Genomic DNA, 143,677 nt, shown 5'->3' on the forward strand with positions numbered 1-143,677 from the left:
TTCATTATAAGATAAGCTTCCCGCAGAGGAACTCAGCTGAACTTGTTTAAACAGATGTCCGAGTCTCTCTCTGCTACCAAGAAGCTCTCCCCACAGGGTTCCCTTCAACATCCTCCTCAATTCCGACCAGGCTGAGATCCACGGTGCTTTGATGGCTGAACCAAAATTCTCTTTGTTCTACCCAACAGAACAGAGTTTGCTGAGCGAATTATTTCTTTTAAATGAGATTTCAGGGTATGTATGTAACCGCCTAAGAGAAGAAACCAAAGGAGGATCGGACTAGGAAATAGCGTCTGGATTTCTAGCCTCAGCCTTGCTGCTGAGGACACACTGTGTGGCCTGAGATACTATATAGTCTCTGGACTTGCTTCAACAAGGGAAAAGTTGTCCCAGGTTCGCACTCTCTGGGCTTCTGCTTCAATATACTAATTCCAGATTTCTGTTCCTCATTTTTTCTCAGTGTTCCACCTGCACACTCTCCTGGGACCCACTGAAATTCCATATCTACTTTCTTTCAGTCAATCAACAAACACTTGCTGAAGTTCCTCTCTGCCAGGCACTGTAGTAGGTGCTAAGGACATGGTGCTGAAAACACAAAAGATGAAGATCCTGCCCTCTTGGAGTTTACATTGTAGTAGAAGGAAGTAGATAATAAATACCCAACACACACTCTGCACACACATGAACATATATGTGTATGTATGGTATAGTGGATCTGAAGGTGATAAGTGTGATAAGCTTTGAGAAAGTAAGTGTTCAAGATGGGAAGTCCTGAAGTAGGGGGCAAGGAAGCGTGCCTTGGACAAGGAAGATCTCTTTTTTTTTTTTTTTTTTTTTTTTTTGCGGTACGCGGGCCTCTCACTGTTGTGGCCTCTCCCGTTGCGGAGCGCAGGCTCCGGATGCGCAGGCTCAGTGGCCATGGCTCACGGGCCCAGCCGCTCCGTGGCATGTGGGATCTTCCCAGACCAGGGCACGAACCCGTGTCCCCTGCATCGGCAGGCAGACTCTCAACCACTGCGCCACCAGGGAAGCCCAAGGAAGATCTCTTTAATTAGCTGACATCTGAGCAGGGAACCTGACGGAAGGAAGGGAGGGAGGGAGATGGAACAGCCACTACAAAGACGCTAAGGTGGGAGCCAGCCTGGTGTGTTCAAAGAACAGCAGGAGGCCAAGGTGGCTGGAGCAGAGTGGGGGCAGGAGGGAACAGTTGGACAGGAGGTGAGAAAGGCAGCCAGACCAGATCCTGGGGACCTCCCAGGCCATTTCAAGGCCTACTTTAGATATTAGACTATATTTGTTAAGCAAGATTCTATAGTTTCGATTTTTTATTCATTTAGATGAGTCTACCTTAACTCCCCAGTTAATTCAAATGAGAGGAACTTGGCCCCAGGTTGTAGAGGGATGCAAGAAAATGCACAGTGAAATCTGAAGAGGCTAAAACTAGGGGGGAAATGGCAATACTTGAACAAACCACAGGAGCAGACAAGGCTGCCTAACATACTGATGTCAACCTCATAGTTCCTGCTCTCAACTCCACTCCCTGGGGAAGGGACAGTGTCCTACAAAGGGGCTGGACCAGACAATGGGGAGATGCAGACGCAATGATAGCGACACGGAGGCCAGTTCAGGGACTTTGGGTGGATAGTCCCCCGAGATGCTGCTCAGTTGGATCCAGCCTCTGAGAGGAAGAGCAGCCTGACCTGAAGCAGAAGACTTGGGGGGAGAAAGCCTCACTTCTGCAGGGCCTGCAAAGGCTGAACAAAAATGCCTGCACCAGGGCTTCCCTGGTGGCTCAGTGGTTGAGAGTCCGCCTGCCGATGCAGGGGACACGGGTTCGTGCCCCAGTCCGGGAAGATCCCACATGCCGCAGAGCGGCTGGGCCCGTGAGCCATGGCTGCTGAGCCTGCGCGTCCGGAGCCTGTGCTCCACAACAGGAGAGGCCACAACAGTGAGAGGCCCATGTAACACACACACACACACACACACACACAAAAATGCCTGCACCAGAAGGTGACAAGGGAGAAAGCCAGCCAGGCAGAAGAAGGCTCAAAAGGAAGAGGATGAAAGACAGATTTCCTGGAAGAGAATGATTCCAAGTGTGCACCAAGCTGAATTCCTAACAGGACACAGCCATGGGGAGTCAGCTAACCTCGGGGCACAGCCAGGGCCATACCCAGAGCCCACACCTGTGGTCTCAGAGCCCACCTGCCAAAGGTGGAGGCTCTGGAGTCACTTCAACAGTAAGGAAAGGTGTCTGAGGCCACAGCCCTGGCCTGACAAAGAGGATGAGCGGCAGGGGGGCGGGGGGGGGGGATGGCAAATTCTCTGGGGGAACAGCCCCCAGGGATAGAAGTCAGATGTCCTGCAGATGATGAACAGAACCTAGGGGGTCTCCGGGAGCACCCATCTCCCACCGGAAATCAGTCACACGATCAGTTACAGTTATTCAGATGGAGGTGGCACCCCCAGTCCTCTCACTGTCCTGAGCGTATCAAATTTTATGCTGAGGATGTGGATTCCTGAGTCTACATGGAGATGCCCAGGACGGGGCCAGGCTGAGCTGTCCCCCTGATGCGTGGGGAAGAAAGCCCCACCCTGCTCTCTGAGTGGGGTCCCTTTCCCCCCGGCAGACTCGGGGCAGGTGATGGGGTGGAGTGGAGGAAGTCCCGCCAGCCGACGCCCACAGAGGAATGCGACCCATAGCGCTAGCTCAGCCCCACCTCCACTCGCGGCAGGGAGGGACCCAGCAACTGTAGCTGCTCCCCAGATTGCCCAGGCTTTTTCTAGGCCTGTCCTTCCACAGCTGCCCTAGGCTGGACAGAGATGCATGGGTTTACGTGAGTTTGAGGGGTTAGCGAGGGGTCATCACCGTCCCCTGGGATGATGGCATCTCTGGACCATTTCCAATCATCAATAAAGTCAAGTCTCCTCCATTTGGGAGAGAAGGTGATTTCAGCAGCCCCCCAGGTAGAAATGCTATAACTCTGCTTCTGGGAGGCAGGCGTTTTCATCCTTCATGTCACTGTGGCCTCACACTCACCCAGCTTTCTAACACAGTGAGAATTAAGAGTGATTTCAGGTGACTGGGGCCCCTGAAAAAAAGGCCTTTCGGGCTTCTCTGGTGGCGCAGTGGTTGAGAGTCCGCTTGCCGATGCAGGGGACACGGGTTCATGCCCCAGTCCGGGAAGATCCCACATGCCGCGGAGCGGCTGGGCCCGTGAGCCATGGCCGCTGAGCCTGCGCGTCCGGAGCCTGTGCTCCGCAACGGGAGAGACCACAACAGTGAGAGGCCTGCGTACCGCAAAAAAAAAAAAAAAAAAAAAAAAAAAGGCCTTTCATCTTCCACTGAGGATAAGAGTGAAGAATGGACTGGGCCAGTGGTTTTATCCCACAAGGATTTGTTTGGCCAACCAGGCCGGGCTCTTGTTTTGAAATGGAGAAGAGTGTGAGCCGCGGGCCTGTATTTTAACCTGTCAAGTTCCCGCACGTGGGTGGGCGGGGGAGGAGAGGAGAGAGGTCAGTCCACCAGGCTCAGGAAAAATCAAGGGGGAGGTTTTCCTGGAAGCCTCTCTTCTGGCTGCAAGAGCTTCAGCACCCTGAATCATGCTCACGGTGGTAACTATGCAAACTCCTCCTACGGGGACGTTAGATGAGAATTAGTCACTTCTGCCTGGCGGGTCCCAGTGGAGGAGGCTCTGTGACCTCTGACTGCCCAGCAGGATCCAGGTCAAAGCGGTGACTAGAGAGCACCCTACCCAGGGAGGGAGGCCAGGGCCGGCTCGGTGGGTGCTCCATGTGGCCGACGGATATGAACTTTCTGGGAAACACTGTTGTCTGAAAAGAGGAAATGGGGCAAAGCACGAGGGGTACTACTGTCAGCCATACCCAGAATGAGACCCAAGGCAGCCGTCTGCAGTTCTGCATAAGACGGTGGGTGAAAAATTGGAGCAACCAAGCAGGGTGGCGGTGTTTATTGAAAGAGAGATGAATTCCGCCTCCTTCCAAGTTATTCTGTGCCGGGCTGGTGAGTCCAGAAATAACTGGAAGTCATAGAATCACAGAATCCTACTGTGGACGGGAACCTTGGAGATCAGCGTCTCTGACCCTTCCCTTTGTAGACGAGGAAAGTGGGGGCCGGCCAGGTTAAGTGACTTGCCGACAGCCACGCAGGGGCTCTCAGAGCCCCACTGCCCTGCTGGACCTTCTCTGCATTCACATGTGAACTTCTCCCCTCACACCCCTGGAGCGACAGCTTCCCTTGCCCTGGACCACAGGTCCGTCTGGCGCCTTCCTGCAAACCAGGGAATGGCACTCCCTCCTTAGGGCTCAGGTGGATACACGGATGGATGAGTTGAGAGCAGCTGTATTGCAACCTCATATGCCCTCCCGGCCCAGTGCCCCTGTACAGAGGACAACTTCAAAATCACCCGGGCAGCCCTCATGCTCCAGACCACACCTATGTTTGTATGGCCCACAGGCTACATGAATTCTCCCTCACAACCCCTGCCCAATGTGGGGCTTCTCCTCCCAGCGTCCTCTTCCACCAGCTCATCTGCCTTTACCTCCCTGTCGCAATGGCGACCTGCCCTCTCTCTTCCTCCGACCTGTGGATGATTTCAGCCCCCGCACCCGTCATCACTTCCTGCCACCAAAGCCCTATGGTCAGAGAACCTGGGATTGAGAGCTTGGTCTCAGAGATCATCTAGAACAGGGGGGTCAACTCCAGCCTGGGCCTGTTTTTGGAAATCCAGTTTTATTGGAACACAGCCAGGTCCCATCACCTACGTATTGCCTCTGTTTTCAAGCTACAGTGGCCGAGTTGGTACTTGCAACCAAGACGCCATGGCCCATGAAGCCTATCATATTTATTACCTGGCCCTTGAAAAAAAATGTTTGCCAATCCCCAATCTAGAGCAACATTTCTGAGGCTCAGGGAAGTTCTGTGACTTAGCTAGGGTCGCTAGCTGATGGGTGGCCAAGCCAGAGTTTGAGCCCAGGTCCCCTGACACCCTCTCCAGGTATACCCCAGACTTCAGGAGGAGAGAATATGGACTTGAATATGTCCTCAGACTCCCGCCTCATTGCCAGCCCTTTTTTCTATAGGGAAGTCACAGGGGAGGCGGTTCTGCTCACAGAGCATCAAGATGACTCAGAACTCATTCCCAAAAGCTTGGGTTGCGGACCTGGGGCTCCCTCCCTGCAGGGAGTTCCTCAAAACCCCTGGGGGTGAAGCTGCTCTGGTCTTGCCTTGGGCCCCACCAGGGATGCCACGCCAGCCTGCCTGCCCCAGCTCCCACGGCCAGTCAACGCATCCTGGTCTCAGTTTTGAGCTGGCGCACCCACGGCAAAGGCACACCTTCTGCCTTCCCGAGTGGAAAGGGGGTGGCGACTCAGACAGCGGACTCCAGGGAGCATGACATTTGGATGTTCCGTAGCCACTGTCTTCGGCGACTTGCAGATCAAATCAACTTTGATTTACATATAGGAGGAAGTTTCCTTTTTTCCCTTGCCTCCCCCCCGCCCTCGTTTTTTTTTTTTTTTTTTTTTTTTTTGCGCTATGCAGGCCTCTCACTGCTGTGGCCTCTCCCGTTGCAGAGCACAGGCTCCGGACGCGCAGGCTCCAGACGCGCAGGCTCAGCGGCCATGGCTCACGGGCCCAGCCGCTCCATGGCATGTGGGATCTTTCTGGACCGGGGCACGAACCCGTGTCCCCGGCATCGGCAGGCGGACTCTCAACCACGGCCCCACCAGGGAAGCCTCCCCCACCTGCCCTCTTAACTCCACTTGGCAATGCTTCCAAGAGCAAAGTCCAGGGGCCTGATGGTGATCATTTCTTGTTTCTGCCACAGGAAATCGTAAAAACATCTCAGGACATAGAGAGGAGGAGGAAGAAGGGAGAAGCTCCAAGGGCAGACCCCAGCACAGCACCTCCCGCGGCCAAGAGGAGGAAACCTGGCCGGCCAGGCAGGAGCTGAGAATCTACAGAGACCCAGTGTCATGTGGCCACTGGGCGAAGGGAGGGGCGTAGCTCAGTGCCAGGCACTTGGCAGGGTATCCCATTTAATCCCAACACCGTTCTCAGGAGGCAGGGCTGCGGCCCCATTTCACAGGTGAGAAACTGAGGCTCAAATTGGACATGGTCACCCAGCTGGTGATCAGCAGATTTGGAATTCAACCCCAGGTCTGCCTCACCCCCAGATGTACCCTCTTTCCCTCCCTGGAGCTGCCACAGCCAGGCCCAGCTGGGGCCTGGGGATGAAATCCTTGGAAGGACTCATGAGAGCAGCGTTGGGCAGTCCTGGGAAACCTGTGTTGCCAAACAGGGCCTGGGGTGCAGGGAACTGAGATAACAACTCTGTGTCTGATCTCAGAACAAGGCAGGGAACCAGCCACGCGGCCCACACACCAGGGCCGCCCAGGGCCAGGGAGCAGCCCGCTGGATGCCAAGTCCTCTGAGCCCCTGAACCAGCCTCCTTGGATCCCCCACTGCCGCTGTGCGTCTCTTCTAGGCCTTTAGCCCAGTCGAGTGGTCCCAGCTGCATTGAGAGGAAGGTGGCAGGGCAAGAGCCAGGCAGGACGCTGATGTCTGGGTTCTGGGCAGAACCACAATTGCCCCAGGCTGGAAGCTTCCCCAGGGAGGGCAGAAGTATCCCTATAGGGTTTCAGTCTTGACAACATACTAGAGCTTAGGAAACAGGATAAGACAGCCTTGCAGACAGATGCATATCCCAGATCAGCAGTCCCCATGGGGCTGGTGGCAAAAAGAAAATCTCATTTTACAGACTGATGACTCTGCAGTAAAGGCACAGTGGGCCTATACTTCATGTGGATGACTCTCCCCGAAAGAACGCGAAAGTAATTTCAGATCTCTGGTGGCCCCTACCAATCTTGTCTCAATTCCTTTCCTGCTTCTCTCCACTTATCTGTCCCGCTTAGCCTAATTTCAAAGTGTAGGCTCAAATGCCTTAATGTTACCAAGATTCATTCAAACCATTAAACTAACTAGCATTAAGATAGTGAAACTTTATTCTTCCCAGTTTTATTTACATATTTTGAGAGGATCGTGGAGAACAGGAATCATCTCAACCAAAGGAATGAATATTTAATGGTAAAATTTCCTCTCTGTGATACCTGGGTGGGGAGATGTTGTAAGGCAGAGTAAAGCTGCCCAGCCTCTGTTCCTCCTTCATAATGCCACCTCCATTTCCTTTGGGGAAATTTTCTCTCCCCCATGATGCAAGCCAAGGGCTTATCTCCCATGAGGGAGGCCAGACGTGACATACAGCCTCCTCTCCCACCCAAGTGGGGCAGGAGGTAGGCACAAGGCCCCAGCTGAGCCAGCTGGATGACAATGGTTGGTTGTCGTTCATCACAGAGACAGTGGCACGCTGACCCTGTAGACTGTGCTTTCTGTCCCTTCAAATGTCCTTTGGTTCCTGCCCGAGCCTCCCTTGGTCCTCCCATCTCCCACTGACTCTATAAGCCAACTTCTCCCAAAGACTTCTAAGTGACTCAGTCATTGCTGTTTGCAAAGAACACGGATTGCCAGCTGAACGCCACAGCTGTTCTATGTTGCCCTACCCACGTAAGGCCAGCTGTGGCTGGGGAAGAGGGCGGGCTGGCTCACTGTCCCTCCGTCAGAGGCTGGAACATAGCACACCAACCTCATCACCACCAGGGACCCATGCTCCTAGTGCGTGTGCAGCCAGGAACAAGAGCCACTGGGGGGACCCAGGATTGGGAGAGAGAAGCATCTCATCTCCCAGGGGTGACAGGATGGGATCATGTGCAGCCCTGAAGGTCATGCTGACACAAGGACCATCCCTTCTCCTGGCAGTCTTCCCTCCTCCCTCCTGCTGTGCGCATACTCACGGATACCCTGAACACACACGAGCCCACACTCGCCAGCACGCGGGCACGCACACACACATGCACGTGCACGCACACACACGGCCAGCACACATTCCCCTAGTATTCTCTGAAGGAGAGTCTCTCCAAGAGAATATGGCAGGCCCAATATCCAGGCAGAGCCTGGGTGGCAAACGGAGAAAAAGAGAAAAAGGATGGACCACAATTGTCTTCCTTCTCTGCTGGGACCCAAGAGGCCAGGTCTCTGCCTTCACAATCACATACCTTAAAAAAACCAGGAGTCCCAGCAGGAAGATACCACCCACCCTACATAAGACAAACTGTGCCACCTCACAGGGCCACCCAGGCAGCCTTCTAACAAAAACATCCGAAAGATGTGATGTCAGGCTGTCTCCACCCTCCCATCCCCGCTACGTTCATCCTCTTCCAGTTTGGGACCAACGGGGGGCATCGGTGCTAATTGGGAAGGGAGGGAGGTGATGACAGGTGAACAGCCCGCAGGCTCAGCACAGCTGGGACCTCAGCCCCACCGTCTCCTAACAGAGCTCTATCACCCACACCGAGGACACATGACAGACACACGTGTGCACACGCGGACACACACGCTCTCCCAAGGCCCACCAGGAGCCCTCGGGGAAGCAGCCAAGAGGTTGGCACTGGGCCAAGAACAAAATAGGGGCAAAGGCACACCCAGAGTGAGGCAGAAGGCAGACTGCTTCCTAGTACGTTTATTGGAGCCTCTGCTAAGCGTGATATAGATCAGGAACCCTCTTCCGCTGCCCAGTCAACCCGACTGTGGCGGGGACCCAGGGAGCCAACCTCCTTTGTTTCCCATTATAGACAACATTATTAAAAAAAATAAACTTTACAATAATACATTTTCGCTCATCTGTGAGGGTATTGTTTCGTTCGTTTTGTTCCTTAAAAAAAGGAATGGAGGGGGAACCACACGATATATGTATACGGACGTGTATATACATATATGTTGAGAAAGGAGCCGTGTTATGTACATACAGTGTGTGTACGTCTCAGAAATGAGGAAAGAGGAGAGCGAGGCAGAGAGAAAAGAGTTGGAGAGAGTTGCAGAGACCAGAGTGTGGTGCAGGTAGACGGGTCACGGTGGTCTTCTCTGCCCCTCTCAGCGCCAGCCCCTCCCTCCCAAGGGAGAACCACCAAATGGACCCAAGAGAAACCAAGGGAGTGGACAAAAAATCATTTCTCTTTGATTTCAAAACTCCTGCCACCAAGCAGGAAGAATCAGCCTCGAGGTGGTATCCAAGTTTTGCTCCCAACCCCCAACGGGATATCCCAGGCAGGCTGGGCTCCCAAGCCCCCTGGAACTGCCCAGCCTCCCATCCTGTGCTACAGTGGAGGTCAAGGGGGCTCAGCACCACAACCCTCCACAGGTCAGATCCAGCCCTCAGAGAAGGGAGGCGAAATTACCTCCATCCTTGAAGCCAACTGGAGGTGCTGAAGGTACCCAGCTGGACCCCAAGGGGGGCAGCCTTGCTGCTCTGCTGCCCGACGCCCCCCCCCACCGCCAGCCCCCGGCAGGTCCCCGGAGTGGGGAGCTTGAGAAGAGCGGCAGCCATCCTGCCCCAGCCCATGTCCCCTAGGCAGTAGGGATGTCATCCTGGTCTCTCATGTCAGCAGGGTCCAGAGAGGAAAACACCAGAAGAAAGTGAAGGGCTTCTCTAGACCCTTGTGCCCTCCTCAGCACTGGGTTTCCCCTGCCAGGGGACCTCTGGGCCAGCTCTTAGGCTGCCCGCCTGCTTGTCTGTTTGGTTTAGAAAAACTTCGCCAGAGAAGAAACCTGGGAGGAGACAGGTTCAGAGACAAGGTGGGAAAAGACATTTTTTTTTTTTGCAAGGTGTGTGTGTGTCTGTGTGTGTTTCCATTTTGTCAGGCGGGTGTTCTCGTCCGTGTAGCTTTCGGAAATCTCCCAATGCGATTCCCAGAGCCTACAAGGCCAGCTTCAGCATCAGGAAGGAGACAGCGGTCAAGGCAGCCGATGGTCTGGCTCTGCGGGGGCCTGAGTTAGGTTTGACCACCCTTTTACTCCCTGGGATGATATTGGTCGTGAGCTGTGGCCAGGCAGAAGCGGGAACAGAAGCAGAGAGAAGGACAAACGAGTCAGTAGGGCTGGGATCAGGCAAAAAAAAAAAAAAAAAAGACTCTGGAAGTGGAGCACTAAGGCCCCTGCCCGCCTGGTCACCCAGGGCACCCTCTTTCGCAGAGCCAGGCTTCCATGGAGCTGGGCTATGCCTCAGCTGACTACTCGGGGAACAAGGCAGCAGCCCCCAGGGCAACGGGCGGCTCTCCCTGCCTGGCTGACGAAGACCAGCGGGGACGGGGATGGTATAAAGATCTAAAGGAAGAAAGTCCCGGGGTCCACAGGACCTGCTTCTGGAGAGGGGAAGGGAGGGGGGGCGAGGGGGGAAGAGAGAAGCTCTGTTCTCCGGGTTCCTAAGTTTGTGGGAATCCCTCCTCCACTGTGGAGCCTCCGCTGCACACCCCTGTCTGAACTCTCTCTCCTTCTGCAGACTCTTACACTAACTTTACTTCTCCTCTAAGTTATCTGTATGCTATACATATACATAGTCACAGATCTACTCCTGTGCTGGGGTTCCTTCGAGGAAGGGCCCACGTCCTGTGCCATGATTCCACCGCCTCAATGTCACAGAACCAGCACAGAACAGGCTGCTGCGGACACCTGTCTTAAAGAGTCAGGAAGCCTTGCCAGGACCCCTGCTCAGAGTAGCTTCTTGCGTCTCACCCAAGAGACAAGTAAGGGCCCTGGCTGCAACATCTACACCCACCCACCCTCACCCCCAACAGAGTGAGCACCTACCCAGGTCCAGGTGGGCCAGAAGCTCAGCCAGCCCAGTCCATGCAATGGAATCTGGGAGCTTCAAGTCCAAGGCTCTCCTGGAAAACAACCCACTCTGGCCCAGCCCCCGGCACCCACCCCCACTCAGGCCCTCACTCACCTCTGTGAAGCACATGCTTAACTCTTTGGAGTTATTGGCCTTCAGTCCCTGCTCCTGTGGGAGAGAAGGCGCTAGTAAGGATGGATCACCAGGGCTGGGTCTCTGGCCGTGCTTTGTCCCATGACTCAGATGAGACGACATATTCCGTGGCCCTGCCATCCACCCCTGACATCACAGTGTACATGCAGAGGGCACTGGCAGCACAGAGACCTTTGCCCTTCTCTGACACTCTCAGTGGTTAGGAGTCTTGAAGAAGCGAGTTCTAACTCTGCTCTCCAACTTACAGCCTAATAGAGTAATAAGCTGCTCCCGGGTCTGTCTACCACACTCAGAGTTCCTCTTGATGAGGCAGGGACCATGTTTTCTTTCCTTGTATAACAGCAGCTCAATAAATGTTAGACTCAGTTACCGTTTGTTAACCATGATTCATTAATATGTCTGTGAATGAATGAATGAATGAATGAATGAATGAATGCCACAGATCAGAACTAGCATCCCAGTGCCAGCTCCAGAAAAATCATGAGTCCTCATTGGGCTCATGGGGAAGAGAGCTGTGATTGATTAGTGATGTCTGCCACTGGGGCAGGTTAGGCGGACATCTGGCCACGGTGCCAGGTGTTGGCTATTCCATCCTAACAGTTGTGTGGCACCTGGGAGCTCTGTGGTCCAGGTGAGGAATGAGGAAGGAAAGCTGGCTTGGTGATGACTCCAGGGTTTTCCACCCCTGGCACAGCCACCTGGATGAGGACCAGAGGGTATGTGTGATAAGCAGCCCTTTGTTGTCATCCTCATAATAGTGATCCATGGGAACCAGCTGGGAGATGTGATGTTTCTAAACTGGCCTCAAATGGCTCTGGCCACCAGAAGCAACTGGGAAGCCCAGGAAATTATGCCTAAACCACTGCTCTTGGCCAGAGGTATTAATGATGCCTTGAACATCACAGGCAATCTACCACCCAGGGCATCTGGTCAGCTAAACAAGGCCCCAGCTGTCACACAAAGGCCCCAGCCAAGAGCAGAGTCACTACCAAAGGTAGAAATGTGATCATGGAGACAATGAGTGCAGCCGAGACAGAATCAAGGCCTCAACCAAGGAGGATCCTGTATAAGACCTTGGCACCAGTGACTCTGGGTGCCAAGATCTAGCCCGGCCAAGCCACCAACCTGCATCCCTGCAGAAGGGTGTGTGCTCGGAGGCCCTTGAGGACCCAAGGACTGGATTCCACTGCCCAGGACCAAGTGCAGCTCCAGATAGGGCTGTGGGAGATCACTGCCTGATGGAGCCTGCCCACCCCACCTCAGAGGCTGCGCTGTCACCATTAGCTTACACCTGACTGCCCCCCCCCCACCATCCTCACTCGGTCACCTGCCTGAGCAACTCCCAGCCCCAGCTGGGTCCCCACCTATGACATCCTGTAGCCTGTCAGGGTCTGTGCCACGCAAGCCAGCACCTATATTTCCTGGCAGCCTTTCCAGCTCTAACTGTTGCAGGTACAGCAGCTGTGTCTCCGCCCCCTCCAGGGTCCCTGTCTTCTCCCTGGCGCCCCCTCCCACAGTGCTCACTAAACAGGAGGCTGTGTGGAATCACAGGCAGACAGCTGGGGATCCCGGTCCTCACCCCACCAACCTCAACCAAGAAGTTCCGTTTTGACTTGTTTTATATGTTGGAGTTATCTACAGAATTATTTTTTAAAATAGTCTGTGGCTTAAAAATAAATAAGGTTTGAGAAAATAGCTAAACTAGATGACCTCTTGGCCTGACCTTCTGTGACAGGATGCCAGCTCTCAGGGAACCCCGGGTCCTGGACACAGACCGGGACACAACTTAGCCTGGTCAACCACACAGAGAGGAGCCGTGGGGGGAAGGAGGTGGGATCTGAACGCTCAGCTGTGGAGCCGCCTGGGACTTTAAAGTCTCCTCTTAAGAGGGAAGACACAGGAGCGGGTGTTGGCAAATATTAGATAGGAAGCAGGAGGAAGAGGAGAAGGAGGAAAGGAATAGAAGTAAGAGGAAATGACAGGAGGGATGAAGTAGAGAAAAAAGGGAAAGACAGCACCCAAGGAGACTGGAGCACCAGGTAGGGAAGAGGGGGAGGGGAGGGAGGGGGGAGGGAGGGAGCATCGGGGGAGGGGAAGGAACAGGAGAGGACCCCTTCATCCCGTCCTCTGACCCATATTATCGTGAGAGAGGGATGCCACCTCCCAGGACCAGGGCCAAAGGAATCCGACCCCCTGTGTGGTCTTTGACAGGCCACAGGGACCTGGTGGGGGAAAAGGACTGGGCTCCATGAAGATCAGGACAGGACCCCTCCCCATGCCCCTTTAGTGACCCACCTTGGATCCGTCATCCACAGCACTTGCCCAAGCCCTTCTGAACCCATGGCATTTCCATCTGGCAGGCTCCAGGGCTGACCTGCCACACACTGAACACGTGCTGAGTGGCCAGGTGACACACTGGGCTTCCTCTCACTGTCCTCAAGTACTTCCTTCAAGTGCTACAACACCCAGCTTACAGATTTTTGTCCTCAGAGACCCATCCCAGCCTTTCCTTTTTAGACTGCAGGGTCCTAAGCCTTGGTGCCCATCCCCGTGGAACAGCCCCCTTGATCCAAGGAAGGACCCCAGAGGCCAGAGCCCAGGGCTCCAGTCTTGGTTCAGCCACTGACCTCCGGCAAATCCCTTCATCTACTGGCACCGCGGTTTCCTCATCTATACAATAGCGATAGTCAAGCGAACCTCACGGAAGCACCGTGAGATACATGAGACCGTGCATGTGGCGCAGTAAAGCTCTGGACAAGTATAAACGCCCCTTAATCCCCAAGCATGATGCAGAGCGAAGCAGAGTTTGCATCCAGTAAACTCCCAGGACTGGGGCTGCAGGGTGAGACCCAGGTCAGCTGGTAGCCTGGGGCTATCCTAGCTCTACCCTGAGAGCTCAGCAAGCAAAGCCAGGGAGAAGTCTGGGCCCCCAGTGGACCCCTCCACCTGACTTCCAGAAAACACAGAACAGACAGCGAAGGGTGAAGTCTGCAGTCATCTCCGCCAACAGCAAGCCCAAGACCTCTCCCCCAGTCCTGGGCACACAGAACAGTGTGGGTGTTTGCCAGTCAGCCAACCTTTTCTGAAAGTGGCAGATGGGGGAAGTGCATAGAGAAAGAGGTTCCACTACCTAAAGCCCAGGCCTTAGGCTCCAATTCACCGTCTCCTTCACCATTAACTCCCCCACCCCCCACCATTCCCCGCAGGGTGTTCCAAAGATGAATGAGTCACAGCCCTGCTCACACCCAGATGAGAGAAATAAACATCCACAAGGTCACCTCTACCCCAGTTCAGCAAATGGGAGGGGAAGAGGCTCTGTCTTCCCCAAGCCCCCCACGGTGCAGCTGTCCTCTGAGGTCACACACCCCCCAAGACCACCCTTGATGCCTATCTCACCCGATTATCTTGGTGGCAGGAAGGGAGGATGGCAGCAAAGACAAGGTTCATCCTTCTAGAAAGTTCTCCCAGAGGGGCCCTTTGCTCAGGAACTTAGGAGGAAATTATCGTCTTCCTCCTCTTCCTTGCCACCTCTGTCCACACTCCCGAAACTGGGTCTGGCATGTCCAGGTGCCAGAGACCAAGTCCAGTGTTGTCTCTATGGGAAAACCTCTGGCCGGGGCTGGCAGGCCCTCTCCTGTGTCCCCGCTTCTGTTCCAGGCCCCATTCCCAAATCTCAGTGCCCTTGGCGACCTCCGTCCTGCACACGCCCACCCCCAGTAACACACCTCGCCGTCCTCCACTCCTCACCATCCCCTAGTACAACCCCTCTTTTCTTACCTCTGAGGACCATCGACTATCACTGACTATTGCAAAAATCTCCTAACAGGTCCCCCAGTCACTCCCCCTCGACAGCCAATCTCCACCTGCTGTCAGATTATCTTCCCAAATCACACTTGTCATCACGACATCCCTGTTCCAAAGCCTTCAGCGGCCTCTCCACACTCACCAGTTCAACCTGAAAATTAGCTTTTACTCCCCACCCGCTCCTTCCCACATCAGAACCCTGCGTTCTCCCAAACGCATGGCCTGTGTTCCTCTAGGTCAGGGGGAGGCAAACATTTCCTGCAAAGGGCCAGAGAGTAACAATTTTAGGCTCTGTCGGCCATAGCGTCAGTCCCAACTTAACTCTGCCTGCAGCACGTGGACAATACATAACAATAGGGTGTGGCCCGTGTTCCAATAAAACTTAATTTCTTCAAACAGGCAGCAGGCCAGATTCAGCCGGCAGGACCCGCCCCCCTCCTCAGCGGCCCTGTGCTGTCCTGACTCCCCGTCTCTGCTCCCTCCTCGCCCACCCCTCCCAGTTCTACATCTCTGCATCTCCCTGTCCTCAATTCTCCCTGTTCCTCCAGGCCCAGCAGCAGGGTACACCTGGTCCCTGAGTCCTGTGCTTCCACTGCCAACCCAAAGCCGCCTCTCCGCTCTGCGTCCATAACGCCTTATCCAGCCCCCTGGCGCACCCATCACCCCCTGCCCCGTAATTCTCTGAGCATGCACCCTGTCCCTCCTGCTGGTATGAGGACCAAGGTACCGGCCTCATATGCTGGTCAGCCTCAGTGCCTGGAACAGAGTGACGTGTGCTAAGAATTTACGTTGAATAAATGAGGGAATGCACGGACGGATGAATAAATGAATGACTACAAGGGAGAGCCAGAGGGAGGGAAGAAAAGAAGGATGCATCAGCCTCTCAAAGCTTTGAAACGAGCCGAATTTGTAAATCAGAAATGTATGCCTAATAGGCATACGGATACACTGACCAGCCTCTGGGTTGCATGCTCTGGCAGCGACCGGCCTGCGTGCTGAGTAAGAGACCCGTCCAGGGAACAGGCAGGGGGCTGAGGAGACGGACGTGGCTGCCGGCTGCTGAGCCTGTGGCCAGCATGTGGTGAGGAGGGTTCACGGCAAGCCCTCCAAACTCATTTTTAACTCCCCCAGATGTGATGGGCACTAGCAAGGGGGAGAGCAGAAATTGGCTGGTGGAGACAAGGAAAGCAAAGGAGATTGCGTTACTAGGGCCCCGCAGCCCTGCAGAAGGTGATAGGACGGGGTCCCGCAAACTGGCCCAGAGCCAGTTTTTTTTCCGATACGCGGGCCTCCCACCGTTGTGAGAGCACAGGTTTTTTGTTGTTGTTGTTGTTGTTTTGTTTTGTTTGGGGGTTGTTTTTTGTGTGTGTAGTACGCGGGCCTCTTACTGTTGTGGCCTCTCCCGTTGTGGAGCACAGGCTCCGGACGCGCAGGCTCAGCGGCCATGGCTCACGGGCCCAGCTGCTCCGCAGCATGTGGGATCTTCCCAGACCGGGGCACGAACCCGTGTCCCCTGCATCGGCAGGCGGACTCCCAACCACTGCGCCACCAGGGAAGCCAAGGACACTGGAAACAAACCAAGTCCAGGGAAAGTGGGAAGCCACTGCCAGTCTGCCCCACCCACGCTGCACTGCCCCGGTCCAGGCCCCATCTTATGACAGAAGAGCCTTCTAGACAATCCTCCTGAATCTTCACCTTCTTCACCTACTTCTTTACCTTCATACCTCACGGCACACAGAGGGCATCCATGAGAGGGAGGAAAGCTGAACAGAGTTGCCTGCGAGCCACAAAACAGACCGTTGTCTAGAACAAAAAGCAGGAAGTTCCCATAAATCCAGGAATCGGGAACTCTGGGCTCTTTCTCTTGACCTGTGTGGAGCACCCCCTCGATGCTAGGCACTAAGCACTCGGTTATAAGGGCTCCCAAGGGGGGTGATGCGGCCCCTGCCCTCCAGGGATGCTTGTCTGGTGCGGGGAGCAGAACACGTCGTGACGGGGGCTGAAGGGAGGCAAAGTGGGAGCCCTAAGCAGGGAGAAGGCAGTTCTGCCAGAGCAGGGTCAGGAGACCACCCAAGAGGTGACATCCGAGGAGGATTCAAAGGCAGAGAGCTGGAAGAGAAGGAAGAGAAGGGAAGGAGACGCCCTTTGCCCAGAGGAACTGGTAAGGACAAGGGCCAGCATCTTGCTCAGCCTGGCCCTCGGGCCTACACCAGGCGTGCCTGATGGGCTTCAGAAACAAAGGACCTTGGATGAGGGCACACGATTGATGGCCTCCTGTAGATGCCTCGCTTTAGGGACCACTGGGAAGGAGGGAGGGAATTCACATAAGGGTGTGTGTGTGTGTGTGTGTGTGTGTGTGTGTGTAGCAGGGACAGAGGGAGACGCTGTTCTGCAGATTCTGCCACACTTTCTCCAAGTTCCAGAGAGCCCCAGGCAGGCAGGCCCACCCAGAGAGGGGACCACAGCCAGGAATGGAAGCATAGGAGAGCCAGACTCTAGGGAGCGTCAAGGACCACAGACACAGGGCCAACTCGGGGTCTGCCCAGCTCCCGGCTGCTCTCTGGTACCTAAGACACCCACATTTCTGCTCAGCAGCCCCTTGGTGGAGACAAGAGTCCCCCAATTCCAGGCCCCACCCCACTGTGGGAAAGGGGGAGCGGATTTGGAGGAAGAGTCAGCACAGTGCAGCCAGAAGAAAACTGTCCAGGAGCCGGGGGCCGGGGGTGCTGTGGACAAGTCACTGTCCTCACTGGCCTTCCATCCTTTGGGATTTGGGAAGGAGCTCTCAGAGGACCCACGGATGCTAACATCCTGTCACTCATGTGAGGTCCCCACCTGGCTACCATCTCTGGGTCAGTGAAGGAGGTTCCTAAGGCTTCCCCCCGGGTCCACCTGTGGATAAGAAGGACAGAGGTAAGTGATCTTGCCTCTCTCTCCAGGGTGTCTGGGGTGTGCGGCCTTCCTCTCCCTCCCTCCCTCCCTCGCTCAGCTCCCTGTCTCTGCCCTCACTCGGAGACTCCCTTCTGTGGCCATGGGTTGCTGTCATTCCCAAGGGCCCCACAAGGGCCCCCACAGAGCCCTTCCAAGCTAGCAGAGCTGAGGGAGGGGGCACGGGCTGGGGAGGGACAGACCACCCACACCAGCCTCCAGCCAAGCTGAGGGAAGGGACGCGGGCTTATTCCCTCTGCACGCCCAGCACCTGGCACAGAGTAGTAGGTGCTCATTTAAAAGACCGCCATTAGGACTTCCCTGGTGCCGCAGTGGTTAAGAATCCGCCTGCCAATGCAGGGGACACGGGTTCAAGCCCTGGTCTGGGAAGATCCCACATGCCGCAGAGCAACTAAGCCTGTGCACCACAACTACTGAGCCCACGAGCCACAACTACTGAGCCCATGAGCCACAACTACTGAAGCCCACGCATGCTCCGCAACAAGAGAAGCCACCACAATGAGAAGCCCGCGCACCGCAAGGAAGAGTAGCCCCCGCTCCCCGCAACTAGAGAAAGCCCACGCACAGCAACGAAGACCCAACACTGCCAAAAATAAAATTAAAATAAAGGAATTTTTAAAAATGAAAGAATAAAAAAAAAAAGACCGTAATTAAAACAGAATCAGAGGCCCTTCCCTTTCAGTTTCTGTGAGAAAGAACGGGGGTATGAGGGGGATGGTGGGTGGGTCCCTCTGAGGGTCTGCTTCTCTTCCATTCCTCCTGGGAGGTCCGCCCATGCTGTCACCCAGAGTGACTTAGTCAACACATCCGAGTGGACGGACCCTGGGGCCAGGCCTGGGGGAGCCCCCTGACAGACAGCCCTCCAGGATTCAAAACACCTATCACGTGTGTAAGGTTCCTCACGTAAGTCATCTCTCATACAGATCGTGTGTTAACCCCACTGGAATCAAACCAAGTGTAAGACAAGCCCCCAGATGGTGAGTCTACAGAAAGCCAGGCTGGGGCTGAAAGAAACCAGGCGATGGTTTAGCAAACCACTGAAGGGAAACAGCGGGGTTGGGGGGGGGAAGGGAGTCTGAGTCATCAGGCACTGAGGGGGCTGCGGTGGGCATGAGACCAGGGCTTTGAACTTCTCCACGCCCACAGTGACTCTGTGGGAGTCTTAGGAAGGGTCCACAGCCCCTGCTGAGTGGGCATCTCCCCGGTGAGCCAGCCCCAAGGGGCTGGGGAGGAAGGTTGGCAGTGCCCAGAGGGACCACGCCAGAGCCTGCTCACCTGACAGGTGGCACAGCCCCGACCTGCCGAGCTGCCCGCCACTCTAGCATGAAATTGAGCTGGCAACCATCTGTGGAGTGGCCCCCGAGCCCCGCCAGCAGCCGCTGAAGCGAGTTGAGTGTAATTAGGAGCCACCCAGGGGTGACACGGGCACCTCAGCCCAAATCAGGAGGGGCGGCCGAATGGAGGGGAGCGGGGCATGGAGGGGCCCACGGTGGGCCTGACCTGAAGGCACTTGGAGGTCAGCTGTTACAGCACAGGGTGCCCACCGGGAAGGGAAGGGGGAGTGGGCTTCCCAACCAGGACAGGCACCAGCAAGGGGTGCCCGGGGCGACCTGGACACCTCTGCCAGGCCCCATCCCTGCTCAGATCTCATGCCAGCACTCTGAAAGCCCACTGCTCTTCATCTCTGGCTGTATTGAGGTTATATCGACCATCAAAAATTGTATCTAGGGCCTCCCTGGTGGCGCAGTGGTTGAGAAGTCCGCCTGCCGATGCAGGGGATACGGGTTCGTGCCCCGGTCTGGGAGGATCCCACATGCCGCGGAGCGGCTGGGCCCGTGAGACATGGCCTCTGGGCCTGCGCGTCTAGAGCCTGTGCTCCGCAACGGGAGAGGCCACAGCAGTGAGAGGCCCACATACCGCAAAAAGAAAAAAAAAAAAAAAAAAAAAAAAAAAAAAATTGTATCTATTTGTGAATTCCCTGGCGGTCCAGTGGTTAGGACTCTGCGCTTCCACTGCAGTTGCCCGGTTCGATCCCTGATTGGGGAATTAAGATCCCTCAAGCCGAGCGGTGCGGCCAAAAAAAAAAAAAAATTGTATATTTTTAAGGTGCACAATCCAATATACATAAATACTGTAAAATACTCACCACGAGCCAATCAACACATCCATCACTTCACACTTCTACCATCTTCATTTTTTTACTTTTTTTTTTTTGCACTGAGAACACTTAAGGTCTATTCACATTTCAAGTACACAGTACAACACTGTCAACTACAGTCACAGCACTGTAACCAGTTCTCCAGGACTTACTCATCTTGCAAGACTGAAACTTCATAGTGAGTGCCCACTGGTGATCCCACGAGCCCGCCCCACTCAGACTGGCGTCTTCATTGCCACACGCAGCCGGGCCTGTTCCCCCGGCCCCCAAACCTATGCTCACGTTGTGCTCCCACCGGCTGGACTCCAGACCCCACCCCTCCTTGGCAATTCCAGCCCCAATTCCTGCCTGAAACATCCCCTCATCCCCACCTGCACACCCTCACTGTTTCGCCCCTCCTCTGCTTTCCCTGATATTCTGCACAAGGTCTTCTTTTAAACTCTTTGTTCTATAGTATGAGTGTGTATATGAGTGTGTGTGAGAGTGTGTGAGAGAGAGTGTGTATGAGTGTGTGGGGGGGGGCACGTTCTGATTAGAACCAACATCCTAAGCAAAGAATCTACTGTAGCAAATGGTGCAACAGCATGAGGATAGCTCAGCAGAGAGAAAGGCTGAGTGGGGAGCCCTGTGATGTGTCTCCACAATGCCACCCACGTGGTCTCCTCTTGTGGCACTGACCGCAGCCCACGTCTGGTGCTTGTTGAACTGTCGGACCCTCGACAAGACCACAAGGACCACAAAACACAGGACTGCATCAGCCTCATTCACCAGCGTCTCCCTAGCATCTCACATAAGACGTCGAACTCAGTGCATGCATGACACACGTTGGATGGATGCATGCATGCATGCGTGGATGCATGGATGGACGGATGGACAAACAAATGAAAATCACAGGTTTTGGAATCAGATGTAGGTCTGAAATCTTATTCCACCACTAACCAGCTGTGTGACATTGGGTGTGTCGCCTAACACCCCTGGGCTAGTTTCCTGCGTGGAAAACAAGAATCCTAACAGCGCATGGTGTGAGAATCAATGAAATAGGTAGAGTCTACTAGCGCAGTACCCAGTAATTAGTAGATGGTTAGTAAATGGTAACCATTCCATTTCTCCGGCACCCCCGTGGTATCTAGCACAATCCTGTGACAGAATAGATGTTTGATGCTTGCAAGGTGATACTTAGTGAATTAATCATGAAAAACTAGCTCCCATCAGCTCTTCCTACCTCTTGGGTCCTGATCCAAAGGAAGGAACTTGAGTGACCCATCCCTGGTCCCCAGGCTGTAATTTCCCACCTCGCCTCTGGCATCAGGTGCTTCTCTAAGCCCTCAGACTGCCCCGGCTCCATTTCCCCAGCGGCAGAGATGCATCCCCTTACCTGGAGAGATGTGCAGGTAGTGATGACGCTGGTCCCCAGGCTGGTGCTATCACTGAGGTCATCTGGCAAAGAAGGCGTTTTCTCTACCCGAGGGGCCTGCGTGGCCTGGAACGAGGGGTTTTTAGGGGACAGGTTCACATCTGTGCCATTGCCAAAGGCCTGGATGGCGTTCCCTGTGGGGAAAGAGAGCAGGGAGACACAGAGAAATCAGGGGCGCCTCCATCACTCTGCCCCTTGCCATCCCAAACTTGACCTTCCCTGTGACAGCCCAGAGCTGGGGGCGGGGTGGAACTCGTCCCAACTAACTTGGCTGAAGCTCCCTTTCAGATAGCTACCAAGGTCTCATATCGAGAGAAGAAAAGAGCAGGTAGTGTATATATGTCCATGCCACTCTCTCACACTACCAGACATAAGGTAGATAGCTAGTGGGAAGCAGCCGCATAGCACAGGGAGATCAGCTGGGTGCTTTGTGACCACCTAGAGGGGTGGGATAGGGAGGGTGGGAGGGAGGGAGACGCAAGAGGGAAGGGATATGGGAATATATGTATATGTATAACTGATTCACTTTGTTATAAAGCAGAAACTAACACACCACTGTAAAGCAATTATACTCCAATAAAAATGTTTTAAAAAAAAGAAAAGAAAAGAGCAGGAAGGAAGTTGAAAAAGAGAAACCGGAATAAAGGAAATGTACTGGATGCGGAATGAAGAGGAAAACAGGAGGAGAAGTGGGGTGTGGGGAGCCGGGAGGCGAGGGGCAGGCAGTGTCCACGCAGTGCCCACCTTCTCTGCAGCATTCAGTATTGCAGACCACCACCCTCACGTGGCCCCCCGACGTAGTCCCCCTCCCCAGTTAGCCTCATCCACCCCCCACTCCGTCAGTTACACTAATCCACTCAGGACCAACTAATGGGACCTCTTGGACAAAACTGCGTCCCCAAGCCAAGAGCCTAAATGAAGCTCCACCTCCAAGTCCCAGGTGCACTTCAAGCTTATCATGTCACCACCTGAACTAGGCACCACTCCTTCCACTGCAACATTGCCTCCCGCTGCGTTTCCAGTCCTGACGGTGACATCTTTCTCCACCCAAGTCCCCCAAGTCAGAAACCTGGGTTACTCAGGGCACTTCCCTAACCACCCGCTTGCCATCAACCAAGCCCACCTCCCCACTCCGCCCCCCGCCGCTGCTCTGGATCAGTGGGTGCTGTCCTCTCCCGAGAGCGCCTACGACAACCTCCGTGTTGGGTCACCTGTGAGAACCACATCCTTACCCCCACCCGCTCCACACCGGAACCAGAGAGTGAGCCTTCTGAAATCAGATCTGACCATGGCACCACCTGCCGACAACCCTTCAGCGAGCTTCACACCACCTCCACTACCTGCAGGACCCTAAGATCCAAACACCTTCAGATCTGCAAGGGCCCTCACCAGGAGGACTCTCTCCACCTGTCCAGGTGACCCTGGGCATCCTTATGCAGTGTGGCAAGGCTAAGTGGTCTGCAGTTCCTGAAACCCACCTCTGCCCAGAGCGGACTAGCAGGCCCTCCCTGCCCCTTCAGCTGACCGATGGCCAGTGATCCCCACGTGGGTCAGCTTCTGAGATGCCTTCAGGGGGCCCCTCCTCCAGGCTGACTCAGGCAGCCCCACCCTGGGCTTCTGCAGACCCCTCTGCAGACCTCCACCCTAGCATGGTTCCTCCCCCACCCTACCGTGATGGCTGTGACCCCCTGACGGTGCACCTCCTTCAGAGGGTGAGCTGCTCAATGACAAGCGCTGTGACTTCCATCTATAACCCCCCAGTGCTGTCAGAAAGGCAGGATGGACAGAAGGACGGAAGGAAGAAAAGAGGGCAGGAAAGGGGGAGGAGATCTCCAGGTGGGTGTGGATAGCGAGGGTGTCAGACTAGAAAGATCAGGCAGGCAGAGCTTGTAGCTGACCTTTCCTTCTCTCTAGCCTTCAGATTAGGAGTTTGATGAAACTCCAATGCCAAGGGGAAATCGATCCTTAAAGGGAAAAGTGACAGATGCTAAGACCTCACCACAGGGCTGTGCCTGAAGGAACCTGGCTGAGACTGTCAGGATAACAGACCAGAAACCTTCAGCCTTGACTTGACATAGGTGGAAGGCCTCCAGTGGCCTCCGGGCAGCTCCGGGTGAGTCTCCCAGAGCACAAAACCCATGGTCTCCGCAGGCAACCCCCCTGCTGGAGAAGCCCCGCAGGCCTCACTGGCCACCGCACGGGGAAGGAGGGAATGGTCAGGCAGAGCTCCAGAGCCCCTGGGGATAGGAGGGCTGGGGGTGGCTGTTGGCTGGGGAGGATGTGGCAGGACTCACGGAGGCACGGGTTCTCGGTGAAGTCCCTCAGGAACTTCTCACACTCCTCCTCCATGTTTCCGCTCCCACGACAACTGCACCAGGGGGACACCACGATGCCAGTGGGGCTGGAGTCCACGTAGTTGGGTGTTATATCGAACCCTAGGCAGGGAGAAAGGGAGGCAAAGGAGAGAGGAACAGTAAGGCTTCCCCTCGGGCCCCCAGACCCCAGGCCCATCAGAGAAGAGGCTTCGGACACCCCCCTCCCTCCCATCCACCTGCCCCTCAACACACATATATCCCAGCTCACATTCCAAACCACGGGGGTCAGCAGGGGGTCATGACATAAAGGACAGACCAGGGTGGCAGAGGGGATACCCAGGAGCCCCCCCACCCCCCCACCCGAGAGCGCGGGCCCTCGCTTTCTCTTTCACCAACAAGCAGAGCTTGTGTCCTCCAGTCAGGGAGGCTAAGGCTCTCTCTTGGGTTTGGATCCCAGTGCCAACGTTGACCAGCAGTGTGAACCTGCACAAGTTACTTAGCTTCCCCAAGCCTCAGTTTTCCCATCTGTAAAATGGAGCCCCACCCCCTGCCTAGTAAGGGCTGCCGTGAGATTTAAATAAGACAGTCCATGTAAACTGCTTAGCACAGCGTCTGGATTGTTGCACAATGAATGTTACCCTTTCTTCTTATTTTGGAAGCTCCTAAGGCCCCTGGGGCCTCCTCCCCCATGATAAAGCTCCGGCTCCCATCACAGCAGAGAGGGGCCAGCTCAGGCTGTCCACCCGCCGGCCCTGAGCTGGGCCACGGTCCCTAACTGAGCTTGGGGCAGCCGGAAGCCACCGAGAGCCCGGGTGGGGGCGGCTTACCGATCATGCCGGCGTAGGAGCCCAGACACGCCTGGTAATTGTCGGTGGGGCAGCTGGTGAGCGTCCGGTAGGAGGCACGACAGTTGGCGTGGAAGTCCGCCAGCCGGGACCTGGGGTCAAGAGAAGACCCATCGGACAGCAAGTTAGTCTGGCGGCCCTCCCGCTTCCCCGGCGGCAGAGCGGCTCCTCCACGGCCTCCCAGGGTGGGAAGAAGCCAGGAAGACAGAGAGGAGGAAGATGGAGGGAAAGAAGCTTGGAGGGCTTTAGGCTAGGAGCTCCTTGAGGACAGGACTTCTTGGAGACCCAGGCACCCAGGTTAGGCAAGGCCTGCTCTGAATGGGTCTCTCCGTCGGAGGAACACAGAGGGAACCCGGGTGGGTTTGCTGAGAATGCCTGGGACCCAGGCAGGAAGGCCAGGCCCTGCTTCCTGCTCAACCCACTGCTGGTGACCTTTCCCAAGTCCTCCAACACAGCACCACTGCCACTCACAGAATGAGTACAATAATCCCCGCCCAGCCACTTCATAGAATCCATCTGGGGGTCAAAGGGGACAGCCCCCAGGGAGGTTAAAGAAAGAGTCCCCTTAGGATGAGACATACCCTGGGCATTCCTGACCAATCTCTTCTGCATCAAATCAGAGCAAAGCCTCCCCTGCCGTCCCTCCACCAGCTTCCCCATCCTGCAAAGCAGAATCAGCCTTTTCTTCCCCTGGTGATGTAACCTGTCATCATCCGTTCCTCTCTGTCAGTGCAGATAAAGCTGCTTTGTAACCACCTGCACACAGCTCTGTGCTCCCCACTCGACCATGAGCTGCCTAAAGGCAGCTGCTGTCTGACCCGGTCTGTCTCCAGCCCCCAGCACCTGGATGCCGAGGTCACAGGGAGCCCAGGACACCCAAGTCCAGCACAGCAATTCCCATTCCTTCTTCTTCCTGCCCTAGCACCCTGGCCCCAGGCTGCAACCATCAATCAGCCCAGGCCACCGCCCACCTCCCCACCCACCGGGGCTTCCTATAGGCGAGTGCCCTTTGCCACAAGGTCCTCGCCATCATATCCCAAGTGTCTCACAGCAGCTGCAGGCTGCAAGTACCAAGGTCTTGTTCACTGGTGTTCTCCCAGTGATGGACACATAGTAGGACCTCGACAATACGGGCTCGGTGAGAACACTACAGTAGCCACAGGAAGGACCAGAACCCAGGCCATCTGCCTCCCTGCCCAAGCCCTGTCCATACCGTGAGATACCTCACAAAGCCATCCCAGAGGTCACCCCGAATTCAGCTCCCCTGCTTCTCCACTGGAACTCTGTCCGTATCAGGAAGGAGCAGATAGACAGAAAGACAAGAAGTTGAGAGAGACCAGGACAGCCTAAGAGGAACGCTCTCAACACAGAGGCAGCTCCTTGGGTCCCATCTGGTTTGCCTGGAGGCCCCACAGTCCCGGGAGAGGGGGTTTAGGAGAACGAGGAAGCTCTCCAGAGTGATTTGACCCCAAAGAGACCTTGAGTGTCCCTGGATCCCTGCAGCCCACAGAGGCAGCAAGGCGCTGGAGATGGAAGGTGAGCTCCCAGCTGAGAGCTGGGGGCGAGGTCTCACTTCAGCTCCGCCCCATCTTGCTGCGAGACCTCAGATGAGTCCTTGCTTCTTGGGGAATCATTTGCCTTATTTATCCAAGGAATAAAAAGTATTTTCAGTCAGGGAAGATGAAAAAGTTCTGGAGATGGATGGTGGTAATGGCTGCATAACAATGGGAGTGCACTGAACACCAGTGAGCTGTACATTTAAATATGGTGGAAACGGTCAATTTTATGTTGTGTGTAATTGACCACGATAAAAACGTGACTTAAGAAGAGGTCCTTTTATCATGTAATCCTCACAGAAACTTTGCCAAGATCTGCCAAGCAGTTGTTATCACCATCCTCCTTCACAGAGGAGGAAGTTGAGCCTAAGAGAAGCTGAATAACTTGCCCAAGACCCCAGAGCTTCTGAGAAGCGGAGCCCAGACTCCAGCCCAGAACCCCAACAATAAGGGCTACCCCTTCCGGCAGGTCCTCCACCCACATCCTGCTCCTCTATAAAAGTATCTTGTCCTCACAGGAAAAGAGAAGGAAAGTGTCTCCGCCCTCCCTCCTGCCCGTAAATCATACCCTCTATCTCCTCACCACCCAGTCCCCAAAACAGGGAAAAGCAGCATTTCCAGCCTAGCCCCCAGCCCCTGCAGAATGACACTTGGTCTTGAATGGCCAGACCGGAGTCTGTCCTGCTCCGTGAACTAGCAAATGAATGAAGGTCAATGAGAGACGGTCTCTGCCCACACCCCGGACCTCCAGAGACCTGTCAGGGGGCCAGGAGGGGACACAGACTTAATAGGTAAAGGAGACTGGGAGGCCAACAAACCAAAATCTCTAAGCAGCTATCGTGGGTTGAACTGTGTCACCCAAAGAGCTAGGACCCCATCCTTGGTACCCGTGAACGTGACCTTACTCAGAAATAAGCTCTTTGCAGATGTAACCAAGATGAGGTCACCGTGGATTAGGGTGGGCCCCCAATCCAGTGTCTGGTGTCCTTATAAGAAGAAGAGAAGAGACACAGACACAGAGTGAGAATGCATGTGAAGACCAAGGAAGCATTTGGAGTGAGGCGCCTACGAGTCCAGGAACGCCAAAGATTGCCAGCAACACCAGAAGCTAAGAGGAAGGCATGGAATACATTCTCCCTTCAAGCCTTCACAGGGAGCACAGTCCTGCCAACACCTTGATTTTGGACTTCTGGCCTCCAGAATTGTGAAAAAATCAGTGCCACCCAGTTGTGGCACTCTGTTCCAGCAGCTAGGGAAATGAATACAGTACCTTCAAAGATTTCACTGTTTGTTTTGGCCAAATGTCTCCCTCCAGAAGGAGCCAAGGGGCTGTGGTCAGGCCCTGCAGTGAGGAGGACCGCAGGGGTCAGCGTGAACCACATCCGAGCTCCTGCAGGGTGTGGGGCTGAGAGATTACAAGCAGAGCTGCTAGGTACCATCTCCTCCCCACCAAAGAGACGTTCTAATAGGATCTCTTAGCCAAACTACAGGAGTCCATTCTAATGTCATTTGATCACACAGAGAGCCCAAGCCCCTCCTACCACCTCCCCAATGCTCACTGTCAGTCCTGCCCGTGAAGCCCTGTCTGCCCCTCCAGCCACATAGACTTCATCTACCTCTGTATTCCAGCTACACATATAGTCTGGACCAGTCAATTGTATAATTAATTGCATACAGATTAACTGATATTGCCCTGTTTGCTCTCTCCAACTGGAGCACACATCCCCAAAGTGGCAGACTCTACTGATTTCTTCATCCATATCCTCCAAACCCCTCTGGGCAAGTGGTAGATATCCATTCATCTTTTCTCCAAATACGTATTGAAGCCCTGCCACGTGACTGACAGACCATGTGACTGACAGACTAAGGATGGGAATGGCACGCATGTCAGTGCCATGTCAGGAAGGTAATTCCAGCTGATGGGGTCAGGGCTCCACAGAGGTCCATGTCAGCTCACCATCCCGGAGGAGCGTGCCACCTGCTGCAGCAGACCTGAGAGCCCAGCTCCAACCTCCCGGAAGCTCCGCCCCCCACCCTGCACGCAGGGCCTCACCTCCCTTCTGCAAGGCTGGTTCTCCAATCGCTGACATTAAGAACCTCAAGGGTCTTGCTGTCCTCACCATCCATGAGGCTCCTTAAAATATCACTGGAGGGCTTCCCTGGTGGCGCAGTGGTTGAGAGTCCGCCTGCCGATGCAGGGGACACGGGTTCGTGCCCCGGTCCGGGAAGATCCCACATGCCGCGGAGCGGCTGGGCCCGTGAGCCATGGCCGCTGAGCCTGCGCGTCCGGAGCCTGTGCTCCGCAACGGGAGAGGCCACAACAGTGAGAGGCCCGCGTACAGCAAAAAAAAAAAAAAAAAAAAATCACTGGGTCCCAGGCTGGAGACGGAGGGGACGTGTGAAAATGGGAGTATGATGCCCGCAGAGAGAGACAAGGTCATCCAGAGAGAAGGGGCGGGTAAAGGCAGTAAGCCAGGACACGGAAAGTGAAAGAGTTCCAACACCAGGTGCAGTCGGCCAGCGAGACCCCTCAGTGAGGAGGGGAGGGCAGATCCAGCTGCTGGGAGAGACGGGAGCAGCTGTCATACAACCGCATTCAGTCTATGGCTCGCCTGCTGTGTGACCTTGGGCAGGCCTGGTGTGTCTCTGTGCTCAGTGTCCCCAGTTATCAAAGGGGGTGGGCTGTGCCTGCCTATCTCCCTCACGGGATACGTGGGAGAGCTGGGGCACAGAGTGGAGACACCGTCCTTATCTTTCTTCTCTACCCAGATGTCTCATCCCCAGCATTGTGCCTGCCACAGGCAAACAGGGAGTAGCTTTTCCTGTGTCTGATGTAGAAGAAAAATACCTGTTCACCCCTCCAAGGCGGGTCTGGACCCCACACAAGGCAATGTGAGCCTATCAGGGAGAGACAGCTCCCTCTCTCTCCCCACCAGGCTCCAGAGTCACCCTGCCGGACCGAGGTGAACAATGGCCTCCCTGCCCCACGTCACTCTCCAGGCCACGCTGAGGACACAGGAGGAGCAGCACAGGCCCCTTTGCCAGACCTTGGGTGACCAATGGGGAAAGGCCACCTCGCTCCTGGGAGGCTACAGCCTACGTCCTTTACAGCAGCCCTGTGGCTCTCTTCAGAGCACAGGGAGGGAGGGAGAGGAGCTAAGGGCAAGGGTGGAGGGAGGGGAGGCGGCCAGGCCTTCTGTTGCTCCATTTCTCTGTCCTCAGCATCCAGGCAGCCTTGGCAAGCCAGAGTGACAAATGGGGCCGCTTAGGAGGACGCCGTGTCCAAGTCTCCAGGAGGCCTTTGATTGCTCAAGTTCCCTCTGTCCCTTAAGTCACACCAAAGTCCATAGCAGCCGGCTCCCTCCACTGGCAGGCGAGACCAGCGGGGCCAATTTCCTTCAAGCCCATGACACTCTCAACTCCAACCATGAGTGAATCAGTCCCGTCCTGGTAGGTACAGTCTCCAAGGCAAATGTTATCCTTTTCATAGTGCACAGTGAGCCAGCTGGGGACCTCGGGCCAGATGCCACTCGTCCCTGCTGACGCCAGGAGGTCCCCAGTCTCTTGGACTCTGTTCTCACTTCCAGGAACAGCCTTTTCCTAGACCAGCCTCATCACTTCTCAGATTTCTGCCTTGAAGAGCCCCCATAGGAGGGATGGCATAAAAGAAAGCATGGGAGAGAGACAGACAGACAGACAAAGAGAAAAACAGAGAGCCAGCAAGAGAACCAACAATGAACACGAGCCAGGTCCATCTCAGCAAGATGGAGTAAAGACTGCCAAATGAGCTCAGGACAGCAGGTGGATCTGTCCAAAACACACAGACCCTCTCTGGGCTTGTTTCATCAGCAGCTGTAGCCTATTCAATCACAGGAAAGTGGCAAGAGAGGCAGAGAGAGACATCTGACCCCCAGTTTTATTAAACAGTCACCAGATTAAATGCAGGACGTCCATTTAATTTGAATTTCAGATAAACAATGAAGATTTTTTTAGTATAAGTACATCCCATGAAATATCTGGGATATACTTATACCAAACAGTTTTTCCATGTTTGTCTGGAATTCAAGTTTAACTGGGTAGCCTGTATTTTTATTAGATCTGGCAACCCTATTTGATGGGCAGATGTGTTCCTGAAAGGAAAAAAGAGGCAAAACTAGAAGTGCCAAGGTCAACCCACATAAGCAGAATCATCCAAAACTGGGGGAGTGGGGATGGGAGAGGGTGGACTTCCTATAGCTCAGTGGTTCTTAAAGTGTGGTCCGCAGACCCACAGCATCAGTGTAAAACTGGGGAATTCTTAGAAATGCAAATTTTCCAGATCCCACCCCAGCTATAACAGATCTTAAATCTAGGGGCAGGGCCCGGCAATCTTCATTTTAACCAGCCCTCCAGGTGATTCTGATGCAGGCAAAAGTTGGGGTAATGAAGCAAATCTGCACAGGCTTCAGAGCTGGGATTGTGGGAACCCTCCAGACTCCACTCCCTGGTCTCAGCTTTAAATATACCTACGATATAGCCCAGCCCATGGAAGAAAGTAATGCTTCAGGCTGTAGCCCAAGAAGGTTCACAGTTACAAGACTGTGCATGTTTGTACACACACGCACACACACACACACACACACACATTCCTATCCCCATACAAACACAGTTACACTTGGGTACACACCTCTCACTTCTTTTCTTTGGCCTTAGCCAAGAAAGTACAGGTACCTGTTATCAACAAATCTCTCCCTGGGTGCAGATTGTAAACACCTTCCCAAGCACAAAGACCCTTCTCAAATCTGTCTGGCCTAGAATAATACTATGGTAAATTGCTCCCCCGAAGCCCAAAGCGTTCCAATGCTGGCCAATACGTGGCTTTAGGGTCTGAAGCTCTTGGCCAAGTTCCCATTTATCAGGTTATACCTGATACCTGTTATGTTGCTGCCACAGAAACCCATGGGTTTCTACTGGTTTCGAATCGGAGGAGGAGTAAAGGAAGCTAATATTTACTGAGGATACACCGTGTGCCAGTCGTGGTTATCGCATTTCACTTTCTGAACAATCCCACAAAGTAGACATATTTCACAGTGAGGACACGGCCGCTCCAAGAGGTAGGTCACACGGTCACACACCCTACAGCCAGCAAAGCAGGGCCAGGCACCTGCCAGTGAGGACAGGGTCTTTCTCTGGCTCTGCTGCCATGACCCGCCCCCACTAACAATGCTTCCAGACGGCTGCCACCAGCACTGCTGCATGCTGATGAACAGGGCACTTGAATATCTTAGGGAGGAGAAAAAGGGTTCCCAAGAAATGCAAATTACTCATGATGGTCTTCAGAGACAATTTAGGGGAACACAGAGGAAATGGCTTTCATAGACCCAAGAGCCTCTGGAATGGCTTTCCGAGGTCCCCTCCAGGGGTGCAGGGCACGGTTAAGTAGGCTCAATGTTACGTGACACTGAGAAAGGGGAAAATGGATTTCCCCCCACGTACCTGTTTTCTGACGCCTCCAGGACTCCCTGTGGACAGGCTGAGCCCCCGTCCTTTCCTGCCTGTTCCCGAGGACTACCGCCACTGGTCTCATGAAATCAAGAATCCACTTGGCTTCCTTCCCTCCTGTTTATTCTTTAAGTGTACATGGATACTTATTCTTTCTGCCTAGAACAGCAGCTCCCCTTAGGGGGTGGGTTGAGGACTTCCTCCTCAGGCCAGGTAGTCCTTACAGGCTGTCAACCGTGGCACTCCACCATCCGGGGCCACAGGTGGACACGTGACCCAGGCTTGGCCCACCACACAGCTCTCTTCCTGGCCACACTGACTAGTCTAGGTATAAGGAAGTGACACAAGCCAGGCCAAGCAGAGCCCTGCCCAGAGACTTCCTAATGGAGCAAAGAAGAACATTCTTTTCTTTCTGGTTATAAGACACTATGGATGTGAGCCCAGATAAATTGGGACCGTAGATCTAGCCTCGTGGTCACAGTAAGGATAAGCATGCAGCTAACCTGCAGAGAGAAACAGAAACTAGAGACAAGGAGAGACAGAGGGAGACCTATTTGTATGAGTCCTGGAATACGCTCCTGCCCTTTCTTTTTTTTTTTTTTTTTTTTTTTTTGCGGTATGTGGGCCTCTCACTGTTGTGGCCTCTCCCGCTGCAGAGCACAGGCTACGGACACGCAGGCTCAGCGGCCATGGCTCACGGGCCCAGCCGCTCCGTGGCATGTGGGATCCTCCCGGACTGGGGCACGAACCCATGTCCCCTGCATCAGCAGGCGGACTCTCAACCACTGTGCCACCTGGGAAGCCCTCCTGCCCTTTCTATATTTTATTGGAAGCCAACAGATTCCTTTTTAATTTTTCTTAAGGTAGTTGGGTCTCTGTCACTTAAAACAGAAAAATTCTTGGGAATTCCCTGGCAGTCCAGTGGTTAGGACTCCGTGCTTCCAGTGCAGGGGGCCCAGGTTCTATCCCTGATCAGGGAACTAAGATCCTGCAAGCCACGTGGCACGGCCAAAAAAGAAAAAGAAAAAAAGAAAAATTCTTCAGTACTGCTTAGCTTTGCTCTCTGATTTTATCTGATCTTCTTTGTCCAAGTTCAAAGCAAATTAAAAAGGCACACACTGAAAGGGACACACACCAAAAACCAAACCCACAAAGGGTCTATCTAATCCACGTGAAAGAGACAGGATCACAGGAACACTTCAGTGGGAGTAACTTGGAAAACCAATGACGGTACAATTCATGAAGGAAGACAGACCTGGCCTTGGATTCTTTCCTAGAGAGGAATGGTTCAGATGGGTAAGCCACAGAAAGCCACGTAGCTATTGAAAATGACAAGGACATAGAGGATACCAACATGTGAAAATTTAAACATGAAATCATGTTAAGGGATAAAATGCAGGAGACCAGATACTTTATGCACCCTGGTTGCGGAACAGGGGAACATGGTGAGTGTGTGAACTGACACGATCCAGAATTAAATTTCAAAAGATGCTAATAGAATACACTGTTTATTACGTGCTCTTTTAATAAAGCTGCTTTAAGATGGTAATTATTTCTTTACATTTAATGGAATGAGGCCCCAGGAATCCTGCGTTTTTATGAACAATGATTTCTCGAAGGCTTTGGTTAGAGAAAATGTTATTGGTTCCAGAAGCATCAGCAAATGCGACTGACCCTAGATCCCAAAAGAAAGAGGCTGAGAGAGAAAAGTTACCCATCTCAGAGCACTGGCCCCTCACTCCAGGGCAGCTCCGAGTCCTAGGAGCTTGCAGGTGAGAGAGCTTGATGCCACACTGGCAGATGCAGACCGATGCCACACTGGCAAATGCAGGTCAGAACCCTTCTGGACCTGACCAAGAGCTCAAGGCAGACTACTGCAAGGAGAAATGTTTGCTCCCTTTCCCCAGGAGGTCCTGAACTCTGAGAGAACCCCACCCCTCTACAGAAGGAGGCCCACCCGTGAGGTCCAATTTCTGACATCTTGTCATCCTTGTTGGGTCTGAATGTTGGCTCAGCTCTGTGGCCTGGACAAGGTCATTAAACATCTCCAGGTTTCCTCATCTGCAAAACGGAGGTTATAATATACTTACCTCCTCGTACAGTGGGGACGAGGATTGTATGAGCAAATGGATGACACTGCCCCCTCAACCCCTGCTACACTGTTATCGAGATTAGGGGACTCCGCTCACCACTGCTGAGCATGGGACACTGTGTAGAAGGCATGAGCTCTCCCTTCGGGCCAAAGGAGTATAATATCTGTGATCTATTAACAAGCATCTCCTGCATTTACCCCGAGTCACACAAAGTACTTCCACTAACACCACCACACTTTACCCTGACAACAATTCTCTGAAGTTAGCATGATTATCCCTGTTTTACAGGTAAGGAAATAGAGGCATAGAGAGGTTAAGTAACTCACTTAATAACACAGCAGCAAGGCACAAGACTTTGCTTCAAATCTTAGCTCCAAAGCCAGTGGGTCTTCTCCGCCACCCCACTGCCCCCACCCTTACCCAGCCCTCTCTTTTCTCAACCCACTGCTCCCTCCCCCTCTCCCAGCATGTGGCAGCCGCAAAAGGAGAAAGGCTTATTTCTCTTCTGGTGTCATCCACGGGAATCAGTGAGGTGCTACTTTCCTCCTTGGCCCCCCTTTTCCATCCAGTCTGGAGCTCACTCAGCATCCCCTCTCTCCTCCCAGTGAGCTATGAGGGCATCCAGAGGAAATGACCTGGAGATGGCTGTGGTTGGAGCCACTGGACCCCAGGTGACCAGAAGCAATCAATTAGACCCAGGCCACCATCAAAAGACTGGCATGCAGGCTTCCCTGGTGGCGCAGTGGTTGAGAGTCCGCCTGCCAACGCAGGGGACACAGGTTCGTGCCCCTGTCCGGGAAGATCCCACATGCCGCGGAGCGGCTGGGCCCGTGAGCCATGGCCGCTGAGCCTGCGCGTCCGGAGCCTGTGCTCCGCAACGGGAGAGGCCACACAGTGAGCGGCCCGCGCACTGCAAAAAAAAAAAAAAAGACTGGCATGCCAACCAGAGTGGCCAACAGAAGCCTGCTTCAGGAGAGGATTGGGAGGGTCTGGATGGGACAGAAGCCAACCCGAGCCCACACGGATCTCCCACCCAAGTCCCAGAGATGGGAGCCAAGGCCACATCCTTCTTCTAGACACCACCATGGGATATAGCCCTTCGTGTTCTCTGAAAACACAGGCAGATGGGCAGATGCCCTTTTCCCCAATTTCCCCCCAATCCCTTCACCTAGGTTCCAAACCTATTATTAGCTGGTAAGAGGACAAAAGAATTAAACATATGCATCATTTGATTTTAATTGAAGGACTGTTCTATTTCATTGAACTGCTAAGTAAGCTGAACAAGAGATTGTGTTTACATAAGCAAACTCAGAGTCACTATAGACTTGCTGTCACGTTAAGTCAATACTTATGAAGGCTCTCTATTTAATTATTCAGTGAGAATTGACTTATTATTGTGTTAAGAGTGTAGTTAGCCTTGAGCTAGGTAGCCAGCCAGCTGAAAGATTTCTTTCAACTTTCTCCAAATGCTGATATGGCTCCTGCTGGTGGTATGAGGTTAGTTTCTCCTCTCTCTCCCTCCCCACTGCCACCCTCCCTCCTGCTCCAGAGCAAAAAGCTCCAGGTCCACCTCCTTTAAGTCCTTTGAGTCAGGGGTAGCAGGTGATCCTGTGGCGGCCAGGAAGCAGGCAAGACCCCCATGGCCAGTGGCCGGCCTCTCACGTGGTCTTCCTAACCCCAGGGATTAGTCCTAAGATTCTGACACTTGAAGTCTCATGAGCTAAGTTCAAGCACTTTCAACCTTTATTCTTCCCATTCCAGAAGCTGAAGACCTCCCCCTCAAAGACCCAGATCACTCCCCACCTTTGCAATTCCCCTCTCTCCCACCTCCACAGAGTGTTTCTCAACCTTCACAATCCATCCAAACCCTATGATTTCACAGCATATTGTTACAGAGATTCAGATAGGCTCTGATATCAAATCATATTTCATAAAACATAACATACAGAGGAAAATCCAGCCTAAACTACAGACCAGTGCGAGGGGCACAGTGACTAAAAGCAAAATTCCAGGCCTCAAACAACCTGGGTTCAAGCCCCAGTTCTGCAAATCACAAAGGGACAAGCTTGGGCAAGTTACCCCACTGTGAGAACCCTCATCCAGAAGAAAGGTCTAGTTATTTCTGGGAAGTGTCACTGAGATTCCCGTACAGCACCTAGAACTGTGCCCAGCACGCTGGCCTCCGCTTTTTGAGGGACTTATTCTGACTCTGGTGACTATGGCCCCACTAATGCCCCCAAAGGAGGACTTCCTGGGTTTCAAGAGCCCGTCATTTGCCACCCTGACCCTCCCCCATAATCGGGAGCATGATGACCTCTCCATCTCATTTCTCCCCCTCCTCCTCCTCTCTCTCGCCCAAACCCTCGTAGCAACAGCATATGGCATGATTCCCCAACCGTGATGCTCCATAGAGCCTCACCCCACAGGCTCCTCCTGCCAGGACTGCCTTCCCCCGACCACACACTCCTTATCTCCTCTTCAAGTTCACCCTTCCAAACCCAGTTCAGGAGGTGTCGGCGCTTCCAGAAAACTTTCTGAGAATGATGCCTTGCCCCAACTCTGAACGTATTTCACAAACACCAGTTATTATGTTTTCCCCACCAATCATATCATAACTTACATTTTTTGTATCTGTTTCTCCCATTAAAGTATGAAATCTTTCAGAACAGAAATGACTTTATTCATGTTTGAATCCTCAGTGTCCAGAGTAGTGCCCAACACTGAACACAGAGCCTTTTGGATGGAAGGGGGAAGGGAGGGAGGGAAGAAAGAATGGATGGATGGATGGATGGATGGATGGATGGATGGATGAGTGGATGGATGGATGAGTGGATGGATGGATGGATGAGTGGATGGATGGATGGATGGATGGATGGATGGATGGATGGATGGATGGGTAAGTGGATGGATGGATGGATGGATGGATGAATGAATGAGTGGATGGATGGATGGATGGATGGATGGATGGATGGATGGATGGATGAATGAGTGGATGGATGGATAGATGGATGGATGGATGGATGGATGAATGAATGAGTGGATGGATGGATGGATGGATGGATGGATGGATGGATGGATGGATGGATGGATGGATGGATGAGTATATGAGTGGATGGATGGATGAGTGGATGGATGGATGAGTGGATGGATGGATGGATGGATGGATGGATGAGTGGATGGATGGATGGATGGATGGATGGGGACTATATCTGGAGGCACAGAAGATTTTCCGCTAAGCAGGAAAAGAATCAAGAACTCTCCAAACACCTCCCCTTGAAAAATAAAATTACAAGCAGATTTCCAGGTGGCTGCAGGGTAAAATACATCAGGGTCACGTTAAGTTTGGCACTAAGATAGGTCAGCCCCCCAAAATGCCCTTGGGTGGGTCTGTCTCCCTCCCCTCCTCAGACACTGCCTGGTGGTTGTTAGGAACTTGGAAAAGTATCTTTGCTATCTCTGATACCAGCCATTTGCTAAAGGAGGCCCCAGTGGCCTAAAAGAATTAACACAAATCCTTAAGCACCACTCTTAACATGAACAAGTGCCTTGGGGACCCACAGAGGAAAATCCAATGGGTCCCTGTGGAGAAAGGCTGGGTAAACTGTCCATTCTCAAACAAGCGGAAGGGCAAAAGGAATCAGTGTCAGGGTGGAGTATTTGGATCAAAACACCTGCTGCTTATAAGCCGTAAACCCTGGAAACATCACGGTTATTCTTAGTGCCTAAATGGCTCTGACACCTACACAGAAGAGTGTGGAAATGAAACCACATATGCAAAAGTAAACAGTGAAATCACATATGCAAAAGTACTTCCAAAAGATAGAATTCACTCTGTACATGTTTATTCTTTTCTCCCTAGGAATGATGAAAAGAGAATAAGTGCAGGGGGCCAGAGCAGGGACAGGAGGCTGATGTGGCAGAGAGGGAGAGAAGCCTGCATAGCGCAGCCTGGCCCCAGCAGGACGCAGGAAGGACCGGGAGTCCGGGTCTGCTCTCACAGAGGACTGGGAGAACCCACACTCCCTCGGGGCCACAGAGGCTGCAGGGGACCTTGGGCCTTCAGCCTGGCCCTCCCGCGTCCTTCTTCCAGGCCTTCTAGAGCCCACTGCATAGACAAATATTTTTCCATTCAGGCAAATATCTGGGCAGCTGTGCCACCACTAGGAGTATTTCTCATTATATAGACTAATGAGAACGCTGTGCTTCCTGGGAGCTATTTATCAAGGCAATATCCATTATAAATGACATTTTCCCGCAACTAACAAAGGATATGAGGCTGGGGAAGCTGGTTAAAAGGAAATGTTTAGCTGATTCCAGAAACCATTCAGAAATTAATGACCCACCCCCTTGCTGCCCAGTGCTCCCTTCTGTGCTCTGCCTTCCACTTGGACCCCTGCCCCTGGCCGCCCACCTCCCACCACCCACCGGAGCCAGCAGGTTGGGGAAGGGGAGTGACGCTGGCTCCAAGGAATATACTGCCGTAGGAGGAGAGCTGAGTCTTAAGCAGCAGCATCACTGAAGCATATAAGACCAGATTATTTGGGGTCCCAACTTGCTGATGCAAGATGAAAAATACAGCAAACTACAGCTGCTGAACTCAGCTTTTTTTCTTTTTCTTCTTTCTCCTTCGCTGAGGTTAGTGTTTTACGAAAAAGGCTTTAAAAATAAAATCTATAAACTGAGGGACTCCAACCTGTCAGCTTAAGGTCAAGCACACAGAACACAGCATCCAGAGAGGAAAGAACTGAATCCGGGCCCTCTGTCTCACCTGCAAGCAGGATGCTCGCTCACACGGGTCCCCACAGGCACGCCCATGTGAAGGTCCTGCCACCCTGACGGACGCAGCACACGCAAGGCCACACACACCTCCAGGCAGAAAGTCCGCATTCCTCCCAATCACAGGCCCTTCCCCTAAGCCCTGATTCTTGGGTAGGTCCTTCCTGCTTCTACCCTCCAATTCCACAACAGGTGACAACTCCAGGTTGACATCAGAGGGCTGGGAGCCATGCCCCTCCCGTGTGGGTGGTACTTGCACCAACGCTGATTACAGGGAGCTGCAGTCCTGCAATGGGTCCAGTGCCTCCCATGAGGAGTGGGCTGGATGGAAATCAGAGGGGACACGGCAAACCACTCAGGGAGAGCAAGTGGTCACAAGGTCCCAATGGATTTGTCACCAGCTCTCCGAAAACTTCTACTGTAAATCAATGAAACATCAGAAACTTGGAGCTTCTGAGATTTGAACTGGAGTTTGGCTTCATCCAAGAAGACAAAGTGTGAAGGTAGACTGTTCCATGTGGCAGAAAAAAGATGGTGACTTCTACGTGAAGACATAACACCAGGCAAGGAGTGAGAAGAATCTTAAGTGCTCATCAAGTGTTTGAATGCATTGATCTCAGAATAAGCAGTTCCTCACTGCTTCTACTGAATCTCTCACACATACCCTAAAGGGCTCTGCTAAGGCCAAGGTCCAAGAGATAGTAGACAGGACACAGGAGTACAAGGTACAAAGGGAAGAAAAGCCTGTAAGTGGAAATTGAGACAGGGAGGAGCAGACCCAGGAAGAGAGGAAAGGCCATCATGGCAACAGTGCAACAGAGAGGGGAGTGGACCCAGCAATGGGAAAGGATGAATGAGTAGGTTCTTGAGGCAGAAACAAGAGTAGCATTTGTTCTGGATGCAAAGAACAGAAGCCTTTCCAGGACACCTGGGCAGCCCTGGGCAAAAAGATTTCCCTGAGGGGCCTGCTGTAGACTGAATGTTTGGTCCCCACAAAATGTATATATTGAAACGTAATCCCCAATATGATGGTTTTAGGAGGTGGGGCCTTTGGGAGGTGATTAGGTCATGATGGAAGAGCCCTTGTGAATAGGATTAGTGCCCTTATAAAAGAGATCCAGAGAGCTTGCCCCTTCCACTTTTGTTGTTATACCCCCTAGTATATGGTAATTCTGTTATAGCAGCTCAAATGGGCTAGGACAGGGTTCACCACCAAGCCCTCATTCTCTCCCATGAGTATAAGGGGCAGGGCTCCCCAGGAGAATTCTGAAGTGAAGGTAGGTTCCCCCCAACTGCTCACTCTGTCCTCTTCCCAGTCGGCTGGAAAGTGGGTTGGCCATAACACCATTGGACATCCAGCACTTCCTGTAAAACACACTCCAGTTCCTGCATCCTGCTCCTGTGGTAGGCATCTGGGGTCAAGGTAGGGGGCAACATCTCGGTGTGTCAGCCAAGGTGGATCCCCACGGCAGCTGGCAGACGGCAGGGGTGACTCAACAGGTATGGCCCCAGTGCAGGGAGTCAAACAGGGCAGGAAAAATGGATGCTGATGGGCACAGTGGGTAGAAAGCTGCAAACTACAGCTCAGACCTACCAGGACACAACAGGGGCCATGTGCCATCAGGGTCTGCTCAAAGAAAGCCACCAGAGGATACCCCATGAGGCACAGAGCCTGAAGACATCAGTCAATCAGGCTGAGGATGTCTGAGCCCAGGCCCCAGGGAGTGGTCCTCCAGCTTCTGGCACAGGAAGGTAATGTGTCCCAGCAAGACAGCCTGACAGTGTCCCCCCATAGATGGTCTTCCATGGGGGCCTGGCATTTTGCAGTGGTCCTTCTTGTTGCCCCTTGGCCTACTAGACGTGTACTGGATGTCCTTACAGGCAACGTGAATTTCATTTGGGTATTGCTGGTGGTGATGTTGGTGTTCAAAAGAAAGAGTAGAACCTACCATTGCACTGGAATGGGGTAAAGTGGGTTTTAATATATGGAAATGAATGTGGCAAGAGGAAAGTAGACCAGTTGTATAGCTGATAGGAAGGCCATCCCTTGAATACCCAGCTGCACTCCTCTGAAGTAGTAGGTCTGCAAATAGTAGGTAGATAGACAGGCTGTTGGAAGGCCTAAAGCAGAACCCTTCCAAACCAGGAGGCAAACTGGGAATGGCAATTAGAGATCAGGTGGCTGGTGATCTGCAGGGAAAGGATCTGTAACAGGTGATGACTGACATTTTAATTAAGGTATCCAGGACCCCAAGACAGTGGTAAGTCCATGTGCATAGAACTGAACAGAAATGAAATAAAAAATAACTATGTTCCGGTGGACATTCAGAAGCTGGCAGAGGATACCCCTGACCCACCCTCTAGGCTCAAATCCAAATAGCACACCTAATGGCATCACACAGAGTGTCATTCCTGGTGGAAGTCTCTGTGGGACACGCTCAATGTGTTGACCAGGCTACAATGGCCCGCTGCAAAGGAGCCACAGCCCAGGCACAATCTCTGGACACCAGCCTTCCAGGCTAGGACTTTCTCCCACTCACCCTCATACAGCTGACCTTCTCAAAACCAATCACGTTTGACCCCTCCTGCTCTGAAAGGAAGCAGAGGGCGGCAGCAACAGCCATGAGAGAACACAGGATGCCACCCAAGCTTCCACATTCAGAGCAGAGCCAGCCAGCTCGGAGAAGTTGGGGAGTCAACGATTAATATCAGTTAGCTCATCCCAAAGGAGGTTTCTGAGTTTCTCCCCAAAGTGAGACCTCAGAGCTGGGTCACTCCAATCCAGGTCCTGACACAGACCACGACCCGCAGCCTCGCTCCCACTACCAGAAAACAGGCTGCTGCCGCCAGCAACGACACACTCGAGAGGCCGAGAGGCTCCAAGGCAGGCGGCCGGGTGGAAACCTTCACGGAATTCCGATGCCCAGCCCGGGGAGAGCCACAGGGGTGCTGAGCCAGCCCACACACTCAGGATCTGAAATCTGCACCATGGAAGCCTGGTTTTTTTTTATGCAGTTTATGTTTCCTGTATTTTTATGCAGTTTATGTTTGCTCTAATTATTTCTATTTCAGTCCTGTCTTTGCAATTCCTGAGACCTACCAAACTAATAAAAAGTAATAATAGCTAACAATTTTGAGCATTTGCTGTGTGTCCGCTAAGCACCTCTAAAAGCATTAACGTGTTTAATCCTCACAAAATCCCCCACCAGACAGAGAAGGAAACCGAGGCTTGGAGAAATGACTGTGACGTGCCTGGGAAGTGCTGCAGCTGGGACTTGAACACTGGCCCGCCTGGGCTGCAAGCCCAAGGCTGCCAGTCCTCTCAGAGCGGCAGAGGGACCTGGGCTACTGCTCCCTCGTGGGAGGGACATCGCCCTCTGGGCTTGGGTACGACGGTGGCAGCAGAATCTAAGAGAGGCCCCAAGGTGCGGCCACAGCCACCAGGGCAGAGCCAGTGCTGCCTGACCTTAAACACGCTCTGCCTTTTTTTCCTTCCCCCTCAAGAGTCACTGGGCTTTGTTGCCACGAGGAAGGCTCGCCCCTTACAGGCCTACAGCACACCTGCTTTTTTTTTTTTTTCTTAATTTTTATTCCTGGCTGCATTGGTTCCTCGTTGCTGCATGCGGGCTTTCTCTAGTTGCGGCGAGCGGGGGGCTACTCTTCGTTGCGGTGCGCAGGCTTCTCATTGCGGTGGCTTCTCTCGTTGTGGAGGACGGGCTCTAGGCACGCGGGCTCAGTAGTTGCAGCGCCTGGGCTCAGTAGTTGTGGCTTACAGGCTCTAGACCGCAGGCTCAGTAGTCGTGGCACCTGGGCTTAGTTGCTCCGTGGCATGTGGGATCTTCCCGGACCAGGGCTCGAACCCGTGTCCCCTGCATTGGCAGGAGGATTCTTAACCACTGCACCACCAGGAAGTCCCACACCTGCTTTTCTTGATCTCTGCCCTCAAACTCGTGTCTTTCCCCAGCTCCTGTCTCTGCCTAGGAAATCACAGAGCCCCACACTCACCCCAGAACAGACCCCAGCCCATCCTCTCCCAACCCAACCAAGTGCCCGGGAACCCACCATCTTACATCCTCTCCCCTTCCTCAGAAAGCCCCCTCCCCTTAGCATTGTCCCACCTTTCCAAGCAGCACCTGCCCATTTGAGGTCCCTCCTACCCGCCTCTCATGGGAAATCAACTGTCATGAACTTTGCCAGGGCCCACCAGCCTTGGGGGTCACAGTCTTCCTCTAGCTAGGGACGCCCCTGGAGAAGTGTGGGAGACCCTGCCTCGGCGTGTTCATGTCCCATGGTCCCCACGGCAAGTCACCACAAATCGAGGGGCTTAAAATAAGAGAAATTAATTCTCTCTCAGTTCTGGAAGCTAGAAGCCTGAGATCAAGGTGTCAGCAGGGGCGTGCTCGCTCTGAAGGCAGCAGGAAAGGAGCCTTCCTTGCCTCTTCCCGCTGCTCATGGCTCCAGGCAATCCTCAGCGATTTTCGACACGAAGCTGCGTCGCTCCAGTCTCTCTGCCTCTGTCTTCCTCCCTATATGTCTATGTCTTCTCTCTCCTTCTTATGAGGAAACCAGTCACCGCATTTAGGGCCCACTCTAATCCAGCATGGCCTCATCTTAACTAATTACATCTGCCAAGACCCTATTCAAATAAGGCCACATTCTGGGGTTCCACGTGGACCTTCTGGAATTTGGGAAGGGAGGCTCTTAACCCACTTGCACTCATCAATCCCCTCCCCTTTATAGCCGGCACTTGACCTTGCCGCCCCCGACCCCAGCTTGGTTCAGATGCAGGCTGAGACCCTCTGTGTCTGGCCTGAGCAGCCACTCCTCCAGGACCAGGCTTTTGCTCTCCAGGGTCTCAATCTCTGCACATGAGAGAAGCAGGGCCTCCCCTGCCCATGCTGGGGGCCTTCTCTGGGTAGGTCCTGGGAGAGAGGATTGGGGCCGCTCCAGCACAGTCCCCAGGACCTGCACCGGCAGCCATGATGCCCTGGGGGAGCGATTCCCACTGTGCTCTCCCCCTGGCAAGGACAGCTGGGGGGCCTGGGCCTCACTTCCTCTGGTTCCCAGACTCCAAGCCTGCGTCCCCCAGGGCCAGGCATGCCCCAGCATGGGAGAGGGCGAGGCCGTGCGGGGTGCTGCACTTGGCAGCAGACTCGCTGTGATGGGAGTCAGCCAGACCCGCGCAGGGGTGTTGCCCATCCTTGTCTGGCCACAAGCACCAGCCTCCACGCTGGGCCGAACCCCATCTTCAAGGCTCAGGCCCACCCATGCATTCCATTCCCACCACAGTGGTCTCTCTGCACTGGCATCCCACTTCCAGCGACTGTGTGGATTCACGGCAAATACTTTGATTGTTTTCCAAAGGATAAACAGACAGGGGTCATTTTAATAGTAAAAAACGCCAGCTGGATATTAAAGCAAAAGTTTTTGGATGCTCCACACAAGCAAATGGCAGATGAGGGCTTCCCTGGTGGCGCAGTGGTTGAGAGTCCCCCTGCCGATGCAGGGGACGCGGGTTCGTGCCCCGGCCCGGGAAGATCCCACATGCCACGGAGCGGCTGGGCCCGTGAGCCATGGCCGCTGAGCCTGCGCGTCCGGAGCCTGTGCTCCGCAACGGGAGAGGCCACAACAGTGAGAGGCCCGCGTACCGCAAAAAAAAAAAAAGAAAAAAGAAAGGGCAGATGAATCTGGGCCACTCTCCAGTCCAGGCACACTCCTTCCACCATCAGAAGAATTCTAGAGAACACAGAGAAGGGGACACCAGCAAATAAACTCCTACTCACAGGTGAACCTAAAAAGTGGATTTGTTTGTCAGGCCACACATCCAGGACCTTCTCTGCAGGCCCCCGTACCAAACCGACTCCAGGCATGGGCCCCAGCAGCGGACCTGGCACCAGGGTGCCTGCAGGTGTCAGTTCTCAACTTTCACAGTGAAGATAATCATCCAGGGAGCTGGGGGAAATTGGATTCCTAGGCCCCAAACCCAGGAAGCTGTCTCAATAGGTTTTAGGGAGGACCTGGGAATCAGCATTTTAATAAGGGCCGCAATTGATGGAGATGGGGGCCCACAGGCCACATCTGGAGACACTGCAGAATAACTGTAAAAACACAGCCTCTGGAGCCAGCCCTGCTTCAGGGTCCATCCTATAAGCTGTACAGTCTTGGGCAAGTCACTTAAAATCTCTGGCCCTCAGGGCTCTTATCTGAGCATAGAGAAATAATAGTACGGTTGTAAAGAGCACTTGAGGCTGAGTGTGACAATTCCTCAGAGTGACAGGCACCTAACACACAAGCACTCCATCAGCGTCACCTGCCTTGGAAGGCCACATCCTTCTGGGCAAGCCTGGTCTCTCTAGGGAATGGCATTCCCAGCATCAGCGACAAGGGGAAGGGACAGGTCCCCTCCAGCAGCCTTGCCCTCTGGGATCTGGACAAGGAGTCAGGCCTGTGCCCAGGGAAGCAGATGCCAAATGGTGCCTACCACGTGGGCAGCCCAAGACCAGAGTACGATGGGGATGGGGGTGGGTAGCCACAGAGAGCGTGGCAGCCCTCGGAAAAACAGACAACCCAGGCTCCGGGTACCCTCCGTGCCTACCTCCCTTTGTCTCTCTTTATTTAAGTGTCATTAACAGCCGATCCCGGCTGTACGTGAGGTTTTAGAAAGTGGAGAGGCATCTCCACTGGAGCCTGAGTGTTAAAGGGGAGCAGGGCTGCCCCCCCCTTCACACTTGGGAAGTGGCAGTGGTCATCCCTGAGAGAGCCCCAAGGGAAGGGGGCCCCAGGAGAGGACAGTGGAGCCCAGGAGATTTCCCCCTTTTCCTGTGGAGAGCCTGGGTTTCATTATTATTAAAGCAGATGGCAATTTCTTTACAGCGGTAGCACCTACGGTGCAGAGACGCTTTGAGGGAGCGTGCTGATAAAATCCACAGACCACCCATAGGACATCCCTCTCCCATAGGGACACACACTTTCATTCACTCGAGCACCCTCCTCTGAGTACACACTCATTCCCCAAAGAACACACACGCTCGCATCTGCCTTCCTCCCCCTGCCATCAACAAAGGGCATCCTCTGGGTGGAATCACCAGAGAAGGACTCTCTCCTCTTTGCTCTTCCAGCCACCAGAATTAGGAGGACCCTGATCTGCCTGGCCCCCATGTTTCTGAGCCTGGGAAGCCCAAATGCCACACAGCACAGCCCACAGGCTTATGGACCTGCTCTCAGACCTGGAAAGCCTAGAATTAGAGATGCAGCACCCAGGATGCTCTGGAGAGCTGATCCGTCATCTGCACCCCAACCAGAGAATCCAAGGAGGGGATGGGCCATTGGGCAGAACCCCCCACGTCCTCCCTTGCCAGGAAGAGGGGAGACTGTAAAGCGTTTCTCTGGTTCTCAGTGGTTTGGGTGAAGAGGGACCTTCGAGACCAGTGAGCCCAACCGCCTCAGCCCAGAAAAGAGGAAGCTGCTGTCCAGAGGCCCCTGTTTCAGCTCCTACCTGCACGGCAGAGAGGCAACAGTCTGGCCTTGCACAGGCATCGAAGTGGAACGCGCTTCCCCCAACAGCTCCACTGGTCAAGCTGCGCTTCCCTCGGTATTTCTGTCCCCGCACCTCCTGGGGCCACACACACACCGCCTGCGTCTTCTCATGAAAACTTACAAATCATAAGACAAAGACACTTTTGACCTCACTGGGTGGCAGGAAGTGTATTGATGCCCTGAGCCCATGGTTCTCCTCTGTCACATACTCCCTCCTCTCCTGCCCAAATCCCAGAAATAAGGCAAGCCACAGTTGATGAAGCATAGAAGCTGGGATATCATTTCATTCACTCCCTTCGCTTTCAGATAAAGGAGCCAAGGTTGAGGGGGTACGGAGCACCTCTGAGGTTTCCCAGACAGATGGGGCCCGTTTGGGGGCAGGACCCGGGAATTCTGGTCCAGGCTCGTCCCTTCCATCAAGCTGCTGACACCACCCCAGCTCACACGTCCCTCGTATCTGAAAAGAGGCCCTCATGAATATAAATTGGCTCAGCTACTATGGAAAACAGTATGGAGGTTTCCTAAAAAGCTAAAAATAGAGTTGCCATATGATCCAGCAAGCCCACTCCTGGGCATAAACCTGGAGAAAACTATAATTTGAAAAGATACATGCACCCCAGGGTTCATTGCTGCACTGTTTACAATGGCCAGGACATAGAAGCAACCTAAGTGTCCATTGACAGATGAATGGATAAAGAAGATATGGTGTATACACACAGTGGAATATTACTCAGCCATAAAAAAGAATGAAATAATACCATTGGCAGCAACATGGATGGACCTAGAGATTATCATACTAAATGAAGTAAGTCAGAAAGAGAAAGACAAATATCATACGATATCACCTATATGTAGAATCTAAAATATGACACAAATGAACCTATTTACAAAATAGAAGCAGACTCACAGACATAGAAAACAAACTTACAATTACCAAAGGGGAAAAGAGGGGAGGGATAAATTAGGAGTTTGGGAGTAACATATACACACTACTATATCTAAAATAGATAACCAAGAAGGACCTACTGTGCGCAGAGGGAACTATAGTCAATATCCTGTGATAAACCATAATGGAAAAGAATATGAAAAAGAATACGTGTATATATATTCTGTGTACACCAGAAACTAACACAGCCTTGTAAGTCAACTATATTTCAATTAAAGTTTTTTTTTAATTTCTGAAAAGAGGCCCTCACCGTGCACTCTCTCTCCCTGGTCCTCACAGCACCCTAACTGGGTCAGGCCTTACTGTCACCACCACTGACTCGGGTGCTTGCAGTGAGACACAGTGCAGAGGCGAGAGCTCCAGGATGAGACGATATCCCCTGCTGGTGTGACAACCCTCGCCCCTCCAAGGCCCAAACCTCCCTCAACCAAATCCCCAGGCCCACCGTCAGTGATAAAAAAGGTGGAATTGTGCCGTTACCCAAGGTCATCAGGGAAAACTACAGATGATGAAGATTCAGGGATATTCTTTTTAGAAAAAACAGAGCTCGCCTCTCCTTATCCATATACGTAGCCAACTCTAATTCCAAAAGGCCTTAAAATGCTCTCATGTCCCGTTTCCAAAGTCATCTTAAAATATACTTTTTTAATCTGAAAGGTCCACCATAATAGCACTTTTGTAGGTCACTCCTCAGGCAGCCCGCCAAGAACAAGGAAGCCACCTGCATGGGGAGTATGGAGTTTGTACACTAAAATAGATATTTTACTCCTAAGAAAATCCCTCATCTCTTTGCTTAAAGTCTAATGGTGCCTAGTGCAGAGATAATCTGAACACACAGGTAATCTGCTTTTCTGTTCCAGAGAAAACCAGTGAAAGAAAACGGATGACAGAGGGAAGCTCCCAGGGGCAGACAGAACCTTCAGCGAGAAGTGACGGCAGACACAGTGAAGGAAACAGAAATACTAGAAAAGCAAAACACAATTACTCAAGATTCACGGTGCCTGAGGCTAATTAGTGTAGGGTCCAACAGTTCTCTGTAAGTCAGTAACACGTGAAGGCATCGCGGACGCCATCTGTGCGAATTAACCGGTAGTTAAGGAGAGAACTGTGTCAATAAAAAAAGGTTAAGTTACCTCCTACAATCTCTGTTTCAAAGGCAAGAAAGAGCATTCAAGAATTCAACAAGTGGGAAGATCCCACATGCCGCGGAGTGGCTGGGCCCGTGAGCCATGGCCGCTGAGCCTGCGCGTCCGGAGCCTGTGCTCCGCAACGGGAGAGGCCACAACAGTGAGAGGCCCGCGTACCACAAAAAAAAAAAAAAAAAAAATCAACAAGTATTTCTTGCACCCTCCACTGTGCCAGCCCTAGGCTAGGTGCAGGGGTACGTGGACAGGCCACGTGGCAGCTGCATGCAGGATAACTTGGTGGAGAAGACACCGAAGAACGAGAATTGAAATGATAAAAGGTGCTTTCCCTTCCTCCCCCGACACCCATGTGTCCCTTCTAGAAGGAGAACAGGATTTTGAGGCCGGGAGGCCTGAGCATGCCTGCCGCTAAGAAGAGGCCTTATCCTCAGAAGCCCCGTGAAAGCAGGCCAAGAGTGGGAGGTGCCAGGGCTGGGTGATGGAGAGGGCAGAGAAGCCCAGTGGGGCAGGAGAGAAAACCATTCCCCAAGCTAGAGGAAACCTGGGCCCCCTGCTCTAGGGCCCACATGAGGGACCCCGGGAGCTGCTGAACAGGGAGGCCCCATGGCCCTGAGGGAAGTCCCTGGTCAGAGGGCTCCCTCTGGGCAAGTCTGGGGTGAGTGGAGCTTACAACTGTGGGGTCTCGGGGGTGCCCAGCAGATGCCGAAGGACCCAGCCCCACTGTAAGGCTGGCAGGGGGAGCAATGCCACAGGCGGGCAAGCAGCCTCCTCACCGCTGCAGGTTCCCATGCCCTGAGCCTGGATCCCGCATGCCACAGACAAGGGAAGCTCCATTAATGGTATTGCATTTCCTGCCGGCCAGGCTGGGGCAGGGAGAACCTGGAGCCAATTTAGAAAAATCAGGAAATGTGATCTGACCCCAGAGTGTGTTGTAGAGTGAAATCCACACGTTACAGCTGCAATGCATCCTAAGAAGACCTCTGACAGGAGTCGGGACAAGCGGTGTAGGAGCACAGGGAACAGAAAACATAACCTCCAGGAAGACAGACACGCTTCAAAGAGATGGTGACCTCAAAGGGTCTCCTAAGATGAACGGGAACTTTCCATTTCATTAGGAGGACGGTCCAGGCAGGGGAGCCGGTCCCTGCAGGACCCCAGAGGCAGGAAAAGCAGAGGGAAGTTACACGTCCAGGGAGGCTGGGGCACAGGCACCTGGAAGGAGGGCCAGGAAGAGGAGGCTGCGGGTGGGGGTCCGAGGCAGGCGGTCTCAGATCCCAGATTCTTCTGGAACCAGAGGCGGGAGGGCCCTGGGGTTTGAGTGCTTTGAAAAGTTCATTCTGAGGACTTATCTGATGGCTGCTCACTGCCGAGCTATTTGCTTGCAAAATCCATTTCCAAATGGCCTGCTCATCTGTGAGAAGCTACAGGGACTGTATATCAGGAGCTGCCATCCTCCCGATGGTCCGCAGCTGTCTTGCAGCTTCCTTAGGCTGCAGCCCCTCCTATTCCACCAGACCCAGCCTGCAGGCCCTCACACCCACAACCTCGAATCACCAGGCACCTACCCTGAGCCCAGCCCCCGGCCTGCCCACAGCCCGAGATCGGGCAGAGGAGGGTCACTTCTCGTTAGAATGAGCAGACTACAACCCCTGCATTTATGTGCGGCCCCTGGTCAGAACCAAGGGAAGAAGCCCACAGTCCCACCACCACAGCACCCCCTGCCCCAGCATCCCACACCTGAGGATGTGCCCTTTCAATCCTAGGAGAGAGGAGACAAAGGGAGAGAAAGCCCTGGCCCCTCCCCCATTTCAACCACCACCTGGCAGGTTCTCCCGGGCCCAGCAGGACTCACAGCTGCTGAATTGGGGACCCACTGAAAACCCTGCTCTGGTTAAAATACATCTATCTGCAGCATTCAGAAAATAGCTATCTACAGTATTGCTTTCAGCTATAATGGAAAACTGATGGCTTTTATCTCCCCAACTTTATGACTATTGATGGGATAGAGGCTGAGGTTTGATGACCATTTAATAGCCAACCCTGTGCAGTTAGGAGAGCATCAGAAAGCAATGAAAGCGCTGAGATGATTGTCTGGCAGGGAATTCTCCGCTGAGGTCCAGGAAGCAAAACAACCACCCTCCCCAGGCTCCGACAGGAGAAGAAGATCAAAGTCATCATCATTTCTGTTTCTCCCCCCTCTTTTTTGCCATTGACCTCTGAGAGGTTGATCCAGGGGGGAGGGAGGGCAGTGGGGGACAGGAGCAATGCAGGTGTGAGCCCTTATGGAGAAAGGGAAGGTGGGAGGGGGGCTCTGGACTGCGGACTCCCAAGATGGGCACCCCACGCCCCACCCCTTCCAGCCCAGCCTTCACTGCGCCATGGACAATCCAAATGGGATTCTCACAGAACAACAGGGGCTCAGGACTGTCTAACGAGCTTCCTGCAAAGAGCTGGAAGGAAAAGGAAGGAAGTGGAGGTCCTGTCTAGCCCGTGACCCAAATGGTCTTAGACCTCCTGTCCACGGCCAGAAGCCAGAAGCCACCTCCAGGGCTCTGCATGGACTCAAGCATCAAGCCTTCCCTGACAGTCCGCCCCTTCCCCCTGTGTGGGGACCTACCCATCGCTGCCCGCCTCCCTTTCCATGGTACAGGCCAGCACCCTGTGCTGGGGAACACCACAGTTTTAAACATGGTGGGGAGGAGTGTAGGGGAGGAGGATTCTTTGCAGCATTCCAAGTACCATCACGGCGCTTCTCTCATTTTCTGTTCTACGACAGCCCCATGAGGTGGACAGGACAGATTTGATTCTATCTGTTCTTTTTTTTTTTTTTTGCGGTACGTGGGCCTCTCACTGCTGTGGCCTCTCCCGTTGCGGAGCACAGGCTCTGGACATGCAGGCTCAGCGGCCATGGCTCACGGGCCCAGCCACTCCGCAGCATGTGGGATCTTCCCGGACCGGGGCACGAACCCGCGTCCCCTGCATTGGCAGGCGGACTCCCAACCACTGCGCCACCAGGGAAGCCCCTGTCTGTTCTTTAAATAAGGAAACTCAGAGATGTTCCAAGTCCTGAGTCTGGGACCCCAGTGTCTGACGCCCTGTCCGGTTAGCCCTCCACCACGCCAAGCCTCCTCACAGGACAGGACACTGCCCAGGGAGGCCAGACCTGACCTCTTGCCTGAGTCCTGCCACTCCCTAGCTGTGTGACTGTGGGCAAATAACTCCACCTCTCTGGGCCTCAGCTTCTTCATCTCTAAAATGAAATTTTGTGGGGATGAGCTTCAAGCCTGCCTCTAGCTCTGTTTTGAGGTGGAATCATGGATTCCCCCAGGCTCCACCCAGAAACATTTTCAGACGCAACGTTGTCCTGTTCTGCCCACAGCTGCCACCTCCTCAGACAGCACACCTTCCTCCCATCATGAATCAGGCTGAGGCACACTACAGACAGAGCAACCAAGGCCCACCCCCGCTGCTGCCAGCACCCCCTGTCACACATCCTCGAACTAGGGGCCCTCCAAGCCACGCCTCCTTCAAGCAGTGCCGGAGGCGGGGTGCTCAGACCAGTGGGAGGGGATCTCCAGGGCCCTCTCCTCCCCCATCTAGGACCAGTGCAGGTGTTCTGGTTGGTTCTCTCTGAGGCCCCCTTACCGGCTCCACCTCCTTAAAGACACAGGCCCTAATTAAAGCAACTAGAATACAATTGAGCCTGCAAAAGGAGAAACAGGCAGAAGAGGTAGCCAAGAGGTGGCCAAAGTGCCTCCTCCCCACCCCAGGCGTCTGTGGATGAGTTCCCAGCAGGGGAAAGGAGGAGGCGCGGGTTCCCCAGACCTGGGCACCTGCCCAGCTTTCTTCCCACCCTGTGCATCTTCCGGGAGGTAAGAGCCCACCTCTGCTCCAAGCACAGATCTCCACCTCCTTCCGAGAGCAGCAGGGAAAGCTGGCAGCTTAATGACCTCTGCTGCGGTAGCTTCCATCTTCTGAGCTCACTGGTTACCACCTGGTAGCTACTATTTTTTGATTTGTTAGGTATTTCCAATCGTCTCTGCTATAACTAGGGGGAGGATTAACAAGTTGCAGGCAATGACCCTTGCTTGGTTTACTTAAAACTCCCCCAGAGACACAAACACTTAGGAAAACCGGACGGAGAAAACACTCCACCACCCCAGACCCACCTTCCTTCCAGTCTTGGCCCACCAACCCTCTCCATCCCTCTCCAACGTGGCCCGCAGCCCCGCTCTTGACATTACCAACCAGCTTATTTTTCTATGATGCCAGCACACATACAGATTCCTAGAACGTTCCACCTTGGGCATCATCTTTCCTTGTCTTTGGATGGCTGCTAAAGAGGCCTCTGCTTTTTCCGTTCTCAAATTCACTGCTTGGTACAGTCCTCACCCTGCACACCGCCCTGAGAAGTTAGAGGAAACAGACTATCCCCTCCTGAGTGGTCCCTCAGTGGAGAACAACCCAAACCCACTCATGGCAACTACCCAGAAACACGCCCACCCACTGTGAAGATCCCACTTCAGTCCAGTCCCCTGTCCTCCCCTTGACCTCGAGGAAGGCCCAAGTCAGGGATCCAAGAGCTCTCTTGTTGCCTAAGTATCCCCTTCCCTCTGAGGGCCCAGAATATCTGTCCCCTACCACGTGGCAGGCTCCGACCCAAACATGAGTTTCCTACATGACAGAGTGAATGTACACGTGTAACCACAGCAAGCTCTGCGTGTCACCCACAGGGGAAACGAGACCACCACCCAAACCAGTAAACCTGCGTGTGCGGAGATGTTAAAATTGAAACATTCATATATTTAGAGGAAAAAGAGCTAACAAAACAGCATGTATGGGCTTCCCTGGTGGCACAGTGGTTGAGAGTCCGCCTGCTGATGCAGGGGACACGGGTTCATGCCCCGGTCTGGGAAGATCCCACATGCCGCGGAGCGGCTAGGCCTGTGAGCCATGGTCGCTGAGCCTGTGTGTCCAGAGCCTGTGCTCCACAACGGGAGAGGCCACAACAGTGAGAGCCCCGCGTACCGCAAAAAAAAAAAAAAAAAACAGCATGTACTACATGACATCATTGTTGTTAAAAATATGTGTATGCATATTTTAAAAGCCTGGAAGTATACATTCTCCTAAACATTCACTTATTTCAGGGTTATTTCAGGGTGTTAGGGCTGCGGATGATCTCTACTTTCTTGAGATGACCTTCCTGTCTTGGCAGAATTATGTTTTCTAGCGAGCACACACAGCTTTTGTCATCAGCAAAAGAGGAAAGTGAATTTCATTTTGAAAATCAGGAGAAAAAGAAAGGGGAAGGAGAGGAGGGGGGCAGAGGGAGCCTCCTGGTACCCACAATGCACTGCCTTCACGTGACCCCAAGAGACAGGAGGTTCACGTTACAGCAGCTCAGACGGGACCTGAAAAGTCCCAAACCTGGCATGCATCTGAGGTCTGGCAAGGGGCCTCCAGCCTCTGCTCCATACCTCTTAGGATGGGGAACTCCCTACCTAACAAGGTGATTCATTCCAGTTTCCAACAAGATCACAGAGTTAGTTACAGGCCGAGGTAGTACTAGGACTGCGGCAGTATTAGGATGTAGTATAACTCCTAATCTGGGACTCTTTTCACAGGCCTCTATTTCTTCCACTTATTGAGCAACAAGTTTGGAGAACCCAGAGTCTGCTGGAATTGGGGACCAACAGGTGGGAGGCTGGGACAGGTCGTCCCTATCTGCCCAGTGTCTCCTCAGGGCATCTCAAAGCTCCAATCTCTCTCTCTCTCTCTCACACACACACACACATACATATACACACACATACACATACACACAAACACACACATACACACACACACAACAAACACACACACACAAACACACACAGACAGACAGACACATAAACACACACATACACACACACTCCTCCCACCACTGGCACCTGTGCTGTGAGCAGGATATCCCTCTCTCCTGGGAGTAGCCGTGCCCAGCCCTGCTTCCCCCTCCTGCCCCCTTCTGGAAGCTTCCTTCCCTCCCCAGCTGCGGGACCCCAACTCCACGCTGCCTTCCATGGCTCTTCCAGTCACACCGCTCCCCTTTTCTGAATGGCTGCAGCACACAGTATAATCCTTACAATACTTAATTAAGCAGGGTCTCCTCTTCATATTCAGTGTTTCCACAGGTGTGAGCCTTGTCTCCCCAAATGAGCTTACAAGCTCTTTGAAGGAACTAATGTTTACCGTGCGCCTGTGTGCCCGGCCCTAGGCTCACTGCTTTTCCTGCTTTATTTCTCTTAACCCCATAATCTCAATCTCAAGCCCCAGCCTCTCTCCCAAACTCCCACATACACAATTCCACTTGCCTGTTCCAAAGGCTTCCCAACAAACAAGTTCGAAACCCAAACATCTCCCCTCTATGCCCAGACCTCCTGCTCCCTTCCCTCAGGTAACAGCTTCGCCAGCCGGCGGCCACCAGGCCAGAGACTGCGGTGTCCGCCTGGACTCCTCCCCTCTCCCTCGCTGTCCACATTCGGCAAGTCCCTGGGAACCGACCTCTGAAGGTCTCAGACCCAGCCCCTCCCCAACCACCCTCTGCCTCAGGCTCCTGATCTCAGGCCCCATCACAGTGGGTCCCTAGCAGGCCTCCAGCCTCTCCCTCCTCTGACCCATTGTACACACAGTGGCCAAAGGGATCTTTCTAAAGCACTAACTGTACTGTGTCACTCTATTGCCTAAAACATTTCATGGTTCCCATTGCCTTCTGGAGAAAATCAGACTCCTTGGCAAAATGCACAAAGGTTTTAGGAGCTGATTCCCCCTTGCCTGGCCGCCCCTTTCAAGACACACCCTCCCCCTGCGAGGACCAGAAGGGCTGCCTGCTAGAACAGGCCTGCCTACTCCTCCTTCAAGCTCGGCTCAGATACCTCCTCCACGCAGCCTTCCCCGACAGCCCCTGCCAGCCTCGGGGCCCAGCCCTCCACCTCGCAGCCGGCCCAGCCCTCCACCTCGCAGCCGGCACAGCCTGGGGGCTGCTTGGGTAGGCCGGCAGTTTATCTCAGCATCCTGGCTGCTGAGCATCTAGAAATGGAGCTCCATGGAAGTCCTGGGGAGTGGGTGACCAAGCTTCCATGTGGGCGTAACTATCCTGATTTTGACAGGGAGCACAGAGGCTGCGTGACGTTAAAGAACCAGGCCGAGGTCTCACAACTGCCTACGCGAGGATCTGAAGCCGGGGCTGCGACTCCAGCCCCTCTGAAGAACATTTCTGGGGAATCTTTTCTTGAGCACGTCGCAGTGCTCAGAGAGCACCCCGGCCCACCAAAGGCTGAGTGATGGAGAACTCGCGCACTCAGGAGGACTCCTGTTGGACCAGCGCAATGCACCTTGGGCCTGGCAGGGTATGAGCCGCTCTCCCCAAATTTCCCTCTCACTCCATTTGAGGATCTTACTGTCCCTTGGTGCTTAATTCAACGTCCTGGTTCTACTCTAGGTGGGAGGGCGCCCATGGTGCTCCACTATGCTTACCCACCTCAGAGACCCTGGGATAACAGAGGCATGTGCAGGTCTCCGAGCATTCCAAGAGAGCCCCCAAAAGGGCCCTGAGGAGGACAGTTGGCCCCAGAATACCAGGCTAATGCTACTTAAGAAGCAGGGCAGGATTCCTCACCTCTGTGGGTACTGCCCCGGGAAGACAAAGACCACGTCCTGGCTGGCTACGGAAGAGGTCACATCCCCCATCCAGCACAGAGAGGAGGCCGAGTGCAGGTAGCCCGGGGGCACCTCTCAGGCACTGCTCAGCCTGTTCTAGGAATCTCCTCAATGAAGAAGGCTGAAAAAGCAAGGCCCCTCCTGGCAGCCCCAGAGCCTTCTTCTCTGAGAGGGCGGGCCAGCTAGGTTGCTCAGAAGAGCCCAGAGCTTAGAGAAAGGTCTCTTCCCACATTGTAAAGAGTCTTTTGGCTGTGGCTGGAGAAACCGAGTCTGCAGCATCCATATCGTGGTCCCTGAGAGCCCAGGAAGGACATGGGAGGAGGGGATGCTGAGGGCCTAATCCCACTGCAGTGGATGCACTAGGATCCAAGACCATCAGGCACGTGTGGCCCACACTATGGGCTGTCCCAAGGCTGCATGGCCTCAGGATCCAGACTGACCCTGGCCGAGGGTGTGCTCCCAGGACCTGCAGAGTGCCATGACGGAGCCCCTGGATTGCCCATGCTGGCAGAACCCCCAGCCCACACCTCCCAAAGCCAAGCCAGTGTTGAGTTTTCCTCAGCTATCTCTCCACTGAAGGGACAAATGAGCAACTTCCCCGCACTGGATGGTTCCCTTTCCATGAGGACGTTTCCCAGGAAGCTCTGACCAACCGACTTACAAACATTTCTTTAGCTCTCATCAGGTTTCTTTTTTTTTCTTTTTTTTTTTTGGCCATGCCACTTGTGGAATCTTAGTTCCCCGACCAGGGGTTGAACCCAGGCCCTCGACAGTGAAAGCACAGAGTCCTAACCACTGGACCGCCAGGAAATTCCCTCTGGTCAGGTTTCTGTAATCACCACTTCATCAAAACTGCTTTTGAAGAGGTCACCAACACCTTCCACTTTCCCAAATCCAACAGTTACCGATGCAGGGGACACGGGTTCGTGCCCCGGTCCGGGAAGATCCCACATGCCACGGAGCGGCTGGGCCCGTAAGCCATGGCCGCTGAGCCTGCGTGTCCAGAGCCTGTGCCCCGCAACGGGAGAGGCCACAACAGTGAGAGGCCCGTGTACCGCAAAAAAAAAAAAGAAATTTTTTTGACTCCTGGGGCGCCATAACAACACCCCCAAACCCTTACCGGGCATTTACAGGGGAGCCAGGAACATTCTCAGGGCCTCCTCTCATGCTGGCCTCTCCCTAGGAGAACCTACATATTCCCCTGGCCTTAACCACCATATATATGTTAATGACCCCCAGAATTTATAACTCCAGTCAAGCTCCAGATAGGAATGTCTCAAAGGCATCTCAAAATTAACATGCCTAGAATGGAACACCTGATTCACCTCCCCCTCCAAGCCTTCACCATCTCAGAAAGTGGCACCATTGCCCACCAAGTGGCTCAAGCCAGAAGTCTGTGAGCTCTCCTCGAGTTCCTCTGTCTCCCTCGCTCCCACATCAAGGTACATCATTTCCACCTCCAAAATATCTCAAATGTACCCACTTATCTCACTCCACACGGCCAACGCCCCGGCCTGGGCTGCCGTCATCTCTGATCTCGTATATACGAAACTAACCTCCTCCCTGGTCTCTCCAAGGTCATTCTTGCCTTATCCCTTAATTCTCCACCCAGTAGCCAGAGTCATCTTTTTATGTCACAACTACGATAATGTTACTAGCTGGCTTCTAAGTGTACTCAGAAGAAATCCAAACTCCTTGCCCCGGGCTAGACGGTCCCATGTGACCTGGCTCTGCCCGCATGTCTCTCCCGAGTCCTCTCTGCTCCAGCCACGCCAGCCCCGTCAATGCCAACGCCAAGGCCAAGTTCCTCTCCTCCCCCAACCCTTGCGCATGCTACTACCTCTGAGGGAGATGTTCTTCCTTCTACCTGGCTTACTTCTGGCCCTCGTTCTTCAGGTCTCAGTTTAAAGGTCATCTCCTCAGAGACACTTCTCCTGACTGCTCTGCCCAAAGAGGTCCTCCCTCCTTCCCCCGTTATACTCTCTTTCTACATCCTGCTCATTCCAAAGATGTTAACCATATACTTGTCTGTTTGCTTGATTACTGTCTATCTCCCCCATCAGACTATAAGATCCAAGGGGGCAAGGACCATTTCTACTGTGTTCTCCAGTAGGTATCTAAATCCAGTGTCTAGCACAATGCCTGGTACACAATAAATATCTGTTAAATAAATGAATCAACATTACACATATATATGGCAGTACCTATACATATTATATACATATAAGAATATTAAAAACAGAGACCTAGTTGGGAAGATAAAGTATCAAAGGAAAGCCACATGATTAGCGCCACAGGAAGGATGCAGATGAGTTCTAGAAAGCATCATTGGAAGGAGAGGCTAAGAAAGGGCTCAGGGAGATGAGAGCCAAACAGGCTTTGAATGAAGTGCAAGTCTAGGTGCTACAAACTGAATGTGTCCCCCCACCCCAAATTGATATGTTGAAACCCTATCCCCCAATGCAATGGTATTTGGAGGTGGAGTCTTTGAGAAGTAATTAGGTCATGAGGGTAGAGCCCCCGTGATGGGATTTGTGCCCTCATGAAAAGAGGAAGGAACACCCAATCCCTCTTGGCACGCATACAACAAGGAAGCCACGTGAGGAAATTACCCCAAAGAGGGCCCTCGCTGAGAACCCAACCATGCTGGCACCCTGATCTTGGACTACCAGCATCCAGAATTGTGAGAATAACATGCTTGTTGGTTAAGCCCTCTGGTCTATGGTATTTTGTCAAAGCAGCTCCAGGGGACAAAGACAGTAGCAAAGAGAAAGCCCAGGTCACTGAATGGAAGCAGAAATAATCAAGGAGCCTCCTGGTGAACGAAGTAACATCTGGGTAGCTGAGAGCATGCCCCGCCCTGTGTGAGCAAAAACACACCCAACCCTGACCAACTTGAACTCTGATTCTCTCTGCATAAGCAGCATCCCCATGATGGGTCATTCCTCCTTCCAATCAGCCAGGGATGGAGTGGGTTCTCACACAGAACTCCACCAATGGGAGCCTTAGCTAGGCAAGGGTGTACCTCATCTCTCTGGGGTGTGAGCTTTATGGAGCCCAGGTGCCCAGAGAGCAGCCTGGGTGGTAAAAGGTAAAGGCGCTCTCTACCCAGCCGTGCTGACCTCTGTAGCAGCCAGAGCAGAAAGCCGTATAAACCCTATCTTGCAAACTAACTATCTAGGTTGCAGCTTCTCTCTGTGTTTATTCTCCCAGAGCTTTTAGTAATGTTCAACATTCCAGCCTGGTGTCAATTTGCCACAGGAAATTCCAAGAGGAAAAATCTAGGCACCCTTGGCACAGAGTTCAAGGGTAAACAGGGCCTCGACTGAGGCTAGTAGCAGAAGCCAACATGGATCCTCAAGGGAAAGATGGGTCTCAGGGTCTCTGGCAGGGTCAAGGATCCCGTGTCCCTCCCCACAGAGTCTCCCCCCACTGCAACCTGGTTAAGTCTTCTTCAGGAGGATGTGACTTCTTTACCCCATGGCACTCCTGGGCACAGCTCTGCTCTGAAGACAGATAGGGCTGCTGGGTTCTGAGCTCTGTTCGAGGCCAGACGGGTCCCTGAACAAAGTTCATCTGTCTGTGGCTCATCTCCCCCAAGAAACAGCTGCTCTCTGGGCCACCAGAGTGACCCAGGGAAGGCCTGGTAGGAAGCAGAGCAGAACTGGGATTTCAAGAGAACCTGAATGGAAACGCTATCATCTAGTTCATTGTGTGGTTCCATTCCCATTGCAGAGGCAATCACCACAGTGTCCAGTCACGGGACTGTGAGTCCCCTGAGGGCAAGGGCCTCTGCCTACTTCATTAACTCTCTAATCTCAACACGAGGCCTGGCCCAGAGTGGATAATCCACAAACAGTGGTCAAATGAATAAAGGAATGGCCCCGAGACCCCCATTCCTCCTGCTACTGGTGAACCACTGGTCCCAGGAATGACTAGCTGGGTTCTAGCGGGGCACCCATTCTGCCCCTTCCATGCCAGTGGCAGACATCACTAATCAATCACAGCTCTCTTTGCTATTGAGCCAGGAGGCAGATTCACAATCCTTCAGACAGCCAATCCAAGTTGGCCATCTAGAGATGGCAGAGATTCTTAAGTTTGGGGAGGTCAAAGAATGCTTCAAGAATCTAATGAAAGCAGGGGCTTCCCCGGTGGCGCAGTGGTTGAGAGTCCGCCTGCCGATGCAGGGGACACGGGTTCGTGCCCCGGTCCAGGAGGATCCCACATGCCGCGGAGCGGCTGGGCCCGTGAGCCATGGCCGCTGAGCCTGCGCGTCCGGAGCCTGTGCTCCGCGACGGGAGAGGCCACAACAGTGAGAGGCCCGCGTACCGCAAAAAAAAAAAAAAAAAAAAAAAAAAAGAATCTAATGAAAGCAACAAGTTTCTCTTTAGAATATACGCACAAAACTTTACATCTGATTTCGAGATATTCAAGATCCTCTCCTTTAAAAGAAGTAAAGGCTTGGGCTTCCCTGGTGGCGCAGTGGTTGAGAGTCCGCCTGCCGGTACAGGGGACACGGGTTCGTGCCCCGGTCTGGGAAGATCCCACATGCCGCAGAGCGGCTAGGCCCGTGAGCCATGGCTGCTGAGCCTGCGCGTCTGGAGCCTGTGCTCCACAAGGGGAGAGGCCACAACAGTGAGAGGCCCGCCTACCGCAAAAAAAAAAAAAAAAAAAAAAAAAAAAAGAAGTAAAGGCTTGAAAGCCCCAAGCCTGTACTCAAATAATCATTTGCTTCCATTTAGAGATAATCTGCTGAAAACATCAGCCAACAGGTTCTAGAGTCCAAAAGAAGCTGAGGGACAGCTCCTAGGAGCAAAGAATCAAACCCAGACCTGTCCACCCACACTGCCTACAGACACCAGACACGCTCCAAGCTAGGCAAGGGTGGGGAGGGGGCTTGCTGAAGGGATGCCTCCCCGCTCCCTGCAGACAGTTGAGAGGGGAGACACCAACCCCTCTGCCTTCCCAGCAATCCTCTCCGACAAGGACAGTGTCCACAGCACAAAGGAGCCTAGGCAGCCAGGGTAGTCCCAGGCTGGAATCTATTTATGTATATCCTCAGCACCCAAAGGTTAACTTACAGCCCGAGATATGGCACAGGGCCAGCACCGAGTTATTTATATCCTCTTGGCCGACCAAGAGGAACAGGGCATTTTAGGGGGCCTCTCCAAATGAGGCCTGGAGGGACACAGTTTACAATATAACACAATCATCACACACACACACACACACACACACACACACAATCTGGACCATCCTTGCAATGAGTGTAAGCTGAAAAAGTATAAACCAAAAGATTACGTTTAAAAAAGAAGTAGGTCATGGCCCACTGGGGGGCTGGGGTGAGAGAAATTAGCCAAATTCCATGGAATCATTCCAAGAGATTCTCCAGGCTTTCCAGACTCCATATCAGAAGGCTTTTAAAGGAAAAGCTTCTCCTGGTCCTAAATCCACAGCCCTAAAGGTCTGTGGGATGTGAACCAGACGAAGGCAGAAGGCAGGGCATGGGCTCCCGGAGTGCAACTTCAAGAAGAGTCAGACCCACGGCTTGAGCAGGAAGCTTCCACTCTCAGAGGTTCCCTGCCTTGGTCACTGACCCCAAACTGATCCTGGTCCAAAGAGCAGGAGGAGGGTTCGGAAATGCTCCCAATACCCCTGAGCCCCAAAAGAAAACACCCTTGTTTAACCAAAGCTTCTTCAAACCCCTGTGCTTTGTGCTTAGTAACATTCGAAAGAGCACAGCAGAGTCTGTTAAATATCCCACGGGGCTGTACAAGGCCTGCTGCTAGGTGCGCTGCACAGCACGTCTTGCTTTGATGTAGTGCCGTGTGGCGGGGGTCTGGCAGAGCTGTCCCTCAAGGAGTCCTGGGCCAAGATTCATTCGGGGAGAAGCCTGGGCATAGCCGGGCCAACTCACCCAGCTGAAGGGCAAGGGGGCCAGGCAGGCCCAGTGAGGTGCAAACTGGGCACTGTAGCCCTGGAGCGTGGAGCGTGTTCTAGGAGAGGCCTGCAGACAAGGGCCTCATTCCCAAAGAGTCAGCCCAGAGAGGCTCTCCCGTGACCCCCATCAAGGCCAGCTCCATCCACTAAAGTATCCAGGACAGGAAGGCTTGGGGGGTCCCCCGTTCCTGCTCCAAACACAATGGCACTGGACCCTCCCATTTTCACAGTCAAGATTTCCACCTGTGGTGGCCACCCTGGTAGGCAGAAACCTGGAGGAAACCAAGGTCAGGAAGGAAGGGAGAGCGCCCCTTCCTGGGCATAGTGGAGAACTGCCTCCCCAGCCACCCATCCCCTCCCGGGCTCCTCCATGGACCACAGAGACAGGGTCCAGGCGTCAGTAAGTCAAGCCCGCAGGAGCATGGAAGGAAGTCGGCTCCTCTTCTTCAAATCTGCCCTTCCACATCATCTACCCTCACGAGGGATCTCTGACCATTTCGTCTTGTAGCAAGGGCTCACCTCTCTAGGAATATGACCTCAAGTGGAGGCGCAGATGGAGAAGGCAGATGGGAAAGCTGCTTGTGATAGACTCAGATCCAAAGACCGGGAAGGGTCCTTGGAAAATGGGCAGCATCCTTGTTTGATCAGTGAAGAAGCAGCCCGGGCACGCAGAATGAAATGGTCCATCCAGGATCACGCGGAAGACCAGGGGCAGGGTGAACACAGAAGCCAGGTCTCGCAGCTGCGGGGTTACCATGGCAAACACCTCCACCCACCTGCCACTCTGCATCACAGGCAGAGCTTCCCAAGGACACTTGGCCACTCTGTAACAAACCCCCAGGTCCTGCCAGACTCACCCTACACTTGGGTTCTGCCCTCACCCCTCGTCTCCCCACTTGCAGGACCATACTTTAAATCTGCATGGGGATGGGAGCTGGGTGGGATGGGAGTTGGGGGAGATGCATTAGAGGAACTCCCTGGTTCTAGACCAGGAGCTCAGCCGGCCACATCCAGGAGCACCTGGAACTTCCTACGCGAGACCCAACTCAATAATCCAGACACAGCACTGTCCGTGAGTCCCATGGTTGCTGTTATTTTTTTTTAAGATTTTTTTTGACGTGGACCAATTTTAAAGACGTTATTGAATTTGTTACAATATTGCTTCTGTTTTATGTTTTGGTTTCTTTGGCCGCGAGGCACGTGGGATCTTAGCTCCCCAACCAGGGATCGAACCCGCACCCCCTGCATTAGAAGGTGAAGTCTTAACCGCTGGACCGCCAGGGAAGTCCCACTGTTGTTTAAATTTACATCAGGATGCATGGCACTCACAGGCTTGGCTTGGCGCCTCTCAGAAAACTGTCAGCCCTTAGGTCCTGGGACACCTCATTCTTGACCCTCCCATACTTAGTTTTGTTTAAACACCCTCTCTACCACGTGAAGCTTCTGCCCCAGCTCTCCTGTTCCAAACTCCGTCCCCCATCTCCAAACAAACAAAAACCCCTCTGGCTCTTTGAACAGACACAGATGTTCTACAGGCTCTTTGAACAGACACAGATGCTCCACAGGCCACCAAATCCACCCTGCTCCACGCTCTCCAGTCTCCTTAGGAGCTGCACATGTTGTCCTCCCTTAAAACACCACTAATAACGGGTGTTCACAAGGCTGCTCTGGCTCAGGACCCCTGCAGAGAAGTCCACCTGAGGTTTGATGCCGGGCAGTGGTGCACCTGGCCTTGGTCCTGACACCCTGGCTTGTGGTCACTGAGCCTAGACTCAGGCTGGCCCTCCAGCCCCTCCAGTCCCTCATCCATCCTGTCACCGCACATACACCATTTGTTGTGCAGCCTGACCAGGTCAGTTTAGCATTTAGGACAAGGAGAAATGCATTTCCATCCAAGAACTAATAGGCTCCTTCCATCACGTTTGGGGAGTGACATGGCCCATCTAGTCTTGGCTTTCTCTCAACTCTTGGGAAGCTGAGCTCCAGCCCAGGAACCCCGCCAGACTCCTGACTTCCTTTTGTGGGCCCTCAGTTTCTCTTTTTTTTTTTTTTTTTGCCTTTTTCTTTTGGCTGCGTTGGGTCTTCATTGCTGCATTCAGGCTTTCTCTAGTTGCGGCGAGTGGGGGCCACTCTTCGTTGCGGTGCACGGGCTTCTCATTGCAGTGGCTTATGTTTGTCGCGGAGCACGGGCTCTAGGCGAGTGGGCTTCAATAGTTGCAGCTCGCAGGCTCAGTAGTTGCAGCACGTGGGCTCAGTAGTTGTGGCATGTGGGCTCAGTAGTTGTGGCACGCGGGCTCTAGAGCGCAGGCTCAGTAGTTGTGGCGCACGGGCTTAGCTGCTCTGCGGCATGTGGGATCTTCCCGGACCAGGGCTCAAACCCGTCCGTGTCCCCTGCATTGGCAGGCGGATTCTTAACCACAGCACCACCGGGGAAGTCCCTGGGTTTCTACTTTTTACCATCCTCTTGTAGGGCGCATATTTTATTTGAAATCGTCCCCATTGCTTTTGTAAGCGATAAGGTATGTTTCTTTAAGTAAGCAAAAGAGAAAAGCCCACTTTCTTCAGGCTTTCCCAGCCCTGCGGGGATCAGCCCTTCTCCGAACTCCAGCTCATTTTCCAAACCAAGGTAGTGCTTCCCCTTCAGCCACACAGGCCCTGAGCTCCCTTCCCTCTGCAGCCCCATCCTCCAGTCCCTGCCACAACCCCCAACCCCGTTTCTCCACTCCAACCTCTTTACTGAGCTCCAGGCCCACAGGTCCAAATGCCCCAGACATTGCAACTGGGGTGGCAATGGTCTCCCTTGCACCGCCGTCTCAGATGCTGCGCACCCCCATTGCTGAATGATCCATCGCCCCAGAATTATTCACCCAGTAAGCATGGTGGCCACCATCCATGTATCCATTCAAGTAATGTTCACGGAGCACTCACCATGCGTCAGGCTCTATGTGCAGGACAGGTGCAGGTGCGAAGTAAACAAAACAGAAATGCCTCTCCCTCCAGGGAACTTTCAACCAGTCCCCAGTCCTGTCAAGTCTACTTACCAATCACCTCTGAACTGATACACTTCTCCCCGTGCTCACAGCCACTACTTTAGTCCAGGCCAGTGTGCTACACTGGGAGGAAAGCACTGGAGATCGGATCCAGCTCTCAAATGCATGAGCTGTGTGACCTTGGGCAAGTTACTTTCTACGACTCTGATCATTTGACAGATACAGACGATAACAGTACCTACCTCGTAGCCTTGTTGCAAGGATTAATGAGGTAAACCATATAATAGACCAGTGTCTGGGGTACAGTAAGCAATCTCTGCTTATCTGTGTGATTGCAATCCCTGTCTCCCTAGCAGCCTCACCTCTGGCCTTCCCACCCCGTGGCCCACACTCCACGTGCACCCACCACCTGCAGGTGCCCATAACCACAGGCTCTCTCCTACCCTCCAGCCTTTGCATATTCTTTCCCCACATACAAATAACACAACAAATAATTCTGTGCAAAAGATGTTTCTCCCTCATCCATACATCCATCTAACAGCTGCCCTCCAACAACATGTGGCCCCATTACATGTTCCTTTCATTTGCATACTCATTCCCTGTCTTTCTCCTTCTCATGTTCCAAGGTTCAGCTCAAGGCTCCTCATCCTCTGGAGCCCCAGGCTGAGGCAGATGCCCTTCTCCTGTGCACCCTCCTCTGGGAGCCCACAGCCCTCAGCCCACTGCATTGGGATCCCTGCTCCCCTTGTCTGTCTCCCTTCTGGTTGCTCCTTGGAGAGCGTTGTGTTCACCTCTACATGCCTAAGCCTTAGAACCATGCACGGGATGCAAGAGAGGTTCAATAAATGGTTAATAACAAATGAGAAAAACAGAAGAATCACAGAGGCAAATTTCAACTCACTGTAACAAAACAAACCTTCCAAATAATTAGACACTTATTAAGCAATTACTTTATGCCAAACTCTGTGCTAAGCTTTAACACACATGTCACCTAATCCTCACAATAATGCTGTGCCTTTTTATTCCCATTTCATGGGTGAAGGGATGGACACTCAGGACATTTTTAAAAACCTGCTCCAAATCACACAGCTAGTAAGTGGAAAAGTCAGGATTCAAACCCAGGACCGTCAGAGTCCCCATGCTCCACCCAGCACTAGACGAGCTCAGCTGTCAGTGTGGAAGGAGCTGCCTCTGGGATGTGCAAGAGCCCTTCCATGATGGCCACAGGACCTCACTGGGATAAGGGGTGGGCTTCCTTTAGAAGTGGACCTAAAGTAGGCTTCCCTGGTGGCGCAGTGGTTGAGAGTCTGCCTGCCGATGCAGGGGACGCGGGTTCGTGCCCCGGTCCGGGAAGATCCCACATGCCGCGGAGCGGCTGGGCCCGTGAGCCATGGCTGCTGAGCCTGCGCGTCCGGAGCCTGTGCCCCGCAACGGGAGAGGCCCCAACAGTGAGAAGCCTGCGTACGGCAAAAAAAAAAAAAAAAAAAAAAAAAGTGGACCTAAAGTCACTGAAGGTCCCTTCTTACTCCAGGCTCTAGGGTCTATGATGTTAAATTAGGAGCTCCTAGGGTGGTTCATCTTGGTTTCCCCCATGGTGCTTAGCCTGAAGCTGGGCACAGAGCGGGCAAATGATAAACCTGTACTGAATAAATGAATGGACAGCTGAATGAACGGATGAATAGATGGATGGATGGATGGATGAAGGAAGGAAGGGAAGGACGAATGAATGAATGAATGACAATTCGCTTTGCACATGTCCGAGTCACCCTCTCTTCCGGGCTCAAGATCCTAACCCAGCGAACTCGGGAATGTCGAGCAGGCAGAGTACCCCGGCCGACTCCCCTCGGAGCTGCGGCGACCCCTACCTGCAGAGGTGGTCCGTCCGGCACAGGCTGCGGAGGTCCAGGCAGTTGGGCTTCTCCTTGTCCTCGTAGGAGCAGCTGGGCAGGATGGTCTGGCGGCGGCGCTCGGCACACGCCTGGTCCTGGCAGGAGCAAAAGAGCATGCGGTAGGTATACTCGCTGGGCACGCGGTCAAAGAACTGGCGCAGGGCCTTGTGGCACTTGCGGCGGTTGCAGCGCTCAGTGGGCGAGATCTCGCGGTTGCAGATGGAGATGTAGGAGGAGCGCAGCTTCTTGCAGTTGTCGTTCAGGTTGCAGGCTTTGGCGGCATCCAGGCAGTGGTTGCTCTTGGCGCTGACTGCCGGGTCTGCCCCTGTCCCTGGAGGGAAGGAAGGCGGCAGTCAGCCCGTGCTAGGGACACCCCCCAGGGTCACTGTGCTCTCTGACTCGGCTTGCTCATCTGTGAGATGGGGATCACTTAGCAGCCCTCCAGCCTAAGGCTGTGATGAAGATCAAGTGAGTTAATATGCGGGTCCACTGAGCAAGCTGTATGTACGGTGCGCTTTTAGGATGACAACTATTAAACCAAAGTCTTATTTAAAACTTATTTCGAAAACAGTATGAAGATTCCTTTAAAAAGCTAAAAATAGAGCTACCAAGTGATCCAGCTATCCCACTCCTGGGCATATAACCAGAGAAGACGAAAACTCTAACTTGAAAAGATACATGCACCCTAATGTTCAGAGCAGTGCTATTTACAATAGCCAAGACATGGAAACAACCTAAGTGTCCATCAACAGATGATTGGATAAAGAAGATGTGGTGTATATATACAATGGAATACTACTCAGCCATAAAAAAGAATGAAATAATGCCATTTGCAGCAACATGGATGGACCTACAGATTATCATACTAAGTGATGAAAGTCAGAGGAAGAAAAATATTATATGATATCACTTATATGTGGAATCTAAAAAATAATACAAATGGGCTTCCCTGGTGGCACAGTAGTTGAGAGTCCGCCTGCTGATGCAGGGGACACGGGTTTGTGCTCCGGTCCGGGAAGATCCCACATGCCACGGAGCAGCTGGGCCCGTGAGCCATGACCGCTGAGACTGCATGTCTGGAGCCTGTGCTCTGCAACGGGAGAGGCCACAGCAGTGAGAGGCCCGCGTACCACAAAAAAAAAAAAAAAAAAAAAAAAAACAAGACCTCACAAATCTAGCTAGGAAACGAAGAGGCAGAACAGCAGAACAATTAAGACTGGGCGTCCTACAACGGAGGCATCTGCATCGATTACTCATCCTGCTGCTTCTCAGCTGTGTGGCCTTGGGCAAGTGGCTGGACTTTCCTTCGCCTCAGTCTCCCTGTCTGGAAAATAGTACCTACTTCATAGTGTTGCTGTGAGCATGAATGAGCTCATTTTTCTCTCTCTCTCCCTCGTGATAATTTTGCCCTACTAGATCATCCCCATCTGCTATTACATTGCCCATCTTTAAGGGAAAAAATGAACTTCTTGTGACCACACGCCCACTGCTAAACTACCACCCTATCTTTCTGCTCCTCTTTAAAGCAGAACCCCTCAAACGAGTCATCTATACCAGTAGTCACTTTCTCCCCTCCTGTTCTCTCCTGGACCCACGGCAGCCTGGCATTTGCCTCCTTCCTTGGCAGTGATCAGAGACCCTGGGGGTTCCTCCTCCCCTGCCCATCGTCACACTGGACACAACTGGTGGCTCCCTCAGCCCCTCTTTTCTCACAGCCTTCCTGTTGCCTCCCTGGGCTCTCCCTCCAGGCCTGCTTCACTGGTTCCATCTTCTCCACCAGGGCTCAGCCCCCTTTCCTCTATATGCACCCACTCCCCAGGGCCCTCCACTCATGCAAGGCCTTACACACCATCAATACGCTGTCTACTCCCAAATTTATATCCCCAGCCAGGGCAGGGACCTCCGCTCTGAACCCCAGACTCATATGTCCAGCTGCCTGCCCACCAACTCTACCTGAAAGGCCGTCACCCGCGTCTCAAACCACACCCCACGTTCCCGCAAGGCTGCCCCCTCACCCCGGGTCTTCCTCATCCCTCTGAAAATAACTCCAGCCTTCCAGTAGCTCAGGCCAAAAATCTTGGCCCTCCCTTGACTGCTCTCTTATCCACAGCAGAAAGACCTGGGAGAACACACCCAGAATCCAGCCACTCTCACCACCACCACTGCCCCGACCTCAGTCCAAGCTATTGTCACTGTGTACTGGTAAAGACCTCCTTCCCAGTCTCCCTGCTCTGTCCTTTTGCCTCCCACCCACAGCAATCTTCTCTCATCACAGCTGGAGTGAACCTTCTAGAACCTAAGGCAGAGATAATGCTCCTGGGCCCCAAAGCTTCCAGTGGCTTCCCCATCTCATTCAGAGGCCTTGGCAGGGTCCACAAGGCTCTTTATGTGTGCTGTCCAATATGGCAGCCATTACCTCATGTGGCTATTGAACTTGAAATGGAGCTAGCCCGAAAACAGATGTGCACACCAGATTTTGAAATCTTAATAAGAAAAAATAATAATGTAAAGCATTTCATTTCAAACAATGTTTTACCTGATTACACGTTGAAGTGATAATATTTTAGATATATTGTGTTAAACAAAAGTATTATTAATTTCACTTGCTTCTTTTTAACTTTTTTAATGCACCTATCAGAAATTTTAGAATTGGTGGGGGGGATAAATTGAGAGACTCGTACTGACTTATACACACTACTATATATAAAATAGATAACTAATAAGGACCTAATGTGTAGCACAGGGAACTCTGCTCAATAGTCTCTAATGACCGATATGGGACAAGAATCTAAAAAACAGTATGAGATTGGTTCAAGATGGAGGAGTAGAAGGACGTGCACTCACTCCCTCTTGCGAGAGCACCGGAATCACAACTAACTGCTGAACAATCATCGACAGGAAGACTCTAGAATTCACCAAAAAAGATACCCCACATCCAAAGACAAAGGAGAAGCCACAATGAGATGGTAAGAGGGGCACAATCACAATAAAATCAAATCCCATAACTGCTGGGTGGGTGACTCACAAACTGGAGAACTCTTATACCACAGAATTCCATCCACTGGAGTGAAGGTTCTGAGCCCTACGTGAGGCTTCCGAACCTGGGGTCTGGCAGCAGGAGGAGGAATTCCTAGAAAATCAGACTTTGAAGGCTAGTGGGATTTGACTGCAGGACTCCAACAGGACTGGGGCAAACAGACACTCCACTCTTGGAGGCACACACAAAGTACTGTGCGCACTGGGACCCAGGGGAAGCAGCAGTGACCCCATAGGAGACTGAACCAGACCTACCTTCTAGTGTTGGAAGGTCTCCTGCAGAGGCAGGCGGTGGCTGTGTCTCACCGTGAGGACAAGGACACTGGCAGCAGAAAGTCTCGGAAGTACTCCTTGATGGGAGCTCTCCCAGAGTCCACCAGTAACCCCACCAAAGAGCCAGGTAGGCTCCAGTGTTGGGTTGCCTCAGGCCAAACAACCAACAGGGAGGGAACCCAGCCTCAACCATCAGCAAACAAGCAGATTAAAGTTCTACTGAGCTCTGCCCACCAGAGCAACACCTAGCTCTACCCACCACCAGTCCCTCCCATCAGGAAACTTGCACAAACCTCTTAGATAGCCTCATCCACCAGAGGGTGGACAGCAGAAGCAAGAAGAACTACAATCCTGAAGCCTGTGGAACAAAAATCACATTCACAGAAAGATAGACAAGATGAAAAGGCAGAGGGCTATGTACCTGATGAAGCAACAAGATAAAACCCCAGAAAAACAACTAAATGAAGTGGAGATAGGCAACCTTCCAGAAAAAGAATTCAGAATAATAGTAGTGAAGATGACCCAGGACCTCAGAAAAAGAATGGAGGCAAAGATCGAGAAGATGCAAGAAATGTTTAACAAAGATCTAGAAGAATTAAAGAACAAACAAACAGAGATGAACAATACAATAACTGAAATGAAAAATACACTAGAAGGAATCAATAACAGAATAACTGAGGCAGAAGAATGGATAAGTGACCTGGAAGACAGGATGGTGGAATTCACTGCCACAGAACAGAATAAAGAAAAAAGAATGAAGAGAATGAAGACAGCCTAAGAGACCTCTGGGACAACATTAAACGCAAGAACATTTGCATTATAGGGGTCCCAGAAGGAGAAGAGAGAGAGAAAGGACCTGAGAAAATATTTGAAGAGATTATAGTCAAAAACTTCCCTAACATGGGAAAGGAAATAGCCACCCAAGTCCAGGAAGCACAGAGAGTCCCATACAGGATAAACCCAAGGAGAAACACACTAAGACAAATGGTAATCAAATTGACAAAACTTAAAGACAAAGAAAAATATTGAAAACAACAAGGGAAAAATGACAAATAACATACAAGGGAACTCCCATAGATTAAAAGCTGATTTCTCAGTAGACACTCTACAAGCCAGAAGGGAGTGGCATGATATATTTAAAGTGATGAAAGGGAGCAACCTACAACCAAGATTACTCTACCCAGCAAGGATCTCATTCAGATTCGACACAGAAATCAAAAGCTTTACAGACGAGCAAAAGCTAAGAGAATTCAGCACCACCAAACCAGCTCTTCAGCAAATGTTAAAGGAACTTCTCTAAGTGGGAAACACAAGAGAAGAAAAGGACTTACAAAAACAAACCCAAAACAATTCAGAAAATGGTCATAGGAACATACGTATTGATAATTACCTTAAACGTGAATGGATTAAATGCTCCAACCAAAAGCCACAGGCTCACTGAATGGATACAGAAACAAGACCCATATATATGCTGTCTACAAGAGACCCACTTCAGACCTAGGGACACATACAGACTGAAAGTGAGGGGATGGAAAAGGATATTCCATGCAAATGGAAATCAAAAGCAAGCTGGAGTAGCAATACTCATATCAGATAAAATAGAGAATAAAAAATTTTAAATGTTTAAAATAAAGAATGTTACAAAGACAAGGAAGGACACTACATAATGATCAAGGGATCAATCCAAGAAGAAGATATAACAATTATAAGTATATATGCACCCAACATAGGAGTACCTTAATACATAAGGCAACAGCAAATAGCTATAAAAGAGGAAATCAACAGTAACACAATAATAGTGGGGGACTTTAACACCTCACTTACACCAATGGACAGATCATCCAAACAGAAAATTAATAAGGAAACACAGTTTTAAATGACACCATAGACCAGATAGATTTAATTGATATTTATAAGACATTCCATCCAAAAACAGCAGATTACACTTTCTTCTCAAGTGCACACGGAACATTCTCCAAGGTAGATCACATCTTGGGTCACAAATCAAGCCTCAATAACTTTAAGAAAGTTGAAATCATATCAAGCATCTTTTCTGACCACAATGCTATGAGATTAGAAATCAATTACAGGGGAAAAAAACGTAAAAAATGCAAACACCTGGAGGCTAAACAATACATTACTAAATAATGAAGAGATCACTGAAGAAATCAAAGAGGAAATCAAAAAATACCTTGAGACAAATTACAATGAAAACATGATGATCCAAAACCTATGGGATGCAGCAAAAGCAGTTCTAAGAGGGAAGTTTATAGCAATACAAGCCTACCTCAAGAAACAAGAAAAATCTCAAATAAACAACTGAACCTTATACCTAAAGGAACTAGAGAAAGAAGAACAAACAAAACCCAAAGTTGGTACAAGGAAAGAAATCATAAAGATCAGAGCAGAAATAAATGAAATAGAAACAAAGAAAACAATAGCAAAGATCAATAAAACTAAAAGCTGGTTCTTTGAGAAGATAAACAAAATTGATAAACCATTAGCCAGACCCATCAAGAAAAAGAGGAAGAGGACCCAAATCAATAAAATTAGAAATGAAAAAGGAGAAGTTACAGCAGACACCGCAGAAATATAAAGCATCCTAAGAGACTACTACAAGCAACTCTAGGCCAATAAAATGGACAACCTGGAAGAAATGGATGAATTCTTAGAAAGGTATAACCTTCCAAGACTGAACCAGGAAGAAATAGAAAATATGAACAGACCAATGACAAGTATTGAAATTGAAACTGTGATTTAAAATCTCCCAACAAACAAAAGTCCAGGACCAGATGGCTTCACAGGTGAATTCTATCAAACATTTAGAGAAGAGCTAACACCCATCCGTCTCAAACTTCCAAAAAATTGCAGAGGAAGGAACACTCCCAAACTCATTCTATGAGGCCACCATCACCCTGATACCAAAACCAGACAAAGACACTACAAAAAAAGAAAATTGCAGACCAATATCACTGATGAATATAGATGAAAAAATCCTCAACAAAATACTACAAACAGAATCCAACAGCACATTAAAAGGATCATATGCCGTGATCAAGTGGGATTTATCCCAGGGATGCAAGGATTCTTCAATATATACAAATCAATCAATGTGATACACCATATTAACAAACTGAAGAATAAAAACCATATGATCATCTCAATAGATGCAGAAAAAGCTTTTGACAAAATTCAACACCCATTTATGATAAAAACTCTCCAGAAAGTGGGCATAGAGGGAACCTACCTCAACATAATAAAGGCCATATATGACAAACCCACAGCAAACATCCTTCTCAATGGTGAAAAACTGGAAGCATTTCCTCTAAGATCAGGAACAAGACAAGGATGTCCATTCTCAGCACTATTATTCAACATAGTTTTGGAAGTCCTAGCCACGGCAATCAGAGAAGAAAAAGAAATAAAAGGAATCCCAATCAGAAATGAAGAAGTAAAGCTGTCACTCTTTGCAGATGACATGATACTATACACAGAAAATCCTAAAGATGCCACCAGAAAACTACTAGAGCTAATCAGTGAATTTGGTAAAGTTGCAGGATACGAAATTAATGCACAAAAATCTCTTGCATTCCTATACACTAATGATGAAAAATCTGAAAGAGAAATTAAGGAAACATTCCCATTTACCATTGCAACAAAAATACCTAGGAATAAACCTACCTAGGGAGACAAAAGACCTGTATGCAGAAAACTATAAGACACTGTTGAAAGAAATTAAAGATGATACAAACAGATGGAGAGAGATACCATGTTCTTGGATTGGAAGAATGAATATTGTGAAAATGATTATACTACCCAAAGCAATCTACAGATTCAATGCAATCCCTATCAAATTACCAATGGCATTCTTTACAGAACTAGAACAAAAAATCTTAAAATTTGTATGGAGACAAAAAAGACCCTGAATAGCCAAAGCAGTCTTGAGGGAAAAAAACGGAGCTGGAGGAATCAGACTCCCTGACTTCAGACTATACTACAAAGCTACAGTAAACAAGACAATATGGTACTGGCACAAAAACAGAAATATAGATCAATGGAACAGGATAGAAAGCCCAGAGATAAGCCCACGCACCTATGGTCAACTAATCTATGACAAAGGAGGCAAGGATATACAATGGAGAAAAGACAGTCTCTTCAATAAGTGGTGCTGGGAAAACTGGACAGCTACATGTAAAAGAATGAAATTAGAACATGCCCTAACACCATACACAAAAATAAACTCAAAATGGATTAGAGACCTAACTGTAAGACCGGACACTATAAAACTCTTAGAGGAAAACATAGGAAGAACACTCTTTGACATAAATCACAGCAAGATCTTTTTGATCCACCTCCTAGAGTAATGGAAATAAAAACAAAAATAAACAAATGGGACCTAATGAAACTTAAAAGCTTTTGCAAAGCAAAGGAAACTCCAAACAAGACGAAAAGACAACCCTCAGAATGGGGGAAAATATTTGTAAATGAATCAATGGACAAAGGATTAATCTTCAAAATATATAAACAGCTCATGTAGCTCAATATTTAAAAAACAAACAACCCAATCCAAAAATGGGCAGAAGACCTAAATAGACATTTCTCCAAAGAAGACATACAGATGGCCAAGAAGCACATAAAAAGCTGCTCAACATCACTAATTATTAGAGAAATTTAAATCAAAACTACAATAAGGTATCACCTCACACCGGTGAGAATGGGCATCATCAGAAAATCTACAGACAACAAATGCTGGAGAGGGTGTGGAGAAAAGGGAACCCTCTTGCAATATTGGTGGGAATGTAAATTGATACAGCCACTATGGAGAACAGTATGGAGGTTCCTTAAAAAACTAAAAATAGAACTACCATATGACCCAGCAATCCCACTACTGGGTATATACCCAGAGAAAACCATAATTCAAAAAGACACTTGCACCCCAATGTTCACTGCAGCAGTATTTACAATAGCCAGGTCATGGAAGCAACCTAAATGCCCATTGACAGATGAATGGATAAAGAAGATGTGGTATATATATACAATGGAATATTACTCAGCCATAAAAAGGAACAAAACTGGGTCATTTGTAGAGATGTGGATGAATCTAGAGACTGTCATACAGAGTGAAGTAATTCAGAAAGAGAAAAACAAATATCGTATATTAACGCATATATGTGGAACCTAGAAAAATGGTACAGATGAACCGGTTTGCAGGGCAGAAATAGAGACACAGATGTAGAGAAAAAAACGTATGGACACCAAGGGGGAAAAGTGGCGGGGGAGGGGTGTGTGTGATGAGTTGGGAGATTGGGATTGACCTACAGACACTCGTATGTATAAAATGGATAACTAATAAGAACCTGCTGTATAAAAAAATAAATAAGATTCTAAAATTCAAAAAACATAAAGTAAAAAAGAGTAGATACATGTATATCTATAACTGATTCACTTTGCAGTACACCTGAAACTAACACAACACTGTAAATCAACTCTAATAAAAATTTTAGAAAAGGAAAGAAATTTTAGAATTGCATGTATGTGACTCATAACATACTTCCATTAGCCAGCACTGCCATATACGACCTCACTTCCTACTCATCCCCCCTGTTCACTTACTCCCTTCGAGCCACACTGGCCTCCTTACTCTTCCTGGAGCATGCCAATCATGACCCGACCTCTGGGCCTTCGCACTTGCTGATTTCTGCCTAGAAAGCTCTCCCCCACCCCCATGACCACACAGCTCCTTTCCTCAACTTCTTTCAGGTCTCTGCTCAATGTTACCTCATCTGTGAGTCCTTCCTGACCACCCTCTACATAATAACAAGTCACTCCCTTCACCCCCTACTCTGATCTCTTTTCCCCAGATTACACATCACCATCTGCCATCGTATACACTTATTTAGTCATTTGTATTTTTCTACCAAATATAAGCTCCATGAAAGCAAGGGTTTTGTCAGTTGTACTCACTGCTGATTCCATAGGTGCCAGTGTCTGATACATAGTGAATGCTGTATCCATATTTGATGAGTGAAAAAATAAATGTATTTAGTACAGTATCTAGTTCATAATAAGTGTTCAAAAAATGTTGGCTAATATTATTAAGGAAGCCAAAAATGACACAGGGCCAGCAACATCAGTCAGTACAAGACCACGTGCACTCAAGCATCAATGTGGGGTCCAGCCCGGAAGTGTTCAGAAGAGAAACTAGGGGGGCGATCATCGAAGACTGAACCATCACCCCAATATCCTACCCAGACAACAACAGCCCTATGAAGGCAGAAAGAGAAAAGTTCCCTCCCTTCTTGTAAAAATAAAAGGGGAATCAGGGCAGAAAGGGAATCAAGGTTCCTTTTCCTACCCATTCAATTAACGAATCTTTGAGGGTCCACCATGTGCCAGGCACTTCCCCAGACACGTGGCTGGGGTCAAGGCTGAGATGATGCTGATGTGCTGGGGAGGTCAGGGCACTGCCTGTAGGAGCCAAGAGGAAAGCATCCTGCCCAGACCAGGGGGTCCCAGAAGCAGCAACAGCTCTCCTGCAACCTACATGATGAGGGAGAGAAAGCAAAAAGAGTGGAAAGGGGGTCCCAGGCAGAGAGAAAAACAGCAAGGTGTGCCTGGATATGCAGCCTGGAAGAGGGACCACCAGAGACGATGCTGGGGAGCCACGCAAGAGCTTTCAGCCATGGGGCAGGGTGGGGGCGAGGCACGTGGCCTCCCAAGGGGTTCTCTGAGCAGCTGCCAAGCCACTCTGCCCGGGCCAGGCGAGGAACCAAGGACGCCTGTCTACACGAAGGCTATTCTGAGTCACCACTTCCATGGGAGGCTCTCCCGGACCAGCCAGGGTGTTCTTTCCCATTCAGTGCACCTGTCAGGACGCTGGCTGGTGGAAGCGAACCGTCAAGCAGCCTGGGGCTGAGGTGGAGGAGAGCAAGGACATGAGGGGCCCCAGAGAGGAGCAGGGTGACAACCGCCGATGAACAGCAGCTAATTTAGGCCCACGGCGGCTCTCAGGTTCCCAGGTGCACCTTCCCGCTCCCCTCAGTATGTTCCCGAGCTAATGTGGTGTAATTACAGCCTCAGCGGCTTCCATTTGGAACTTGAATAGTGAAAGCTTTTGCTAAGGGGGTGGGAAATGTAAACCCCTGGGCCAAAACTTGGTAAATTTCCTAGGAAATACACACACACACACACACACGCACACGCACACGCACGCACACACACAAAAGGTGGCGAAAGTAACAGCAATTGCCTACTTACGAGGAAGATGCCCCTTCTGATTCTCCCGGAGTGGGTAGAGAGGCCAGTGGGCCGATGATGGGGCCCCGCTCCACCGTGGAGAAAGGCCCAGGACTGGTCTGCTCTGGCTCCCCCAGTAAGTGAGGAAGCCCGTGCTGGGGCAGGCAGGCCTGGGACAGCCTCTTCCCAGCCCATCCACTGCCTCTGCATCTGCACTAAGGCGCCTCTCCCTCGGGTCCAGAAGGCTTTGTTATCCTTTTCAAGAGTCCCCTCTGGGGAGGAAAAAGGATGTGCTGGATTGCAAACACCAGCCCAGTGTGGGCCGCAGCCCCTGAACTAAAATATCCAAGCAGCAGGGAGGGAGGCCCCTGCTAGCCCACCGCCACCCTGCCCCATCCCTACACAGACCACACAGCACCTTTGAGGGATTCAGGAGCAAGGGATTCCTCCCAGGCCTCGGCCAGCCCGCTCTCCAGGCCTGCTGAGAAGAGCGCAGATGGGCCAAGGAGTAAATGGTAACAGCTGCTCAAAGGAGAGGGAGGTGGGATTTAACCATGCTTGGCACTTCCCAAAACCTCCGTGGACTCATCCTCCCAGCTCCAGCCCCTGGGGCCAAGGAGGGGTCAGCTGTAGAGGGACTGCCTCACCCCAGCCAAGCCTCACCCACCTCCCCCTTCCCTCCTGGGGTGCCACCCCAAGCCAATGACCATCTGTCTTTAAATCTTCAAAATGATATCCTTGAATATTTTCTTTTATAGAGCTAGGTTTACCAAACCGCAGTCACCTGGGTACCACCTATATCGTTTTGGCCATATTACCAGTACCACCTGTGCCAATATTTAATTAATTTTTTCTTTAACTCCCTTAATTCTTTTTTTTTTTTTTTTTTTATAAATTTATTATTTATTTATTTATTTATTTATGGCTGTGTTGGGTCTTCGTTTCTGTGCGAGGGCTTTCTCTAGTTGCGGCGAGCGGGGGCCACTCTTCATCGCGGTGCGCAGGCCTCTCACTGTCGCGACCTCTCCTGTTGCGGAGCGCAGGCTCCAGATGCGCAGGCTCAGTAGTTGTGGCGCACGGGCTTAGTTGCTCCGCGGCATGTGGGATCTTCCCAGACCAGGGCTCGAACCCGTGTCCCCTGCATTGGCAGGCAGATTCTTAACCACTGCGCCACCAGGGAAGCCCCTCCCTTAATTCTTATATTAAATGAAATGTTTAAATTTCTTCAACAGACTCACTTTTTTTTTTTTTTTTGTGGTACGTGGGCCTCTCACTGCCACGGCCTCTCCCGCTGCGGAGCACAGGCTCCAGACGCGCAGGCTCAGCGGCCATGGCTCACGGGCCCAGCCGCTCAGCGGCATGTGGGATCCTCCCGGACCAGGGCACGAACCCGTGTCCCCTGCATCGGCAGGCGGACTCCCAACCACTGCGCCACCTGGGAAGCCCCAGACTCACTTTTTAAATTTTTCAGTACCTACCTAGATTTGTCCTGGATGATAACATCCATGTCAGTTCTGAATTTTTCCAAGATGTGTTAAAATGTACTACTGTTCAAATTCAAATATTTATTCCTATGCTCATCTCCCATTCTGGCAACAGTGTACATGCCCTTGAAGGGAAGTAACTGATTTAGACGTGAAGTTCTTAAACTTTGGTGCATTTGTGACTCGCTCGAACTGCCTGTTACCCACAGATGCTCAGTCCCACCCAGACCGTCCCAGTCGAGAGCTCTGTGGCTGGCACCCAGGAATCTGGATTTCACAAGCTCCCCATGATTCTGAGGGTGCCTTCCAAAGCTGGAGAACCAGAGGCTCAGAGGAGAAGCAGAGGTGCCCCTGGCCTGGTCCCCCAACACGCACACACCCCATCCAGCCCACAGTCAATCGACCAAGCCCATCCTCAGCAGAAGGGAGTTGATGGGCCTCTGCTGTCACCAGAGCAGGTCCCCTGGGGGCTTCACTACCCCACCGCCCACCCCAAACTGAGAGGCCCATCAAGGTAGACCTTCCAACCACAAAGCAGGCCTTTCCCTGGAGGAGCAAATATAAGATGCTCACCTTTCCACAAGGCTTCCAAAGCAATAGGACTTGAATTTTTCATCTCTTCCTTCTGGCCTTCCAGGAAACTGCCACACTTGTCACTTGTCCCTAATCCTGCTTCTGGCCATGTCCACCCTCAAGCTGACCCTGGGCCCCTAGGCCATGCTCTGCAGCTTGGCCACTAAAGTGGAAGTCAGAAACCTGGGCCCTAATTCTGTTTCTACCTCTCCCAAGTGTGTGAAACCCCCAACAGAGCCTGACCCTCTCTGGGTCTCATTTCCTCACCTGAAAAATGACAGTTTTTTTTTTTTAATAAATTTATTTATTTAATTTATTTATTTTTGGCTACGTTGGTTCTTCGTTGCTGTGCACGGGCTTTCCCTAGTTGTGGCGAGCGGGGGCTACTCTTCATTGCGGTGTGCAGGCTTCTCATTGCAGTGGCTTGTCTTGTTGCGGAGCACGGGCTCTAGGCGTGCGGCCTTCAGTAGTTGTGGCATGTGGGCTCAGTAGTTGTGGCTCACGGGCTCCAGAGCACAGGCTCAGTAGTTGTGGCGCGCGGGCTCTAGAGCACAGGCTCAGTAGTTGTGGCACATGGGCTTAGTTGCTCCGTGGCACGTGGGATCTTCCTGGAGCAGGGCTCGAACCCATGTCCCCTGCATTGGCAGGCGGATTCTTAACCGCTGTGCCACCAGGGAAGCCCAAAATGACAGGTTTTGAACTATATGGCTTTCTAGGAAGTTCTGTGACTCTCCTGTCTACTCCCATCCCCCCCCACACACACCACTGCAGGACTCTGTGAGCTGGAGGGAATAAGGAAGCTCCCCTGTCCCACCCTGCAAACTCAACAGCACGTGTGCACACCTCAACATGCACACACACACCAGGGCTCACAAGGCACAGCTCCACATCCCGGTCAGCCAAACAGCTGTCAGCCAACAGCTATTTTCACGTGCTGACCACATGCCCCAGAAATCCAGCCGTGAGCTGAAAAGACAGAGTCCCTGCTCTCCAGGGGCTTTTATTCTATTGAGAGAAAGACTGGTAATAAACACACGAACAAATAAATAAGGCAATTTAAAGTGCTATGAAGAAAATCAAATAAGCGGAATTCAGAAGAGAATGAGGGATGAGGGAGGCCCTGTCCTAGGAGGTGACATCCAAGCTGAGAAAGAATGATGGGCAGAAGTGAAACATGCAAAAAAAAAAAAAAAAAAAAATTCCAAGGTAAGGGAATCCCAAGCAAAAGGAAGAGCAGGTACAGAGGTCCTGAGACAGACATGAGCTCGGTGTGTTTATAGGCAAAAGGAAGGGGAAGTGGCTGGAGTTTCCAAAACGAAATGAAAGTAAGAGGGAGAGGAAGCCAGAGGGACAGTCAGCAGAGATCATGTGGGACCTCACAGAGCAGGGTAAGAACTTCAGAGTTTATTCTAAGACGCAAAGCACTTAGAGGGTTTCAAGGATGGGAGTCACCCGACCTCATGTACTTTGGCTGACAGATGGAAGATCGAGTTCCCATGAAGGGGAGGGGGCTAAAAAGGAGACCAGTTACAGGCTGTTGCCATAGCAGGCTTGGGGAGAATGGTGACTGCAAAGATGTCCAAAAACGAGCGTATTCTGCATATAATTTAGAGATAAAGCCAACAGGATGGGTTGGATACTGAATGGAAAGAAGGAGAGAAATCAAGGAACATGCCTAGGTTTTTGACCTGAGCACCCAGCGGATTATGGAATCATTTTGTGAAACAGGCAAAACTTAGAGAGAAAAAGGAGAGGCAGAAAAAAATGTTTTCAACTGAAGTTTGAGATGCCTATGAGATGTCCACATGGACATGTTGAAAGGCAAGAGGATAAATGAGTCTGGAGTTCAGAAGAGAGGTCTGAGCTAGTGATAAAACAGCATGACTGACATTGGAGGCTATTTAAAGCCACATAACTACATGAGGTAGCTGAGGTTGAGGATGAAAATAAAGAAGAAGAAGTGGGTCAGGCCAGAGCTCCAGGTGCCATCATTTAGTGGAGACTGGGGAGGAGCGGACCGTGAGTGGTGGACAGTCGGGAGATGCTGGTGTCATGGAAACCAAGACAAGAGTTTCAAAAAGGAGGACAGTCAACTGAGTCCAGATAATTAGGGGCACAAGCGTGAGCAGAGAGGCACTCAACAATGAGATGTAGACTAAACAAACTCTCAACAGGGCTGGATGGAAGGCAGGAAGGGTGAGGAGGAGGAGGGAGGGGCAAGGAGAAGAGATTCCAAGTGGGGGCCCCGTCTTCCCTGCTGGGTTGCAGCCACCCTGACCATTACCTCCATGCTTCTTGCCCTGTGGGGCCACGCATGACCAGCTCTCCCTCGAGATTCATTAACTTTTACAACAGTCAGTTACTGAGCACCCACTACATGTGGAACACTGCTGGAGAAATGAACAAAACTGACAAAACTCCTCTCTTCCTAGAGCTTACATTCCGGTGTGAACATGAGATTATAATCAAGTTAACAAAGGGGAACTTTCCCTTTGGCCTGAGGCTTACCCTGCAGGCTGCACGAGCAGCCCTGCCCACCCTGCTTGGGGCTGCGCTGGTGATGAAGAGCAGGGACTCCCAGCCATGTCTGGGGAGTTAGAGGACCCGGCTGGGCCACTGACTAGCAGAGCAAGCGTGCACAGGTAACGCAACCTCTTTCAGCCTCATTTAACTCATCTGCAAAATGAAGATGCAACACCCACCCTGCCTACACACAGGACTGCGCTAAAGATTACAAGGGATAATGTGGACACAAATGCCACAAGCGGTTTCCAGCCCATAGCACATGTGCAATGAATGCTTGTTTAAGAATGTGGTCCCTGCTGTTGGTGGGAATGTAAATTGGTGCAGCCACTGTGGAAAATAGTATGGAGGTTTCTCAAAAAACTGAAAATAGAACTACCATATGATCCAGTAATTCCACTCCTGGGTATATGTCCAAAAAAAAAGTAAAAACGCTAATTCAAAAAGATATATGCACCAATGTTCATAGCAGCATTGTTTGTGATTGCCAAGATATGGAAGCAACCTAAGTGTCCATCGACATATGAGTGGCTAAAGAAGATGTGGGGTGTGTGTGTGTGTGTGTGTGTGTGTGTGTGTGTGTGTGTGTGTATACATACATACATACATACATATATACAATGGAATACTACTCAGCCATAAAAAAGAATGCAATTTTGCCATTTGCAGTAACATGGATGGACTTGGAGGACATTAAGCCAAGTGAAATAAGTCAGACAGAAAGACAAACACTGTATAATATCACTTATATGTAGAATCTTAAAAATACAGCAAACTAGTGAATATAACAAATAAGAAGCAGACTCACAGATATAGAGAACAAACTAGTGGTTATGGGGGGGAGGGGCAATAGAAGGATAGGGGAGTGAGAGGTACAAACTGTTGTGTATAAGATAGGCTCAAGGGCTTCCCTGGTGGCGCAGTGGTTGAGAGTGCACCTGCCAATGCAGGGGACGCGGGTTCGTGCCCCGGTCCAGGAAGATCCCACATGCCACGGAGCGGCTAGGCCCGTGAGCCATGGCCGCTGAGCCTGCGCGTCCAGAGCCTGTGCCCCGCAACGGGGGAGGCCACAACAGTGAGAGGCCCGCGTACCGCAAAAAAAAAAAAAAAAAAAGATAGGCTCAAGAATGTATTGTACAACATGGGGAATATAGCCAATATTATATAATAACTGTAAATGGAAACTAACCTTTAAAATTTGTACAAAATATTTTTTTTGATTTTTTTAAAAGAATGTGTTCCCTGGCTAGAAAGACCCTCCCCTCCACCTCTCCGTTTTCATGCGGCCCGGCTAGAATTGGCCTGTCCCATGTGCCTGTCACTCCAGCCACACGCATCACATACCAAGAGCCAAAAGGGTTCCCAGTCTCCCTGTAGGTGAGCAAGAGAAGGGCTTCAGAGCTCCCTCTGCTTATCCAAGAAGCCTAAGAGAGCAGGACCTCAAAGATCTTTCTCACTTCTGGGCCCCTGCACCACCAGGAGCTGTGGCTGGTGGCCGGAAGCCCCACGCCATCCAGCATGAGGTGAAAGCTGAACTTCCCCGAGAGATGACCGGCCAAGCCCAAAACGCCCTCCTGCCAGGGCTCTGCTATCACTCAAGGCCCATGGACCCAATGGGAGGCCAGCCTTCATCCCCGCTGCTCTGGTGCCTGCCCTCCTCAAACCGGCCCCAGCAGTCTTAGTCCAGGCTCCCTAACGTCCTCAACTTTCTGTCAGAACTTTCCCCTAACCTCCACCCCACGTAGCACGCGGCCACCCCAGCGCTCTCCAGGGCCCCTGAATTTTTGGAAGCAGGCCAACCCACCAAAAGTCAATTTGATGAATGGCAAATTCACTGCAAATCAATTCAAAAAAATCAGTTGCTGGGCTTCCCTGGTGGCGTAGTGGTTGAGAGTCCGCCTGCCGATGCAGAGGACGTGGGTTCGTGACCCGGCCCGGGAAGATCCCACATGCCGCAGAGCAGCTGGGCCCGTGAGCCATGGCCGCTGGGCCTGCGCGTCCGGAGCCTGTGCTCCGCAACGGGAGAGGCCACAACAGTGAAAGGTCCGCGTACCGCAAAAAGAAACAAAAGAAAACAATTGCTTTTGAATATCATTTTATATTTTGACAAATTTTAAGCACTTTCAGAATTTTCTCCCATTCTGCAAAAGGCATATGCGTCTTGATTTTGTGTTTCTAGCAATTAAAAATTAAAACTTCATTCAGTATTTCACATTTGAAGGGACTTTGTAAGCCACTCTTGAAGGCTCTCTGTACTTTTAAATATAGTCTTGGTGTGTGTGGTTTTTTTTAATATTTAAGATTTTTACCATTCTCATACCAATTCCCACAATGGCTTATCAGCTTTAATTCTGAATTTATAACAATTAAAAACCAAAATTGAGGCATTTCCTATTGATGTGGTTCACCTTAATCCTTCGTCAGCCTTTCTGTGTGTGTGTGTGATGAAGGAAGGTAGGACTGGAAGCCCCAGTCGTAAGCTAAATTTTTTTACTGATTACAAAATATACTTTATTGCTCTAAGAAGTCTACATCAACTCCTGATGCTTAAATTCCAAAAAACTGAATATATCTTAAAATACAGCAATGAAGACCATGTGCAAGAATCTTCAGAAGCCATGAAAACCATTCAAATGTGAATTTCTAAAAGCTTTACAAATGATAAAAAAGAAACAAGTTTGGGCAGATTCATAAATCCGGTAAAATCAGAGATTTTTGGTCATTTAGCACACTGATTTTGGAAGAAGTGACCATTGGGCAGCTCCGGGCCCAGAGGTGGTGGGAGTCCTGCTTCCTCCGCAGGGTCATTTCTGGGCCATTTCTCCTCCTGTGGGACTCGTGACACCAGTCCACCCCCTACTCCTCCTTGGCACTGTCATCTACGGACCCCATCGCTCCCCGCTGCCCTCTCTCAAGAATGATCTCCCATCCAGCTCACTGTCCTCCCTTCCTCCTCTTCCCAAGCACCCCGCCCGGGGGCTCCCCGTCCACACTCGCCTCCCTGCCTGCGGAGCTCCCCTCCCCCAGCTGACTTGGCTCCCCTTTCCTCACTACCTGGCCCTGGTCTCAGCCTCCTTTGCTAGCGCTTCCTCGCTGCGTGAAGAGCCCCAGCCTCCCCCTCTGTCGATCCTCTCCCTAGGTGACCTCATGGTTCCACGGCTGTAAATACCATCTATATGCCAACGAGTCTCAACCTATATATATCAACCCTGACCTCTCCCAGGGCTCCAGGCTTACATCCGACTGCCTACCTGGCATTTCCAGGTGGAGGTTTAACTAGCATCTCAAGACCCACGTGGTTGAAAGAGAACGCTGGGGCTCAGCTCCCGCCCCCAACCTGCTCCTTCCCTCATCTTCTCCAACCTAGTAAACAGTGGCACCACTGTGTTCAAGCCTAAATTAACAAGAGTCATCCTTAACTCCAGCCCCACAACAGATCCCAGCTCCTCGCGTCCTCTCCTCTCCTGCCATCGTAGGACGTGGACCACTGTCACAGTCCCGGCCCCTGATCCACTCCCCCACAGCACAAGAGCAATCTTTTCCAAAGCATAAATCACACAGGGCTACTCTAGTATCTAAAATCCTCAAAGGTTTCTCATTACTCTTAAAAAGAAACCCAAACCCCTTAACTCGCCTGCAGCATCTCAGGGATCTGGCCCCTGCCTGCCTCTGTGGCCACCTCCCAAATCATTACCTCCACCTCATCACTGTCCCAGCCTGTGGCCTTCCCTAAGCCCCGCCCTCCACCACCCACATCCCCACCTAAGGGCCTTTCCCCAGCTGTTCCCTCTGCCATTCCCAGGCCTTCCCATGGCTGGATCCTTCCCGGGAGTCATACTTTGGCATTTCCAATCCAGAGTAGCCACCAGGCACCTCTGCCCATCATGCTATTTTAATCCTTGCTTAGCATTCATCACTATCTTACCTTTTATTTTTGAGTATTTGTTGGCTTGTTTGGTTTTTCTGTCTTAGGCTAATCGAACGTAAGCTCCACTAGAGCAACAAGACTCCTCTGTCTTGTCCACTGAGGTATCCTCAGCACCTAGATCAGGGGATGGCATGCAAGGGATGCTTCGTGAATCTGAGGGATGGACTCACACACACGCCGTTTCTGCAGAGAGAGTACCTAAGCGTCCAGAGTCCAATGACGTAACCTCCAGACTGTAGGAGGCCGAGAAACACACACATAAGGTTCAGTCTGCTATTTTTTGTTGATCAGGAGAAGGACGGCCTTCCATCCCTCAGTATTCACCCCTGGCCACTGTTTCCAGGGCTTCCCTAAGAGGTCAGAAAGAGGCCGAGGGCAGCGCTTGTTCCCCGAGGGAAGGGCCACACACACCCCACTTTCCCACTCAGGCCTCTCCATCCCTGCCTCCTTCCCCTCCTTCCCTCTCCACATGCAGAAGGAGGTCACTGCCAAAAACCCATAAACACACATCACCCGACACACACACACACCACACACACACACACACACATCACCCGAAACACACACACCACACACACACACGTATAACACTCCACACACACACACCACACACACACATACACACCACCCATGTGTGTACCACACACACTTATACTCCCCCACGTATACACTACACACACATACACACTTGACCCCAGTCACATCTGTTCCTTTCTCTACACACTCATGGGCTTAAAAGAACACGGTGACAGAAAGAGAAGAATAAATACCGTATGCTAACACATATATATGGAATCTAAAAAAAAAAAGGTTCTGAAGAACCTAGGGGCAGGACAGGAATAAAGATGCAGACAGAGAATGGACTTGAGGACATAGGGAGGGGGAAGGGTAAGCTGGGACAAAGTGAGAGAGTGGCATGGACATATATACACTACCAAATGTAAAACAGATAGCTAGTGGGAAGCAGCCGCATAGCACAGGGAGACCAGCTCCGTTCTTTGTGACCACCTAGAGGGGTGGGATAGGGAGGGTGGGAGGGAGACGCAAGAGGGAGGCGATACGGGGATATGTGTATACGTATAGCTGATTCACTTTGTTATGCAGCAGAAACTAACACAGCACTGTAAAGCAATTATACTCCAATAAAGATGTTAAAAAAATAAAAGAACACGTTGAGAGATCTGTTGGGAGGAGCATTCCCAGAACAGTTACTCAAATCCTACCTTCCACCCAGATAAATGAGGTGAGCATGGCACCTGGCTGAGCCAGGAGGAGCATGCCTGGGGCGGGGCCGGGGTGGGGGTGGAGTGGGTGGACCAGAGCCACCTCAGGAGCCATGAAAGAGCTGGCAGACCCAGCCCAGAACTGCCCACACACGCACATAGACCCCCGCTGCTGGCAGAGCTTGTCCATCCGCCCAAGGGGAAGCAAGTAGGTGCCCCTAGAAGAATCTATTTGAAGGGAACCAGAAATACCTTGCCACCCCAAGACCTCACCCCAACCGTGGCACCTAAACTTCTACCATTAAAGAGCCTCTCTTTGGGGTTAAATTTTGTTCTCTCCTGGTGGTTCTTGTTTTTTTCAATCGCAATTTCTTCCTTGGACGTGAAGACAACCAAACATGAAGCCACCGACACCCTGCTCACGCCTTCTGCGAGCAAATCCTTCTCCTGGCTGGGGGAGCCCGGGGAGGGGGGCATGGAGAGGAGGAAATGAAAGGGGAGAGGGGACGCGCTTGGCGCCCCTGATGGAGCAGCTGGCGTCCTCCTGTGGGTCCCAACTGCTGACCAGCGCGGCCAGGGTCACGGGTCACCTGGCCCGCCCTCCCCACTTCTCCCTGTCCCCATGGTCCCTCCCCCCGCCCCACACCCTCTCCTGGGCCATCAGACAATTCCTCCCTGAAAGGGCGGGTGTAAGAGGTGAGAGCGCTGCAGCTAAGGCCCAATTCTCACTGACGCTCAGAGTCTCTGACAGCTGTTAGGAGAAGAATGTGGTTTGGAAATGTAAATAACAGGCTTCTGCATTCAGCTCAAGGAGACGACCTGAGGCTAAGCAGTTTATCGCCCGAGCCACCATGCAGGTGGCAGGGAGACAGGCTGCCCGCTTCCTCCGCGCCTCCCCTGCCCTCTGTCCCCAAAGCCCCACCGCCTCGTCACAGGGGCCGCCTCACAGTGGGGTCTCTGAGGGGCACCAGCCGACCTGCTGGACCTTGCTCGCCATCTTCTGCTCAGCAACCCCAGGGAAGGAGGGGCTGGGGGCACAGAGGCTCAGCAGCCGCTCAGCGGAGCCAGGGAAGGGAGGGGGGGCTCCCTGGGCACCCAGCGGAGTTAAGCCAAGCCCAACCCTCTCCCGGCCCCTACATGGCCACTCAGGCAACCTTCACAGGGGACTGACTCTTGAGCCCGGGGCTAAGCTCCTCCCTGACCCAAGGGCAGCTCAGCCCCTCTCCATAGACCCAGCCCCAGAGCCAGGCTGTCACACTGAGCTCTGTCCCGGAGACTTCCTGGGCAGGAGTCCCAAGGGAGGAGACCCCAGAGATGCTAATCTCCCATCTGCCACAAGGTCTCTAGTCACTGACGTCTGAGCCCAGAAGGCCCAGAAGGTATGTGGTTCCTGCTGAGGCTGGCCGGGCCTCCGAGCCATGATGCTATGATGCTGCCGGGAATGTCATTCCCAGATCCCACTCTCTCCTCTTCCGAGACTTTGCTGATTTTCCCCAGGCACCGCCTATTGCTGCCTCCCTTGAGCTCTCAGGGTTACTCTACCACCATTGACAAACCACCCAGTGGGCGTCTAAGTGGTGTCCGCCTGCCCCACAAGTAAGGACACGGTCTGATGCCTTTCAAAGCAGCATCTTAGGTAGCGTCTGCACCACATGGAGATCTGGCCCCAGCCCTACCTCTTCCACGAAGCCCTCGTGAGCTTTCCTTTCCTTCTCTAAACCTCAGGGCCACCTGACAGGCGGCCCACATGGGACGCCTCAGTCTTGCCTGGACCTCTTAGCCACCCTCCCTTGTACAGCGCTAATGGCTCACACTAAACCACTAGCTCCCCCAGCCCCTGACAGCGTCACCTGTGGCCACCACCTAGGGTACTCCTGGGCTCCGGCGCCCTGTGGGGAGCCATGCACACGTCATCACCCATCCTTGCAGGGCTCCATTTTACAGATGAGAAAAATGAGGTTCAGAGTCAAGTGACCCATCCTGTGGTCAACCAGCTGGTAGGGCAGGACCAGGATTCAAACTAGGACCAGCAGGCCTCCAAGTCCACAACCGCCCTCTGGCCCAGGATCCTCCATGGATGGGGTCAGGAGCACAGCACAGCACTAGACACCCAGGGGAACACAGAGAGAGGCGTGGGTGCAGTGACACAGAGACCAATGCCCACAATCAGAGGGTGGGCGCTGTAATAAGAACCAAGTGCAAGGGCACAGAGTGGGAGGGTGGTGTCCCTCAGGGGCCGTCTGCAAGGCTTCTTGGCAGGGGTAGGGTTCCCTCCTCTCCTGAACCCCCAAAAAGGGGACCACTGGAGCCTCCAACTAGAACATCCCCGGGCCTCTCCTGGCTCCATCCAAGCAAGATGGCCCACCCCAGAGGCTTGCGGCCAACTGAGGCTGTTGCCACCCATCGCTTCTTCCTCCAACCCACAAAAGGCCCGAGCCCAGGCCTCTCGCCAGCCTCCCTGTGTCCCCACCCAGTCGCAATGCAGCTAAGGCCACAGAGGCTCAGCAGTAGCCCCAGGGACCTACTGTCCCCTGCAAATCACCCCGTCACCTCCCACTGCAGCCCCCACCCAACACTAGCATGGGTGGAAGGCAGCCTCACGTCACCAAAAGCCATGCAACCATCTCCCAGATGCAGGCTCCAGGCCGGCCCTACCCCAGCCAGCCAATGGCCTTTGGAGAAATCACTGCACAGTCAGTTCTAAGAAGTTGCATGTTTTAGTGCAACGTGCCAGGCACTGGACCAGGCACCTACCTGCATTTTCTCATTTAGTCCTTACAAGACCCAAGCAGGTAGGTTTTGCTATCAGCCCCGTGTTGTGTAAGAAGAAACCCGGGCTTGGAGGTGAGGCCCCTGCCTGAGGCACACACTGGGCAGCGATAGAAGCAGGACTGAATCCCAGTCTAGTCCATCCCTTCCCTTGGGGCCTCAGTTTCCCTTTTTGTCAGGTAAGGGGTGAGCTCAGATGATCTCCAAGTTCCCCTCCAGCTAGAGAAAAGACAAGACGTGTTTGCATAAATATGCTCCATACCCATGTATCTCCAATGCCTGCATCGGATGCCCAAGGCCCTGGAGGCCCCCAGCCTCACCAGAAATGCAGAGGCAGCGCTCGCTGACAGCCCGGCCCACACCACCTGCCTGCCGCTTCTCCTGGTCCCTGAGGCGCAGCCCAGAGGGGAGGGAAACCACTGTCTGGCCCTCCCAGGCCTTTCACCCTCACTCTGATGGTTTCACCCCATGTGGATGGAGCGGTTCCCTTCCCTCACTGTCCGCATCACCCCTCACAACCTTTCTCTGCCTGAACCATCTCTTCTTTCCCTAAGAAGCCTTTCTCTCCTCTCTCTACTTTGTTCCATCCTCTCCTGCCTCCTAGATGGGACCAGCTGGGTTTCAGTATTCACGGGGTCACAGGCGCTTGGGGAGGGAGGGACTCCACCCAAGGGACCCCTCTAGAGGAGCATCCTCGGCAGAGAGGATGGCTGTCACTTTGCCTGCATCCATCCTCATGGACTCCTCTGTATCGACCAGACCAGTAGCCATCCCCTTCTCATTTTACAAATGTAGGCACTGTAGCTCAAAAAGACCCAACAGGGCTTCCCTGGTGGCGCAGTGGTTGAGAGTCCGCCTGCTGATGCAGGAGACACGGGTTCGTGCCCCGGTCCGGGAAGATCCCACATGCCGCGGAGCGGCTGGGCCCGTGAGCCATGGCCGCTGAGCCTGCGCGTCCGGAGCCTGTGCTCCGCAACGGGAGAGGCCACAACAGTGAGAGGCCCATATGCTGCAAAAAAAAAAAAAAGGCCCAACAAGGCCTCCAGAAACACTCCGTTTCCTGTTTCCAAGGGCAGTTTAAATTGCTACAAACAGGACAAACCTCATTACAAACCTCATTTCTTCTCCGTGAAATCTCCCTTCCCGTCTACAAGCCTAGGGCAGGACATCTGGATCCTTCCAACAACCCTGTCCCCACTGTTCAGGGCAGAGCCAGACTGCTGCCCTCCCGGCCTTGGACTTGGGATTAACTGGACACCAGGAATCCCAGACCCAGTCACTGATCCCAGCGCCTGTCTCTGAACTGGGCAGACAAGAGGGGAGGACTCGCCCTTCCCCCAGGACCTCGGCCTCAGAAGGTGTTGGGGGAATCCGGGCAGCTTTCTTTGCCAACAGAATCCCAGCTGGGCTTTTGAAGAAGCCCAACAGAGAGAGCAGGCCAGAGGGAAAGAAGAACACACGTTCCAGGAGGCCCCGAATTCTCAGACAGTAGCAACTCGGCCCCAAAGATACAAGAGCACCCTTCTCCAAGTCCCTGGGCCCCGACTGGGGGTAGTGTGACCTAGAGGGGCCTCCATGGCCCACACCACAGCCTTTCCACACAGAGATGGCGGGGGGGACATCATAGAGCCACAGGTAAGTGTGTAGAAGTGGGGAGGGACTCCATACAATCCTGCAGGACAGATTGCTATCGTCCTGGAGCATCAGTGCAGGACCTGGGGTCCCCCAGACCAGGCTTTCCCAGGCAGCGAGCCACATGGGTGATACATGTGCCCAGATACTGACCCCTCAGCCCGCAGGGCAGCCAGGCAAGGGCCTGTGACCACCTGAGCTCCAAGCTGGTCTGCTCTTCCTAGATACCAAACAACACGGCCGCTGTCTGTGCGCCTCGATGGGGAAAAGGCTGCTCTAAGCTCACCTCTTCCTTCTTCAGAAAAGAAGTGTAAGGTCTGGAGCAGGGAAGTGACCTGCCCAAGCCTATCAGCTCATCTGTGGCAGAGAATGAGCTGGAATCAGGGTCCCGGCTCCCCATCCAGCCTTCTTTCAGCTGCGTGCTCCCCACCATGGCCCACTTGGTTTCTTGGTGGCTGGGCCAGGGCTTCCCCACCCAGCTATGTACCAGAGTTTCCTCAGATAGAGCCACCCATGCAGCAACTCGAGGGCTGCTCTGGGTGGAGTGGGGTCAGCAGGGGCAATGAGAGGGAGCCTTGCTCTCACTGTGGGGAGTGGTCCCCAGAGCCCAGGGATCTATGGTCATGTGGGGCCCAGTCCCATCCGAGCAGCAGGTAAAGGATGCTGATTCAGTGAGCTGCAGACCAGTAATCTCCTCGCTTGTCTTGTCAACATCCTTGTCCCACAGAGTGTCAAGTCCATTACGGAAAGATTTTCTGCCAGGAAGATACTTAGTGTCAGTCCAGGAAGCAGCAGGGGCCTGAGCTCAGGTGCGGACCTCTGACCTTCAACCTTCAGGGGGCAAGCCAAAGCCATTTCTTCACTGGAGGTAAACCCAGTGGCTCCCGCCCAGGCAGTAGCACCTGAGCTCATGGTAGGGTGGGAAATGGGTATGTCAGGCCGCTGGGGTTTCCCCATCACAGCATCCACGCGCAAACCATCTCCTCAATCGGCTGGAGCCCCCAGCACTGTCTCAAAAGGAGTGGCCCAAAACTAATCAGGAAATGTGAGAATCAGAATGTCTGTGCCAGGAGGGGCCTCAGTCAGTCAGTCACCCAGTTCAGCCCTGTGGGATGGGCAAGGCTTATCACTGCGTCATCACAGTGCCACAAGCAGAGGCAGGATGGGAACCTCGGCCATCACCCCACTGTGGGGTATGATGATGAGAGCCCAGGGCAGGCCACTCAATGCACAGACCATCTTTGAAGTCACCATTCCATCCACCACTAACCCTGCCCACCACCAGGGCCCAAGGGTATGTCCAGATGGTCACCCTTTGGCCAGTGCCTCCCTTCTCATGGGGCCCAGGATTTCTCCCACCAGTACATGTGTATCATCCTATCTCAATCCCTGAAAGCATGCTTTCTCAATGGGAGAGGAAGGTATCACCCCCAAGGGAGCAAAAACGGGCTCCTGGGTAGGCTAAAAAAAAGTAGATATTACAATGGTTTGTGGCCCTCCAAAACTCAACCCTATCTGACAAAATTTTAATACTTGGCATTTACTATGGACTAAATTGTGTCCCCTCCCCAAACTCATATGCTGAAGTTCTAAACCCCCAATGTGACTGTATTTGAAGATAGGGCTTTTAGGAGGTAATTAAGGTTAAATCAGGTCATAAGGGTGGGGCCATAATCCAGTAGGACTGGTGTCCTTATAAGAAGAGGAAGAGACCTTTCTCTCTCTCTCTCCCTCTCTCTCTCTCTCTCTCTCTCCACCCCCTCTCTCTTCTCTCTCTTCTATCTCCCCACTCCAATCCCCCACTTCCTTCCCACCCATTCCCATCCCTACCCTGTGAGGACACAGTGAGAAGGCTGATGTCTGCAAACCAGGAAGAGAGCCCTCACCAGAAACCAAACCTTCCAGACCTTGATCTTGGACTTCCAGCCTCCAGAACTGTGAGATAATAGACTCTGTCGTTTAAGCCATCCAGTCTATGGTATTTTGTTATTGCAGCCCAAGCAGACTAAGACAGTATTTCTCTAGTTAGAGAGAATTAACTTTTCTCCTTAGAGGGGCAACAAAGAAAACAAAGAAAATGTTTGAGAACCATTGTTCTAGAGAGTCCTTCATTTGAAAGGGCTTAGGGTCTCACTGGAGAATCTTTCATTTCACAGTCTAGAGTACTTCTTCTCAACTGGCAGCGACTGTGCCCCAGGGGACATTTGGCAGTATCTGGAGACACACTGCATTGTCACAACTTGGGGGACTGCTACTAGTGTCCAGTAGGTAGAGGCCAGGGATGCTGCTAAACATCTTACAGTGCACAAGACGGCTCCTGCCACGGAGAGAATTACCCAGGTCAATGTCAATAATGTTGCTGTTGAGAAACCCTGGCTTAGAGCAAAAGAAACTTCGGAAGGTTTTACATATTGCCACAAAGTGCCTGGAAGCCTGAGGTCTGGGGCCCGTGAGCAAGCCCACCCTGGCCCCCTTTAAGCAGCACTGGTGTCTCCAGGAAGCTCATCCCAGCCCCAAGAGTTCCCAAAACTGGAAGGTCCTCCCTAGTGCCCGAGCAGGGGCAGGCTGCCCTGGGTCACCCAAAGGCCAGAGGGAACAAGACCAAGAAGAAAGAAGGAAAAAACTCACTGGGCTCCTATACACAGACCAGAGCAAGCAAAGCTAGAGCTCATATGGGTCTTCTCACTCCCCAGGCAGGCCAAGGCGGGAGTGGCCAGAGAGCAGAGGCTTTCCTCAGCGGGATTCAAGAAGCAGAACCCCCAGGGGAGAGGGGGATTTCAGAGCAGAATGGACGATGATGATGATAGGAATGCCGACAACCACGGCTAACGGCTCCCACGCACTCAGCAGCATGCTGAGCCCTGGACAGCCATTGGTTCACTCTGACCTCATGACCATCCAACGAGGTAGGTACTCTCCCCTCTGCACCAGAGAGGAAACTGAGGCATAGAGAGGTCAAGTAACTTGCCCAAAGTAGAACAGCTGGAAAGGACCCAGCCAGGCAGGACAGGTGACGAAATGGGAGAGCAATACCACGTTTCAGATTCAAGATCTCCTGCACGGCAAGCTCATTCTAGGCAATTCCCGTAAATGCTTTATGCCACACACAACCTTTTGGGTGGGTGTTACGGTTCCCTCTTTACAGATGAAGACCCCAGGCTCAGAGGCGTTCAGGGGCCTGCTGGCGAGCGGACACCTGAGCCAAGCCCTGAGGCCTGATCCACCACCCATGGGGACTGGAGCAGGTCTGGCGAGGCCCCAGCATGAGCCCACTCACCTGAGAAGATTGAAGCAAGCCTGAAGATGTCCGAGAGGCGGGCGGTCACTGGCTCGTAGGGTGAGGCTTCATAAAACTCCTCACCTAGAAGAGAGAACCGTGTCAGGCCCAGGCTCACATCCTGCCCAAAGTGCTGCACAGGGCAGGTTAGGAATGAAATGCTGCACATTTCACATGAGAAAGGTACTTCTCTCCAACCAGAGCAGGTCAGAACTGCCCAATACATCTCCCTCATGACCTCTCTGCATGTCCTGGCCTCTTCTAAGGACTTCCGAATGCTTCTGGAAAGAAGGCACAGGGGAGCTGGAACCCTGTGGAAGGCCAGGTACAAATCCCAGGATCTGAAGCCAAAGGACCCTCCTCCTACAACTTCCTCATTTCACAGGGGAGGGCTCTGAGGTGGCCCAGAGAGGCGAAGCAACCTGCCTGAGATCACACAGCTACTCACGGCAGAGCTTGAGCTGGACTCCAGCCTCACACCAGCATTCTCTCCCATCACAGCAGGCTGGCTCTGCCCAGACTTAAGGGGATAGGTTTTCCCCTTTGCTTCCCACCATGCCACCAGGAGAATCTGACTGGCTGAAGGTCCGCTGGTGGAGGCCTGACTGCGGCTCCTGTCTGCCTGACTCCCGACCCGTCTTCCCCTCCACCTGCTGCTTCTCAGCCCTCTCCTCCAGGCTCCGGGGTGCACCAGAGGCTCAGGGAACAGAAAAGCAAGCGAGTGACAGGAGATAAATGACACAAAGCTGCCCTGGAGACCCACCACCACCTCAGCGGGACTCCAGCCTCCTCTGCCAATGCCTCGGCAGCAAAGGAAATATCCTCTTGAGACATGACGGCGAGGAGAAATCAATGGATAATCACTCAGACTGTGTGTGTGTGTGTTGAGTGGGCGGGGGAGACAGATGATGACCACAGCCTCACACACTGATTTCCCGTCCACCCGGGGCCCAGTGCCACGGGCAAGTACCCCCGCCTAAAGAGGAGCACGTGGGGCAGCGCCCCTGGGGGCCACCTGCGGGAAGGAGCCGGCCTCCAGAAGAGGAGCCTTGGAATCTGCCTGCAAGGGGCTCGTTCAGCCAGGCCCCCAACGTCACCCACAGGCTAGCCCTCAGGGCTTAACCAGCCCTCCGCTGGGCCACGGACCAGGCATCTGTCTGCTATGCCAGGCAGACCCCCCAGAGAAAGGTACAGACCCCCAGAGGACGTGGAGGAAGGGCATGCCCCCTGGAGAAGCAGCCCCACCCTTCACTGTACCTCACAGGAGCACCTTAGGCCCTGCCACACCCAGCACACAGGGCACCTTCCGCACAGGGGGTGCCCACTGGTACCGGCCAACGGACCTAATCCAAAGGTTAGTCTTTCCTTCGGGCCTGTCTCCAATCCCACCTACCCCCGGGGCATGCAGGGTCATCGCAGGCCTGCATGATCTCAGCATCCTCCACTCTACCCACCGGCACAGGAGAAACTCCCTGTGGTGGGGTTACCAGCCATGCTATCTGCTGCAGCCAAACAACACCAGAGTTTAGGAAGCACTTTTGTACTAAAGATGATGTTGTGTTGTGCTGCCTTCGTGCCAGCACTATTAGAAGTGCTTTAGATGTACTAACTCATTTAATCCTCTTAATTTCTCTAGGGGGTAGGCACTATTATTCTCCCTATTTTACTGATAAGGAACTGGGGCACAGAGACACTGAGGTACTTGCTTGAGGTCACACAGCTGGTAAGTGGCAGAGCCTGGTTTCAAACCCAGGAAGTTGGCTCCAGAGTCCAAGTTCTTAACCATTATGAATACTGTCTCCAAAAATAAAAAGTGTTATTGAAACCAAATTGTTCTTCAACAAGTACTACTGTTGCTTAACTTTTCACAGAGCAGTCTTCTGTGGGCTGGACTGCTCCCCCAGAGCAGGGTCTGTCTGTCCCTATAGCATCTGGCATAGCACCGTGCCTGGGTATGGCTAGGCTAGTACGATTGACTAGGAGGGGACAGGGGATGGATCTCTGGGGGAAAAGAGCCTCTTCCATGACCGGGTGGGAGGGGCCCGTCCTATTTAACTCAACTTCCATCTCCTGGTCCTGCAGCCGAATTCACCAGCGGGAAATCCGAGACCTGCCTGGCAGCCAGACTGAAGCCAAATCCAGGATGTCAGATTCCAGGGCCACGACCTGGGAGATGACAAGTAGGAGCAGCCTCGGCACTTCACGTTTGCAGGACTAGGATGACCCTGAACTTCAGCATCACCTTTGGGGAAGGCAAGAAGCCTGGTCCCCTGTGCAGCCAACAGTGACAGCCCCACCGTGTAAATACTGGTGGTTACGGGGGTGGTGATGGCAGAGAGGAAGCCGTGCTCAAGGCCACAGCTCTCCCCCAGGGCAGTGGAAAGGGGTCTGGATAAGGAGTCGGGGGCCTGGTCCCACCAGCTGCTTGCTGTGTGCCCTGGGAAGCCCCCGACTCGCCTCCCTGCATCTCAGCTTCCCCGCCAGAATGATCTCGAGGCCCTTTGCGGTTGGGACTGTCCAGGAGCTCGGCAGAGGCCACAGTCCTGCCACCGCCAGCTCTGCCCACACACTGAGAGCCTCAGTCTGCACGGCGAGCTCAGCCTCAGGTAGAGGCAGAAGGTGGAGCCGAGTTTCCGGGAAATCACAGCAGGAGAAGCCAGAAGCTAAGTGCAAACCCACATGGGTCTCTCCTCTCCGTGATCCCATCACTCCGGCCCAAGCCAGGTTATTAAGAGTCTTAAGGAATAGGGAGGGTGTGCCTGTAGCCTCCCCGGGAGACCACTCAGCCCACACCAGGAATAGCCCCCTCTCAGGAAGATCCTGTCCCTCAGAGGAACACCACCTGCTGTTAAAAGGCCTCTGGGTTCCTCTGGTCAGCCCTGGACCGAAACCACCTCTGGCCCCAAGACCCAGGGGGAGGGGACTGTGCAGTCTGCAAGGGGTGGGGGGCAGGGTTCTGAGGAAGGAGAAAAGTAGGGGTCTGCCTTTTTAGAGTGGGACCAGGGGAAGGGTCCCCCAGCCTGTACACACCAGCACAGGGACCACGGCTTCCCCAGTGCCTTCACCCTCTGAAGCACACAGTAGGTGCTTAACAGATATTTGTTGAGTAAATGAACCAACAAACCATCTCAAGCCTTGGAACGGGGAGAGTTTACAGTCAGGCCCTCCTGGGCTGAAAGGGCCTTGAAGACACAGCAGAAGGCAGCATAAAATGCACATTATGCTCCTTCTTGTCATCAAACGGCCTCATCATCCTGGCTCCGAGCAAGGTCCCTGGAGTCTTGATGCGGTGATGCCCACAGAGCCAGTCCCATGGGAAGGTTCTCAGGCGGCCCACCCAACTCTCCAGCCGGCAGCTCTTCCATCCCTTTCCTGTCCATTCTGCACCCACAGCAAGCCCACCCACCTTCCGCCCAGTCTCCCTCGGGTGGAAACTGAAGGCTGTCGGAAAGAAAGCAAGACCCTAAACAACCCAGCTGGCTGAATCGGGGCCTTTAATGTTCTGGGCACAGAGTCAGCCCATGTGGCAGGCGGGGACACAGCTCCTTGTCTCACGGAGAACAGAGGGCCCGTCTCTGTGGCCGGCCCCCTCTCTTTGCTAACTTCTAGTTCTAGGACTCCAGCATTGCTAGCAACGGAAGAAGTGACTGCCCGATTCATGAGCAATTCCTTTGTTACCAGTGGTGGTAATGCTATTAATAATTCCATGCCCGCTTATTCCTATTTTCAGGGCACATTTGAACCCTCGGGGCCACTGCTCAGGAACCTCTTGATATCCAGGCCCCATCCCTGGGCCCAGTTTTCTCCTCCCCCTCCAGCAGCTGGAGGTGGGGCTGCCCCTCAGATCCTAGGCTGACGCCTCCCCTCCCCCAGGGGCACAGATCCCCAGAGCACCCCTCTCTCTTCTTCACCTCAGCCTCTCCATCGCTACTATCCTACCTTAGAATTTAAACTGCTCGACTCTCTCACATCTTTAAAAAAAAAAAAAAAAAAAAAAGTCAGCCTTTGTTCTTCTCCCATCTTCACACCAAACTTCAAGAAGTTGGCCACACTCATCATTCCCCTCTCCCCGGCTCCCAGGCACCCCCTAAGCAGGCTTCTGCTCCCAGCAGCCACCTAAGGCGCTCACCCCAAGGGCATCAGGGACCCTTTCCGCCCCTCTCCTGCTGGGCCTGAAGTCTTAGAGGCTGGTGACCCTCCTTCCTCTGAGAGTGAGCCCCTCCCGAGGTACCCTACTGTTCTCCTTACCTCACCCCCAGAGCCTCCTTAGTCATCTTTGCAGCCCATCTTTAAATGGCAGTGGTCCTGGGAGCTCTGTCCCTGACCTCCTCCCAATGTGACTGCACCCACTCCCTCGGCCCCAGTTACCACCTGCAGTCTGCTGGCGACTTCTAAATCCCTATGTCCAGTAGCCCTTCCTCACGTGCCCCCCAGCCCTGCGTGCCCAGCTGTCTGTAGGGCGGGGCCGATGAGAGGCCCACACCCCAGAACAAATTCACATCGCCCAGCCCTCCCGCCACTCACTACCTTCACTGTGATCAGCCACATCACCCACCCAGCTGTGCAAGACCGAAAACTGGGGGCCCCCTGACCCCTCTGACCCTTCACCAAGACCTGTGGATTCTACCTCCTGGACGGCTCTTAGATCCGTCTTTCCTGCCACTGTCCTCATTCAGCCACCATCATTCCTGGCCTGTAGCACAGCAGTGGCCTCCGAACAGTCGCTCCAATCTACTCTGTTCATTGGAACCACGTGAACTTTGTCCTGAAGCACATATCCATCGTGTAAAACCTTCCAAGGGATCCGTACCCCTCCCATCTCTCCTCCCCCATCCCCACTTCCACCCGCCTCTACCACACTGAGTTACCCGCAGGTCTGTAAGCGAGTTCCACTAACCTGAGTTACCCGCAGGCCTTTGCCCAAGCTCTCCCTCCACCTCCCATACTCCCCCCATACACCTTCACCAGGTAACTGCAGCTCGTTCTTGAATCTCAGCTTGGAGGCTGCCTCTTCCAGGAAGGCGCTTTAGATTTTGTAAGAAGGGGTTTGATGCCCCTGCTCGGTGCTGCCGCAGCACCCAGTGCCTTCCACTCACATCACCAAATGACAGATAACTAACTGTCACCAAATAACTTCTCTGCATCCCCCCCCCCGACCATGAGCTCCACGAAGGCAGAGGCTGCCTCAGCTGTTCTCAACTGTTCCCACAATGCCTAGCAGCCGGTAAACTCTCAACAAACAGTTGCTGAATTAATAAGTGAATGCCTGACCCCGGTGGCCAGCAAATCCTCCACGCCCCAGTCTGGAGGGGGAGGAAATGTGGGAAGGTGGCTGTCCGGGGAAAGGCTTACAGGTTCTGCCTTGGGCCTTGGAGGCGGGCTTGCCCAGGGCTGTGGGACCTGCCGCCCACACGCCGCTCAGAGCTCTGTTGAAGGTGCCTAGGCCAGGCCCGGGGTCAGGAAGCCACCTCAAGGGCAGGCCTCCTGGGAGCAGGAAGGCAGGAGGGGGGCAGCGGGGAGCGTCAAGGGCTGGTTTGGTCTCGTGCAGACCTCACAGCTCCGCCTTCACGCCGCCTACCCCTCCCCACTCCTCTGTTCTCACCTGTCCATCCACCTGGGCACCCTCGCCTCACCTTCTCTCGTCCCCACTGCACACGGCCGTCCAACCAGCCCCGGTTCACCTCCCCTGCCACCACCCCACCGTCTCTCCTCCCCACCTCCTCCTTCGTCTCTCTCTCCGACAACAGCTGCCCTCCTAGGCTGGGCAGCTACCTCCTCGGGGTTCTAGGCTCCCTGGCAGGTGGAGAGAGAGAGAGAGCTGTGGCCACTCTGCCCCGTTACCAAGCCCTCCCGCTGAACCTGGGCCCCAGGAGGCCCTCCCGTCACCCCATCCCCAGCGTGCCTCCCACTGAGGCGGGCGGACGTACCCTCGGTCAGCCCCAGGTGGATGCTCCAGTAGACCTGCAAGCACTGCAGCTCCTTCTTCATGCCCCGCTTGCAGCGGCAGTCGTACAGCGGGCTCTCCTGCAGCACCTCCAGGGCCGCCTGGCACTCCTTGTTGGCCAGCATGGTGTTGCGGTCCCGGCCGGCCAGGCACTGGCGCAGCGTGCGGTAGCGGGAGCTGCAGTTGGATTCGGCCGCGCACAGCTCATTGGCCCGGACACAGTCCACTGGGGGGCGCCAGCCGTGGAGCTCAGGGCCCTGCGGGGAGGAGGGGCTGGCCAAAGAGCGGAGGGTCTCGTCTGGGTGGTGGGGAGGGAAGACAAGCACGAATGAGGGCCGCAGTCTCCGACCCCAGAGGCAGGCCTGGGGGCTTGGGCCCTTCTGGGAAAGTCACACCCATTCTACTCGGCACAGCAAGGCCGACTCAAGGCTGCCTTCCCCAACAGACAGCAGGTCGGAGGAAGGGCTGCTAAAGCGTCCCAGGAGTCCACCACCTCTCCTCAGACCCAAAGGAGAAAAGCTGCCCTCTGCCCTGGTCCTACCAGACTCTCTTCTGGTTCCACTCCGTGGCCCTGGGCCCAGGAGCACAGAAAAGCCGGAGGCCCCAGCAAGACCACAGACAGTCTAAGATGCCAGGAGTTGGCGGCTGCAGGGCCTCCTGGGGTGGGCCGAGGGGGCATCTCACTTCCAGAGCACCCAGACCTCCTCCCAGCAACCTCGAGTCCAGCCAGAGGTCCATCCAAGACACCAGACTAAACCTTGAAAGCAGCAGCAGGTGCTTTAACTCTCACAGCCTCTTAGAGGCCAGAGTCAGCCCCTGCATTCTACCCTGGGGAAACTGAGGCCCAAAGAAGGGAGATGAAAACTCGAGGTCACACGCAGGCCGAAAAGACCCCTTTAACCCCCCCAGTCTATCCATTCTGAGTCCCCAGACTTCCCGAGGAGACAGGGAGAGACAAGCATGACCCCTTGGTCTGAGCCCAGATGGAGGCGCTCCTCCAGGGGGGGCTCAGCCCTCCACACCTCCCTGTCCCACAGTGCAGCCAGAGACAGGAAACGTCCCCTGCGGACAAGTTCCACCCCAGACCCCGCCAAAGTAAGTGCTGCAGACCCAGGAACTCCATCCCACCACACCCCCCACCCACACACACCTCCCTCTCTCTCTCTCCATCGGGCTGTCTCTCTCCCTTTCTCTCCCCTATTTCTTTCTCTCTTTCTTTCGTCTCCTCCCCACCCTCCCCTGAAACCCTCTCCCCTCTGTCTCCCCTTTTTTCTCTTCTTTCCAGAAGCCAAATAACAAGTCAATTGCAAGCTGACCCTGGCCTCACACACAGTCCCTCGCCTCCCCAGTGATGAACAAGCAGGAATCAGTCCACCCTCCTCATCCACGGCCTCAAGGGTCCAAACCCACGGTCCTCGGAAGGGAAGAGGTCAAGGAAGGAGATTCGGAGGGGAAGGGCAGGGAAAGAAAGGGCCGCTTGGTCCTTTCAAAAGCAAGTTCCCGGGCTTCCCTGGTGGCGCAGTGGTTGGGAGTCCGCCTGCCGATGCAGGGGACACGGGTTCGTGCCCCGGTCCGGGAGGATCCCACATGCCGCGGAGCGGCTGGGCCCGTGAGCCATGGCCGCTGAGCCTGCGCGTCCGTCCGGAGCCTGTGCTCTGCAGCGGGAGAGGCCACAACAGTGAGAGGCCCGCATACCCGCCCCCCCCCCCAAAAAAAAAGCAAGCTCCCAAAACGGCTTCCTCTGGACACAGACCTCCTCCCGGTCTCCCGGTCCTCTCCAAGCCCCTCACTCAGATCCTGCCCCACAGAAAACCATACCATGGCCCAAAGCCAACACTGGCTTTTCCAAGACCCGAGGAGTGATCTGGGGGGGGGCTTCCTCCACTCCATCCTGCCCCAAAACATAAAAAGATCCTAGGGAGAAGTCCCCCACCCACCCCCACCCCCCGTCCCCAACCCCACAGAATCCCCTCCATCTCTACCCAGAACTGCCACTTCTCACTCCTTTCCCCAGGGAGGCCCTGCTCAGGGGCAGCTACCACGGGGAGACAGCGACACCTAGAGGCAGAGTGCTGCACCGCGAGCCTGTCACTCCTGACTGAGTGCCGAGGGGAAAGGAATCAAGGAATGGGCTCCTGGAGCGCCAGGCCTACCCCACTAGGAGAGCAAGGGGTGGGCCTGGGTTGGAGAAGCCCTCAGGGTCCAGAGCAAAAGACTTGCCTTCTCCTCCTGACCACACCTCTGCCTCAGGACAGGAGGAGCTGAAGGCTGTGGCCAGGCTGAGACAAGACCATTGAAGAAACCAGCATGGAATGTGGTCATGGACAGTGGGGCATCTGCCCAGGTGTGGGTGGAGAAGTGTCCTCCGACCGAGCCCAGGAAGCAGCTTTACTGCCCGGCTTCAGCAAATTCCTGGGTCTCTGAGCAGGACTCAGCTGTATCTGGGCCACCCAGGAGCAGCTGTGTTGACCCAGCCTCACTGGTACCTGCTGCCCCACCTAGCCAGCCAGGTAGCCAGCCTGCTGGAGCCTCAAGACCGGCCCAGCCCTGGGCCTTCCACTGACTCCGCTCACCCCAGCATCCCAGCAGGCATTTCCCCTTCCCCATTGGCATCACCTGAGGCTGCACTGTCAGCGGTAAAATGAGAAAGGGGCATCCTACCCAGCCTTAAAGGTCAGGACCTTAGCCTAGCGAACTGGGGCAATAAGGAGACTTCCTCCCTGCCCTACAGGTGAGGTCTAGAGCCCCAAGGGATGATCCTTATAGAATCCTGGGCTTCCCTCATCCTGCCAGCTCCCAGGCAGGGAGATGCTCTGTAGGAGGGCCCGTTCATCTTCCGACCAAACTCCCTGACTCTTCTAGTCGGAGTCATGACCCCCAGAACCAATCAAGCCCAGCCAGAGAAAGAAGTCATGGCAACTCGGTGCCTTTGACCAAGAATTCTAGGAGCATAAATGTTGGAAGGTATCCTGGTGATGTTTCCAAATTCCAGATCAGGAGAAAACTCAGATCCCTCAAGGAAAGCAAAGACATATAGAAGAGCTTTTAAAGACACAGAAGGACTGAGAAACCACACAGAACTACAGCCACCCTCGTGCATCAAATGCCCCACAAGAGCTAGAATGCCAGTGAGAGGTGGGCCCTCTGACCAGTCCCGATCCCCACCCCCATCTCATTTTCTCCCTGAGCTTGTCAACACTGGAGGTCAGGCAGGCTGGGCCAGAAAGGCCTCTCCAGCCCCAGACCTCACTAGAACCTTGGGAGGGGCACACCAAAGGCCCCTGCTCCTAGGAACATGCTTCACTCTACCTCCCCCCACTGAAAATGCCCACCACCTCTCAAGCTCCAGACAAGCCTCTCCCCCAAGTGGAATTTCCAACGAACTCCCAACTATGGGTTCCTTGCCAGGAAAGGGCCCTGGGGCTGAAATGTCCTTAGCACCAACCTATCCCTTGTTCTCGACTGGCCTAACCCAGAGCCTTTCAATGTCCTGTGGTCACTCAGTTAACCCCACACCCCAGCTTTGGAAAGGGGCTTCTCATAGGAAGAGAACTGAAAGGCTGTGACCAAAGAGGATACCGACAGCACCCTGCTCTCAACTCCCCACACACTAGAGTCACAGACACCTGGGAGGACATCTCTGAACAGGCCCCCTACACATGCACAGGAGAACAGTCTCTCCTCAGGCTACTCAGCTGGGACAAGCCTGCCTGCAGCCTGTGGGGGGCTGGGCCTGGAGGTGACTGACAGGCTGGCACTGCTCTCCTCCACTGGGGGACGGAGACCTCAGAAGGTGCCCACATCTGGAAGACCTGCCGGCCCAGGGTGTGTGCAGCTCAGGAGCAAGCAATCTGGCTGCTTTTCCTGAAATACAATTTTCTTTTCTTCTTAGCCCTGCTCATTCTTGGCCCCAAAAAGCTGCGTTTTTTAACCAGCAGTAGGAGAAAAGGTCAGGTTTTGTAATAGCCCCTTCAGAGAGAGAGCGTTGCTGGGAAAGGCCACAGGAGCACAGTAGGCCAGGAGCACCGACCCAGCCTCCTCCCTCAGCCCCTCCCACCCCGAGAAAGCTGCCTGGAGAAAAGCCACCTCTGGCTCGGGAGGTCGGACAGTGAAGGCCACACCCTAGAGCTCGGCCTGGCCCCCTGGGGAACTCATGCCTGTGGGAGGGGGAAGAGGAGGGAACCGGCAAAGGGCCCAGGCACCAACCAACATCGATGGGACTGGAAGCCCCCGTCCTAGGCAGGACACTTCTTAGACACCCCCCACAAGTGTTTCCGGGATCAGCACCTACGTGCCCAGGCCTTCCCCTCTCCCTTCCTCCAGGAGGGAAAGGGTGCCCTCGTGACCCATCTGGGCAATCTGGCTCACCGCTGGCTTCACAGCAGCCCAGGGTGGCAGGAGCAGCACCCACAATGAAGCAGATGTGTGCTCCTTCAGAGCGCGCACTCACACACGCACACACACACACACACACACACACACACACCGTTAGCCTGCTCCCTCTCTGGAGCACCTACTGGGGCAGCAGCCTTGCCTGGGACTCCTGGTTAGCACACAGCCTTGCAAAACCCACTTTTCCTCACCTCCACCCCCAAGAAGGCTCCCTCTATACCCCTGTTTCCCAAGATTTTGTGTAGCATAAAAAGGGGACGAGGAGTTGGTAATTCGGGGTGCGAAAGTCACTGCCGGGGTTCAGGGGCACCAGGCAGCCCCTGCTCGCTGCCCTTGGGGGAGTGGGCTTACAGAATGAGCAGTGGTCTTTGTTCAGTCCAGGATTCTCCCCTCACCCCTCTCCTTCTTCACCCAAGGAAGCAAACTTTGGCCTCCCTCCCATCTCTTCCCACCAGCCATGGGGTCCCCTGCCCCAGAGGTGGCAAAGGGAAGGCACTGAACAGCGGCTAGAAACACTCCACTCCCGCCCACCCACCTGGCTCGGGTCTGGGCGCGAGGGAGGGCAAACGGTGGGGAGAAACTTGAAAAGTGTTCCAGGGAGTGGAGCCGCTAGGAAGGGATTCAGAGAGTGGGAAGCGGGGTGCATTTTCCAGAGGTTGATTGGCAGGTGGGGGATGGCTGCCAGGGCTGCCCCCACAGATGTCCAACCGGGAGCTCCTGGAGAAACCCATGCCCTCTATCACGATCGACTCAGGGAGCCGCCGGGAAAGGTGCGACTGGCATGATTTTCCTTTCCACGACACTGAGCCTCTCCCCTCCCTTCTCTCTTCCAGATCAAGAGTTGGATTTTTTTTTTCCTTAAGTTGCCGCAATTTGAACCCATTATTTTGAGGGAAATGAGCGCTACCACTGCGTGTGAGTGAGCGAGTGTGTGTCTGCGTGCGTGTGCGCGGGGATGCTCTGGGTGTTCTAAGTCTCCTTGCCAATCCCCCGCGTAACCAGCCAGCCGCGGCTCCCGTCCCTCCGCCCGCATCCTCGCCGCCGGCCCTGCCCGGTTCCTCTACGCCCGGGCCCGGCTCGCCCCGCCGCGCGCTCTCCCCGCCTCTCCGTCCCCCTCCAGAGCCCCGCTCGCCCCCCGCGTTCACGGCTGCTCGCCAGCGCTCGAACGCACTGCCCGCGCAGCCCCCGAGGCTCCGGCGGACACGCTGCCCTCGCCACCCGCAGATACTCACCTAAAAAGAAGAAGAGGCAGAAGGCGTTTGCCAAGATCATGTTAAATAAATCCCACAGTTTTTTGTTTTTCTTTCTCCCTTGGATTAAAAAATAACAACAACAACAATAATAATAATAATAGCCAAGCAGTGATAATCAGCCCCAAATCCAATGCGGAGATCCCAGCTAGTCCACCCGATGAAGATCCTGAGTCCTGCGATGCTCGCCCCTGGCTGGAGGGGGTAGTGGAATGGAGGGCGGCGGGCGGCCTCTCGACGCCCCCTTTGCCCACTAAAATCAAATATACACGTATTCGGATGTGTGTCTGCTTTCCAAGCCCACAGCCGGTCCTCAGGTCTGCCCTCCCCTCAGCTCATCCGGAAAGGCGCGAGTCCCCACGGGTCCGATTCCCCTGCGCTTCCCAGGAGGGGACTGGGGAGGTGGGGGAGAAGCGATCTGAGAGCGAAGGGCTGGAAGGAAGCGGCGAGGGTGGGGGTCAGAATAAAGCGCAAATAAGAAAGAAATCCACCGACGGGTGTAAGCGCCTAGGAACAAACCAGCGGGAGCTTCGAGGACCAGAGACCGGAGTCGCTTCTTTCGCACAAGACGACGGAATGATTTTTTAAAATCTTCTCCCGCTAACCCTTGCTCGTGTCACTTTTTTCTAATGTAATTCCAGCGACCGTGTGTCTCTGCGTGCGTGTGTCTTTCTCTCTCCTCTCCCTCCCTCTCCTCTCCCCGGCTCTCGCTCTTTTTGCTCCCGCTCTCTCCGGCTCTCCCTCGCTCTCCTCTCCCTCCCCCTTCTCCCTCTCCCTGCTCCTCCCTCCGCCCGCCCCCTTCCCCCTTTGCGGCTCCTTCGCCGGGGCTGTCGCGCCCGCGCCCCTCTTCTCCGCCCGGGGCTCGGCGCTCGGGCTCCCAGGCGCTGGCGGCGCGAGGCGCGGGCGCGCAGCGGAGCAGCGACACTCTGCAGCGGCGGCGGCGACAAGGCGGTGGCGGTGGCGCCGGGGAACGAGGGCCGAGAGGAGAGCTCCGCCGCTGTCTCCCTCTGGTCTGCCGCCCGCCCTTCCCCGGATTGACCTGCAGCCTTGCCGGAAACTGACCGGCTCCCCCGGCAAAGGCTCGGGCTCCAACCCAAACCCACCAAAGCCTCCGCATCCTCCTCCTTCCCCCGCCGCGCGCCAATCCCCCACTGCCCCCGCGCCCCGGCCACCGGCTCACGGAGGCCTGGAGAGGCTCAGCGGAGGCCCGAGAGCGTGGAGTGCCGGGCGCCCGAGCCATCCCGGGGGTGTGGGGGGAAGGGCGCTAGGAAAAAAAAACCCCGCTTGGTGGCTAGGGTCTGGGCAGGGGGCTGCACCAGCCGCGGGGGTATGCGTCCTTCGGCCAGCGAGCCGAGGCAGAGCGTCTTCCCGAAAGCGCTAGGGAGAAGGATCCCCTCCGGAGCCAGCCCCCAGCGTCCCGGCGCAGCCTGCCTGCCCCGGTCGAGCCCCGCGTACGCATACACGTGTGCTCTCCGCGCGGAGCTCGAGAACTTTCCCCGCACGCCCGCGGCGCGCTCGCCCCCTATACGCCCCAGCGTCGCGGCCCTTCGAGACTGCCCTTCCCCACTGGTCTCCCTCCTCCGGTGCGGGAAGAAGTCTGCCGAGCCGGGGCGGCCTGACCCCCTCATCGGAGGCCGGCGAACCTCCCCGAACTGCGCTGGAGGGACTGGGGAGGGGGACTCGCACCCCACCCCGGCGGGAGCGCCCCGGGACCGACCCTCCGCGCCAGGCTCGGCGGCCGGCGCTAGGCTGCGAGCTGGGCTCCGGGGAGTTCTCCCGAGGCAGCAGGCAGCTCCCCGCTTCCGAGGCTCTGGGTGGGGTCCCCTCCCCCTTCCGGGAAGGGGGCGATTGATCCATCTGTCCACGGGCCGGGCTCACGGGCGTGCGTTAGTCACGGCATTTACAGTAAACGCTCAGAAGCACCAAAAAGGAAGCATCTGGCTGGGATAGGGCTGAAGGAGAGGTGAGACTGCTGACACGTTCCGACAAGAGGGGGCGAGACGGTGGGCTGTGGACACGCGCGGGCACACCCACGCACCCCGGGCACCCCAGTTTCACGCTGCCATCTGACACATCCTCAGCTGCGTTAGAGCTGCCCCGCATCCCTCGGCTCCCGCGCACGCATTAGCTCTGCGCGCGCACCCGAAGTGTCGGGGTGTGGTACACACAGTGCCTCGTAAAGTTTCCGCGCTACCCAAAACCGGATCTGGGCTGGATCGAAGGTGTAGGTGTTAGTGCATTTTAAGATGCGTTTTTAAATGAACAAGACTCTGGAAAAGAGTAAATGCTAGAAATGGACCTGGGCGCGAAGGCAGGGGTCACTTACAAAACCTGCAGCCTAGCCTTCGCTAGTGGAAAAGCTAGAGGGAGCAACTTCCATCTTGCGGATTCAGGCGGGAACGCGGCTTCTCCAGCCTTGGAAGCGCAGAGCTGAGGGTCTCCTCCGAACGCCTCACATATGCCCCATCCTGGGGCATCAGCGCTCACTCCATCCTGTCACCCTGCCATTGAGTGGTGCCCGCTTGGAGGCGTGGCCCTAGAGGGTGAGTGGAGAACCTGGGCCAGGAAGGCTTGGGGATTGGAGCTGGGGAAAGTCCCCTCGGGCTGTCCTCCCTGCCATTCCTCTGGGCCTCTTCAGTTCTAGGAAAGGACTTCACATTTTCACTCCGAAAGCTGGGAGACTTAAGGAACCGGCTTCAGAAAAGTTTAGGTTAAGGGTTGAAAACCTGATAGGAATTATACTCTTGGATCAGAGGCTGGAGGCTGGGAGACTGGTGTGAATAAATTGCCCCCCTCTCCTCTCCTACTTCCTGGGCCTTCTGGCTGCGCAAAGTCCCTCCACCACTCCCACATTTCCGTATCCCTCTTCGGATTTTTCCTCTCCCAAGGCCCTACTCCAGGCTCCAAAGTTGCTGCTAGGCACATCTCTCTACCTCCCCCACCTCAAAAACAATTTCTATAACTTTCTTTTAATTCTGGCTGGGCATAAGAAGGAAAATTCTCTGAAGCATATATGGGAGCTTTGCTGAGAAAGCAGTGATGAACACCCGGGGGCGGGGGGTGCCCACTGATTTCCCATGGTGGCAAGGGGGGAATCTAGTAGCAGGAGGTGAGTGCCTGAGATCCTTCAGGGACTCCAGATCACAGAGTCGTCACAAGGACAGTGGACAACACCAGCCAGGCCAACATTCACCTTGTTGTGGCCATGAGGCCCTCTGACCTTGGGCCCTTTCTTCCCTCCAGTCTATACAAGCATCTCCCACTACACCTCACTCTCTGCTGACCCACCTTCCACCTGAACTGCCCTTAGATATGGCAGAGTCCAAGTGTCACCCCATGATTTCCCAAGAATCTCCCATATGCACGCACCCCTGCCCCATGCCAGGTTCTGCAGAGGAAACGCAGATGGACATGTGCTAGCCATAGGCAATTTAATCTCTCTGAACCTCAGTTATCTCATCTATAAAATGGGGATTTTTTTAAAAACCCAACCTTGTCTAGATGAGTTGAGATACTGTACACAGAGCAGCTACTCAAATGCCTGACTCTGGGCTTCCCTGGTGGCGCAGTGGTTGGGAGTCCGCCTGCTGATGCAGGGGACACGGGTTCGTGCCCCGGTCCGGGAAGATCCCACGTGCCGCGGAGCGGCTGGGCCCGTGAGCCATGGCTGCTGAGCCTGTGCGTCCGGAGCCTGTGCTCCGCAACGGGAGAGGCCACAACAGTGAGAGGCCCGCGTACCACAAAAAAAAAAAAAAAAAATGCCTGACTCTTAGAAAGTTGTTCGTAAAATGTCACCCCTTTCCTCCAGGATCCAGAAGAATTCAGAACCTATGACAAGCCATAAACACCAAAGTGGCAAATGAAAACCAGAGATAAAAGGCTATGGGGGGCTTCCCTGGTGGCGCAGTGGTTGAGAGTCCGCCTGCCGATGCAGGGGACACGGGTTCGTGCCCCTATCCCGGAAGATCCCACATGCCACAGAGCGGCTGGGCCCGCGAGCCATGGCCGCGGAGCCTGTGTGTCCGGAGCCTGTGCTCCGCAACGGGAGAGGCCACAGCAGTGAGAGGCCCGCGTACAGCAAAAAAAAAAAAAAAAAGGCTATGGGGCTTCAAGGGAAATAGAGACAGCTTTGTAGAGGGTCAAGAGAGAGACTCTCAGGAGGGGTAAACAGCTGCCCTTAGGTTCACGGATACACGTTCACACACCCTTCCTCAGACTTTAAAGGCCCATCCCAGGTGAGCTCATGGGTAGATGAGTCTCCTGCCCACCCAAGATGGCCCCTCGGCCATCACAGATCCGGAAGTTATAATGTGCAGGGAGAGGGAGAAAGGACACTCGGGCCGTTAGTTTCTTCCCCTTCCCTCTTCTCTCTAGGTCTAGTCCTCTGGTGGAGTGGATTCTCTGGAGGGGAAGAACAGTAGGGAAGCAGAAGGACTAGTGGAAGGGGGGAGGGTTGCAAGCCTACCCGAGGATGCACGCATGCGCACACGCACTCTCATTAGCCACACGGCTCAACAGACCAGACTTGTGCTACTCCCAGCAGAATCTCATCCCCTCTTTTCCTTCTGTGGAGCAAAGAATGCTGAGGATTCCCTTGCCCCAGAGAGAAAAATCCAACCAGGAATTTAAAAAAAGGAGGTGCAACTAAGATGTGTCAGAAACCACGGAGCTGGCAAGCGGAGGTGCCCTCAGCCATGGGACAGCAGCTGACCCAGGGCCTCCCACAAGCCATCAACCAGCACAAACTTACTGGATCCTGCACCACAGTGCCAAGGGCTGTGGGGAATACAGTCCTGAGCAGGACTGCCCCTGCCATGGAAGCGTGCACAGGTAGAGTTAGATCGGGTACCCATGAAAAGAGCGAGCAGCCCAAAGGCACACTGGGGTCAAGTGAGAGAAAGGAGAGGTTAGTACCCGTGGGCTTCAGGACTCACAGGGGGACGTAGGATTCGAGATGGACCTGGAAGGATGGTAGAGTTTGGCAGAGCACAGAGGAGGGCACGCTGGGGAGGGGACAGCATAGGTCAGGCACAGTGGTAAGAAGGGTTTGAGGAACCGTCCAAGCGTTGGGAGGAACAAAGGGCACAGGTGGGGAGAGGCCTGACAGAGAAGATCTGGAGGGTCCGATCGGGAGGTGCGGTGGAGGACAAGCATTGAAGGCTTAGCCCTTGTTCCCCTAGGAGCCACTGAAGGTGTTCGAACAGGCCAGTGGCATGAGAACAGTGTTTGAGAAGATTGTTCTGACAACTCCATGAAGGATGGAGACAAGAGACGAGTTAGGAAGCGATGTTAACAGCCTCAACCTGAAATAATGAGGGTCCAAAAAACAGGCAGTAGTGGTGGGCCTGAACACAAGGAGAGGGTTGTCAGAGGCTCTATGAAGATGAATTGTCAACATGTGATAGATTCAACACAGGGGACAAGGAAGAGGGGAATTACCTTCTACTCACACAGTGACCAGCCAGGGGACAGCCCTGACTTCTCAGACTTTGTCATTGGAAAAAATAATTCAGGTAGCCAACTTTATGGCAAGATACATGTTGATATTCCGTTAATTTTTAGAAGAACTCTATGGGGTAGTTACTGTTAATAGCCCCAATTTACAAATGAGAAAACTAAGTCAAAAAAAAAAAAAAAAAAGGTGATATAACTTGCCTAAGGTCATATTTTAAGTGGCAGAACCAGGATTTGAACTCTGGCAGTTGGGATCCAAGGCCCCACCCTGCTAACCTCTATGCCCTGAATAAATAAGCAAAGTAACAGCTCTCCAGGCTATAAGTTTTCATGTCCCAATTCAGAACATCTTAAATACCCCCTTTCTCCCTGCCCTGTCCAGCAACAGAGTAAAGAAATCATGAGAATTGAAATTTCTTTTTTATCTTTCCCATGACCTCGTCTGGCCTAATCCTTGGAGTTCAAATCTAAAGCCTAGAAAGGATCCTGTCTTACCATGGCACATGCCACAGTGTCCAACTTAGCGCCCTGGGCCTGAGTCATGATCATCCATGAGCTTTCCCAGGCCCGTTCCAGCCCCGTCCCTTCTCCTAATGGCAGGCTGACCCACTCACCAACCTTCCCTCCCCACAGAGGCCACTCCAGATCCCTGAGGCCCAGCCTGGCCAGAGTGAACTAGTCTGGGAATGGAGACCAGCAGGGATTTAACTAAAGCTTCTGATTCCCAAAGAGTGAGCAGGGCTGCTGGGGCAGGGTGGGTGGGACCAGGCTAGGAGGAAAGAAATGCATACCGCAGTCAGAGGCATTGATTTCTCTAATTGATTTCGGTCTGTGTTCCCATGCTTCATCATTCTCTTTAGAGGTAGGCACCAGCAAGAGGTGGGAATCTGGCTTTACTTAGCCTCTCCCCAGGGCCTCAGAGACCTCTCTGCAGCTGCACCCATGCCAGAGAGGCCCCCCTAGCCCCAGGGTAGCCCATTAGAAGGGGAGAAGGCTGCTGCTGCTGCAGCGGGGATGCAGGGATGCAGATGGGGAGTCACTCGGTCAGGAAGCTGTCAATACCACCTTATGCAGATATAGCACCTCAGAGTTTCACAACTTCTTTCTCCCAGATCTTGAAGCCCTTACACCATCCCCCCTCCCTCTGGGAAGAAGGCGTGGCCAAATCAGCATCCCTTCCAAGTGAACAAACTCAGGCTTGAAGATGGCCTATGACGTGGCCCAGGTTACAGTGCAGCCAGCCAAGTGGCAGAGCCAGGACTGGAAAGGAGGTCCTCCCACACCCTGGTCTCGTAAGCTTTCACCTTCGGACAGAGAAACCAAGCATCCAGCCAGCCGGGGCTCCAGGGCTCTCTGCTGCTTTCTCCCATGCAGGAGATCATGGAGGAAAGGGAGAGGCACCCAGCAGTTTTTGGCTCTTCTTTTCATCTGGGACAAGTCTGGGAAGGGCTTTTTCTCTAAACTCCTCTTTCCCCAAAAGTCACAGGCATCCTGAGAAAACTGAAGCCCCACACCTCGCCTGCCACCTTCACAACTCCCCACTGGCAGCAGGAGCTGAGCTGGTAAACAGCCCTTCTGATGAGCTACTCTCAGCTTAAAATATCCCAGCTACTGTCGAAGCCTCCGCCCCACTGGCCCTGGCTACGCTGCCCTCAGCTGATGCTGGCCCCATCCTGGCCGTGCCCCAGCGTTTCTCCTCATGCCAGCACTGCACTTGGCAGACCCCAACTGCCTTCTCTCCTGAGCATGCCACCCTCCCCAGCTCTGAGGCGCTGGTGATCTGCCAGGTTACCCAAGGTCAGAGGCAGAAGCCAGGGAGAGGGGCAATGATTGCTTCTGCTAAGCTGTGGGGAGCCGGCTCCTGCTGCCTGGAGCCCCCCAGGGGAGCTCTCAGCCCCAGCGGCTCCCCACAGGGACAGTGTCTTTATTTACCTAAGCCTGGCAAGGTGGGTGGAGCATCAGAGCTGGGTCTGCGATGGACTGTCACTTGAAGGACCCAGCTTGGTCTCCAGGGACTGGAAGGCAGCTCACAAGGGGCTCTGGACAGAAAATGGGGACCAGAATGTCCCCCTTGGAGCAGATATGGCTTCCTTAGGCCCAACCTAGAGTTTGGCCAGATGAGCACGTTTACCTGCGTGCCCACCTCCCTCACCCCAATCTCTTGTCCTGGGAACTTCTTTTCCCATCATCCAGAAGGTTGTTTCCTTATCCTCACTGTCCCCAGGTACTAGTGCTTTCCTGTTATCCTATCTCTCTTACTGCTCCCAGGGGGAGGGGTAATGTTTAATCAGGAAGAATGAATTCCAATCGTCATCAGCCCTCAGGCTCTTAGGGTTGGAAGGAACCTTCCTTGACAACAATAATAAACAGCCAACGAGTGCATAGCACTCAACAACTCACAAAGCTTTTTTCTATAAATTCATCTCTCTTAGGCCTCCCAAACAGCCTCCTGAGATGGGCATTTCTCAGACGAGAAAACCTAAAGTCAAGGCACCCAGTGACTTGTCCGTGATCACGGTGAGTGGCTGACCTAGGACTTGAACCCAGTCCTGAAGGATTTCAAACTCCCTTATTTGGGAAGTGGTCTTTGCTTAAACGTTTCAGGAAAACAAAATCAAAATAAAATCCTTTTAATTACAAAAACTAAGACAATTTCACAGAAACACTTCCCAGGACAGGGTACTCCTGGGGCCCCCATTCCCTGATTCCAGACAGCTTGGATATTTGAGTTGTTCCTTTGCCTCCCATAACTCCACCTCCACCCAGATGGGAAGCGTGAGGGAGTCTCCCAGAAATCCCTCAGACCGCACACATCCCTGGACAGCCAGCAGCCCATCGGCCTCCCTGGTGGCAGGCCTGCGTGGATGGCGTCTGCCTGCAGCAGAGCAGGCCAAGTCCGCTTCTGTCAAAGCCATCAGATGCAGTCCCCACCTCCTACTCCACAGCCCAAGTCATCACACCCCCAAAGCAGGCTCCGTGGGGAATGGGCCACTCCCCGGGGTCCAGGCACTCGCTGCCTCCCTATTCCATAATGGGTGAGTCCCTGCTCCTTGGAGAGTCCGGGGCTGGCTTCACTAGAGGGTCTGCACTGCTGATAGCAGTGTGCGCTTCAGGATTCTGCAATCGTCCTGGCCCTAGGGTGGGTCCCACTTCTTCATATTCTTGCTACCTGACTCCTGGGATGACACCCCAACTGGCAAATGTGGCATTTTGGTTTTTTGGGGGGTTTTGGGGGGGTTTTAACATCTTTATTGGAGTATAATTGCTTTACAATGGTGTGTTAGTTTCTGCTTTATAACAAAGTGAATCAGTTATACATATACATATGTCCCCATATCTCTTCCCTCTTGCATCTCCCTCCCTCCCACCCTCTATCCCACCCCTCTAGGTGGTCACAAAGCACCAACCTGATCTCCCTGTGCTATGCGGCTGCTTCCCACTAGCTATCTATTTTACATTTGGTAGTATATATATGTCCATGCCACTCTCTCACTTTGTCACAGCTTACCCTTCCCCCTCCCTGTGTCCTCAAGTCCATTCTCTAGTAGGTCTGTGTCTTTATTCCCGTCTTGCCCCTCGGTTCTTCTGACCTTTTTTTTTTTTCTTTTTCTAGATTCCATATATATGTGTTAGCATACGGTATTTGTTTTTCTCTTTCTGACATATTTCACTCTGTATGACAGATTCTAGGTCCATCCACCTCACTACAAATAACTCAGTTTCGTTTCTTTTTATGTCTGAGTAATATTCCATTGTATATATGTGCCACATCTTCTTTATCCATTCATCTGTCGATGGACACTTAGGTTGCTTCCATGTCCTGGCTCTTGTAAATAGAGCTGCAATGAACATTTTGGCACATGACTCTTTTTGAATTATGGTTTTCTCAGGGTATATGCCCAGTAGTGGGATTGCTGGGTTGTACAGTAGTTCTATTTTCAGTTTTTTAAGGAACCTCCATACTGTTCTCCATAGTGGCTGTATCGATTTACATTCCCACCAACAGTGCAAGAGGGTTCCCTTTTCTAAGTGTGGCATTTTAGAATGAGGGTCCAACTAGTGTTCAAGTTCCACTTTTGACCTGGGCTTGCTGGCAGCCCAGGAAGGAGTTCAGTACTGTAGCACTATGCACGTAGTCAGTGCTCAGTAAGGGTTTCCACATTGTAAGAAAGAACAAAAGGAAGAGGAAGGCTGAACTATGTGCTATTGGAATCTCTGTCCTCTCCTTGTCTCTGTCTCCATGCTAACTCCCCAACTCATCTTCCACCAGTGCACCCCATGGAATGAGGGAGCAAAGTGTCCTCGGGTTCTAGCCTCCAGCTCTGCCCCCAGCTACACATGTGACCTTAGGTCCCCTGGAATGATGATTCCCACACCCTGCCAGCCTCACAAGGAAGAAGGAAAATCAAATGAGATGCTGAACAAGGCAGTGCTTGGAAATGTATGCAGTGCGGCGCTCTGCAGATGCAGACAGCAGCCATTCTGTTTGGGGGCAGCCCACACCCCAGGGGGATGTCTGGGGTCACCCTCTCCCACCTGCTTCAGGGACGAGCAGCCCACGCCCCAAGCACTGCTGGGACAGCTCTTGCTGCTCTAGTGACTTGGACACAAGGTAAAGGGGAACATTCCCATTTCACAGATGGGAAAACTGAGGCCTCCAGAGCTCGGCACCTACCACACTCTGTCAAAAATACCTACTTCTTGTCTATCCTCCTCATTGACCCAAAGTTCTATGTAGACAGGACCTATGTCTTCTTCATCCATATATCATCAGAGGCTGGCACAGTAAGTGCTTGTTGAATGAATGGATGGATGGATGAACCAATGATTCCTCTCACCTGACATAACCTTAGTACAGAGACTCAGGCCAGCTTTGCTGACCTGGTTCAAAGCACTTATCCCCTGTCACTGGACTCACTGGGGTAAATGACCCATATATGAATATTTCTCTTTCCTCCTATTCTGTTCTTCTTAGAAAAAATTGATAAATCTGACCAGAGGATTTTTTGGCCATTTAAGTCCTTTTCATTCACACTAGATTGGCTTATACTCTTCAAAGTCTAATTCTGCAAAGACTTAGTACATTAATGGAAGTCAGACTCGTTAGAATTCCCGGTCTACACAGTGAACTGCCTGGCTCTTACTTGAGAACGTGTGAGTCCCCCACCCCCTGACACGCCGCCCAGTGACCCCAGTAATTGTTCAGTCTGAAAACTAAACCTTGGTCCTCCCCCAGCCTGACCCCGCTGAAGCCAGTGGCAAGGGTACAGCCCACAGAGAATAGACCACAGTGCTGGGAACACGGGGCTCCCCCAAGAAGGAGTTTCTGAACAGAAGAAAGAGTAAAGCTGAGCTCGTGTGCCCACCCCAGGTGGTCAGTGCCCCTGGTCACCTCTGGCCCCCTGGTGTCCCTGTTGCAGGGTGACCCTTGATGGGGGTCTTGCCTTCTGCCACATCCAACTAGTTTCCCGTTTCCTCTCAGCCGACTGCCACTTTGCAAGGCAGTCTGATAACCCATCCTGAGCCAAAAGATAATCTATGTATTTGAAGAGTTGCCAGTGCATCACTGCATTTTCCAGAACTAGAAAAACTGATAATGATCTGTTTTTGGTCATCAGTCCCAATCAATCAATCACTGAATTCTTTAATACCTTCTTGGTACTCCTCTCTGACGCATATGCATTTTAAAGAAATATGAACAGAGAGACAGGCCTTAACGCGAAGTAAAGGCTCTCTAATAGCAGAAATGAGGCACCAGGAGAAGGAGATTCAAATGAGAATCCGAGAAGATGAATCTGCATCTGTGGCATGTCAGCCACTCCCCTCTCTTCACTGGGGCAGATGCTGTTAATTGATTGCAGCTAAGACTTAATGCGACACACCAGGCAGCCATAACCAGTCACTTGAGTCAGCACATGAGTTCAGCTAATCCACTTGCAAGTGTGGCTCCATGAATTCTGAATGCCCTCCGGTTCTAAGATCTGGGGTTTGGGCAGGTACCTGGGAAGCTGCTCCCTCCGCTCTTCAAATCACACTCGGGGCTGACCCGCATATATGCCCAGCCGTGCCAGGAGTGTCCCATGGGGGTGTCCAAAAGGCTTTTCAAAAGAGAGGAAACTGGGCTTCCCTGGTGGCGCAGTGGTTGAGAGTCCGCCTGCCGATGCAGGGGACACGGGTTCGTGCCCCGGTCTGGGAGGATCCCACGTGCCGCGGAGCGGTTGGGCCCGTGAGCCATGGCCGTTGGGCCTGCGCGTCCGGAGCCTGTGCTCCGCAACGGGAGAGGCCACAACAGTGAGAGGCCCGCATACAGCAAAAAAAAAAAAAAAAAAAAAGAGAGGAAACTTCCTACTCCCTGAAGGAGGACAGGGAAGGGGGTGTGTTGGAGCAGAACTATTGTGCCAAGAAAAACCATCAGTCCCTGTTGGAATCTGATCCCTGCTACAAAAGCGCTTCCAGGGGCTTCCCTGGTGGCACAGTGGTTGAGAGTCCGCCTGCCGATGCAGGGGACGTGGGTTCGTGCCCCGGTCCAGGAGGATCCCACGTGCCACGGAGCGGCTGGGCCCGTGAGCCATGGCCGCTGGGCCTGCGCGTCCGGAGCCTGTGCTCCGCAATGGGAGAGGCCACAACGGTGAGAGGCCCGCGTACCTCAAAAAAAAAAAAAAAAAAAAGCACTTCCAACCTCCCATCAGTCCTGAGGGAGGGGGCATTTCTCCCTGAGGTGCTGCTTGGTCCCTACCGGACCACCACACCCAGAACCTCCATCCATCTCTCTCCTGGCTCCTGGGTCTGACTCAGGCCGCCTGAGGATGAGAAAGGGCCTCCCCTCCGGCCTCCCCCACAGGAGGAGCCACGAGTCGGGGAGGCCACAGGGCGTGCCTGATGTTGTGTCCGTTAACAACACGACGAAAGCACTTAAATGGGCTGCACAAGTGCCACACCAAGCCAGCCGCCCCAGCCCCAGGGCAGGAGACTGGGGATGCAGGCAGCCAGAGGGCACATGTTTGCCACCTCACACACTCCATCCCAGACCCCTGCTTTCAGAATTCAAGTTACAGTTTCCTTTCCTGCCTCCCCACACCTGCTTCTTCCTTCCCGTTGGTTCAAGAGGATGCTGTATTGAGCACCTGCTATGCTCCCGGTACCATCCTGCTGCTGAGGGTACAGCAGACAAGGCTCCTCCCCCGGGAGCCCCCCCCAGTCCTCTCCTGGACACACTACCTTGGGCCATCCAGGCCCATCTCCAGTTAGGACACCACCACATGGGCCTCCTTACTGGCCTTTGGAAATAGGAAATGCAAAAGTAGTGGAATGCCTCACCCTGGCCCATACGATCTCACTTGATCCTCAAAAGAGCCTGTGCACAAACAGGCAGGTCAGGCTCTCCAGTCAGAAGGAGGCTGGTTGGCTCTGCCACTTACCAGCTGTGTGACCTTGGGAAAGTCCTTTAACCGAGATGCGCCTCCAGAGGGGAACAGTAGGCCTCCCTGTCTCCCTCACACAACCGGTGGTCCATGAGCCATCATTAAAGCACCTGCTGCAATAGACACAGACAAACCAAATCGACGAGGCGCTGCCTCTGTCTTAGATAAGACGGTATCAAAGAGCTTCCAGCCTGGCTGGGGGAGGCAGATGGACAAGCAAATAAGTGCAACAGAGTTTGGAAGCTACGGTGTAGAATTAGGGTATAGTGGGGAGAGGGGTTGATTTAAAACTGGATATGTATAGAAATGGGGATTTTAGAGCCGTCAATGCATAAAGAAATAACACTAAGCTCTTAGCAGGGGCATTCCCATCTATGTAATTGTTCCAAGGATCAAAAACGATGGTTGGTGTGAGCCTGCTCTGTAATAAACTGCGGAAAGCTGTCCAGGGCAAGGTATTATACTATTAATGTAAAATGTCATACTTCACCCAACCAAGACGGGTCGTATTGGTTAAGCAAGGCTATGCTACAGCCAAAAAACAGCTGCAGAGTCTCTGAGGGTTACGCCACCAAGGTTTATTTCTTCTTCATGCAACGTGCTCCGTGTAGGTTGGCAGGGGGCTCTGTTCCACACAGCTGCTCAGGGATCCAGACTGACCGACGCGCTGACATCTTCCATCTCCCGGAACACAAGGCCTTCTCAGTCACGGAGGCTGGAGGAGAGAGAGCTGGAGTGTGGAGAGCCAGGAAGAGTGATGGGTGTCCCTTTCACCCACAACCCATTGGCCAGAACCAATTACGTGGTACTGTCTAACAGCACTGGGACTGGTCGATGTGGGGGAACAGATGGGATGTCTAGTGGGCATCAATGTCTTTATCACAGGGGCCAAAGGAAACCTCTCTCCATCTTGGGTGTTGGGCTAATCAGGGAGTCCTTTAGGGAACTCTGTGTCTGGTCCCCTAGGGGCCAAGCAGTCTCAGGGGGATGGGACTGGACCTGAATTCTACCCATCTCCAGAGTGACTAGCCATGGCAGAGAACTCAGGGACAACCACAATATTTGACTTATGTCAGTGACTCAGATAAGCCCAGAGTTAATAATAATCATAGTTAACATTTATTGAGCACCTACTATGCACTAAGTCTAGAGCACCTAAGTTGTTTCATTTAAGCCTCACGATAACCCAGGAAAGTAAATGGTATTGTTAGCCCCAGTTGATATATGAAGATAATAGAGGAGTCCAGAGCTCTTCATACTCTTCAGTGAGTAAAATAACAGAGCAGGAAGTTGAATGCAGAACTACCCTGTCTCCAAAAACCATTCACTTTACCACCAAGCTATACTGTCTCCCACTGTAGTCCCAAGATCTGGATTCTCCCTGGGTATATGACCTCTGGTAAGTCAGCTCACCTCTCTGAACCTCAACTTCCTCATCTGTAAAACGGGATTAATAGAAATACATTATCTCATGGGATTGTTGAGAGAATCAAAAGATTATCTCTTAATTATCTTAGAGAAAAGAGTTTTTGTCAACTATACACTTCTCTGCTGTTACATGACCAAAAAATAGCTGTGGATTAGACACCTCTGTGGAATCAGGCAAGAGTCTGAAGAAAGATCACACCTGCTGGATGGGGTTAAAGCAGGACAGATCCCTTATTCCCCGAGGAATCTTGCTGACATACTCGAAACAGCCCCAGCCAACCAGCCAACTACAACTAGGTATAGACCTTCCTTGCCTCTTCCTCTGGCCCCAGGCTCCCTTTGGCAACTCTGCTACAGCTTCATATTTGTTTATCTTTCCTGCAGAGGTTTCTGCAATATTTCTCCCAAGTGGGACAGCTACATCAATAAGTTCCACTGCATCAGGAATGTAATGAAGAGCAGAGTGTCTGGCTTGCTGGCTGGGGCTTCTGGTCCAGTGCACAAGGCACTGTGTCACACACACACACCCCTCCCCCCTCGACAGTTTGGGCCCTTATGCCCTCGCCAGCCCTTTTCCCCTTCTCCAGCCTCTAATTCCATTCTGCCCCAGGACCCCGGCTCCAGCCTGCTTGGTCCGCACATCCATCCCCCAAAGTGCTGACCAGAGATCCTACCCTTCCCCAGCCTGGAGCTTTCTGTCAAGACATTTCCTCCACCTAGAATATCCTCCCATCATCTCTGCCTGTCAGATTCTCTCCGATAACACACAAAAGAGTCAACAACAACAACAAAAAAGAGTCAACAGCGGTTATCTCTGGCTGATGAGATTACAGATTATCTTTATATTTTTCTTTCCAATTTTCTCTCTTCAGAGATTTGGGGGAATGAGCACATGTTATTTTTACACTCAGAAAAGCACAATGAAGTCATGCTTCAAGTCCCTGCCCTCCTGCAAGGCACACCCCTCACCCTAGCACACAGTTATCTTTCTCCCCTGAAATCCTATAGCTCTCAGCCCTATCACAAATTGTTTTGTACTCGAGTTAATTTACTGCCTGTGAATGTCTGATACCCACAACCAAATCATAAACGCCGTGAAGGCAGGGACACGTCATCCACATCTGCCCTCCCCTGCATAGCCCTTTGCATACATCAGGGCCCCAGGTACACATGAAGTTGTGAATGAGACTTAGCGATTTTCAGGGACAGCCTGGAAAAGTATACCAGGGACAGCTCTGGTATACTTTACATTGGCTTGGGCTTGTGGGGGGAGGCGGGTGAGATCATTGGAAGTTAGAATGAAGGGGCATTGGAGTGTGTATAACCCAATGGCCTGAATTTATACAGACTTTCTGACAGTGAATTTGCCCACTAATAGGACTTTATTACTCCCACCACATGAGCAGCCAAATTAAGGCCTGGAGAGGTAAAGCCATTTGGCTCAAGAGTCTAGAACCCACATATCCTGTCGCCCAGCCCACGCCTTAACCACTAAACCACAGCTGCCACTCCAAGATCTTATTAATAGCCATTTCTCCCCCCAGTCAGCAGCTGGACATGGCTTGCCAGGTTAATAATTTGCTCATTAGGCGCCTAATGAATTACTTGTTAATTGCTAACTTGATGCACAGCCAGCAGTCCCCATCTGCCTGGAGAAATGGCAGCAAATAACCATAGAAGGGCCGGCCAAGCTCCGGCCTCTGGAGAGCAGGAGTTTTCAGCCTGAGAGGCTGGTGGCAGTGGTTCCCAGGGGAAAAGCCTGTCTTGGCCAGTCGCCTGGAGCATTGAGAAGTCCCCAGGGAGTGGCACTCTCCGGGTAAGCCAGCACAGACAGGGCACCTCTTGCTGGACCGATAAGTTCCCTACAAATGTTCAGGGCTGCCCAGATCTTCATCCCCCATCTTTCAAGCCTCCTCTCCACAAGACTTCCCCTAATGATTTTCTTATATTTTCATTTTCTCTGAGCTTCCACCACTTGAAGTCAGCACTATTCAATTTAAACGTCACATCATGTTTTGTCTGAGTATTGGTCTTGTCGCCCCATCTTGAAGGCTGCTGCAATATCCCTATTGGACTCCAAGCTTCCTGAGAGCAGAAACCACATCTTTCTTGTTCATCTTCGTATCTCCTGTACCAACAGTGCCCAACTTAATAAGTATTTATTAAAGGAGTGAATAATTTACACTTTCCTGGATAAATGTGTACTAGTTTGCTAAGGCTGCCATGACAAAATACCACACACTGGGTGGCTTCAACAACAGAAATTTATTGTCTCACAATTCTGGAGGCTGGAGGTCCACGATCAAGGTGTTGGCAGGTTTGGGTTCTCCTGGGGCCTCTCTCCTTGGCTTGTAAACGGCCGCCTTCTCACTGTGTCCTCACGTGGCCTTTCTTCTGTGTGTGAGCATCCCTGGTGTCTCTCTGTGTGTCCAAATTTCTTCCTATAAGGACACCCTTCCAAGATTGGATTAAGGCCCACCCTAACAGCCTCATTTTAACTTCATTACCTCTTTGAAGGTAATTATCTCCAAACACAGTCACATTCTGAGACAGTGGGGGTCAGGACTCCAACACAGGAATTTGGAGACAGACACAATTCAGCCCCAAACAATTTCCCACCCCACAATGCCTATCTCAGTGCTAGGCATGTATTAAAGAGTCATTACATGCTCCAAAGTTGATAGGCCTTCCATTTTCTCTGCAGGAAGGGCTCACCTTTGTGACCTGGGTTCGCAGTCCTGCTCAGGTGCCAGAAAAACTCCATGGTGGAATATTGAAGGCAAACCCTCTTGGTCATGTTGGCTCCCAAATCCTCATAGCTCTGTTATTTTTGAAATCATTTTAGAGCAGCACTGAATAAAGATGATGATTTTTCACATTTGCATAGCAATTTTTTCTTATCAGAGCACGTACTCGTGTGATCCTTCCAGCATTGCTGTGAGGAAGAAGAGGGTTACGACGTCCATCTTACTGGCAAATAATTGAAATGGGAAGGAATTAATAAATTTTCCCAAGTCATGACTTTCACTCCCAGGTCCCTTCCTAGGAACCCCTGTAGGACGGGCCTCGGTCATTTCCTTCTCAGTGTCTCAACACCCAGCCTGGTGCCAGGCACGGAGAGGATGCTCAGGGGATGTTTGCCATTAACAACAGTGGAGCTGCCGGTAGAGCCTTGATCCACAGCGGAAAGAGGCTGATGAATCAGTACTGACTACCACCACCCACCCCCGCCCAAGCACCCTCAGGAGAAACCAGCTCGAGGGCCAAGTAGATGGCCAGCTTCAGTGTCTGAGGTTCCCATGCCGGCCTGCTTTTCAAATAAGACCCTGAAGGCCAAGGTTAAATTGAACATGATTCTGGGAAATAATACATCTATTATCACTTTCACACTGCTCCCAGAGACGATAAGGAAAATGTGTTTATGGTACAACTGCAAAATGATTTCACATATTATTTATTTTTATCCCTTTATACCGCAGGTGTTTTTAGAAGCTCTCTCAAATTCATTGCGGAGTGAAGCAGGGGATACATTTTAAAAATGCACTATCTCGGGCTTCCCTGGTGGCGCAGTGGTTGAGAGTCCGCCTGCCAATGCAGGGGACATGGGTTCATGCCCCGGTCCGGGAAGATCCCACATGCCACGGAGTGGCTGGGCCCGTGAGCCATGGCCGCTGAGCCTGCGCGTCCGGAGCCTGTGCTCCACAACGGGAGAGGCCACAACAGTGAGAGGCCCGCGTACCGCAAAAAAAAAAAAAAAAAAAAAAAAAAGCACTATCTCATTTCGTCCTCGGAACAAAGCTTCAAAGAGGTTGAGAAGGATATTACACCCATTTGGCAGAGAAGTAAAGCAAGGCAGAGAGAGGTCAAGTATTTGCCCAAAGTTGAACAAGGAGCAGCGGGCCTGACTCAGACTATCTGTCCTTTCCTTGGTATCACTGGATCGATGTGGGAAGAACTCTGAGGAAATGGACCAGGAGAGGTCCCTTCTGAGGGCAGGAGGCAAAGAGAAAACTTTGCACCAGCAGGTACCAGATTCTATCTGCAGATGTATCATCTTTGGCAGACACAGAGTTTTTAAACACTTTGAATGATTTCAACTGAGGTGCAGACTCCCCAGCCCCACACAGGCCGCACCACATCAATCCCCACTGTCCACAGTTATGTTGCCATCCGGATGCTAATGGCTTTTGAGTTTGTACCCCGTTTAGCCTGTGAACAGCAGCCTTGCAGTGGGCTTCCTTGGGCAGCCCAGTGGATGTTTGGGATGGGAGACATCTTTAGGTACGAGACTCAGGGAGGGGAGGGGGGGAACAGCCAATGCAAACTGCACCCCCCGTCACCCAGCAACAGAATTCTGCCACAGTCAGGTAGACCCTGAACCAGGTGATGGGATCTGGCGCCTTAAAGCCTCCAGAGGCTGCTTACCCTACAGTCCTGGGCATAACTGGACCACATTTTTTTTTTTTTTTCTTTTTGCGGTATGCGGGCCTCTCACTGTTGTGGCCTCTCCCGTTGCGGAGCACAGGCTCCGGATGCGCAGGCCCAGCGGCCATGGCTCACGGGCCCAGCCGCTCCGCGGCATATGGGATCCTCCCAGACCGGGGCACGAACCCGTATCCCCTGCATCGGCAGGCGGACTCTCAACCACTGCGCCACCAGGGAGGCCCTGGACCACATTTTTTTACCCTCCTTGATCATCCTCCAACACATGGTGTGACATAGGCAACAAAATAAACCAGCCGAGGTCTCTCATCAGCTCAGCCAACCAGGAGAAGTTGTGAGCCTCACAATCTCCATTAAAAAACCAATACAACGGGCTTCCCTGGTGGTGCAGTGGTTGAGAGTCCGCCTGCCGATGCAGGGGACGTGGGTTCGTGCCCCGGTCCGGGAAGATCCCACATGCCGCGGAGCGGCTGGGCCCGTGAGCCATGGCCGCTGAGCCTGCACGTCCGGAGCCTGTGCTCCGCAACGGGAGAAGCCACAACAGTGAGAGGCCTGCTTACTGAAAAAAAAAAAAAAAAAAAAAAAAAAAAACACAAGAAGCACATAGCTGATGACACAACAGTCCCACTGCCGCCTCCCTGCTGGCTTTTTCTCTGATGAACACAGGTGCCCCAAACCCAAACAGGCTCCCTGCTGCTGTGTATAACTCTGGACTCCTGTGTAAATGACCTAAAACATACAGTCCTTCTCCACCCCTCTTCACCAGGTACGTCTGTCTCTAGCTTGGGTGTGGTCAGCCTCCCTCCCTCTCCCCTCCTCCCTTAATTGGTCTGGAGCTTTAGAGTTGCTCTTTTGTGTCATACTGATGTCCCCACTCTCTTCAAGTCCTTCCCTTCCCCAGGCAGAGTCCATCCTAAGCATTTGCTGCCAACATAGATCAAAATCTATGACCACTTGGTGCCAACTCCTTGGCACACTGAGGATGCAAAAGGAGTGGCCTGGGCGTGGGGCAGGAGCATGACAGGTCCCAGCGGGATGGTGGGAAAGGGAGGCATCCAAGGGGCTGCCGCTCAGAGACCCCCTCTCAGCAGCCCTGCAGCACTGCCAAGGACCCAGGAGAATGCCATCGGGAGAGTGGGCTGCGGGCATTCAGTGGAGCCGATGGTGTTGGTGGGAATGTCAGCTACAGAGGCCGAATTCTCTGGGACTCTGTGGCACAAAAAGGAGGCGGTGCAGGACCAAGGCCCGGCTCCTGGAAAGGGGTCCCAGGAATGAGGTGAGACAGGCACTCAGACACGCCTAGTACTTCTTGTGCCCTGGGTACCAGTCTTGGTGGGACTGGGGGGATCTCCCAGCAACCAGGCAACCCCCATGGAGCAGGGAAACCTGGAAAGCACCTGTCTCTGCCAGGACCTCAGGGGAGGGGGCTGCCTCTTGATGGCCTTGCAGAAATATTTGACACTCCTGCCCTTCCCAGAAAATCCATTTTCAAATCCCACTGTCTTGGGAACAGGACAGTGGCTGGACTGGCCTCTCAAGCCCCCAGGAGAGAGGGGGAGATGTGGGCAGAGAGCAGGACAGACCCAAACCCCCAAGCTGGGCCAGGATGGAACATGCACTTGCAGCCACCTCCTTGGAGGCCACCAGGGCCCCTGTGGAGTGTCCCTCTGCTCTCTCAGCCTCATGTCTGCCCTGGAACAGAAGGCAGAGCTGGCCTCCCTCTGAAGCAGCATCACAGCTGGTCCACAGCTCAGCCAGTGCTGCAGGAGGTCCCAGCCGAGGCAGGGTCTTCCCTGCAGCTATAACCTCTTCTAAATTCCCAAGCCAGGACACCTTAACTGTCCACTTTTCCCGCTGTTAGAGAACTTGGGGCGGGTTTCCCCAGGCTGGATCAGCCAGATAACTGAGTGTTCTTCCCAGGACTAAACCCCAAAGAATGTCTCCACAGGGCTTCCCTGGTGGCGCAGTGGTTGAGAATCTGCCTGCTAATGCAGGGGACATGGGTTCGAGCCCTGGTCTGGGAAGATCCCACATGCTGCAGAGCAACTGGGCCCGTGAGCCAGGACTACTGAGACTGCGCATCTGGAGCTAGTGCTCCACAACGGGAGAGGCCACGACAGTGAGAGGCCCGCGCACCGCGATGAAGAGTGGCCCCCGCTTGCCACAACTAGAGAAAGCCCTTGCACAGAAACAAAGACCCAACGCAGCCAAAAATAAAAATAAATTAATTAAAAGAAGGCTCAACATTAAAAAAAAAAAAAAAAAAAAGACTGTCTCCACTAACCAAACTCTAAGCAAACTCATGGGCAGGGCCCGAGCGTGTGGAGTCTCCCCAGTCCCCTGTCCACCTGGGGTGATTGGTGGGCTCAGGGAGCGGCCCTTAATATTCCCAAAGTCCTGGGCCCCTTGTCACAGGTTCTTTAGATGCCAGAAACCCTGGGGTCCTCCTGCGTACAAAGCTTCCCCCTCCACACGCCCCCAAAGGCTGTCCTAACAGCTCCATCACGGGAGTGAACAGAGATCTGTCCCTCCACTCCCACCCCTAGGACACTCATTGCAGAGTCTGTCTTAGCTTCTTTTGTTTTCTTTAACTTTTAAAAAAATTAATTACAGATTCACAGGAAGTTGTAAAAAATAGCACAGATGCGTCTCATAGACCCTTCATGCAGTTTCCCCTAACGATTACCATTTACATAACTCTCTTACAGTATCCAAACCAGGAAACTGACTCAGTACAACTACAGTGCATGCCATTTTCTCACAGGTACAGATTCACGCAACCACCACTGCAACCAAGATACAGAACCGTTCTGTTGCCACAAAGGCCCCGCCTCTTCCTCCTCCCCCTCACCTCCCCAGCCCGAGGTTGTCACTGATGGTTTTCTATCTCTGTTAAGTGTATCACTTCCGGTCTTTGCCCCACTGAGCTAGTGCCCATTGGGAAACACCTCAGACACCAGGCAGACCCCAGGTGAGAAGAGAACTGACCAGAGCAGGCAGGCCCAGGAGAGAAGTGGCCCAAGGCATCGGAAGTCCAGCCTCACTTGGATTCAGACACCCCACAGACCCGGAGCCTGTGTGCCACAAACCAGTCCTCACCTGCCGCTGTCGGGCCTGCCCAGTCACTCCTGTCCCATTCTGCCTCCAGGCCTCTTGCTGCCCTGGACAGGGTCCCTCACCTGCCTGGTCCACTCCCCCACAGGTGAGTTCTCCAAAGCAGCTGCTCTCTGCTGCCCCCATCAGGCAGTCTGCCACTCAAGTGTCCCAGCCCCAGGATTTTAATTTGAAATTCTCCCAAGTCATGCTTCTCCATACTGTACCGACATAATTCATTTTTATTACCTAAATATAGAGCTTAATATTTGTCCCTGTTAAATTTCATCTTGTTTGTTTCAGGCATCATTTAAGCCTATCAGGATGTTTTCAAACCCTCAGCTATCTCTCTGGACCTCAATTATCCCTTCTAACTGTCATCTAAAAATTTAATAATCCTGCTCTCTGTGTCTTCACCCACGTCATAGATGAAGTGGTTGAACTGAACAGGGTTTAGAACTGAGTTTTGTGGCACAATACTAGAAACCCCCTTCTAAACTGAGACTTGAGATTTAATCAATCCCCTTTAGGGAACAATTTTTCAGCATCTGTAGGTCCCCCCAAGTGCATATCAACTGGACTTCATTTTTTCATTTATTCACAAGGCTGCCATGGATGATTTTACACTGTCTGCTCAAGGGTTGACCAACCCAAGTAGCTAAGCCTCATCAGCCCCTCAGTATAAAATGTGTGCTCACATTTCCTTTCATACCCAAGTTACGACGCCTTTTGAGTCCTTACTCACTTAACTAAGGTTCTGATTCCCAAATATTCCCAAGAATACCCAGGATTGTGTACATTTATCTAAAACACAGCCCTCCTCAAGGCTACCTGGCTGCTTTACCTGCAAAGAAACTGGAAACCCAGGGACCAGTTCTGCTCCCTGGCCTTGTTGTAGACCTCTGCCTGATTTGTGGAGGCAAAGATGGCTTTCTAAGGTGAGAGGGAGGACATCAAATCTGCTCAGGACCCAAGTTTTGCACCTGTAATTGGAAGTATGCAGCTTTTCCCCAGAATCACCAGGGTCCTGGGCCACTAGGGCTCCAGAGCTGTCCCCCACATCCCTGACTGATGGTCCTGGAGGCCTGGCCCCAGGCCCGATTCCCCCTGCCTTACTGGTGAGTTTCCACCCGTGGAGCCATGCTATTCTTTCCTGCCTGCTGGCCTCAGCGGCAGCCATCCAATACATCAATGTGGACATGGGGTCCCATTCCCCATCTCTGTGAGGACCCCTCCGCTCCTGTGTATGTTCAGGATAAAAATAGAGACTTAAGAGAGGTACCATCAACAAGGCCACCCCATACCTAAGTCCCAGGTGCACATGGACAATATCAGGAGAAGGGTGACCCCCACCCATCACCCTCGGCTGAGCAGAAGCGCCCTGTGCCACACTGCCGATCAATCTAACAGCTGTCAAAAAGAGGAAAGAAGGTGGGTTGATCTACTTTGTTCTAAGTGAACTCAGGCTGGCTTCTAGCAATCACCTTTCTTTTCTAAGAACTCACAGATCAAAAATTTCAGGTATCTGTTTTAGAATTTTGCCAAGAATCCACACTGAAAATACTGAATAATCATTTCCAGAATCAGGAAAGGTTCCAGGGTATCTGGGGCCTGATGAATGAGATCCTTAAGTGGAAGCCAGGCTTCCCCAAGCCCTGCCAGCTGTTCCTTCCCCTCTCACTCGCCATCATGATCACACACATGCACACGTACACACACGCATGCGCACACATGCACATGCACTCGTGAGGCACCCACACACACACACCAGACTACACTCAGAGGACAGACAGCCTCTCTAACACAGACGTGCCATCTGGCACAAAGACACCCAAAGTCAACGTTCCTGATTCTTCCCCGTCTTTTCATCTCATTCAGAATTGCTCTGTCTTCTGTCCATCACCCCCGCCCTCCCCTACAGGTGGTAATAAACATCTTCATATCTCTATAATTGTGACTGTGGCTGAGGAGCTGCATGATGGCAGGGAAAGGGGAACCAGGTGCACGGGAATGTCTGAGGAGCTGCGTGATGGCAGGGAAAGGGGAACCAGGTGCACGGGAAAGTGCTCAGGCGGGCTCTGACCCATGCCGCGCACACACCTCCATCTGGCAGTGGCCGCCCTCCCTGTGTGGGGAGTTGGTGGAGCGTTGGGGAGTTGACGGAGCGTTGACTGCCAGTTCACTAATGTCCTTGTCTGCGGACGCTGCAAAGACACAGTTTTCCGTGGAGGAATTCTAAGTCTTAGACTCAAGTTTTCTCAGAAGTATAGTACTTAAAGTTGAGAAGAGCAGCATGCCAGGGCCCCTCCTTAACCTGTCATTTCTGGGCTGATGAAGGGGATCCGACTTCAAGGTCACTCTGTCCTCCTCCCAGATGTCCTCTCTCTTTCCTTCCTGCCCCTCTGTCCTCTCCAAGCGAGGCCTCAGACAGCCAAGGGCCCAGCCTTCCCCGGTCACCAATGAGAGGCCAACCAGGTCCCCTAGAATGGCAGGAGCCTTCAAAAAGCAGCTCTTGGGAGGCCGCTGAGTCTTCCTGGGCTGGTCGTCTAGGTCTCTTGGGGTCTGGGGCTGTGTCAGAGACAATGTCAGAACTGGAAGAGACCTCAATACCATCAGAACCTGCTAATTCCACAAAGGAGGAAACTGAGGCTCCAAAGAGAGAAGTAACTTGCTCAAGTTCAGCTGGAGAGTCACAGGGTCAGAAGGAGGGCTCAATTCTCCTGACTCCTGGTTTATTCCACTACCTCAGGGCCATTGATTGAAGCCAGGCACTGTGCTAGGTGCTTTAGATAAATTATTTCTAATTTTGAGAAAATGGAGTGATTTGCCCAAGGTCACATAGATCGAAAATGGTAGGTGAGAAATTCAAGCTCATTACCCCATTCTTTCTCATAAATAGCTATCAAGGGAAGACAGAAGCAAGTCTAAGTAGGTTTGTGAACATAAGAGTGTTTCTCTCTCTCCAATGGGAGAAGTCCCAAAAGCTATGCCCCGACTATGAGGCTCCACTGATAACATTCAACTCAACATGTCCCTCATAGTAAGGACCACATGTGGCCAAATGTCATCAAAGGTGGGGTCAGGAAGGAGAGATGCACCTGAATACAAGAGACGAGAAAGGACGCATGGGAGAAGGTGTGCCTGGAGGTTGACCTTCCACGAGGAGGATCTGGAATGTCAGATGGAAGCAGGAAGAACCCTGGAATTGATGGAATCTCAAGGCAGACCTAGTAAGACCATAAGCCTCCCTTGGGTATGGTGGCTATTCGTAAAGGAAACAGAAGGAACACAGATTCCCAGTCTAGCTCCCAGACGTCTGCCCACTCCATCCCCGTTTTCCATCCCCTGCCTCCTGGATTGACAGGAGGATTGCTCAGACCTCAGAGAAAGTGCTGGGATCGTTTTGCTGCTGGGGCACTGGCTCCGTACACCACACACCTACCCAAGCTCTTGGGAAGTTAAGAGGTTTTGCAGAAAGAAGTCAGAGGAGAGGTAGTAGAGGGGAGGGAGCAGAAAGTGGCTGTCTGTGAGCCCACACAACCTGGGAATGGCCCGAGGGGATGACCACTCCCGTCATGGACTTAGGCATGTCCCCGAAACTTTCGCGGGTGGTGGGGCACTGCTTTCTTAGCTCTCTCCATGAGGTGAAACAATTGCCATGTCATCATCAGTTGAGTTATACCAACTTTCTCATCGTTTTTCTTTGCAAAACGTGGATGATAATAGCATGCACCACACAGGTTGGTTGTGAGGATTAAATAAGACACAAAGCACCAGCTATAGCGGCTGGCACATAATGAGCACACAATAAATGTTAGATTTGTATTATTGTTTTTATTTCTAGCTTGATGAAAAGTGTATTATTTTTACACTGTTATAAAACTAAGAAAACCACAAGTTAGGTCCCACAAATTCATTGCCAAAATCATGTATTTGGACAGTTCTATTACATTTGTGTTATTTAAACAAAAATTTACCTTCTCAAGCAAGTGGAGAGGAAAGTGTTCCCTCTACTACCCCAGGGCAGTGCTCATGCTCATAAAATACACTTCTTCATTTCAAGGTGATTTCTGACTGCTCCTCGTCATATGCTCACAGTATAATTCTGAGGTCAGTGGGGCAGACATTGTTACACTTCCTTTATTAGATGCTGAAACTCATGGCAAAGAGAGTTTGTTGCTGGACCTAAAGCCAGGTCCCTGATGTCCCGCTCAGCCCACAGTCCAAAAACACTGACCACAGATAGCTCAGCAGACTGCTTGCCTGTCTACCGCAGCAGGCACAGGGGGTTCTATTTATGACCTGCCCCTGCCCTTTGCTGAGTCCTGAAGCTGTCCCAGGCTTCAGCCCAATCCGACGGGACCCTCACCTGGAAATGAAATGTTCAGAATCTTGAGCAGTCTGGAATCGTATGCAAAGATGCTAAGACTGCTCTTTTAAAAGGAGCATAATACAGATCCCACAGGGGCTTCTGGTTCCAGCCCTGCCATTGCCAGCTCCACCACCAGCCCCTACCCCTGTTCACAACTAATCCTTTTCCTTGCCTAGCCTGTTTCCAGAAGGATGGCCAGGCTTACACTGGTATTATTGCTTTGAGGGGGGTCACAGCTGGTACATGTTCTGATTGGTCAAAGCCCATGTTCCTGCAGGTATCAGAGCTATTCTAGGTATTAGCTATTTTGAATATCACCCCTGCCTGTTTCCATATTTCCCATTATCCCCTTTTGCCCACTCTCCAACAGGTAGGCTGACCACCATTCACCAAACATCTAGGCTCATCCTCCAAGGCTTTGCTCAACCTTCTTTCCTAGAAAGACCTTCCCTTACTAATCTAGCTCCTGCCCACCCTCATGGATTCCAGTCAAGGGCTTTTCCCTACAGGAAGCCCTCCTAGACCATCCCAGCCCACAGCATTTACCACCACTTTCTAGCTCCCTAAAGGCTCTATTGCATAGGCTGGTTTTTTTTTTTTTTCCAAACTGCAGGTGGTATATCCTTAAGGGTCATGGAAATCAATTCTGTGGGTCACAATGAGCATTCTTTAACAAAATTGAAAAGAATACAAAATATCAGTATATATTGCCAGTGATAGGTATTGAAGCTGGCATACCCATGTACGTATACATATATATATGTGTTGCATATGGATGTAATGTAAGATCTGTTTCTCAGGGGAAGGTGCAGGTGAGGACACGGTGCCCAGGGACACTGCCCAGCTGCCCCTGCCCAAGAGCGTGCTCCCCAGCCTGGGCTCACAGGCTCCGGGACCCCGGTGGAGGCGGCAGCAGAAAAAAAAAATGTTTCACCCTGAGTTGCAGTCAAAACTTTTTTTAAAATATTGGCTATTAATGCTTTTCATCCTCAATAGAACCACGAACCTAGAATCTGCCTAACTTCTCCACAAAGATGCCAGGAGTGAGGCCGTCAAGAAGGGAAGCGGGGGAGCTAAGCTGGAGCCTCTCCCACCCGGGAGAGAAAATGTGAACTGGCAAAACACGGTCAGAACTGTCCACCACCTGGCGTGAGTGACCCGACGACACGCTAAAGAGGGTAGGGCCTCGGCACCCCCAACTTACCTCTCTCCCTAGCGCCTAGAACCAAATAGCAGGAGTTCAAAAGTAAGAGTTCGTGAATAGATGGTACAGGTCAGGCTAGATTACTCTGATAACAAAAGAAGAAACTCCATGGCTTGATGTGGTTTGTTTCCCACTCATGAAAAGTCTGTTCTGGGTAGCTGTCCTCCAAACAGGAGCTCAGATATCTGGACTGCTTGCATCATATCACACTGCCTGCTGCATCAACGCATGGATTCCAGGTAACTGCGGCAGGAAAGAGAGAGCTGGAGGGCTGCACACAGTGACACGTCACTTCCCCTCCCCGCCATTGGCCGGGCCTTGTCATATAGCTCCCACCGAACTGCCAGGAGGATGGGAAACACAGAGAAGCACACAGATACCTGGTGAGCAGTCGTCTCTACCACGACACCGTGTGACCCCTTTTGCCTTGTTGCTTAACTACGCTTCCCCATCTGTCCCGTTATTCATTCCACTGGGCTCTGGACGTCTGCTCTCAAGTAAGCACTGTGCCGACCTCTGGAAACACAGAGATGACTAAGATGATGCTCTAGTTTGGATCACCCCAGAAGCAGACCCTGAGCCAGGGACCAGAGCACACTTGGCCAACTTGAGGGGATGCAGGAAACACCAGCTGCGAAGAGGGAAGTGACGCAGGAGATGCATTTTATTAAGCCAGCTACCTGGGTGGGTGTCTGAGATCAACTCCATGGAGAAGCTCTAGAAAACAGAGTGACGCACATCTCAAAACGATCCCCACTTGAGGGTTAGGGAGCTCAGCTACTTCTCAACCCATTCCCATAAGCCAGTTATGAAATCCTCATCCCCTTGCTGGAGGCTTGGTCTTCCAGGCTCTCCTGCACCTAGCAGTGGTTGTGTAACCCCGTTCTGGCCAGTGGGAAGTAAAAGGAGATCTGCGGGCGAGGGTTCCGGGGCGGCATGTGCTCTCTCGCACCAAAGGGCAGATGCATGTGCTTCTGGCCCTTCCTCTCCTCTTGCCCTGAAGGCAAATGTGATGCCTTAAGCCACCATAGGCATCTTGCGACCATCAGGTGTTGAGGAGGAAGACAAAACGCTGACAAGCAAAGCATGGCGGTGTGGAAACGGAGAAGAGACTTGGAACTCGGACAGCATCACTGAACAGCCAAACAGTGTCTGGCAACTGCCTGTCTTCTTGTCATGTGAGAAGTATAAGGTCCTCCAGACTTAAGCCCCATCTATCCCAGCACCCTCTACTTGCAGCCCAACGCAATCCTAACCAACCCAAGTGGGAGACTTCAGACAGAGGGAACTTTGTGCACACCTAAGTCACGCGTGGGGCTGGTGAGAGGTCTGGTTTGGCTGGAGGATGGCGTGTGTGTTACAGACTGGAGGGAAAGAGGCTGCAGAGGAAGGTTAAGAATAGCATATCAAAGGTCCACTTTGCCATGCAAAGGGATTCAGTGGAGAGGTTTACAGAGCCCCACACAAAGACGTGAGATGATCATTTGTGGTTTAGAAAATAACTGTATCGATCATACAAAGGGGAAAGGAATAAATTAGGAGTTTGGGATTAAGGTATACACACTACTATATATAAAATACATAATCTACAAGGACCTATGTAGAGCACAGGGAACTCTACTCAATATTCTGCAATAACCTATATGGGAAAAGAATCTGAAAAAGAATGGATATATGTATATGTATAGCTGAATCACTTTGCTGTACACCTGAAACAAACACAACATTGTAAATCGACTATACTCCAAAATAAAATAGAAATTAAATTAAAAAATTTTTTAAATCATACAGAGGAAGAACTCTCAGCCCCTTAAAGACATAGATGATCTCCTGTGGGTGGCGTCCAGTACTGTCTTGCATTCTCTGCAATTTCTGATACAGTTGTCACTTAATACTTACTGAATTGAATTGAAATGAAGTTACCCTAATTACTTTCCTGCGACACATTGCTTCCATCAATTGCTAAAGCCATTCAGGCAGGTTTCAGGTGTGTTTCTGGCCCTGCCACTAACCCAGTTTTAGAGGCAGTTTAAGACCTTGGCCGTGTCACTTCCTGCTCCAGGCCTCAGCATCCTCACCTGGAAAGGAAAGTGTAGAACTTAGTCTCACTTTCTTGAATAATCCTGGGGACCTTGACAGACTGCATGCAGCAACCAGGACAGGTGTCTGAGCTTCCCCCTCTTTATTTCCACAGAACGGGCAGGAGAGGTTGGTGGGACAGCTTTATCAAGGCCCTTAGCCACCGAGTGCTGAGCAGAGAAAATAGGTCAATAGCTATGCCATTCCAAACCTGATTTACGAAAGAAAAACTACAGATAGAATACACATATTTCTATAGGTCTCTGATCCCAGTTTGGTTTTTTATATATAACATATATCCAAGTTCTGGGGGCGGGGGTTGTTTTTTCACTCTTCCAACTATTATTTCAAAACCAAAGATGAAGGGAGGGAGAAAATCAAATATTTTCTCATGTGGCATTCAAACAGTGATCAATTAACCCCCCAAATTAGGTTCGTACCAGGGAGACACACAAAGATAAGGCGTTAGACTTCATGCTCACACACCTATCAGCACTCCAGTCCTAAATTATATTTGACATTTAATTAAAACCCCAAGGCAGTGAAGTCAAGAGCTGAACTACTACATTTCTAGAAAAGGAGCTGCTCTTTAGGATGGATTCATTTATCTCCTGTCACCAAAGGCATCAACATCCCACCATCACCACCACCACACCCCGCCCCCGACCACTACGGGAGAAATACAGTGACAGGAGGAAGGGACCTCCCCCCTCCCTTCACCTCCCCCACACACTCCCTCAGACTCTGCACCTGTAAGGATAGAGCTGGTCCTTCCCAGGTCCCTGGCCATCTAGAGCCGACATCCCTCCTGGACACTCACCCACACTCCAGCCCCAATTCCCCACTCATTTCCTTTCCTAGAGACAGCATTTCTGCCTGTCCAAGGACGTGAAGGTTTTCAGCATTGAGCATTTTTCCTTTTCCCCTTCCCTCTCTCCCTCCTTCCTTTCCTCCCTTCCTCCCTCCCCCCTCCCTCCTTCCTCCTTCCTTCTTTCCTGGCTCCACATTCTAGGGCTGTGCTAAATGTGATGGAGACAAAGACCCATAAGACTCAACTCCTGATCTTTTGTCCCTGGAAATTTTTTTTTTTTTTTTGGTTGCACTGGGTCTTAGTTGCGGCAGGCGGGCTCCTTAGTTGTGGCGTGTGAACTCTTAGTTGCAGCATGCATGTGGGATCTAGTTCCCTGAGCAGGGATCAAACCCAGGCTCCCTGCATCGGGATCGTGCAATCTTAACCACTGCACCGCCAGGGAAGTCGCTCAACTCCCGATCTTTTGGTAGAAGCAAGGGAACTCAGGGCATGCTGAGGGTCTGCACTGCACAGAATGAGACAATGTGTAGTTCATGTCAATGGTCAACAAGGGCTTTGAGTCGGAGGGGAGGAAGGGGAGACTCAGACGGGCAGGAAGGTCTTCTTCTTGGAGGAGCCCGGGCTTGTGCTGGGCCTTAAATACGATGACATCTAGGAAGACAGCAGGAAGAGGAGAGGCATTCCAAGCAGAGAGAACAGCACATGCAGAGGTCTGGACACAAGAAATAGTGAGAATGCCTTTCTGCCTAAAGAGAAAAGAGGGTCCGTGAAAGGGGTAGAGAAGCTGGAGTGGGAGAAGCCTGTTGATAATAGGAAGGGTGGGCGTGGGGTCTGGACTTCCTCTGGAATCTGATAGGCCCTGCAGGGACTCCGTGTTGGAACGCTACAGCAGGCTGAGACTATGCTGCTTTCCGACTTTGCTGGGGATTGTCTGTGTAGCCTTGGGCAGGATGCTTCCTCTCTGAGCAGAATTTTCTTCTCTCTGTGAAGTGAGGAACATCACCCTCATCCCTGCTTCCTCCCAACCTACCTTTCGGGACCAGGTCAATGACAAATGGTATCACGTGCCAGGTTGGGGACATAGGGAGGGTCCCCAGACTCTTCTTCCACAGGTTTAGGTATCAGACCAAATGGTGCTTCCCTAAATCAGATCACAAACCCAGCACGGGAACAGGACACATTAGCAATGATTCAAATGCACAGAAATCTCACTCTGCTAACAACAAAGCATTCCATAACCTCTTGACTCGCCTGGCTCACAACTTCATCCTCAGAAGCTTTAGGAGGTAACAAAGGCAGCAGCCCTCTCAGACTTAATTCTGATCCACCGAGAAGAAATTACTGAGTAGTGGAAATGACAGAAGCCATGAACAGAGGCACAGAAGCTTAGAGGAAAGTAAACGTGTCATCTTAGCATTCAGAGCAGCCCAGAAAGAGAATACTGGTGCAGAGACTTTTGGGAAGTCTTTGGTGCAAAGAGAACACTGCTGCAGACTTTTGGAAGTCGAATTTCAAGTCATTCAGAGAAAAGGTGGCTATAATTCTGTGACCAGAGACTCCAAAGGGGGAGACAGCTCAAGAAAGATGGGAAACAATTCCTGGAGACAAGATGCTCACTACGTGACTGCAAAATATTCCAGTGGGCAAGAGAGGAGAGAGAAATCTAAAGAACACAATAAGAATTTTGGGTGCACCAGAAGCTCTCTGGCTTCAGCAAGAAAGCAGAATTACTAAGCTCCTATCTCCTTCTACATCAAGGAGGATGATCTTTGCCCTGAAAATCCAGCTTTAGGGTTTCCCTGGTGGCGCAGTGGTTGATAGTCCGCCTGCCGATGCAGGGGACATGGGTTCGTGCCCCAGTCCAGGAAGATCCCATATGCCACGGAGCGGCTGGGCCCGTGAGCCATGGCCGCTGAGTCTGCGCGTCCGGAGCCTGCGCTCTGCAACGGGAGAGGCCACAACAGTGAGAGGCACACGTACCACACAAAAAAAAGAAAAACCAGTTTTAGTCACATCACTCCTGGCTCTACAATGTTCCGTGAACCCCTCTTTCACTGTGAACGGCCTACCTGAAGTGGACCTGGCTTCCCCTCCCAGCCTCAGCTCCACCCCACCACCTCACTGCCACATCCGATGCCCTGGCCAAGGGTCAGCAGGCTACAGCCCACAGGCCAAACAAAGCTCACTGCCTGTTTTTGTACATCCCACAAGCTAAGAATGGTTTTCACATTTTTTAATGGTGTGGAAAAATTGAAAAAAAAATAATACTTCCTGTTGGTGGGAATGTAAATTGGTACAGCCACTATGGAGAACAGTATGGAGGTTCCTTAAAAAACTAAAAATAGAGTTATCATATGATCCAGCAATCCCACTCCTGAGCATACATCCAAAAAAGACAAAAACTCTAATTTGAAAAGATGCATGCACCCCAATGTTCATAGCAGCACTATTTACAGTAGTCAAGATATGGAAGCAACCTAGTATCCATCAACAGATAAATGGATAAAGAAGATGTATATATTCTATATATATATACAATGGAATATTACTTAGCCATAAAAAAGAATGAAACAATGCCATTTGCAGCAACATGGATGGGCCTAGAGATTATAATACTAAGTGAAGAAAAGTCGGACAGAGGAAGACAGATATCATATGATATCACTTATATGTGGAATCTAAAAAAATGATATAAGTGAACTTATTTACAAAGCAGAAACAGACTCACAGACATAGTAAATAAGCTTATGGTTACCAAAGGGGAAAGAGGAGGGAGGGGTAAATTAGGAGTTTGGGATTAACAGATACACACTACTATATGTAAAATAGGTAAACAACAAAGGCCTACTGTAAAGCACAGGGAACTATATTCAGTATCTTGTAATAACCTATAATGGAGCAGAATCTGAAATAGAACATATATATATATATATAATTGAATCACTTTGCTGTACACCTAAAACTAGCACAACGTTATAAATCAACTATACTTCAATAAAAAAGAATAGGGCTTCCCTGGTGGCGCAGTGGTTCAGAGTCTGCCTGCCAATGCAGGGGACACGGGTTCGTGCCCCGGTCCGGGAAGATCCCACATGCCGCGGAGCGGCTGGGCCCGTGAGCCATGGCCGCTGAGCCTGCGCGTCCGGAGCCTGTGCTCCGCAACGGGAGAGGCCACAGCAGTGACAGGCCCACGTACCGCAAAAAAAAAAAAGAATAATACTTCATGACGTGAAAATAATACAAAACTCGAATTTCAATGTTCATAAATAAAGTTGTATTGGCGCACAGTCACACTCATTCATGTACAGACTGCTTGTATCGGTTTGCTAGGGCTGCCAAAACCACAAACTGTACCACAGACTGGGGAGCTTAAACAGCAGACATTTATTATCTCACAGTTCTGGAGGCTGGAGGTCTGCGATCAAGGTGTCAACAGGACTGGTTTCTACTGAGGCCTCTCTCCTTGGCTTGTGGACAGCCGTCTTCTCCCTGTGTCCTCACATTGCCTTCCCTCTGAACACATCCGTGTCCTAATCTCCTCTTCTTATAAAAACACCAGTCATATTGGATCAAGCCCCACCCAGGGACCTCATTTTAACTTAATCACGGCTTAAAGACCCCATCTCCAAATACATTCACCTTCTGAGATACTGGGTGTTAGGACTTCAACAAATAGATCTCGGGGGACACAAGTCAGCCTATAACTCTGCCTGTGGCTGCTTTTGCACTACAACAGAATTAGTTGTGACAGAGACCATGTGGTCCCCAAAGACTATTCCAGGTAGACTTTTACTGTCTGTGGATTATTTGCTATACAGCCCTCTACAGAAAAAGATTACGAACAGCCCCCAAGACAATCTGTGCTTGCTAAAGATCCTCCCAATACCACACCTCCCTTTCTTATTGCTGATCTGAGCTCCTGCTGAAACTTACACGCCCTCTCATTTTCACTGATAAAGCCCTTCCTATTCTTCAGGACACCAGCACCTGGCAATGAGTTTGTGTGTGACCACTCCTGGGGGCATCTGCATTCAAGCCAAAGAAATGAATCCCTCATGAGATAACTTTCAGGTAGTCAGACACACTGAACAGAAGAACAGCAGCACCACCCACGTTCCACCCGTTCCACACGAGGGTGGGTATGAGGGCTGGAGGTCTGGCACCAGAGAGTCTGCATGAGGAACAGGAGACATGGCTGGGACTTAGATGTGGATGCAGCTGTCATCACTCTGGGAATGGGTGGGTCTGAGGAATGAGCTTTAGAGACACAGTGGGAAGAAAAGGTAGCAGAAGATTCTAGGCCAGAGAGCTCTAAAAGGTTAGGTATCAGAGGAGAGAAGAGGGGCAGCTGGAAGAGGAGGAGAGCCAGGTGACAGGGACTGGGAAGGGGGCTTGGAGAGAGCACAGGGGCACCTTGGCATCCCCTGGAGACAGGTCCCTGCGGCACAGAGTTTCCCGGCGCCCTGAGGGAGATGCTGGCATGGAAGGGAAGTGGCATGGAGAAATGAGTCAGGGACCTGGGGTTCTCATGCCACCAGGTTGCGTCACAGGGCAGGTTGACTGGGCACGAGTCTGTAAAGGACACAAAAACGTCAATGGGATAAAGAAGTAAATTAGTACCAAATAACTCGGGTCTCTCCACATGGCTTCTTCAGTAACCTGGTCCCCACTCCCAGTGAAACAGACAGTCTTGGGTAGGAACCCCCAAACACTCCTCTCGGGCACCAACTCCAACCCCACTAAAAAAGGGTGGGATGGATATTTCCCAAAGCCTGTCTGTAGCACACCAAACATATAACCTGCCTGGATATGTACATAAGTGGTCCAGGCCCAGGCTCCAGCTCTACCAAGCATTAGTGTGTGACCTCAGACAGCTGCATCCCTCCCTCGGCCTCAGCATCCTCATCAGAAACACAAAGGGCTGGGTCAGGCCCTTCCAGCAGTAATATTCTGGGAGGGGAAGGTTGAGAGAGATTGGACATAATGGGGTCCCTGTGGCGGCCTGACAGGTGTGGGGAGGGCTGGGGGGAGCAAGAGAGAGTGCCAGTTGGATGCAGCCCAGAAACCCTCACTGTGGCTTGTTTGCTTTGAAAGCTTGATACGGGAGTGATGCTGAGGGGAAAGACAGTGACTTTGCAAACGGGGCTACTGGCAGACAGAGGGTGCGCTTAGCAGGCTGAGCTCACTTGTATGTGTGCGCGTGCACACACACACACACACTCAGCTGGTGCACACTTGTCTTGAATGTGCCATCCCAGCTGAGGGGGAAGGAAGGGGCTTGGCAAGGAGCTGTGGAGAAGGAAACGACAGAGGGAGATCAGGAGAGCCTGTTCTGCTTCAGTCCTACACAAAGCCATGTAACTTTCCCCATTTTATAGAGAGAGAAACTGAGGCAGCCCTCAGGAGACTAGCCTCTTACAGAAGAAGGCGGACGAAGGACGGAAGCCTCAGGCACTGACAGTCGTCTGGGTGGGTCTCACTTGGACTGAAAGGCAGTCCTCCCTCGGAAACACAAAGGGCTGGGTCAGGAGATTGGTAAATGAAGATGGCTCAGATGGAGGGTGTGATGGAAAACATCTCACCCTTTCTAGAGGAAAAAGCCACAATGAAAGAGAGCTGCCATCAGCAGGGAGGAAAGAGCAACATTCTGGGCACTGAGGCCTGCGGTCAAGTAAATGGTCCCACAGCTTCATCTCCTGGCCCCTCCTTGGTGTCTGCTTCCATGGGCCCAACTTCTAGGAGGCGCCTTCCAGGGTGACTCAAGCCCTCATCTCTGTATTCCTACTCCTCAATTTAGGGCACTATTCTCTTGACTCCCAGACGTACTCCAGGCCTCACTCGCCGAAGTCCCCCTCCACAGGGATATCTCAGTCCCTCACAAACTTCTCTCAAAATGAGACTCATGCCCATCTTGTTAATTCTGCTCCTTCCGCGCCATGGAATGGAGTCCCGGAGCCGCTGGGGGTTTGGAGGGGACCAGCCTTCTTGCTTGTAGATGTTGAGTCCTGTCCTAAGTTAGGACCACAGGGAGGAAGTAAGGGTGGAAATCACACAACTAATTCTTACAGAACAACTGGCCTGGGCTTTACTACTCTATCGGGGTGAGAATTTCCCATCTGAGGTGAAACTCTGCTTTATCAGGCTCAGGCTCTACTCAGGAAGTGGCCTCGAGGGATGACTTCTGGGAGTGAACACACTGGGGGTGGTTGTTCTCCCACACTCTCATCCCAAAACATCCTTAATTTCCTCTAATATCACGTCATGGAGCCATCAGCACCCACAAAGTAGATGAAACTCTGAGTGGACCCATTTATAATTCCAGAAGGGCTCCTCTCAAGGGTGACACGCCCCATCCACTAGCTTTCTGTCTGGCATAAAACTGCCTCCATCAGCTCCCTGGGGCCCCTTATTCACCCCTTGTACTTGGATTCAGCATGTCCCCCCGGGCAAAGGCAAGGAGTGAGAGACTGAATTCTCTGGCCAGTCCTGCTGCCATGAGTTCAGTGTGGAGGACCCCAGTAGGCCTCAGGGGTCTCCAGTGGGGAGTGCAGTGGGCCCCAAACTGCCCTTGGGGAAGCAGATCCCACCAGCCTTCACTGCCTGTCACGTCCCTTGTTCTAAACAGAAGAACTCCTGGCTGCATGAGTTTCCTGCAGCTGCTGTAACAAATGACCCCAAACTAGGTAGCAGAAAACAAAAGAAATTTTCTCAGCAGTCCAAAAATCAAGGTGTCAGCAGGGCTGTGCTCCCTCCAAGGGCTCTAGGAGAGAATCCTTCCTTGCCTCTTCCAGTTTCTGTGGCTCCTGGCATTCCTTGGCGTGTGGTAGCGTCACTCTAATCTCTGCCTCTGTCTTCACATGGCCTCCTCTGTGTCCCTGTCTCAAATCTCCCTGTCCTATCTCTTATAAGGACACCAAACATTGGATTTAGGGCCCATCCTAAAGCCAGGATGACCTTATCTCGAGATCCCTAACGGCAGCTGCAAAGACCCTATTTCCAAATAAGGTCACCTTCCTGGATATCAAGGGTTAGGACTTGGATACGTCTTTTGGGAGGACACGGTTCATCCCACTATACTGGTTCACTGGGCATTCTCTTGAAGGTGATCCCCTCTACCCAGCTTTGAGGTCTAGACTCTCCTATGAGTTATTCAAGGGTCCCCATCCTACCTACCCTGCCCCATTCCATGTGCTCCCACAGCATTCGCCCATAGCAGTCTACTCCCTTCCCCCGCTCAGTGTCCTCATTCCTGTTAATAAACCCCACTCAAACTGTCCCCCTACCCGAGCTTTCCCCCCTTCTTCCCCCTGGGTCCCGCCTCAGAGCCTCCCCCGGCCACTCCAGCCCCTGAGAGATGGTGGGGAAGGAAGGACCTGGCCCCAAGGCCCTAAGCACTGGCTCT

The 143,677-nt window shown here is 52.5% G+C and overlaps 1 protein-coding gene across 3 annotated transcripts; it reads right to left on the reverse strand.

Moving 5' to 3' along the window:
* Positions 1 to 9,626: 9,626 nt before the first annotated feature.
* GFRA2 (GDNF family receptor alpha 2) lies at positions 9,627 to 106,064 on the reverse strand (the record flags this gene model as incomplete). Of its 3 annotated transcripts, XM_081237588.1 has the most annotated exons (9): positions 9,627 to 9,953; positions 10,860 to 10,913; positions 21,185 to 21,357; positions 23,518 to 23,658; positions 24,366 to 24,475; positions 66,407 to 66,761; positions 94,385 to 94,468; positions 100,312 to 100,626; positions 105,953 to 106,064. In XM_081237588.1, the coding sequence occupies 9 exons, from the start codon at positions 105,990 to 105,992 to the stop codon at positions 9,831 to 9,833; spliced, it is 1,395 nt and encodes a 464-aa protein (XP_081093714.1). In that variant the 3' UTR covers positions 9,627 to 9,830. The 3 variants fall into 3 exon arrangements, with proteins under 3 accessions (XP_081093714.1, XP_081093715.1, XP_081093716.1); XM_081237589.1 differs by lacking the exon at positions 100,312 to 100,626 and having other exon boundaries at positions 105,953 to 105,992; XM_081237590.1 differs by lacking the exons at positions 94,385 to 94,468; positions 100,312 to 100,626 and having other exon boundaries at positions 105,953 to 105,992.
* Between the last annotated feature and the right edge of the window lie 37,613 nt (positions 106,065 to 143,677).

The sequence above is a fragment of the Mesoplodon bidens genome (genome assembly GCF_964165515.1).
Source record: "Mesoplodon bidens genome assembly, chromosome: 6".
Lineage (NCBI taxonomy): Eukaryota > Metazoa > Chordata > Mammalia > Artiodactyla > Ziphiidae > Mesoplodon > Mesoplodon bidens.